General features: G+C 53.2%; 4 protein-coding genes, 2 long non-coding RNA genes, 2 other non-coding genes and 2 pseudogenes across 8 annotated transcripts; 5 read left to right on the forward strand and 5 right to left on the reverse strand.

Annotated features, from left to right (window-relative positions):
• The first annotated feature begins 15180 nt into the window (after window positions 1–15180).
• On the forward strand, window positions 15181–15262 carry TRNAS-GCU (transfer RNA serine (anticodon GCU)). The gene has a single exon. It is a non-coding gene; the product is annotated as a tRNA-Ser (tRNA).
• Window positions 15263–25898: 10636 nt separating this feature from the next.
• On the forward strand, window positions 25899–44927 carry LOC135578182 (olfactory receptor 6B1-like; annotated as a pseudogene).
• A 10198-nt stretch (window positions 44928–55125) lies between these two features.
• Window positions 55126–59623, forward strand: LOC135578180 (maestro heat-like repeat-containing protein family member 2B). The gene is made up of 9 exons (XM_065048538.1): window positions 55126–55511; window positions 56240–56332; window positions 56873–56942; window positions 57052–57156; window positions 57618–57691; window positions 57894–58013; window positions 58803–58910; window positions 59106–59305; window positions 59575–59623. The coding sequence occupies exons 1-9, from the start codon at window positions 55401–55403 to the stop codon at window positions 59621–59623; spliced, it is 930 nt and encodes a 309-aa protein (XP_064904610.1). The 5' UTR covers window positions 55126–55400.
• A 78-nt stretch (window positions 59624–59701) lies between these two features.
• LOC135578176 (uncharacterized) lies at window positions 59702–60784 on the forward strand. Its single transcript, XR_010469513.1, has 3 exons — window positions 59702–59904; window positions 60209–60261; window positions 60469–60784. It is a non-coding gene; the product is annotated as an uncharacterized LOC135578176 (long non-coding RNA).
• Window positions 60785–61041: 257 nt separating this feature from the next.
• On the forward strand, window positions 61042–63698 carry LOC135578175 (maestro heat-like repeat-containing protein family member 2B). Its single transcript, XM_065048534.1, has 5 exons — window positions 61042–61214; window positions 61606–61767; window positions 61994–62116; window positions 62414–62481; window positions 62799–63698. Exons 1-5 carry the CDS (start codon window positions 61107–61109, stop codon window positions 62938–62940), a joined length of 603 nt encoding a protein of 200 aa, XP_064904606.1. The 5' UTR covers window positions 61042–61106; the 3' UTR covers window positions 62941–63698.
• Window positions 63699–85830: 22132 nt separating this feature from the next.
• Window positions 85831–88223, reverse strand: LOC135578184 (maestro heat-like repeat-containing protein family member 2B). The gene is made up of 5 exons (XM_065048540.1): window positions 88116–88223; window positions 87563–87724; window positions 87214–87336; window positions 86849–86916; window positions 85831–86510 (listed from the first exon to the last, which is right to left on the reverse strand). The coding sequence occupies exons 1-5, from the start codon at window positions 88221–88223 to the stop codon at window positions 86369–86371; spliced, it is 603 nt and encodes a 200-aa protein (XP_064904612.1). The 3' UTR covers window positions 85831–86368.
• A 321-nt stretch (window positions 88224–88544) lies between these two features.
• On the reverse strand, window positions 88545–89558 carry LOC135578185 (uncharacterized). Its single transcript, XR_010469515.1, has 3 exons — window positions 89426–89558; window positions 89069–89121; window positions 88545–88861 (listed from the first exon to the last, which is right to left on the reverse strand). It is a non-coding gene; the product is annotated as an uncharacterized LOC135578185 (long non-coding RNA).
• A 4135-nt stretch (window positions 89559–93693) lies between these two features.
• LOC135578181 (maestro heat-like repeat-containing protein family member 2A) lies at window positions 93694–97285 on the reverse strand. Its single transcript, XM_065048539.1, has 5 exons — window positions 96870–97285; window positions 95951–96116; window positions 95455–95553; window positions 94356–94507; window positions 93694–93972 (listed from the first exon to the last, which is right to left on the reverse strand). Exons 1-5 carry the CDS (start codon window positions 97116–97118, stop codon window positions 93694–93696), a joined length of 945 nt encoding a protein of 314 aa, XP_064904611.1. The 5' UTR covers window positions 97119–97285.
• Window positions 97286–120304: 23019 nt separating this feature from the next.
• On the reverse strand, window positions 120305–121410 carry LOC135578172 (olfactory receptor 6B1-like; annotated as a pseudogene).
• A 5364-nt stretch (window positions 121411–126774) lies between these two features.
• TRNAS-GCU (transfer RNA serine (anticodon GCU)) lies at window positions 126775–126856 on the reverse strand. Its single transcript has one exon. It is a non-coding gene; the product is annotated as a tRNA-Ser (tRNA).
• Window positions 126857–139665: the final 12809 nt, after the last annotated feature.

Here is a 139665-nt window from a genome sequence, read left to right on the forward strand (position 1 = left end):
CAAGCAGCTGGAAGAAAGAGCCAGGCAGCCAGCGCGCCTCCGGAGCTCAGGGATTGCTGGCAGCAGGCAGGTGACCAAATGAGTTCCTGCAGCAGCACTGACAGCACACGCGCTTGACAAAGGACTCTGTGGCCATGTGTTGGCTGACAGACTCAGGTCAGCCAGAAGTCTTGGCTCGATGTGTTCAAAAGAACAAATAAAGGAACCATCTTTAGCCTCTTTACCTCTTCTTTGGGACAACGAGCCTCTTGGCTTTGGTATGATGCTCATGTCCTGAGACATGCGGGTTTTAATCCATTGCAGAGAGAAAGAGACCATAACCCCAGAAGCCCCAGGAGAGTCCAGCAGGTCTTCTGGGGTGTTCGTGGTGACACTGATGTGCTGGCCAGGACCTCTGCTCACCACTGCTGTGTGTGTCCGAACCAGAGCTGTCAGCACCTTGATGCTGCGGACTACCTGGGTACAGCCTGCTGGTTTTTCTTCACCCCAGAGGGTGTCTCCAAGTCTTTCTGAGCCCAGGATCCAGTACAGAGGGCCAGACACAAGGGGTGGACATTGCCATGTGCAGAGGGAGGCGGCTGCAGGCTCAGCCCGTGTCCGGAAGGGCCATGTTTGTGGAAGGCCTTTGTTCGGCTGACAGGGACCAGGCTCTAAGTCCCTCGCCTGGCTGTGATGTGACTCGTGCCCGCAGCCGCCTGCCTATTGCGCGGCCCAAGTCCCTGCTGCATTCTCAGCACCACAGTCACAAAGCCCACGCAAGTCAGTAAGAGCACAGGCGTTGCTGGACCCATCTCCATGGAAGGCCCAGTTCTTTCCCCTCAGAAGGCTGCTTCCCCTCCAAAAAGTGAGATGTCGTGGGTCAGTCTCCTCCTCACTCAGACAGAGAAGAAGCAAAGACTAAAATCTGTCTCCTGGTCACGCCCAGGGCAGCCTGGTTCAATGGGCAGACCCGAACTCCCGACTTCTCTGAGTGGCTCAGAATCATAGAGTCATTTTGGTTGGAAGAGACTCTCAAGATCGAGTCCAATAATTAACCCCAAACTGGCACTAAACCATGTCCCTAAGGACATAATCTGCACATCTTTTAAACACCTCAAGAGACTCCACCACTGCCCGGGCGGCCTGTTTCAGTGCCTGACAACCCTTTCTTGGAATACATTTTTCCTGATATCCAATCTGACCCTTTTGACCCTCAATGTCTTTTTCAGTGTGAGGGGCCCAAAACTGACCCAAGGATTCGAGTGCCCAGGTCCCAGCACAGGGACGGTCGCTGCCCTGGGCCTGCTGGCCACACCAGTGCTGGTACCAGCCAGGATCCTGTGGCCTCTTGGCCACCTGGGCACACGCTGGCTCATGTTCAGCCGCTGGCACCAACACCCCAGGTCCTTTTGTGCCGGGCACTTTCCAGCCGCTCTTCTCCCGAGCCTGTAACGTCCATGGGGTTGTTGTGACCCCAGGGCGGGAGCCGGCACTTGATCTTGTTGGATCTCAGACAACTGGCCTCAGCCCATCGATCCAGCCTGCAGAGCCTTCCCACCCTCCAGCAGATCAACACTCCACCCAACTGGGTGTCATCTCTGAACTTACTGAGGGTGCCCTCAACCCCTCATCCACATAATTGATAAAGATGTTAAACAGAACTGGCCCCAATACTGGGCCCTGTGGAACAGCATCATGACCAGCCAACCACTGGATTCAACTCCATTCTGTGAGAAATATGATAATGATTCGTGCCAGGAAGATGGTTAAGTGGAAAATTCTGTTAAGCTGCAGAAACAACCCTTATTGACCAAAAGTCGAGCGTTTAGATTACGGGGTGACAATAAAACATTGGCAAATGTATTGTTAACCTCCCTCTTCCCTCCTCCTTCCCCTTTTGCCCCTCCCTCTCCCCCTTCCCACTCAGCACAGGCGATCGGGAGGGAAAGAAGGACAGAGAGAAGAGAGTTGGAAAACTAAAAATGTTTTACTAAAGCTACTAATAAGAATACAGAAAATAATACAAAATATACAAAACCAATCTTGAAAGTCTCAGCAGCTGCAGAACTGGCACCCAAAGTCCTGGACTGGACTCTGCAGCCAATCGGAGCTGGATTCAGTCTGTCACTAGGCCACAGTCTGCAGGGACGACTCACCAGGTCCTCTCCTAATGTCGGCCATAAGGAAAAGGGATGAGATCCTGGTGATCTCCCACTTTTATATGAAGTATTAATGTGAATGGGATGTTATACTCCGTTGGTCAGTTTCTTGGTCACCTCTTTCTCATTGCCCCTCTCACGAGATGTCCATCCATGCTTATCAATAACCTCGCATTCCATTGCTGTGTTTACCAAAACATGGATCCGGTTCTCCAGGAAAATGCAGATGATATGAAGCAAATTCACTGAAAGAGAAACTTGTTTTTTGACAAAACCAGGACACCAAATAAGGCATGGGACCTGTTTAATTTAGAAAGATTGTTACAGTTGGTCGTTGGGCAAACTGTTGTGAGGGGGGACACTGGGGAAGAAGGAACTCTTCAACCACCAATGAGGAAGAGAGAAGACCCCTGGTGACAACCAGCCATGGGGTCTGAGCGCAAGAAGGACTGGCCGAGGCAATAAATGGGGTTCATCAGAAACCTCAGGTGTGCTTGTTGGCAGAGCGCAGACTCCCCGTGCGCCCAGCACTGTTTTGCTTATGCTTCTGTTAATCCATTGGATATAATAAAAGATTTGTTCACTTAAACCGTGAGTGATTGGAAATATGTAACAAATTGGTGACCCCGATGTGATACTCTTTGGACTTCTTGGGGGTTTCCTTAGTTCAGGGGAGGCGCCCTACTTTTCATAAGTGGTCTCTGGGCTGGATAATACCCGAGTTGCCAAAGAATATGGAGAACTGAAGCATAGGCAAAAGAATAAGAGCTCCCTCAGAATTGATAGAGCAATTTCAAGAGAGCCTAACGCCACCACCCTCTGGACCGGACTCCTGGCAGCTATGAGGGTGAGATTTCCCTACAAGGAAGATTGTATATGCACGTTAGGGAAATGGAACACTATGGAGACAGGTATCCAGTTCCTGAGAGATTTAGCTGTGTGAGAGATCATCTGTTTTGGACCGAACAGCCGAGAGGGGACAGACCCAGGTAGAATCAATTGTACACGACCTCTGTGGTGCAGATGTGTACAAAGTGCAGCACCTCCATATGCGAAGTCATTGGCAGGAATGGTCTGGTCATCTGGAGGTGTACAAAATATTACTGAAGGGACTGAGCAGTTCTGGGACTTTGAGGACAGCCTTGCTGGTTCTCTACGGGCTTGTGTCTCTGCTGTGGAGAAACTGTGTGAAAAATCTGATGACCGGTTTGAAAAGCTGTTGCAAGAAATCCAAGAACTCAAAGACACGTACCATTCATGACCTGTACGAACCCCTGTTTCAGCTGTTAGGAGAAGGCGTTTCCAATCTCCAGAGAGAGGACAGAGGCAGCCCACACAAAGAGGTTCACTGTGGTTCTTCCTGCGTGAGCAGGGAGAAAACATGAACAGGTGGCATGGAAGACTGAGAACTTCAGGAACGAGTACGTGAGATAAAAGGAAAAACTCCTAGGAAGGTGGCTGCTCCAGTTTACAAAAGCAGCAGAAGAGATTCTGATGCTCTTGAAGGAACCTCCAATTCACACCCAGAGACTGTGCAAAACAGAAATTAGAGGTGCCCTGCCCCCAACCAGGTGGAGGAAAGGGATAACAGAGTTTATTGGACTGTACAAATGCGATGGCCTGGTACAACACACCCCCAGGAGTACAAAGCTTTAGTGGACACTGGTGCTCAGTGCACGATAATTCCTTCTAATTATAAAGGAACGCAATCCATCAATATTGTTGGAGTGACTGGGGGATCCCAGGAACTGACTGTTGTAGAGGCTGAAATGAGCCTAACTGGAAAGAACTGGCAAAAGCATCCCATTGTGACTGGTCCAGATGCTCCGTGCATCCTGGGCATAGACTGCCTTAGGAGAGGGTATTTTAAGGACTCAAAAGGGTACAGGTGGGCATTTGGTATAGCAGCTGTGGACACTGAGGACATTGAGCAGCTGTCTGATTTGCCTGGTCTCTCAGATGACCCTTCTGAATGGCTGACCCTGGCTGACGATCAGCAGGTGCCAATTTCTACCACGATGGTGCATCGCCGGCAATATCGCACCAATCGAGACTCTTTGATTCCTATCCAGAAGCTGATCTGTCAATTGGAAAGCCAGGGTGTGATCAGTAAGACTCGCTCACCTTTTAACAGGCCAATTTGACCAGTGCATCATTCTAGTGACAAGTGGAGACTAACTGTGGACTATCGTGGCCTGAATGAAGTTACACCACCACTGAGTGCTGCTGTGCCTGACATGCTAGAACTGCAATTTGAACTGGAGTCAAAGGCAGTGAAGTGTGATGCTACAATTGACATTGCTAATGCATTTTTCTCTATTCCTGTAGCAGCAGAGTGCAGGCCGCAGTTTGCTTTCACCTGGAGAGGCATCCAGTACACGTGGAATCGCTTGCCCCAGGGGTGGAAACACAGTCCTACCATCTGCCATGGACTGATCCAGACCACGCTGGAGCAAGGTAAAGCTCCAGAACACTTGCAATATATTGATGACATCATCGTATGGGGCGACACAGCGAAAGAAGTCTTCGAGAAAGGTGAGAGAATAATTCAGATTCTTTTGGATGCTGGTTTTGCCATAAAACGAAGCAAGGTCAAGGGACCTACACGAGAGATACAGTTTTTAGGAATAAAATGGCAAGATGGCCGTCGTCAGATCCCAATGGATGTGATCAACAAAATTGCTGCAATGTCTCCACCTACTAATAAAAAGGAGACACAGACTTTCTTGGGCATTGTAGGTTTTTGGAGAATGCATATTCCTGACTACAGCCAGATTGTGAGCCCTCTCTATTGAGTGACTCGTAAATAGAGCCAGTCTGAGTGGGGCCCTGAACAGCGACAAGCCTTTGAACAAATTAAGCGTGAGATAACTCATGCGGTGGCCCTTGGACCAGTTCGGACTGGACTAGATGTTAAAAATGTGCTCTACACCGCAGCCGGAGATAATGGACTTACCTGGAGCCTCAGAAAGCACCAGGAGAAACCCGAGGTCGACCGTTAGGTTTTTGGAGTCGAGGATACAAAGGATCTGAGGCCAACTGTACTCCAACTGAAAAAGAGATACTAGCAGCATACGAAGGAGTTCGAGCTGCTTCAGCAGTGATCGGTACTGAAGCACAGCTCCTCCTGGCACCTCGACTGCCGGTGCTGAGCTGGATGTTCAAAGGGACGGTGCCCTCTCCACATCATGCAACCGAAGTTACATGGAGTAAATGGATTGCATTGATCACGCAACGAGCTCGAATTGGAAATCCCAATCGCCCAGGGATCTTAGAAGTGATTACAGACTGGCCAGAAAGCAAAGACTTTGGGATGTCTCCAGATGAGGAGGAGGTAACACGTGCTGAAGAAGCACCACCGTATAATACCCTTTCAGAGACTGATAAGCAGTATGCACTGTTCACAGATGGATCCTGTTGTCTTGTAGGAAAACACTGAAGGTGGAAAGCTGCTGTGTGGAGTCCCACACGACAAGTTTCAGAAGCCACTGAAGGACAAGGTGAATCTAGTCAATTTGCAGAAGTGAAAGCCATCCAGCTGGCTTTGGACATTGCTGAACGAGAGAAGCGGCCAATACTTTATCTCTATACTGACTCATGGATGGTGGCAAATGCCTTGTGGGGGTGGCTATAGCAATGGAAGAAAAGCAACTGGCAGCGCAGAGGTAAACCCATTTGGGCTGCCACACTGTGGCAAGACATTGCTGCTCGGCTAGAGAGCCTGCCTGTGAAAGTTCGGCACGTAGATGCTCATGTGCCTAAAGGTCGAGCCACCGAGGAACATCGAAACAACCAACTAGCAGATCAAGCTGCTAAGATTAAAGTAGCTGAGGTGCACTTGGACTGGCAACATAAAGGTGAACTGTTCCTAGCTCGGTGGGCCCGTGATGCTTCAGGGCATCAAGGTGGAGATGCAACATATAAATGGGCTCGTGATCGAGGGGTGGATTTAACTATGGACACTATTTCACAGGTTATTCATGAATGTGAAACTTGCGCCAAAATCAAACAAGCTAGACGGTTAAAGCCTGTATGGTATGGGGGGCGATGGTTGAAGTATAAGTACGGAGAATCTTGGCAGATTGATTATATTACACTTCCACAAACACGTCAAGGTAAGCGTTATGTACTTACAATGGTGGAAGCAACCACTGGATGGTTGGAAACATATGCCGTACCTCATGCTACAGCCCGAAATACTACCTTGGGCCTTGAAAAGCAAGTCCTTTGGCGACAGGGTATGCCAGAAAGAATTGAATCAGACAATGGTACTCATTTCAAAAACAGTATTATAGACAATTGGGCCAAAGAACACGGTATTGAGTGGGTATATCATATTCCATGTCATGCACCAGCCTCTGGGAAAACTGAGAGGTACAATGGTTTGTTAAATACTACACTAAAGGAACTTTGTGATGGAACCTTTAAACACTGGGATTCACATTTAGCAAAAGCCACTTGGTTGGTCACTTGGGGGATCAACCAGTCGAGCCGGGCCTGCTCAATCGGGAATTCTTCGTACTGTGGAAGGAGATAAAGTCCCTGTAGTACACATGACAAACATGTCAGGAAAGGCAGTCTGGGTTCCTCCTGCCTCAGGCAAAGCAAGCCCATTTCAGGGGATTGGTTTTGCCCAGGGACCTGGCAGCACCTGGTGGGTGATGCTTAAGGATGGAGAAGTTCGGTGTGTGCCTCAAGGGGATTTGATTCTAGGTGAAAATATTCAATACTGAACTGCAGGATGTGAATTGCCGCACTAACAGTGTTTAATAAGTGTCTTTCAGATCAAGACAGTGATGATGAAACCAGCGCTCGCTTCTTCGAGTGGCGCCTGACAGCTCCTTCCAAGTCGATGTCTTTAACCCACAAACAGTGGTCATGAGATGCACTTGTACCATTTTTCCTGCCCTGGGAGAGTGTTGTGACAAAATGAACTTAATGAACTTGTCAAAGGATGATCCACTGATTAAGATGAATTACTCCTGTGTATATATGTACATACGCGTATACATATATATATATAGTAGTAGTGATTAATTAGATTGTATTGATAGATTGCATTGATAAGGTTTAAGTCATATTATAAGGGGTGGAATGTCCTGGTTTTGTTAAAAAACAAGTTTCTCTTTCAGTGAATTTGCCTGTCAGCTAAAGCTTCATATCAGCTGCATTTTCCTGGAGAACCAGATCCATGTTTTGGTCAACACAGCAATGGAATGTGAAGTTATTGATAAGCATGGATGGACATCTCGCGAGAGGGGCAACGAGAAAGAGGTGACCAAGAAACTGACCAACGGAGTATAACATCCCATTCACATGAATACTTCATATAAAAGTGGGAGATCACGAGGATCTTGTCCCTTTCCCTTTTTCATCCCTTTTCCTTTTTCATCCCTTTTCCTTATGGCTGAAATTAGGAGAGGACCTTGCTAGTCGTCCCTGCGAACTGAGGCCAGTGACGGACCGAATCCAGCTCCGGTTGGCTGCAGAGTCCAGTCCAGGACTTTGGGTGCCGGTTCTGCAGCTGCTGGGGTTGGTTTTGTATATTTTGTATTATTTTCTCTATTCTTATTAGCAGCATTAGTAAAACATTGTTAATTTTCCAACTCTCTTCTCTCTGTCCTTCTTTCCCTCCCGATCGCCTGTGCTGAGTGGGAAGGGGGAGAGGGAGGGACAAAAGGGGGAAGTGAGGGAGTAGAGGAGGTTAGCAATACATCTGCCAGGGTTTTATTGTCACCCCGCAATCTAAACTCTCGACACTGCGCCACAAAACCCTGCCCCCCCAGTTCCTAAAGACATGAAACCTGCACCCCCAAAGCCTCACCCTAAAGGCCTGCACCCCCAAATTCTGCCCTACCAAACCCTTCAGCCTTGCACCCCAACATCCTCCTACCCTAAGCCCCCAACACCCTGCACCCATAAATCCTGGAATCCCAGATCCTGCACCCAACACCCTGCACCCCAAAACTCTGCACCTCCAGATCCTGCTGCCCTAAACCCTGCACCCCAGAACCCTGCACCCTCAAACCCATTCACCCCCAAATCCTGAACCCCAACCCCTACCCCCTAAACTTTCCACCCCCAAATCCTGCCCTACCAAGCCCTCCACCTCAAACCCCTGCAGCCCAAGATCCTTCTGCCCTAAACCCTGCACCCCCATATCCTCCTTCCCCAACCCCTGCACCCCAAAACACCACACCCAAAACACTGCACCCCAAATCCTGGCCCCCAAACCCTGCAACCCCAAATCCTGCTCCCAAAGTTCCTACTGCCCTAAACCCTGAACCCCCAAACCCTGAACCCCCAGAACCCGCACCCTAAAACTGTAGCCCCAAACCAGGCCCCCCAAAATCCTGCCCCCCCAGCCTGCACTCCCAAATCACGCACCACCAAATCTTGCACCCCAAAGCCTCCCCCCTCCAAACCCTGCACTTAAAAACCCTGCACCCACAAACCCTGAACCCCCCAATCAGGCACCCCCAGTTCCTGCACTCCACAACCTACACCTTGCTCCCCCAAAACCCCGTTCCCCAAAACTCTACACCTCCAAACCCTGTACCCCCAGATCCTCCCCCCAAACGAATGCACCCCCAAAACCTGCACCCCCAGATCCTGCTGCCCCATACCCAGCACCCCAAACTCTGTACCCAGAAATCCTGCACTCTCCTAACCCTGCACCTCAAATAATTCCCTCAACCCTGCACCCCCAAAACCAGTAACCCCAAATGCTGCATCCCCAGATCCTGTCCCCAAACTCTGCACTTCCAGATGCTGCACCCCTAAACCCTTAAAGCCCAAATATTGCAGCCCCAGATCATTCCTCAACATCCTGCACCCTCAAATTTCCCACCCGAAAACCTGCACCCCCAAATCCTGCAGCCCAAAACCTCTCCACTATCATATCCTGCACCCCAAGTCCTGTCCTCCCACACAATGCACCCTGACTTTCTGCAGCCCCAGCTCCTGAACACCTGATCCCTGTGCCCCCAAATCCTGCACCACCAAGTCCTGTACCCTAAAACCCTACACCCCAAAATCCTGCACCCCAAATCCTGACCACCCCAGATAATGCCCCCAAAAACCTGCATCCCCAATTCTTCCCCCCTAATCTCTGCACCCTGAAACCGTGCTCCCCTAAATTCTGCAGCCCCAAATCCTTCCTCCCAAGCCATGAACCCTGAAAACTTGTAATACCAAATTCTGCAACCCTGATTCCTACACACCCAAATCCTGCACCCCAAACCCTTGCACCCCCAAATCATTTTCCTTCAAATCCCACACCCACAACTCATACACACCAAGACTCTGCACCCCAAAACCCTGCCCCCTAAACTTTGTACCCCCAAATCCTGACCCCCAAACCCTACACCCCCAAACCCTGAACCCCCAAATCCTGCACAGGAGATACACCAGTTTTAACCAACTCAGCAGTCGGACACCTCACCAACTCATCACACCGGAGCAAAGGTGAATTGTACAGAGAAGAGGACCCGGGTTCACGATCACTGTGCAGCTGCAACCAGGAGGACCCGAAGGTGGAGACTCTGGAAAGGGTCTCCTGAACTCATTGTAATAAGAACCGCCTTCTCGGGGACAGGTTATGAATATGTACAGGCGTTCCTAAAACTTTCATGAATATGTAACACTTTACTGTATTTACCCAAGTTCACAGCTACTGTAAAACACACACATCTTGGTTGAATCTATTCCCTGTGTGTCTGAAGTTGTAAATACATACCTTCCTCACAACATCAAGGGTTGTAAGGTCCTTTCCGCGCCTCATTGGGGCCAGTTCTGTTTAACATCCTTATCAATTACCTGGGCGAGGGGTCGAGGGCACCCTCAGTTAGTTCAGAGATGACACCCAGTTGGGTGGAGTGTTGATCTGCTGGAGGGTGGGAAGGCTCTGCAGGCTGGATCGATGGGCTGAGGCCAGTTGTCTGAGATCCAACAAGATCAAGTGCCGGCTCCTGCCCTTGGGTCACAACAACCCCATGGACGTTACAGGCTCGGGAGAAGAGCGGCTGGAAAGTGCCCGGCACAAAAGGACATGGGGTGTTGGTGCCAGCGGCTGAACATGAGCCAGCGTGTGTCCAGGTGGCCAAGAGGCCACAGGATCCTGGCTGGTACCAGCACTGGTGTGGCCAGCAGGCCCAGGGCAGCGACCGTCCCTGTGCTGGGACCTGGGCACTCGAATCCTTGGGTCAGTTTTGGGTACCTCACACTGAAAAAGACATTGAGGGTCAAAAGGGTCAGATTGGATATCAGGAAATATGTATTCCAAGAAAGGGTTGTCAGGCACTGAAACAGGCCGCCCGGGCAGTGGTGGAGTCTCTTGAGGTGTTTAAAAGATGTGCAGATTATGTCCTTAGGGACATGGTTTAGTGCCAGTTTGGGGTTAATTATTGGACTCGATCTTGAGAGTCTCCTCCAACCAAAATGACTCTATGATTCTGAGCCACTCAGAGAAGTCGGGAGTTCGGGCCTGCCCATTGAACCAGGCTGCCCTGGGCGTGACCAGGAGACAGATTTTAGTCTTTGCTTCTTCTCTGTCTGAGTGAGGAGGAGACTGACCCACGACATCTCACTTTTTGGAGGGGAAGCAGCCTTCTGAGGGGAAAGAACTGGGCCTTCCATGGAGATGGGTCCAGCAACGCCTGTGCTCTTACTGACTTGCGTGGGCTTTGTGACTGTGGTGCTGAGAATGCAGCAGGGACTTGGGCCGCGCAAGAGGCAGGCGGCTGCGGGCACGAGTCACATCACAGCCAGGCGAGGGACTTAGAGCCTGGTCCCTGTCAGCCGAACAAAGGCCTTCCACAAACATGGCCCTTCCGGACACAGGCTGAGCCTGCAGCCGCCTCCCTCTGCACATGGCAATGTCCACCCCTTGTGTCTGGCCCTCTGTACTGGATCCTGGGCTCAGAAAGACTTGGAGACACCCACTGGGGTGAAGAAAAACCAGCAGGCTGTACCCAGGTAGTCCGCAGCATCAAGGTGCTGACAGCTCTGGTTCGGACACACACAGCAGTGGTGAGCAGAGGTCCTGGCCAGCACATCAGTGTCACCACGAACACCCCAGAAGACCTGCTGGACTCTCCTGGGGCCTCTGGGGCTATGGTCCCTTTCTCTCTGCAATGGATTAAAACCCGCATGTCTCAGGACATGAGCATCATACCAAAGCCAAGAGGCTCGTTGTCCCAAAGAAGAGGTAAAGAGGCTAAAGATCGTTCCTTTATTTGTTGCTTTGAACACATCGAGCCAAGACTTCTGGCTGACCTGAGTCTGTCAGCCAACACATGGCCACAGAGTCCTTTGTCAAGCGCGTGTGCTGTCAGTGCTGCTGCAGGAACTCATTTGGTCACCTGCCTGCTGCCAGCAATCCCTGAGCTCCGGAGGCGCGCTGGCGGTCAGGGCTGTCTGCAACCTGGTGTTCTCAGGTGTGCAATGGCTTCTCTAAGCTGCCTGGCTCTTTCTTCCAGCTGCTTGCTAATGAGAGCCAGCTTAGCAGCCTTGTGCTTGAGCCGGTCCGCTTCCTCCCGCACTGGAGGACAGCTTGCCTTCCCCAGCAGACAGTTCCCTTGAAGGACACTGCATCGCCGCTCGAGGTCCTTCAGGGCGCTCTGGAGGTGGGCGTTCTGCTCCAGCAGCCTGACGTAAGTGCTCCCAGGCAGCCCGTCCTGCTGCTGCTCTACGGCCGCAACAGCCACCTGTGCCGCCGAGCGCCCGTGGCCGCTCCTTCCTTGCGGCGGGGACTCCAAGCAGCGCAGCGCAGCGCCGAGTCTTGCCCCGCAGTCTCTGGCCAAACCTGCGCGCTGTTCCCTTCCTCCCGCAGACGAGCCTCTGTGAAGGTATTGCCAGTTTTCCGCTGCCCTTCTCCATGGCCGGAGTAAGATGCCATGAGGCTCTCCAAAGAGCAGGGCCCGGTGGCCCCAGTGTGCAGGCGGCGCCAGACCCTGGCCTGAGTGCAGGAAGCGGGCTGCTCGCCCTCGAACCGCTCCGAGATGTACTTCAGGAAGAGTCTCCTCTGCTGCAGCAGTTGGTCTTCCAGGCGGAGGATGCGGGCGGCCTGCTCGCCATGGCTCTCCCAGCGCAGCTTGCTGAGGACGTCCTGCAGCTCAGCGCAGGCCCGGCTGCTGCTCCCGGCTCCTCTCACCAGCTCCTTGGCCAGCTGCCGCTGCAGGTCCCGTGCCTCACGGACGGCGTTGCCGCGCTGCTGCTGCAGTGTCCCCTGCACCTGGCGCAGCTCGGCCTCCTTGGAGCGCAGCAACTGGCGGATCTGCATCGCCCGCTGCCACCGGATGAGCTCCCGCAGCCGCTGCAGCTCCCGCGCCTGCCGCTGCGCCCATGCGGAGTGCAGCCGTGTGGCCAGGAGCCGCCGGTCCCGCTCGGCCGCCTCCTTCAGCTCCCGGGTGTGCAGCGGTGAAGTGGCAGCGCAGCTCTCGGGCGCGGAGTCGCTCGGCCTCCAGCTCAGCCCGCACCCTCTCCAGCTGCCGCTGCCGCTCGTCCTTCAGCATCAGGCCCTGGCGGGGCGAGGGGCGGCTGAGCACCCCGGGCCCCCGGCCCACGCCCTGCTGGCTCCTGGCTGCGGCCATGCCAACCACACGCCGCCACCAACAGCCGCCGAGGCTGCGCGTCGCTCCCTCCCAGCAGCTGCTGCCGCCCTTGACCGCGCAGAGCGGACACAGCGTCTGCAGCCGGCCGGGCTGGGCGAGCGTGGCCTCAGCCCCGGGTCCTGGCCCCGGCACACAAAGCGGGTGGGGCCGCATGGCTTGTGAGGTGTGTCCTGGCCCCGAGCAGGCACCATTGCTCAGCGCTTGGCAACACCGGCTTCCTGCTGGATGGGGCTTCGTTTCCCTCTCAGCCCTCAGTGGTTCTGCACGTGAGGAGCTGCAGGATGTGACTGAAATACATCTTGACTGGAAAACTGGGGTTTGCTGATGGGCCTTCTCACACAGCGCAATTGGCCAAGGAAGCCATCGTGGGGCATCTAATGGCGTCTCCTGGGAACGTGTTGCAGTTCTTTTCAGAGGCCTTTTGAGTCCTTTGGACCAGACTGGCTCTGGACATCACGAGACACTTTGGTTATTTAAACTGAAAACAGAGCTGCCAGTTTTCCTCCCCGCACCTCAAAGTCCCAAGTGCCAAACCCTGGGGCCCCGTCACCTCCTGGGGCTCCCGGCTCAGGAGCGGTGGTGCTGGCCCAGACGCCGGTGCCCGCAGGGGGCTGGTGGCCAGGACATGGTGGCCCTGATGGGCTGATGGGGTCGGCTGGCAGAGAAGGATCTGGGGGTGCTGACTGACAGCTGCTTGAATATGAACCAGTGTGTGCCCAAGTGGCCAAAAAGGCCAACAGCATCCTGGCTTCTATCAGGAATAGTGTGGCCAGCAGGACTAGAGAGGTGATTGTTCCGCTGTATTCGGCACTGGTGAGGTCAAACCTTGAATCTTGTTTCCAGTTTTGGGCCCCTCGTCGTACGAAGGACATTGAAACACCAGAGAGAGCGCAGAGGAGGCGACAAAGCTGGTGAAGGGTCTGGAGCACAAGTGTGACGAGGGGCTGTTGAGGGAACTGGGGCTGTTCAGCCTGGAGAACAGGAGCTGAGGGGAGACCTTATCACTGTCTACAACTGCCTGAAAGGAGGTTGTAACATGGACGGTGTTGGTCTGTTCTCCCAAGTAGCAAGTGATAGGACGAGAGCAAATGACCTCAGTTTGCACCAGGGGAGGTCTAGATTGGATATTAGGAAAAAATTCTTCACAGAAAGGGCTGTCGGGCACTGGAACAGGCTGCCCAGGGCAGTGGTGGAGTCACCATGCCTGGAGGGGTTTAAAAGGCTTTTAGACGAGGCTCTTAGGGACATGCTTTAGTGCGAGAGTTGCGTTAGGTTACGGTTGGACTCGATGAGTCAGGGGGTCTGAAAGGGCCCGACAGCTGATGTCCTCTTCTCCCTCTCACTTTTGCAGGGTTGTCTCCCTCCACAAGACATGTCCTGCTACAGCCCACGCCTGCCAGCTGCCTGTCCTTCTTTCCCTACTTCCTTCCTTCCTTCCTTCCCTCCTCCCTTCCTCCCTTCCTCCCTCCTCCCTTCCCAGTGGGTAATACGTGATTGCCAGAGCCTTGCAGGGGAGCTGGAAAAGCAGCATGCCTGTCAGGGAGGTTTTTCTTCAGATGGCAGCATTTCTCTGAGCTTTCCTCAGCCTCCAAACTGCGTTGCTTAAGCTCTCGTCTTTTCCATTTCCCTTTGTTTTTCTCATTAAAGACAGTTGGCATCAGCTCTGCAGGACACTCCTATTTCATCCTCCCCTCTTCTCCAATGCCAGCCAGATGAGAACCCAAAACAGTTCCTTGGTAAATGACAGGTTTACCCATGGTTCCTGGCCTTGAGAGAGCCTCATCTTTTGCCCCTGACATCTCATAGCGCTGGAGGCAAGGCCAGGTGGAGTGAGAGCTCTTGTGGAAGGAGCCCCATTACTACTTGGCACAGCTCAAAAGCCACAAAACAAAGTATGATGTGAGTCTGAAAACTCACAGAACCTCTCTGAGTGGAAGGGTTCCCTGGAGGATGATCTGTTCCAAGGCTTTGTGGGGAAGGGAGCCTAGATGAGATTATCTAGCGCCTGTCCAATCGCATCTTGAAAAGCCGAAGTCATGGGGACTCTGGCACCTCCCTGGAGAGGCTGTAAATTCCCTTGGAGGCACTGAACCGCCCCAGGGTCACTCTCCTGTGTTCCTTCCTGGGAAGGTGTGTGGGGCTGTGCTGTTCAGTCATTTCCTGATGTGAATGCTGAGACCTGTTTCCCAAAGGTCCTCAGAGCGCAGCCCAGCTACTGTGGGAGTGGGCCAGGCCCCAAAAGGCAAAAGCTGGAGGCTGTTTCCTCCCCTCCCATGTCCAGCAGGATAAGAAGGTGCAGGCATCAGGAGCCGCCACCGCCGGAGCAGCTGGAGCTGCAGCTGGAGCCGGAGCCAGAGCAGCAGGAGCAGGCAGCGCGAGATCAGGAGCAGCGGCAGTGCCAGCAGCCTCAGGAGCAGCAGCAGTGTGCTGGTGAGGTGGCCGAGTGGTGAAGGCGATGGACTGCTAATCCATTGTGCTCTGCACGCGTGGGTTCGAATCCCATCCTCATCGGGCACCTGGCAGTGGTCAGAGTTCCTGAGCGTGAGCAGCCTGATGTGTGCCCCCAGTGAGCCTTTGTTTTAAGACGAGAGTTGCCTGAAAAGACCTTGCAGGTGGCTCAGGACTCACCTCCGCACGAGCAAGAGGAATAGGAATGGAAAAGGAAGATCCAGGGAACTCACAGGACTGTCAGCCTCTCCTCAGCCCCTGGGAAGAGAGACACTGAAACATCCTGCAAGGACTTTCCAAACACAGGCAGCACAGGAAGGTGGCTGGAGTAGTAAAGCATAAAGCTGCAGTCATGCTGAACCGCTGGTAGCCGTCTGCAGTGAGGTGACCGGCGTGGTGGAGCAGAGAAGAGCAGTCAATGCTGTTCACCTCGCCATCAGTGAGGCTCAACCAGCCACGGAAACGAGAAAGAAAATACACGTAAGACACTTTCTGTCACAGAACACATTTCAAATAAGGTTTTTCATTTTTTTTGAATGGGAGGCATTGGTCTTCTCTGTTCTCAGAATCTCAGAATCACTGGGGTTGCAAGGGACCTGCTGACATCCTTTAGTCCAAGCCAACTGCTCCAGCAGGGTCACCTTGAGCCGGTTGTGTAGGACACAGTCTACTTGGGTTTTGAGCATCTCCAAGGCTGGAGATGCACAACCTCTCTGGGCAATCTGCTCCACTGTACGACACCCACATGCCTCCTGGTAAGAAAGTGTTTGCTGCCTTTGAGATGGAATTCCATATGTTTTAATTTGTGCCCACGACGTCCTGCACTGCCAGTCGGCGCTACCGGTGAGAGTCTGGCTGCCTCTTCATTCCCTGCCGTTCGTATGGGGACAATCCCAGCTCCCAGGGCCTCCCCTCACGCTCCAGACACACAAACCCTCTACAGCTGTGTGACAAAGCGGGTTCTGCAGGGCAGACCTGTGTGGAGGCCGAGCAGCCAGAAACGCCCCCTGCCCAAGGGATGTGGGGCCTGGGGGTCAAGGGCAACTGTTGTCTCCAAAACAAGGTTTGCTGCCCAGTTCACAATTTGCCCAATTGTAGCACACAGAGATGAGATGTTATTTGTCACAGAGTCGTGCAGGTCTGGGTCTGGAATAAAGCCAGCACACCAGGAAGAAAAGTAGCAGCCACTATGTACAAAATGTTACCACCCTCAGGGAGTCCTGCAGACCTAATTGGTCACACATTTGCATATTGGTTACATAATCATTTCAGCATTTAGTGACCAACGTTCAGCTAAAGGACACTTCATCCAGCCATCTCAAGATGCGTTTTAAACAAAACTTGTCGGGGATTGGCTCAAGGAGCACAGACATGAGTCTACCAAGCAACTGTACGAGCAGAGCCCATTTTAGTTGACATAAGTAGGCCTTAGTTAGCTTGTCTATTAGGCCGTGGGAAAGGGGGGAACGGAAAAGTACTAACTAAGGCAGGGTTAGGATATTTTTGAAGAGATAAGAGTCAGAAGAATGTGGGATGCGCATAGCTAGCTAAACCCAAGTAGGTGGAGTAAGTAAATGTGCTTAGCCTATTAGATAGAGACAAGTATGCATAATTATGGTATTTGGTATAAATGCACGCTATCTCGGGCAATAAAGTTGAAGTATGCTTTATCACTCATATTGGGTCGGCCGCATTTCTTCCTCCGTCCGCTCGGGTCTGGAACTCTGATGGGACTTTTCTCTGCAATTGGCGCCCGAACCGGCGATCCGAAGCGGCGGATAGAAGCAAAAGGCGCCGGGAAAGCAGCGACCGGCGGGCAAGAGCGACCGAACACTGTGCTGCGGTGTGTCGACTCCGAAGCCTGAACCGACTGAAGTTCGCCAGTGCTGGGCTACAGGAAACAAGGGCTGCAAGAGGTCTCTTAATTTAGCAAGAGGTACCGTACTATAATGATGAATAACGGGGAAATAGATTAAAAATGATGAATAACGAAGAGATAGATAACAGAGAAACGGATTAAAAGTGATAGATAATAGAGAAACGGATTAAAAGTGATAGATAACAGAGAAACGGGTTAAAAGAGATATAGATAACAGAGAAACGGATTAAAAGTGATAAATAACGGAGAAACGGATTAAAAGTGATGAATAACGGAGAAACGGGTTAAAATGATGAATAACAGAGAAATGGATTTAGAAGTAGCCCTAGATTTATTACAAAGCTTTTTAGAAAAGCGAGGGGTTAATCATAGTTGCGTTAAACAGCTAGCTGGTCTAGTAGCAACGGGGAAAACTAAGGGGTGTTTTCAGGATCCTGATTTATTGTTTGATGAAGGAGAGTGGAAGAAATTAGGGGATGTGTTGTGGGATATGGTCATAGACGAGGATAAAACAGCTAAGAAACTGATGAAACCGTGGAGGGAAGTAATTAATAATATTAAGCGTCATAAAGTGAAAAAGAATTTAGCCGCGGTAGCTTCACAGAAACTCGGCAAAATGGAGCCTTCCGCTCCGCCGATGGAAACGGGCATATCTGCGTTATCAGCGAAGAACCTTAAAAGACTATTAACTTGGTGCAGAGGCAATAGGTATCCTGCTGACCTGTCAGGAGTTTTTCAAATAGAGACTTGGAAAAAGATGGGAACTGTGTTGTGGAAGGCAATTAGTCACCGCGAAAGATATATTCTCGGCCTTGTAACCATCTGGAAACTGATAAATACTACAGTGAAGCAATTAAAACCTGAAAAGACTGTTACGAGCATTAGTGACTCAAAACTTGAACTTTGGGACAGTATAGAGCAGAAATTATGGGATAAAGTCAGCAATGGAGATACAGAAGCTAAATCATTAGTAACTACATGGAAGCTTGAACGGTCTGCTGCTGCCGGAATTTTTGCAGCGTTGCAGCCTGATAAGTATCCTGAAAGTTGCGGTGAAATTCACCCGGTTTGTGTCTGCGATACCCTCCCTATGCAATCCCCTGCTGTGCTTTCGGCACCCCCGATGGTTCAGCAGTCTGGGGCGGGGGGAGGAACAATGCCAAACGGTTAGCCTCCTGTACCATCATCTAACCCTGGTGAGAACAGCAAGTCCAGAGGATTGGTGTCAGACAACTTACTCAAAGAACCTGTGAAAGCTGAGAATGCTAAAGTCGTAAACACATGTACTATCAGTTCTTTTACCAATTTTACCAATCTGCTTTTCCTGCATTTTAACCCTCTAACTTCCACGAGAGAACAGAAGAAGTCACTGAAAATAGAACTGGACAACAGAACTGTGTGACAGATTAGATCAGTTAACAGCAAGTGAATCTGACAGTCGACAATGTGGACATGATAATCGTGACGGGAAAGGGGGTGCTTCTGGGGACTCAGGGTATAAAACTTAGAAGTTAAGGAAGCACTGGTTTTGGAATTGGCAGTAGAGAATGCTAAAGTTTGCTATCAACATGTTATTTGTGAGTTTTACAGTGCATATTATGTGCTCCTGTTTATTGCCTCCCTGAAAGTCAAGCAGCTTGTCAGGAATGTGAGTTAATTGTTTTACTGGTTGTTGTTAGAATTGTTTCTTTGTGGTATAAGTGCACCGTAAAACTTTCTCTCCACTTTTCCCACTCACGCTGCAAGCAGCCCTGTGCTTTTCCGTGGGGTCAGAAATTACTGTTTTCAGTCGTGTTCATAAAAAATCGGTATTGGGAGGTGTTTCAAAACATAGGGAAGTACTTGGAAATATGAGGAAAGAAGATCTTGTAAAATATTGTAATTAATGGTGGCTGCTGTATAAGTTAAATGATTGGGAAAAGTGTCCGGGGAATAGAATCTTGAAGTATAACACCTTATTGCAATTAATGTTGTTTTTAGGGTGAGAAGAGTAAGACAAAATAAATCCCTACAAGAGATCATTAAATCATTTCAGACAGCTGAGAGAGAGTTAACTGATAACACGCAGGTCACAGTAAACTTGCCGAAGTCTGCACAATGTTTTCCTTATTAGCCTGTTTTCTTTGTGGGTATCTGTTTAAGCATGTTGCAATTTTGGTAGGTCTTTGTTATATGGTACAGTAAGTTCACAGACTGTTAAATCATGAGAATCAGTTGACTCAAAAGGTGCATTTTGTGATAGTATAAAAGATCATGAGTAATTTAGTTCCTTACTGCATGAACATGATGTTAAGATTTTATGTGTAGTAGCTGTTATATTTTTTTTTTCTAGCGTACTAGCTTTATTCCAATATCCAGACTTGCGCAACTCTGTGACAGGCTGTCTCTCATCTCGGTGCACTAAATTTGGCCTTTTTGTATGCACATCAAGTGAAGAATCATGGTTTTAGAATAACAGTTGTAGCGCACCAGATGAGACACTAATAAAAGGCCTTGCCCAGTCCAGCTTGCTGCGGGGGGGCGGATGCCAAATGGGCCTCCAGCGCGCACTGACCCATTTTGTCAGGGAGACCCAGAGGTATCTCCACCTGGCTGAGCAGTAAGCGGTTCAAGGTGCAATGCAAAAAATTGAGATATTGTCTTAAATTGGTGTAAGTGTGATCCATCTGCTTATTTGAACTTGGTATATGGTTTTCGTATCTGAGCTCAGTATTTTAGTTTGTATATTCATATTTGGTACCAAAAGAATCTTGTTTGGGGAGATAATTACAAAACGGGAACCGGTTCCACTGCTAAAATTCCACCTTGCTCCCCCTTAGGATGCATCCTTACACATTAAAGTAATCGCTTATATTGTTAGAAAAGCATTTAAATTGTTAAAATACTATGATAGATGTGAACTTGGGGTATTGTATGAAGTTATGAAGTTGTATTTAAAGGTTGCTGGAATGTGAACTGATTTGGATCTAGGACAATAGAATAATGGATTTATGTTTATTATACTGGTTTATACTGTTTTTTGACATCTCTAAATTGTAAAAGGTAAATGGAGCTAAGGAATGTGACTATTGCTGAGCTACTTGAAATTGCATATAAAGTGTATTATGGCTGAAATGAAATGGGAAAACAAAAGAGCAAAATATCCCAGGCCTGTGTGCAGCTCATTGTAACTGAGAAGTTTCCCAGAGCCTCCTACTTCGTACCAGCCAGTGTGCCAGCTGCGTGACCCTGGTTATATCTACACTGCACAGAAAGAAAAAACAACTGGAAAAACCTGGCTGCCTGCTTTTAAAGCAGTGAAAGGGGGGGTTCTCTCTCCCCCCACTGCAGCGATGTAATAGAATGGAGCAGTCCGAGGGTGAAGTTTAAAGGCATCCTGAGCAGACCCATAGTTTTAATTAAACTGGACAATTAAACCAAAAATTTGTTGATGGACTTATCCTATGGTAATTAATTGTACGAGACTTCTTAGTAAATTCACCATGCTGGTTTTTGAGGGCATGGGAGACAACGAAAGAAAGGCCGTTTTTTGAGACAAACAGAATGCCAGATTTGGAACAAAGTTTTAATACATGAATTCTTGTATTTGCCTAAAAGTCCTATACCTCTCTTGGGTCAGGATTTGTTAAGTAAATTGTAAGCTCAAATAACGTTTTCTGAGAATTCTGTTTAGTTGCATATCCTACAGGAAGGTGCTTGGATGGTGCAGATCTGCTTGTGCAAGTGAGAAATCTTCAAGGAACTTAGCAGCCAATGTTTTTGATAAAGCAAATACTACACTGAGAAATCTGAAACAGGACTTCAATCCGGTAAGGGAAAACAATATCCAATAAATATGACAGCCAAAATGGAGTTAGAAACTTTGAGGGATGAATTTATGACAACTTTACAGGATGACTGCATTTGATTGGACTTACAGATTTGTCTATGAAACAACCTGTGGCTATTGTGGGACAGTATGATGAGAATGCTAACAGACTAATATACCAATTGTCACTCTGATCAAGAAAATGCAGGGAATGAATTTAAGGCCATGATCCTTTTGTCATATATGTACCATTTGCTAAATTTAAGGAACCTCTGAATTTGATTTGCGATTTTGAGTACGTAGTCAAGATCCAACGCACGTATCTGATTCTGAACCGTGTTTTTGTTTTGTTTTGTTTGTTTTGTTTTGTTTTGTTTTTTAAACAAAAAGGGGAATTGTCAGGGGGGTTGTGTGTGGTGAGTCACTTGTATCTAAGTGGTGCAGCCTGGGTTTGCCCTGTGATGAAACGCTTTGTGACTGTGACCCGGAGCCATGCTGGGTCGGAGGGGGCCTGCATTGGTTGTGGTCGGGTCACTGGTTGGCGTTCAGTGGAGGGGGCCGCACCGGTTGATAACCTGGGGGAGAGGTTGTTCTTGTGTTTTTGCAGATCGGGAGCTGCGGTGGTTGCCGGCGCGAGGCGTGGGACCTGTGTTATCTTCCTGACAATGATTGTTGCAGCTGCTGTGTTTTGGATGCCTGCACAGACAAAGACTAACATGTGGATTACTTTAGCCAACATGACTGACCATCTATATGCCTAACTACGATGTCTCTGGAAAAAACGTTCCACACATGCTTGGTTGGTGTCTTCCTTGATGACTACAGCAGCATCACACGACTGTTTCAAATAGTGGTTGATGCAGAGGCATTGCAACGAACTGTAATAATACTAACACGGCACTTTGGATTAATTGCCACCTGGAAGCAGACATCGAACCACAGGAACTGGAATTGATGGCATCTATGCCCATGGACACTTGTATCCAGCCGGTTTGTGAAAAGTGTCAGAACAGTATACAAGAACATGAATGGACAAAACTACAAAATGTTAATGCTACCCTTGGTGACTACAGAAATGAAACTCGACGGTGTAATGCTTCACAGAAGAATGCAAGGGATGTCATTGACAGCGACCCTAAAACCTCCTGTATGGTGTATTCTTGATCTGTGAAGATAGAGCCTGACCAGGAATTCCTTCTAACGCTGTTGGAGGACTGTGTATTTTGGGACTATTAACTCTCTTAACGTCCAATGTATCTATGATAATAGATCACAAAAGAACAAGACGAGAAAAACACTTTTATGGATTTACAGAATAAGTCGAGATCCATCCACGAGGAGATTAAACAACTTACGGACCATTCACAGAAGATCAGAGAGGATGTGGGCCTCTTTGGCTTAGACGGCCTCATGAACTGGTTTGGACTAGGAGGATGGGTAAAAGGGCTTTTGCAGAGTGCTCTGGCTCTCTTAATCATAGTAGTAGTTGCATTAATATGCTTGAGTTGTGCTATATCATGTATTAAGAAGATTTTAGAGCAGACACTTGGGCAGGCTCTGCTCATTAAAAAAAAGAAAAAGGGGGAGATGTCGGGGAGTGGCTCAAGGAGCACAGACATGAGTCCACCAAGCAACTGTACGAGCAGAGCCCATTTTAGTTGACATAAGTAGGCCTTAGTTAGCTTGTCTATTAGGCCGTGGGAAAGGGGGGAACGGAAAAGTACTAACTAAGGCAGGGTTAGGATATTTTTGAAGAGATAAGAGTCAGAAGAATGTGGGATGCGCATAGCTAGCTAAACCCAAGTAGGTGGAGTAAGTAAATGTGCTTAGCCTATTAGATAGAGACAAGTATGCATAATTATGGTATTTGGTATAAATGCACGCTATCTCGGGCAATAAAGTTGAAGTATGCTTTATCACTCATATTGGGTCGGCCTCATTTCTTCCTCCGTCCGCTCGGGTCTGGAACTCTGATGGGACTTTTCTCTGCAAAAACTCAAGTAATTGTGCAGGCTTCAAACTGTCTTTGTGAGTGCAACAGAATGCCTCACCACACATTGCAGCATAACATACAAATATAACAACTGCTAATACGATCGTTCCAATCCACCTCTTAATCCACGACTGTGAATCAGGAATCCAGGGCTAAAATCCTGTCCAAACCTCTTGAAATCCGTACCAGCTGTTGTCTTTCTGTGCCTCACGCAAGACGGCAACATGTTTCTGATCTCCTCTAACTCAGTCTTGATTCTTCCAGATTGATCAAAATTCAAACACGGTGTTTTCCCAAAAGTGTCCCAAGACATATAAACAGGAAGGGATATTCCTAATACAGGCACCCTTCATTTGAATTTTCAGGACCTGTGTGCATTCCCAGCAGCGGGTCTTGTCACCCGTCTGCATGGTCTGCTGGGTCAGCATGAAATGGACATTTTGGGCCCATGATTCTCCTGATTTAATCATCTGTGAACTCACCATGTAACCCCGTGAACCATCTAACAGGCAATGACCACCTGATTGTAGAAACAGATCTCTACAAAGAAACAGGTTAATGTAAAGTGCAATTAATACTAATAAAAATCCTTGTATGAGGTTCTATTGCAGTCCAAGTGCAGTTCATCACATTTCTGCAGTTTTAGGGATAAAGTAGTGATCTTGTCTATCAGGTACTCCTGGGTAACTCAGACATTCCTGAGTGTCACCAGTAACAGGACTGGGTAGGGAATATCACATTTGTGATGGATCCATTCAGGTGGTCTCTGGGGTGCTGTCACCGTTATTGGCTTTCACGGCTTTTGCCCCAGACATTTCCAAAGCGTTTTGCATTTCCTTGTGGATAACATCTTGTTGGAATAGTTTATGTATTTTCTTGAGCACGCTAAGCCATTTTACCAATTATTTGGTGGATTGCAATCTTTTGCCTAATTCTACTCAGGTAATATCCATTTACACTTCACGTGCCAATGCTGTCAGTTGTGTTAACTAGACCTGACTCATTCCAACAGACAAACTTCCGTAAATCAACTGCTTCACTTCACTGGCGTTGAACTTGGTTCCAAACAGCTTCATGTCATTGACTCTGCTCTCTTTGAAAGGTCACGGGAACGAAGGGAAGGTGCAAACTCTCCAAAATACGGACATTGCACCCACCCTAAAAATGGACGAGGAGGAAAATCTCAGGAACTACAGGCTGGTCGATGAAACTTTACATTTTGAGTTCCTGTTGTTATTGTTTTAATGGAAAACAAAGCTTACAGGAGAGAAAGAATTGCACAAGAGCAACACCTTTGACAGATGCTCACCAGAACTGTTAAACAATGCCATCTCCATTTTCTTTAGGAACCCCCCACCAACTTTATATTAAAAAAATCAGTTGGCAAAAATTTGCAGTTGATCATTTGCTTATTAATTATACTCAAACCTTTGCAATTTAGATTGTTTTGAGTGAAAACTAAAAGCATTGGTGTCAGCTTTCCATCTCCCACTGTCTCTTTGTGTGAGCAGAGTAATTGGTGCAGTGAAGAACGTCTTGGTTTGGTTTTCGTTTGCCTGTTTGTTTCAATGCAATTTCTTGTGGCCGAGTGCTTTGGCTCCTTGTGTTTCTACCTGGGGCTTATCCAGGAGAATCCATCAGAGTGCACCAGCCTCTCCAGAGGGAGAACAAACACGACAAGCAAACTGAGGAAACTAAACGGTGTCGGGTTTGTGGTGACAAATCCAATAGATCTGAGGGTGTCTCAGTTGTGAGTCGTCTTCTCTGGGTGATGCGTCCACACTCTGGTGCTTCAGCTGGTGACAGCGGGAGCTGCATTAGAACACAGAGTTACTGCTCTGCATGTTTTCCTGGTTTTCCTTCCAAAGGAAGCTGTGCTGCACATGGCATTGGTATTTATCCTCACATATGATTGACAGTGTATATATATGTATATGGTATTTCACTATGTCTGGAGGCAATTTTGTGACCAGATAGGTCCAATGACATTGAATATGGCATTGCATGCCTATCTAGAAAATAAAATCTGCATTCTCAGTACGTATGGCAGACACATCTACATAGGTGTCTGTTTCTGGGTTTCTTAAACACGGACCAGTTCTTGCATCTTTACTGTTTAAATGTGGAAACTGAAGAAGACTTTTTAAAAAAGAAAAAAAAAAAAAAAATTCTCCGAATGTCCCTTTTTATTCAAAATAAAACTACAGAATTCCCAAACATTTCAGTAAATACAATTTCTGCTTAGTCTTTTCTTCCTAATGCATTTTAGCAGAAGAACACTCATTCTGTACTAGGCATGACGTGTTTTCTGTCATGGTCTTTATTCCCCAGATCTCATGCCAGACTCTGTTTCTCCTACATGTAATTATACATAGAAATTAGCCTCTGGGGGTAATTATTGGAGATCATTGGAGATAACAACCTTCCTCTTCCCTTTCATTTCTTTGATTGGCAGACGACTTTATCAGCTCAGTGCTTATGGTATAAGGGAAGCTTTCCCAGCAAAGACAGCGAGTCCTTGGAAGGAAAACCTCTCAGGTGGGTCAGAGAAGATCCATCTGATCCACTGCTCGTTCCTGCAGTTTAAAGGCCACACGCACGGCTGGAAATCCTGAACTTGTAAGTCAGTCTTCATGTTTTCTTACAGTAACAGATGAATAGATCAAGAAATCATAGATCAGTTACAGTGTAAATGATTGCGCTGAATCCTTCAACAAGCAATTCTTCTTGATTATCCCATCCAATACATTTTCATCATGTAAACTGCCAGATGTATAGTGAGGGAATACACTTGTAAGTCAAGAATAATGGCAAAACACATCCAGTTTTTCAGTTAAATTCTCTGTCCTGCTCGCCATTTCCTGGATTCTTCTGTTTCATGTTTAGAGACAGAAACTGCCAAAGCTTCGTTCCTGGATTGCAGTCAGATTTGTCACCCCCTCACTAATAAAAAGACCACACATGTTCAGGGGAGGAAAGGAAATAGCTGAAGAGTATATTACTGTTCTGGATAGATTAATGCCTCTTTTGTACAACACGTTTTTCTCTCATGCATACACAAACATGCATATATTAACGAGCTGTAAAATCTAAGAGATTGGAAAGAAGCGTGTTTATGTGTTCATTATTTGCTCTCATTGCCCTTAAAAGCAGGAAGAAGAAACCTCACCTTCTCCGCCTTAAATCATTTATGGTATGGACAACTACTTAAAGGTTAGTAAAGGATCACTAAAATGTCCATGAGGAGAAATTGGCATTTCTAGAGCACAAATAAGAGATGTGTTTTGCAAGGAGATAGATCCATATACAGTATTACAGTCTAGACTACAAATGCTCAGTCGATGTCTCAAGCAGATATCCACTGAGTATAAAAGGAATCTAGAGCAAAACAGTCAATGGGAACATGCAAGGTCTGCTCTAAGTTACTGGCTGGACAGCTGTCTAAATCAGAGCTGAGAGCAAACTGAAACAAGAAAGAACTCTTCTTCTCTGTCCAAGACAGGTGTTTAGTACAAGCCAGAGGAACCACCCACTGCAGGATCTGGTCTTTAGATTCAGTTCAAAGCTCTTGCTTAAACATAAATTCCTAAAATCTGTAACTAAGGGATTTGTAATCTCTGTAGCAGTCTCTCCTATGACCATCACTGCTGCCCCTGGAAACACAAAGGTGGATAATTTCCTATTAGGAAATGAAGAAAGTCTGACATTTTCAAAACTCCGTGTTCCATTAGCATTACACCTGTGTTTTTAGTAATTTTTATCCCTGTACCACCTGAACCTCTGTGGTGCTGCTGTCAGTAGCGGGAATGTCAGCAGCCAGTCTGTGTTCTTCACATTCCATCCTACATGAAAACAGTGTGCGCTACAGAGGGGTTTTGCTACATTTTGGGTTGATTTTCTAGTGTTGCTATTGATAGTACAGTAACAAATCACTGGAATAAAGACATGCGTCCCTCTCACTTTCTTTCCTGTAAGAAATGTTGTTCTACTTTGTAGAAAGTTTCCACAGGAAACAGTTTACTAAATGCCCCAGTTCTTCACATGAACTCGCTGTTGTGGAACTGTTCTGTTTGTTTTTCTCCACTGACACCTGCAGGGATCGCTGTGGGCACCCAGCATGGAATGAAGAACCAAACTGCTGTCAGAGAGTTCATTCTCCTGGGATTTTCCTATGGGCTGCAGGTTCAGACGTCACTTTACCTGATCTTTCTGGCCACCTACATGGTAACAATCACTGAGAATGCCATTATTATCTTTGTGGTGAAAAGGAACCGTCACCTCCAAAGCCCATGTATTATTTCCTGGGGAACTTGTCCTTCCTGCAGATTTGTTATGTCTCAGTAACACTGCCCAGGCTTTTGCTTGGGTTCCGGTCCCAGGGCATGACCATCTCATTCTCCGGCTGCATGACCCAGTTATACTTCTTCATCTCCCTTATGTGCACTGAATGTGTCATCTGTGACCGCTATTTGGCTGTGTGCCATCCCCTGCGCTATCCAGCCATCAGGACGCACAAGTTGTGCCTTCAGCTGTTGATTCTCTCATGGGCAGGAGGCTTTTCCATCTCCTTGGTCAAGGTGTCTTTAGTTTCACAACTCACGTCACGAACCACTTCTTTTGTGACATCTCTCCCGTCCTGAGCCTTTCCTGCACTGACACGTCCCTTGCAGAGACAGTGCACTTTGTGTGAGCCTTGGTGGTCCTGCTGATACCTCTCCTGATCATTGTTTTCTCCTACTGCTGTATCCTGTCAACTATCTTGTGTGTGCTTCAGTGCAGGGAAGGAGAAACGCCCTTTCCACTGGTACCTCCCATTTGGCTGTAGTCATGATCGTTTTCTCGGCCACTCTCTTCATGTACGCCAGGCCCAGGAGGATCCATCCGTCCAAACTCAACAAAACAGTGTCTGTCTTTTGTGCTGTGTTCACTCCAGCACTGAACCCTCTGATCTATTGTCTGAGGAACAAGGAGGTGAAAGAGAGTCTGAGAAAGACCACGGGCACAAGCTGCTTTGCACACCAGTAAGTTCTGAGGATAAGGATTCGGAGGAACATGGAGAGGAGTGACAAGTGTCCTTCTTGAAATGTGGTTGAGTAAACCTCTACAGCTTGTTCATCACTGACTCCGTCATCACTGACTCATTGCACTGAAGCCCGGCAAGGAAGAAATGGTATGTGGAAATGTCTCCTTCCCATTCGTGAGCGCTGTGACGCTGAATATTCTGCTACAGTATCAATAAAATAAGCCATAATAGGACTTTGGCCGATGGATTATTTCCTTTTGAAAATCCTAAACCCTAGATTTATAGTTTTCAAAACCATGTAGGAATATTGGAAATTGAAATAAATAACTTTGGCTTTTTCTATGGATAAACAATGTTTAATCCAATTCCTTAACTGTATTCCTTAAACACGTGTTCATTAGAGCAAAAGCAAAACAGCGCAGGGTGCGCGGGGGATTCGCTCCGCCCAACACGCACACCTTTTAACAACAAGAGCTGTGCTTAAATACAGTGAGGTGTTCCATATTCACAATGACCCCAGGAACGCCTGTACATATTCATAACCTTTCCCGCTTCTCATTACAAGGAGTCTCGGAGAAGCATTTCCAGTCTCCTCTTTGAGCCGCCCTGTTCGCCTGCGCTGTGTCACTTGGTGGTTTTGAGGAGGGTCTTTGGGGTCTTTGGATGAGACTTCATAAACAAGTCTCATAACTTTTTACCTAGAACTTAACCACCTTTCCTTTTTCCAGCTTCAGAGCCCGAGCCTCATTTGGTTACACCTGTAAACACTGAACATCTCAGCACGAATCGCAGCTGCATTTCTCGCACTGTGAAGATATTTGGGTGCTGAACTCCGAGCTCAGCGCTGGCGGGGTGAAGTTCCTCCCTGAGGGGATGAGGGGAGGAGGGGGCGGGGCCAAGGGCCGGCGGCGCGCGGGGCTGAGGCGGCGAGCTGCGATTGGCCGGCCGGGACGCAGCGGCCGTTCCCGCCCGAGCCTTCGGGCGAGAGACAGAGCGGGAGTGCGGGGAGCGGCCGGGACGGGGCCGCCCCACAGAGTGCCCAGAGAGCGGGGTTCTGGGACTCTGCCCCGGGAACGAGCGACAGGAGGAGAGGGAACGGCCCCGATGGTACCAGGTGACGTTCTGACTGGAGACTGGAAAGTGTTCCTCCCAGCAAGGGCGGTCGGGCACTGAACAGGCTGCCCAGGGCAGTGCTGGAGTCGCCATCCCTGGAGGGGTTTCCACATGAGCTCCCGAGGGACATGGGGCAGTGCCGGGGGGGTTATGCTTGGACTCCAGCATCTTCAAGGTGTTTGACAACCAAAAGGGTTCTGTTGCACACTCAATTTTCACACTGTCATAGAGCCCGAAGGTCCCAGCGGGGTTTGGATCAGCGTGTTCTGGAACATTCTCAGTGGGTCAGGTCTGTGTCAAGAGTGTGGTGGAAACGAAAAGAGAGAAGGTGGAGAGAACAGTGGGGAGATGGAGGAGCAAGAGTGAAGGTGAATACCAGAGAGAGCAAGTGTGTGCAGGTCAGCAGTGATCACCCCAACCTGCCCCACAAACACGGCACCCAAAACTCCTGCACCCCAAAATACTCTTCCCAAACCCTGCACGCCCAGCTCCTTCCCCCCAAACCCTGCACCAAAAACCCTGCCCCGCAATCCGCACCCCCAAATCCTCCACCCCCAGATCCTGCCTTCCCAAACCCTGAACCCCGAAACCCTGCACCCCAAACCCTGCATTCCCAAACGCAGCACCCCCAGTTCCTGAACACCCAAACACTGCACCCCCAAATAAGACAGCCCCAAACCCTGCACCCCAAAATCCTCCACTCCCAAAGTCTGCACCCCACAAACCTGGACCCCCACATGTGCATCCCCAAATCATGCCCTCCTGAAACGCTGCACTTCAAACCCTGCACCCCCAAATCCTGCCACAAACACCCTGCCCCCCCAAACCCTACACCCCAAGATCCTTCCCCCACCTCCTGAAACCCCAAACCCTGCACCCCAAAGAATTCACTCCCAAACCTTGCACCTCCAAATCCTCTGCACTGGCAGATCCTGCACCCCTAAACCCTGAAAGCCCAAATATTGCACCCCCAGATCCTTCCTCAACACCCTGCACCCCCAAATTCCCCACCCGAAAACCTGCATCACCAGATCCTGCACCCCCAAATCCTGTACCCTGAAACCCTGTGTCCCCAAATCCTCCACCCCCAAAACCAATGCACCACCAAACCCTGCACCCCAAATCCCTGCAACCCCAAATCCCAACTAACTGTGCCCCCCCAAATCCTCCACTCCAAAACCCTGCACCCCAATGTGCTGAACACCTGAAACCTGCACCTCAAAACCCTGCACCCCTATCCTGACCCCCCAGATAATGCCCCCAAAACTCCTACATCTCCAATTCTTCCCCCTTAAACTCTGCACCCACAAAACAGGCACCCCTAAATTCTGTGCCCCCAAATCCTTCCTCCCAAGCCCTGAACCCCCCCAAACCTGTAATACCAAACTCTGCATCCCTGAATCCTGCACCCCGAAATCCTTCACCCCGAAATCCTTCACCCCAAAACCTGCACCCCCAAATCCTGCCTCATCAAGCCCTGTACCCTAAAGCTCTGCACTCCAAAGGCCTGCACCGTAAATCCTGCACCCCCAAACCCCTGCACAACCAAACCCTTGACCCCCGAATCCTACAATCCTAAACCAGGCACCCCCAAACCCTTCCCCATCAAACCCTGCACCCCCATATCCTGCACCCCAAAACCCAGCGCTCCCAAATCCTTCATCCCCAAGGCCCCCAAGGCCGTCACCCCTCAAACCCTGCACCCCTGAAATCCTGTTCCCTAAGACCCTTCACCCCCAGGTCCTGCAACCCAAACCCCCGCACCCCAAAATACTGCACCCCAAGCCCTGCAGGCCAACCCCGGCACTGCAGAGCCCTTCAACGCAAAATCCTGCACCCCCGGTTCCTGAAAACGCTAAACCTGCCCCCCAAATCCTGCACCTCAAAACCTTGCACCCCCAAATCATTTTCCTTCAAATCCCACACCCAAAGCTCATACACCCCAAGATCTTGCACCCCAAAACCCTGCCCCCTAAACTTTGTACCCCCAAACCCTGCACCCAAAATCCTGCATCCTCAAACCCTGAACTGCTAAATCATGCACCCCCAGATCCTGACCTCCAATCTCTGCACCCACAAACACTGCACTCCCCAACCCTACACCCCCAAACCCTGAACCCCGAAATCCTGCATGCCCAGGTCCTGAACACCTGAACACCCCCAAATCCTTTAACCCCCAAACCCAGCAACCCCAAATCTTGTATGCCCAGATCCTTCTCCAAACACCCTCACCCCAAACCCCTGCACCCCACAGTCTTGCTCCCCCAAATCCTGCAATCCCAAACCCTGCACCCAAAATACTGCCCCCGAAACCCTGATCCCTGAGACACTCCACCTCCAAACCCTGTACCCCTAAATCCTTCCCCAACACCCTGCACCCCCAAACCCTGCACCCCAGAACCCTGTACCCCAAATCCCTCACCCAAAACCACTGCACCCCTCAAACCCTGCACCCCAAGATCCTGCTCCCCTAAATCTTGAACACCCAAACCTTGCACCCTCAAATCCTGCACCCCCAGCTCCTGCACCCCCAAATCCTGAAACCCAAATCCTGCACCCCCAGACCCTGCACCCCAAAACCTTCACCTCCAAATTCTGTCCCCCAAACCCTTCACCCACCAACCCTACACCCCTAAATTCCGCACCCGCAGATCCTGCCCCCCAAAATCCTGCACTCTTAGACCTGACTTCTAAATGCTGCACCCCCAAACTGGTGCACCCCTAAATCCTGAAGCCCCAGATCCTTCCCTCCCATACCCTGCAGCCCCAAATCCTGAACCCCCAAATCCTGCACCTCTAATCCTCCACCCCCTTAACCCTGCACCCCCAAATCATCCAGACGCATGTCCCGAACCCAGCATCCCAACCCTGCCCCCCCAAAACCTACATCCCCAAATCCTGCAACCCCAGGTCCTGAACACCCAAAATCTGCACCCCCAAATCCCTTAACTCCCAAAACGTGCACCCCCAATTCTGCCTCTCCAAGACCTGCACCCCCAAACCCTGCACCACTAAATTCTGCATCCCCAAATCCCTTAACTCTCAAATCCTGCACCCCCAAACCCTGCACCCCCAAGCCCCTGTACCCCAAATCCTGCCCCCCACAAATGGCACCCTAAAAACCTGCACCCCCAAATCCTTTGTTACCCAGCCCTCCACCCCAAACCCCTTCACCCCAAGATCCTGCTGCCCTAAACCCTGCACCCCCAAATCATCCCTCCCAACCCTGCCCCCCAAACCCTGTCCCCCTAAAGCCTGACCCCTATACCCTGCTCCCCAAAACCCTGCTACTCCAAATCTTGTACCCTCCGATCCTTCCCCGAACACCCTGCACCCCCAAACCCTGCATACCCAAATCCTTCCATCCTAAATTCTGCACCGCTAAACCCTGCACCCCAAATCCTCCACCCAAAATTCTGCCCCCCCAACTTGCACTCTACACCCCCAAACCGTGCACTGCCAACCCCTGAACGCCCAAGTCCTCCGCCCCCACGTCCTTAACGCCCAAAATGTGCACCCCAGATCCTCACCACCCAACCCTGCACCCCCTAATCTTCCACCCTCTAATAATGCACCCCTAAACCTCACACCCTGAAACCTGCATCCCCAGGTCCTGAATCCCCAAACCCTGCACCCCCAAATCCTGTGTCTTTAAATCCTGCCCTCCTAAAACCCTGCACCCCCAAATCCTTGCCAACACCCTGCTCCCCCAAACCCTACACCCCAAAGAATTCACTCCCAAACCTTGCACCTCCAAATCCTGCACCTCAAAGGCCTGAAAGCCCAAGCCCTTCGACCCCATCCCTGCACCACCAAATCCTGCACCCCAAAACCCAGCACCCCAGAATCCTGCACCCCAAATCCTGCCCTACCAAAACTTACACTGTAAACCCCTGCACCCCAAGGTTGTGCTACCCTAAACACTGAACCCCCAAATCCTGCACCCCAAAACTCCACACCTCCAAATCCTGAACCCTGAAACCCCGCACCTCCAAATCCTGTGCCCCAGTCCTATACACCCCACACTCTGCAACTTTAAATTTCCCCCCAAACCCCTGCACCCCCAAACCCTGCACTCTTAGACCTGACTTCGAAACCCTGCACCCCCGAACGGTGCACCCCCAGATCCTGAAGCCCCAGATCCTTCCCTCCCATACTCTGCAGCCCCAAATCCTGAACCCCAGATCCTGAACTCCAGGATCTTGCACCCCCAGACCCTGCACCCCCAAATCAGACCCCCCAAAGCCTGCACCCCCAAATCTTTCACCCCCAAAACCTCAACCCAGAACCCTGCACCCCAAAACGCTACACCTCCAAATCCTGAACCCTTAAACCCTGCACCCCCAGATCCTCCCCCCAAATGAATGCACCCCCAAAACCTGCACCCCCAGATCCTGCTGCTCCATACCCAGCACCCCAAACTCTGCACCCAGAAATCCTGCACTCTCCTAACCCTGCACCTCTAATATTTCCCTCAACCCTGCACCCCCAAAACCTGTAACCCCAAACGCTGCCCCCCCAGCTCCTGTCCCCAAACTCTGCACTGGAAGATCCTGCACCCCTAAACCCTGAAAGCCCAAATATTGCACCCCCAGATCCTTCCTCAACACCCTGCACCCCCAAATTCGCCACCCGAAAACCTGCACCACCAGATCCTGCACCCCCATTTCCTGCACCCTGAAACCCTGTGTCCCCAAATCCTCCACCCCCAAAACCAATGCACCACCAAACCCTGCACCCCAAATCCCTGCAACCCCAAATCCCAACTAACTGTGCCCCCCCAAATCCTCCACTCCAAAACCCTGCACCCTGAAACCCTGCACCTCCAGATCCTTCCCTCAAACCCTGCACCCCAATGTGCTGAACACCTGAAACCCGCACCTCAAAACCCTGCACCCCGTATCCTGACCCCCCAGATAATGCCCCCAAAACTCCTACATCTCCAATTCTTCCCCCCTAAACTCTGCACCCACAAAACGGGCACCCCTAAATTGTGCGCCACCAAATCCTTCCTCCCAAGCCATGAACCCCCCCAAACCTGTAATACCAAACTCTGCATCCCTGAATCCTGCACCCCGAAATCCTTCACCCACAAATCCTTCACCCCAAAGTTCTGCACCCCCAAATCCTGCCTCATGAAGCCCTGTACCCTAAAGCTCTGCACTCCAAAGGCCTGCACCGTAGATCCTTCACCCCCAAACCCTGTGTCCCAAATCCTTGTCCCTAAATCCTGCACCCCAAAGGCCTGCACCGTAGATCCTGCACCCCCAAACCCTGTGTCCCAAATCCTTGTCCCTAAATCCTGCACCCCAAAGGCCTGCACCGTAGATCCTGCACCCCCAAACCCTGTGTCCCAAATCCTCGTCCCTAAATCCTGCACGCCCAGTTCTGAGCACAAAAACTTGTACTCCCAAATCCTGCACCCTCAGATCCTCGTCCCCAAAGCCCTGAACCCCAAAACTTAAACACCCCAAAATCCTGCACCCCCATATCATGCCCCATAATGTGCACCCCCAATCCTGCTCCCCCATACCCTGCACCATTAGATCCTGCACCCCAAACTCCTGCATCTCCAAACCTTGAACCCCATAACCATACACTCCAAACCCTTGCACTCTCAAACCCTGAACTCCCAAATCCTGCAGCCTCAGTTCCTAAACACGTGAGTTGTGCACCCCCAAACCCTCACCCCAAAGCCCTGCACCCCAAAATCCTGCCCTCCCAAACCTTGCACTACAAACCCCTACACCCCAAAATCTTGCACGCTTAAACCCTGCCACCCCATATCCCCAACACCCTGCCCCCCCAAATCCTTCCCCCAACCCTGCACCCTGAAACCCTTCAGCCCCAGATCATACACCCCCAAACCCTGCACCCCAAAAGCATTCGCTCCCTAACACTGCACCCCCAAATCTTGCACCCCTTTATTCTGCCCCCCCCAAACCCCTGCACAACCAAACCCTTGACCCCCGAATCCTACAATCCTAAACCAGGCACCCCCAAACCCTTCCCCATCAAACCCTGCACCCCCATATCCTGCACCCCAAGACCCTGCGCTCCCAAATCCTTCATCCCCAAGGCCCCCAAGGCCGTCACCCCTCAAACCCTGCACCCCTGAAATCCTGTTCCCTAAGACCCTTCACGCCCAGGTCCTGCAACCCAAACCCCTGCACCCCAAAATACTGCACCCCAAACCCTGCAGGCCAACCCCGGCACTGCAGAGCCCTTCAACGCAAAATCCTGCACCCCCAGTTCCTGAACACGCAAAACCTGCCCCCCAAACCCTGCACCTTTAATCCTCCACCCCCTTGACACTGCACCCCCAAAACCTGCACCACCAAATCTTGCACCCCCAAAACCTCCCCCCTCCAAACCCTGCACTTCAAAACACTGCACCCGCAAACCCTGAACCCCCAAATCAGGCACCCCCAGTTCCTGCACCCCATACCCTACACCCCAAATCCTACCGGCAAAACTTTGCAATCCTTAGTCCTGCCCCTCACACCTTGCACCCCCAAACTCTGCACCCCAAACCCTGCACCCCAGATCCTGCATCCCCAGATCCTTCCCTCCCAAACTCTGCACCTCCAAAACCTGCACCCCAAGATCCAGATACTGTAAACAGTGAACCCTCAAATCCTGTACCCCAAAGGCAGCCCCCCCAGTCCTGCCTCCCCACACGCCATACTCAAAGCCCTACACTCCAAAACCCTGCACCCCCTAACCCTGAACCCCAAATCCCTCACCCAAAGCCCCTGCACCCCTCAAACCCTGCGCCCCAAAATCCTGCTCCCCTAAATCTTGGACACCCAAACCTTGCACCCTCAATTCTTGCACCCCCAAACCCTGCACCCTGAAAGCATTCAGGCCCAAATCCTGCACCCTAAAATCCTGCACCCCCAAACCCTGAAACCCAAATCTTGCACCTTAGATTCTGCATCCCTATTAACCCTTCACCCCAAAACCCTGCAGCACAATATCCCACAACCCCAATTTCGGCCCTACCAAACTCTGCACCCCTAAACCCTAAAGCCAAAATCTTGGCCCCCCTAATCCTGCCCTCGCAAATCCTGAGCCCTGAAACCCTGCCCCCCCAAACCCTACACCCCAAGATCCTTCCCTCACCTCCTGAAACCCCAAACCCTGCACCCCAAAGAATTCACTCCCAAACCTTGCACCTCCAAATCCTGCACCTCAAAGGCCTGAAAGCCCAAGCCCTTCAACCCCATCCCTGCAACACCAAATCCTGCACCCCAAAACCCAGCACCCCAAAATCCTGCACCCCAAATCCTGCCCTACCAAACCTTTCACTGCAAAGCCCTGCACCCCAAGATTGTGCTACCCTAAACACTGAACCCCCAAATCCTGCACCCCCAGGTCCTTGCCTCCCAAAACTCTGCACCCCCAATCCTGCGCCCCAAATCTCTCACCCCCAAATCCTTCCCCCACCACCCTGCACCCTCAAATCCTTCAACCCCAAGCCCTGCACCCCAAAACTCCTACAGCCCCAAAACTCCACACCTCCAAATCCTGAACCCTGAAACCCTGCACCCCCAAATCCTGTGCCCCAGTCCTATGCACCCCACACTCTGCAACTTTAAATTTCCCCTCAAGCCCGTGCACCCCCAAATCCTGAACTCCCAAACCCTGCACCCCAGAACCCTGCACCCCCAAATTCTTCCCCCAAACCCTGCGCCCTTAATTCCTGCAACCCCAGTTCCTGAATGCATGAAACTTGCACCCCCAAATCCCTGCACCCCAAAACCCTGCTCCCCCAAATCCTGCACTTCTAAACCCTGCACCCCCACATTTTGCCACACCAAACATTGCACCCCCAAACCCTGCACCCCCAAGCTCTGCACTTCAGGTTCTGTACCCGAAAATCCTGCAGCTGCAAAACCTTCATGCCCATACCCTGCATCCCCAAGTTCTGACCCCCCAATATCCTCCACCCCAGAACCCTGCAGCCCCACACCCTGCACCCCCAAATCCTGCACACACCAACCCTGCACCCCAATCCTGAACCCGAGTTCTTAAAAATGTGGAACCTGCACCCCCAAACCCTGCCCTAACAATCCCTGCCCCCCAAGATCCTCCCACTCTAAATGCGTAACACCCTGCAATGATGAATCCTGCACCCCCAAATCCTGATCTCCAAAGCCTGCACCCCCAGAACCTGCAACTTCAAAAGCAGCACCCGCAGATCCTGCCTCCTACAACCCCAAAACGCTGCACCCCCAAATCCTTCCCTGCCAAACAATGCACCCCCAATCCTTGACCCCCCAAATCCTGCATCCCCTGGGCCTGAACACCTGAGCACTGCACCCCCAAACCCTGTACCCTAAACCCTGCACCCCCACAGATCGTGAACATGCGAAACCTGCACCCCAAACCCTTCTCCCCTAACCCCGCACCCCCAAATCCTTCAACCCTACTTCCTGAACCTCCACATCCTGCCCCCCAAAATCCTCCACCCCAGATCCTTCCCCCAAACCTTTTACCCCAAAATTCTGCACCCCAAAACTCAGAACTGCAGAACCCTGCAAACCCAAATCCTGCAAACCCAAATCCTGCACCCCTGAACTCTTCACGCCCCAAATCCCTGCACCCAAAATCTCTCTCCCAAACCTTCACAGCAAACCCCTGCACCCCAAGATCCTGCTGCCCTAAACCCTGAACCCCCAAACCCTGCATCCTCAGATCTTTCAATCCCACACCCTGCACCCCGAAATCCTGCAGCCCCACGTCCTTCAGTCCCAAATCTGGCACTCCCAAATCCTGCACCCCCATAACGCTGCAACCCAAATCTCTGCACCCCCAAATCATTTTCCTTCAAATCCTGCACCCTAAAACTGCATACCCCAACATCTTGCACCCCCAAACCCTGCACCCCGAAATCCTGCACCCAGAAACCCTACACCTCTAAACCCTGCACCCCCAAATGCTGCCACATCAAACAATGCAGCAGCAAACCCTGTGCCCCGAAACCCTGAGCCCCCAAGTCCTTCACCCACAGGTCCTGAACGCATGAAACCTGCACCCCCAAACTCTGCACCCAAACCCCTGCACCCCCAAACCCTGCGTGCCCAAATCCTGCACCCCCAGCTTCTAAACACCCCAATCCTGCAGCCCCAAATTCTGCACCCTCGAATCCTGCACCCCAAATTCTGGCCCCCAGCTCACCCCTCCAAATCCAGCACCCCCAAAGCCTGCACCCCCAAACCCTCACCCCAAATCTTGCACCCCCAAATCCTGCCCTACCAATCCCTTTGCCCCAAGATCCTGCTACCCTAAACCCTGAACCCCCAATTCTGGCACCCAAAATCCTGCAGCCCCAAATCCTGTACCCCCATAACCCTGCGCCCCCCAGTCCTGCCCCCTAAATCCTGCACCTCAAAACTCTGCACCCCCAAACCCTGCAACTTGAAAAGCTGCACCCGCAGATTATGCCTCCTACAACCCCAAATCCTGCACCTCAGAGCGCTGCACCCACAAACCCTACAGCCCCAAACCCTGTCCCCCCTAACCCTGCCCCCCCAAATGCTGCACCTTAAACCCCTGCATGCACGAGCCCTGCACCCCCAAATCTTGTCCCCCCAAACCCTGCAATTCAAAACCGAGCATCCCCCAAACCCTGCACGTTGAAAACCTACAACCCCAAAAGCTGCACCCCAAGATTCTGGCCCCAACCATGCACCCCCAAATCCTGCACCCCAGATCCTGAATCCCAAACCCTTCACCCCCAAATTCTGCTTCCCTAAGTCTTGCACTCCCAGCTTCTGCACCCCCAAAGCCTGCACCCCAAAGCCTGCACCCCAAAGCCTGCCCACTAGGATCGTCATTCCCAACCCCTGGTCCCCCAGTTCCTGAACACACAAACCCCACACCCCAAATCCTGCCCTACCAAACCTTCACCCCAAAACCCTGCACCCCCAAACCCTGCACCCCCAAATCCTGCCACCCCACATCCTTCAGTAGAGAACTCGCACCCCAGAACCCTGCACCACCTGCTCCCCCAAACACTGCACCTCCAAATTCATCCCCTCAACACCCTGCACCCCCAGATCCTGACCCTGAAACCCTGCACCCCAAAACCTGCACCCCCAGGTGGTGCCCTAGCAAACTCTTCTCCCCAAATCCCTGCATCCCAGGATCCTGCTGCCCTGAACCCCCATGTCCTGCACGAGCAAACCCTACACCCCAAGATCCTTCCCTCCCAAACTCTGCATCCCCAGGTCCTGCACCCCCAAATCCTCCAGCCCGGTGTCCCGAACCCTCCAACCCTGCAGAGCCCAAATCCTGCATCACCAAATCCTGCATCCTCAAATCCTGCCATCCCAAACCCTGCACCCCCAGATCCTGCACCCCAAACCCTGCACTCTCAAATCATGCAGCCCCAAAACATGTGCACCCTCAAACTGTGCACCCCCAAACCATTCACCCCCAAACACTGCACCCCCAAATCCTGACTCTCCAGATCCTGCACTTCCAAAACCTGCACCCCAAATCCTGCAATCCTAAACCCTGCACACAGAAACCCTGGACCCCCGAACCTCTGTACCCCATTGCACCTTGCAAACCTGCACCCTCAAATCCTGTCCTACCCAACCCTTCACCCCAAACCCCTTCACCCCAAGATCCTGCTGCCCTAAACCCTGCACCCCCACACCATCCCTCCCAACCCTGCCCCCAAAACCCTGTCCCCCTAAAGCCTGACCCCTAAACCCTGCTCCCCAAAACTCTGCTACCCCAAATCTTGTACCCCCAGATCCTTCCCCCAACACCCTACAGTCCCAAACCCTGCACCCCCAATTCTGGCTCCCCAATCCCTGCACCCCCAAACCCTGCACCACTGAACCTTTCACCCCGAAACCCTGCTTCCCCAATCCTCCACCCCAAAATTCTGCACCTCAAAACCCTATACCCAAAACCCTGCACCCCACAAGTTGCACCCTAAAAACCTGCACCCCCAAAACCTGTACCCCCAGATCCTTCCCCCCCAAAAATTGCACTCTGAAATCCCTCACCCCAAATCCCTGCACCCCTAAATCCTCCAACCCCCACGTCCTGCGCCCTCAGGTCCTAAACACCTGAACCCTGCACCCACAAGCCCTCACCCCAAAGCCCTGCACCCCCAAATCCTGCCTCTAAACCCTGAACAACAAGGTTCTGCACCCCAAACCCTTCTCCCCCATATCCTGCAGCCCAAATCCTGCACCCCAGAACCCTGCACCACCATATTGTGATCCCTACACGCTGCACCCCCAGATCCTTCCCTCCCAAAACCTGTACCCCCATAACCCTGCACCCTTCAACCGTCCACCCCCAACTTCTGCAGCCCCAACTTCTGCAGCCCCGGTTCCTTAACGTGTGAAACCTGCACCCCCAAGTCCTGCACCCCAAAACAGTTCACCCGAAATCCTGCCCCCAGAAACCCTGTACCCCCAAATCCTTCCCCCAACACCCTGCACCCCCAAACCCTGAACCCCCTAACCCTGAACCCAAAACCCCTGTACCCCTCAAACCCTGCACCCCAAGATCCTGCTTCCCTATATCTTTAACACCCAGACCTTGCACCCTCAAATCTTGCACCCCCAAACCCTGCACCCTGAAAGCATTCATGCCCAAATCCTGCACCCTAAAACCCTGAACCTCCAAACCCTGAACCCCAAATCCTTCACCCCCAGACCCTGCACCCCAAAACCTTCACCGCAAACCCTGCACCCCCAGACTCTGTCCCCCAAATCCTTCCCCCAACACCCTGTCCCACCAAAACCTACATCCCCAAATCCTGCACCTCCAGGTCCTGAATACGCAAAATCTGCACCCCCAAATCCTGAACTCCCAAAACCTGCACCCCCAATTCTGCCTCCACAAGACCTGCACCCCCAAACCCTGCTCCACTAAATCCTGCACCCCCAAACCCTCCACCCCCAAGCCCCTGAAGCCCAAATCCTGCCCCCCACAAGTGGCACTCTAAAAACCTGCACCCCAAAATCCTGTCCGACCCAACCCTTCACCCCAGACCCCTTCACCCCAAGATCCTGCTGCCCTAAACCCTGCACCCCCAAATCGTGCCTCCCAACCCTGCTTCCCATACCCTGTCCCCCTAAAGCCTGATCCCTAATCCCTGCTCCCCAAAAAGCTGCTACCCCAAATCTTGTACCCCCAGATCCTTCCCCCAACACCCTGCAATCCCAAACCCTGCACCCCCGAAATGTTCACTCCCTAACACTGCACCCCCAAATCCTGGAACCCCAAACCTTGATTTCCCAAACCCTGCACCCCAAAACCCTGTGCTTCCAAACCCAGCACCCCCAAATCCTTCACCCCCAAACCAACACAACCCACTCTCCGCAACGTTAAATTTCCCCCCAAACCCCTGCACCCCCAAACCCTGATCTCCCAAACTGTGCACCCCAGAACCCTGGTCCCCCAAATTCTGCTAACAAACCCCTGCCCCCCAAGCTCTGCAGCCCTAAATCGTGCACCTCCTCATCCAGCCGCCCAAACAATGCACCCCCAAACCGTCAACCCCCAGATCCTGCACCCCCAGGTCCTGAACATCTGAACCCTGCACCCCAAAACCTGCTCCCCCAAACTCTGCACCCACAAATCCTGCTCTGGAAAAGCCTTCACCTGAAACACTGCACCCCAAAACCGTACACCCCCAAAACTCTGCACCCCCAGCTCCTAAACCTGAACCGTGCACCCCGCTCTCCTGAACCCCAACACCCTGCACCCCCAAATCCTGTGCCCCACAATCCTGACTCCCCACAGCCCATACTCCATGCAGTGCACTCCAAAACCTGCACCCCCAAATCCTTCCCCCAAAGCATTTGCCCCCGAATCTTGTTCGTCCAGACCCACCCCTCAAAACCCTGCACCCCTGAACTCTGCTCCCCCAAACCCCACACTGCAAAACCTTGTCAACCAAATCCATCACCCCCAGATCCTGCTCCCCAAAACCCTGCACCCAAAATCCTGCCTCACAAACCCTGCACCCACAAATTCTGACCCCCAATCAATGCACTTACAAACCCTGCACCCGCAGATCCTTCCCCCCCAAACCTGGCACCCTGAAATCGCTCACCCCAAATCCCTGCACTCTCAAATCTTGCACCCCCACAAAATGTGCACCCCCAAATCCTTCCCCCAAACACCCTGCACCCCTTAATCCTGTACCCGCAAATCCTGCACCCCCAAGTCCTGAAACTTCAAACCCTGCACCCTCAGATCCTTCCTTACCCACCCGTGCACCCCCAAATCCTCCAACCCCCACGTCCTGCACCCCCAAGGCCTGAACACCTGAACCCTGCACCCCCAAGCCCTCACCCCAAAGCCCTGCACCCCCAAATCCTGCCTCTAAACCCTGAACAACAAGGTTCTGCACTCCAAACCCTACTCCCCCATATCCTGCACCCCAGATCCTGCACTCCAGAACCCTGCACCCCCATATTGTGATCCCTACACCTCCAGCCCCACGTCCCGAACTCCCAAACCCTGCACCCCAGAACCCTGCACCCAAAGATCCTACTGCCCTAAACCCGGAACCCCCAAATCCTGATCCCCCTGAACCTGCACCCCCAGACCCTGTAGCCTGAAATCAGGCCCCCAAAACCCTGCCCCCCCAGCCTTGCAGTATGTGCCCCCGTCCTTCATGGGGGACGAGACCCCCAAGAACCACGGTGCCTCACACCAGAGGCACAAAAAGCGCTTGAGCAAATGGCAAGAAAAATGGATAGATCAGAATTGCCGGTTCCTCTTCGTGTCTGTGACACCAATAAGGAGCTGGCAGGACTTTTGGGCCCGTGGAGCACGGAAGAAAAGAATCCCTTGTTAGGATTAGAATGGATACTTCTAACCAATCCAAACCAAACCCATCATTCAGAGGCGGGAAGCCATTGCCAGGTGGCAGTGAAAGGACTGAGCCGATATCTGACCTTGTCTGGGTCGTATGTTGGTGGAATTGTGATCCCCATTTCTCTCCATCTGTTTGAACAGATCCTTCTCAAACACGACGATCTGGCCTCAGCTCTCGCCTGGATTCCGGTGCGGGTGGACAATCCTTATCCACCGCATCCCGTATTTAAACCAACCTCCCCTTGCAGCCCGTGTCAGTTGTCAGTGAGCGTCCCTTAGATGCCACAACCATCGTCACGGGTGCGAGTAGTCGCTCCCGCAAAGGAGGTTTTGTGTGGTTTGAGCAGGGTCAGTGGCATTCACAGGTTGTTGTAGCTGAAGGATCGGTTCAAATTTTAGCGTTACAAAAGTGGCAGAACCGCCCAATTAATCTGGTAGCAGATTCTCTTCATGGTCTGGAGTTGTACGAAGAACACATAGAGCGCTTGTGCAGCGAGTTTCCAACTCCTTGTTGTTTGAGGCATTATTGGATTGGTGGAACGTGTTAGATTATAGGACAGCGCCGGTGTTTGTAATGCATATAAAAAGCCACTCTGACCTACCAGGTGGTCTAGTTGAGGGAAACACCATCACAGACAAACTCGTGGCGGTGACAGATGTGTCTCCTTTTGAACAAGCCAGACAAGCTCACGCGTTCTTCCATCGATCCTCAGCATCGCTCCCAAAACATTTTGCACTTCCCGAGGAACAAGCTGGATCCATTACCGCAGTTGTCCTGCCTGTGCCCGCATAGCGCCTCTGCAACAAAAGGGAGCGAATCCTCGGGGCTCGCAGCCAGGTCAGTCGTGGCAAACTGATGTTACTGAATTTGCAGCGTTTGGCCGACAAGAGTACATTGGTGTGTCCATGGACACCTGTTCAGCACCGTTGTGGCTACAGCTTTGACCTCAGCAAACGCAAAAGCAGGAAGGCGTCCTTGATTACAAGCCTTTGCTGTCATGGGAGTTCCTACCCAGATCAAACAGATAATGGCCCCGCACACCATTCTGACACTCCTGCAACCTTCCTCGTCCAGTGGAAGGTGCAACCCCTGTTCGGAGTCCCTTAGAACTCTACTGGCCAGGCAGTTATGGGGCGTGCACACGCACCTTGAAAAGCCTTTTGCCCGTTCTGAACAAACAAGGGGAATTGGTGTGGGTGCAGAAGAGGTTTTGATGAAGGCATCGTATGTGCTGAACTGGCTTAATCCTAAAAGTGAGACTGAAACGGAACCTGTTGTTATGCACCATATCAACAATGTCAAAGGTCTTTCCGAAGAAGTACCTAAGGTCAGTGTGTTTGATCCGATAACACAGCAATGGGAAGGTCCTGTGTCACTGATCACCTGGGGAAGGGGATGTGCTTGTGTTTCCACAGGTAACCATAACAGCTGGTGGATTCAGCGCAGTGGGTGAGGCCTTGGCCGGCCAGCAAAGAAGAGACCGATTGCAGTGGTGATGACCCTGACCCTCAGACGTGTTGTCGCTTTCAGCAGCGGATGCAGCCGGTGTTGATCTTTGCAGAACAGAGCAGTGATTAGTGGTTTGTTATCGGCCATGGCCACGGTTGTGAAGTTTGATGGGATGTGTTGTTTGAACTTCAAAGACCATTCCGAATCTATACATAAAAAGATAACAGTTTTGGTGACCCAAACTCTCTCCAGTGCACAGGACGGTGATCCTCTGTGCAGCAACAAGGCCTGTTAGCACAGTGCAAGTTGGGCTACGTTAAAGCAGTAGAGCAGCACTGGATAATGGGGGGAGGATCAATAAGTGTGTTAATGACCTGGATCACGGGAGGAACGTGTATTGCAGTCCAAGAGTACGTGGACTTCCTATTTTCTTTCATTCTTTGATGCTGTGTTTTTATAGAAGACCTACATGCTTGTAAATGGGATTTGCTAGATTATAGTAGCACACTGCAGAAATGAGTCATCTCTCTGCAGAATCTTTCTGGGGCTTCTGCCTGTGATCCTCTGAGACAGGCAGTTCTTCCCAAATTATTTACTTCTCCAAAGTATTTAATTTGTAGCCTTATGTTGCAGAACAGGGAAGCTCCATCCGGTGTGTCTGACCTGTGATGCACTGAGCATGCATCGTGCTTAATGCACCAGAAGTTATGTTCTGGATTCATTTTAATGAGAGTAGATGGTTGGATGGGTTCTCATCACACTAAACAAATGCATCTCACAACTTTGGAAACTCTTTTGGAATCTCTTTTGATCAGCCATCTCTATTTGTTAATGCTGAAACAACAGGAACTCTTGTTTAACCTGTTTTCCCACTCTCCATTCTCTAAGCTGAGAGACTGCGCTGAGGCGCTGCTCACAGAGTTGTATTGAAACATCCATAAACACCAGGGAGTTCAGAGCTTCTCAGCTGTGGAACACGGGTGAATTGGGCTTCTACCGTTTGCTTCTTTGCAGAAGAACCCGCAGCACAAGCTGGAACACAAGCACAGTTCACTGCCAGGTCAGCCAAGTTGTTTAATACAGCTCAACCTCGGGAAAAACAAACAAACAAACAAACAACCCCAACCCAGCAATGGGTTAAAGCCAATAATAATAAAGCGCTTTCAGCTCTCGCAGCTGCTGTAAGCGAGGAACAGCGTACGTGCAGCTGGCTGTGTATTACACCGAGCTCTTCGTTTGCGTACACTTGAGGTCTTGCCCGTGTCTGTGATCGTGTTGCTTGGCCACTGCAATCTTGCCCCCACTTTGTCAAACGTTTCTCAGCTGAGGTGAGACAGCGGAAGTGGTTTGTGTGCTCCTGTACCTCACAGACTGACAAAAACGCTGGATGGGAAGTGGATATTTTAATGAGTTCAGTAGGTTTTATTGGGAATTCAGCATGGTCCAGTGTGGTCTTACTGGATCTCCATGTTCTGCTGGCTCCACTCAGAGCTGGAGTATTACAGTGAAAACGGGGAATATATTTAGGTGTCACTGGAGTGTTTCTCAGCATTTCAAATGGCTACTGAAGTACATTATTTCTATAGTTTTTCTTCTATCCCCGTAGGAAAATGTGTGCACAGTAACGTTTTCTGTTTCAGATCTTACAGTTTCATACTGACCATTTATTCTTCTTTTTCTTTTGATCAGAAATCCGCAGGTAGTCAGTTGGAATACTGGGATAATCAAGTCAAATAATCAAGAAAAAGCAGCAAAAAATGCAAAGAATCTCTCTGAATTCTTGAAGAACAGACAAAATCCCCCTCTGGTACATCCGCCTCTCCTTTCAACAAGTCTAGTTACTGGAATATGAAAGATACTGGAATACAACCTCAGAATCAGTTTTAATTCTATTCCCTCCAGCCCTCCAGAGAACACTCATGCAGAAATGTGTTCTCCCAGTAAGAAAATCCAAAGAAAGATCAAAAAAATGATGACAGGCATGCACGCAATGTTCCTTTTAGAGCATGATAGGGTCATTTTGGTTGGAAGAGACCCTCATATCATCAAGTCCAACCGTAAACCCAACACTGTCATTACCCCGTGTCCTGAGAACCTCATGTCCGTCTGTCCAGCCCTCCAGGGATGGTGACTCCAGCACTGCCCTGGGCAGCCTGTTCCAATGCCCCACAGCCCTTTGGGGAAGAAATTGTTCCCCAGATCCAACCTCAACCTCCCCTGGGCAACCTGAGGCCGTTTCCTCTGCTCCTGGCGCTTGTTCCTGGGGAGCAGAGCCCGACCCCCCTGGCTCCAAGCTCCTTTCAGGCAGTTCAGAGATCAGAAGGTCTCCCCTCAGCTCCTGTTCTCCAGCTGAACCCCCCAGGTCCCTCAGCCGCTCCATCACCCTTGTGCTCCAGCCCCTCACCAGCTCCCTTCCCTTCTCTCCACTTGCTCCAGCACCTCAAGGGTTTTCTTGGCGTGAGGGGCCCAGAACTGCCCCAGGATTGGCGGTTTGGCCTCCCCAGGTCCCAGCACAGGGACGGTCACTGCCCTGGGCCTGCTGGCCACACCAGTGCTGGTCCCAGCCAGGATCCTGTGGCCTCTTGGCCACCTGGGCACACGCTGGCTCATGTTCAGCCGCTGGCACCAACACCCCCGGCGCCTTTTCCAGCCGCTGTTCCCCAGCTGCAGCGTCCATGGGGTTGTTGTGACCCACGTGCAGGACCCGGCACTTGCCCTTGGTGACCCTCAGACACCCATCCAGGCCGTGAGCTGCAGCTTCTCCAGGAAAATGCTGGGGATACAGTGTCAAAGGCTTTGCTGAAGTCTAAGTGATTCTTTAATAAAGGTTGTCGAAAAATCCCTTGGAAAGCAAAGTGCAGGAAAGAGGTAAATCTTGAACCTGAACCTTTTCCTCTGTGATTAATGTGATGTAATTTATTTTCCGATAAATTAAGACATGTCAGTAAAACGGGAAAAGACAAAAGGTCTGTTTTGGGACGTCCTGTAGGAACTTTTTCTTCCCTTTGCCCATGCTGAACTGCCCCATCCCAGTTGAAGCACAACTTGCCAATTTTTAACTTTAATTTTCTTGTTAGGTATTTTTGGAGGTAAATTGAGTAATGAAGTATCAGAAATACAGGCCACAAAGATGATTAAGGGCCTGGAACATCTTTCCTATGAAGAGAGGCTGAGGGAGCTGGGACTGTTCAGCCTTGAGAAGAGAAAGCTCGGGGGGATCTTATCAACGTGTGTCAATATCTGATGTGCAGAATGAACAGGAGGGAGCTGGACTCTTGGGGTGCCATGATAGGGCAAGAACCAATGGGCATAAACTTAAAAACAATGCGAACGCAAGAAAAACACTTTTTAAATCTATTTTTTTTAATTGTGTGAGGCTGCTCAAAACCGGAGCAAGTTGCCCAGAGAGGCTGTGGAATCGCTGTCTGTGCAGATGTTGAACCCTGACGCAGCCAGGACGGGCTCTCAGGACAGGACAGGCTCGGCCTGAGCCCGGGCTTGGACCAGCCGAGCTCAGGAGGGTCCCTTCCCGCCGAGCAAGCCTGTGATCCGTGAAATCCTGGAAACCGTTGTCCTTATTTTCCAAACCTGACTTATTTTATGTTGGAATCTTGTGTAATGGATAAAAATTTCCACTTCAACACATTTTGTGAAACTCAAAAAAACCCTCAGCATTACTGGATTTAAAGAAATTGCAAACTAGACGAGAGCAGCCATGTGACCCCTGTTATTTTAACAGCCTCGAGATACTCCAGCTGGGCACCGAGCGCCTCCGTTCTCTCAGTGTAGCAGCCGTATCCACAGCATCAGTACCCACAGCATCAGTACCCACAGCAGCGGTACCCACAGCATCAGTACCCACAGCATCAGTACCCACACAATCAGTGCCCACAGCATCAGTACCCACAGCATCAGTACCCACAGCATTGGTACCCACAGCGTTGGTACCCACAGCGTTGGTACCCACAGCAGTGGTACCCACAGCAGCGGTACCCACACCATAACTACCTGTGGAGGGGTTGCTGTTAGATGGAGATTTGTTATTGAACCAGCCAGGAATTTCAAGGCTGGGAACACAACCTGCCATGGGAGAGAAGCAGCTCCGAAATAACCAGGCCCCAACGTGGTGTAAATCAATGGACCTATCAGCAGTGAGACTTCAGCGCGTGGACAGCTCATGAACATAGATGATATCCAATTAGCGAATGCCTGCTTGGAGTGTGGATGCGTAATCAGAGAATAGTTGCATATATAAGGAGGCTTGTTTCTGTAATAAATGGCTTTGCGTGATTCACATTGAATCGGAATGCTGAGTCCTTTATCGTTCCAACAAGTACCCACAGCATCAGTACCCACAGCATTGGTACCCACAGCATTGGTACCCACAGCATTGGTACCCACACCATCGGTACCCACACCATTGGTACCCACACCATCGGTACCCACAGCATCAGTACCCACACCATCGGTACCCACACCATTGGTACCCACAGCATCGGTACCCACAGCATTGGTACCCACACCATCGGTACCCACAGCATTGGTACCCAGACAGGAGCAGTAACAGCAGCAGCCGCTCCCAGCCAGGATCTCCAGCCTCGTTTCTTACCATCTGGAACAAAGGCAGTGAAGAAAGTCCGTGTTCTACAGATGAACTTCTTGCTGATTCCAGAGATAAAGGTACTGTGTTACTCTAAAAGTTTAAGAGTGCTTTACTTTAACCCGTTGCTACGTGCATGACCATGTAGTAAAAGAGGGACTTTGTTTCCCACATCCATGGAGAAATGGTGCAATGCTTTTTTCTTTGTAAGTGATCTTTTTTTTTCTGGATTGTTCCAAAGACTCCGTGTGCACACATCTGTGGTGCTCTGTAATTGGAGCTGCATAGATATGACTGAGGAATGTGCTTCCCAGACAAGTTTTTGGTTTTAAATAATAGATTCTTCAAGTACCGTGAACAAGTTGAAGAATCGAGAGTGCACAGCGACAGGTGGAACAGCAGAAATAGGCCAGTCCTGTTGCTTGCGTCAGGTATTGTTTTTATTTCAGGCAAAATGGGCAGCTTTCCAGCATTTCATGCATGCACCCATGAAAGTTTAACTGTCTTTTTCAAATCATGCTTTGTCACCAGAAATCTTCTGAGATACACTGGGAGAATTTCATGATTCCACGTAAGCTTTTTCTGTTTTTAAGAATATGATTTCTGTCTGTTTTCCTTGCCCAGGTGGTGATGGCACAGGAGCGCAGATTCAGGTTTGCGGTTACAAACAGGAAGTGGCCAGGAATGGACAGAGATTGCAGAGGAGCCTGGAAAATGCTATGAGGAGAAAAGGAAAGGAGGAAAGGGATTGAGATAAGAAAACCTGTTTGCAAATGAAAACTTCAAGGTGACTGAAAACGTTCCTTAATTTTATAGCATTGGTAATGATGTGGGTTTCAATTTGGGGGACATGTAAAGATAGCTATTGTGTTTTTTAATAGTGTGGCACACTGGAGGAATGAGATGCTCTCTTCCTGCAGAGAATGGGAATAATTCTCCCTTGCCAAAATATGCTGCCTCACCAAAACCCAACAACAGCTACACGTTCAAGCGTGAGCCGCCAGAGGGCTGTGAAAAGGTGAAAGTCTTTGAGGAAAGCTTGTGAGTTGATCTTTTCTACAGAATAAATAACATTCAGAGTTACTCATTGGTTTATTGATTTTTGTCTCGCATCAGAATTATTAGTCCAGTTGCTAAAATCATGCTGACACCCTGATCCCTGTCTTGTGTGCCTGTGTGCTGGTAGATGCTTTAGGCATCTGAGATGCAGGGCAGCAGCCTCAGACTCCTCCAAGGAAGCTGCCTGGGATGGTTTTTGTTATTTGTAGGAATCTCTCTCCTGCAGGATCCACCCAAGTCTCCACCCAGGCATCTCCTGGATTCTCAAGAGCTCCTCTGACAGTGCCCCAAGATCCTGGTACCAGCCCCAGACTCTTCCACAGAAGCTACCGGAGAAGACTTTTTTCTTCTGCAGGAAGCTTTGACCTCTGGAACGCACCGAGACTCTTCCCAGACTCTGCTGCAGCTGTTTGAGCTCTGCTTTCACTGTCTGAGATCCCAGCTGGCTGCCCCAGACTCCTCCAAGGCAGCTACCCAAGATGACTTTTCTCATGCTAGAAGCTCGCTTCTCTGGGAAGAACCCAAACCTCCTCCCAGGAACCTCCTGGAGTATTTTGACCTCTGCTTTAGGGACAGAAGATGCTGGGTGGCAGCCTCAGACTCTTCCAATGAATCTCCCCGAGGTGATTTTTCTTTCTGAGTGGAAACTCTGTCCTGCAGGATCCACCCAAGACTCCTCCCAGGTACTCGCACAGTCACCTCACTTCCTATAGGAAGCTGAGGCCCCAGGTGGAAGCCCCAGACTCCTCCAGTGAAGCCACCTGACATGATTTTTCCCTTTTGGAGAAATCTGCTGCACCTGGGATCTACCAGAGACTCCTCCTGCTCTGGTCCTGTCTGGTCCCTGCCCCACAGTGTGTCCCCAGCACATGTCCCTGTGCCACCGCAGCCCTGGGCCAGGCACCGTGCCCTGCGGTGAGGTCACAACGTCTGGGTTCTATCTCCTCCTCCTGGGGCTGGTGTTGCCTTGGTTTCTTGTGGAGTTTGAGGGAGGAGAACCTGTTAAGAGGAGAGCGTTGATCTGCAGATCTGCAGCCACGAGGAGGATGAGGGCGCTCCGAGGTGAGGGGCTGGCGGGAGGCCGAGGCAGCGTCTGTCCCTCCAGGTGCTGGGGGCCGTGTCCCCGTCACCTCCCCTCCCGTCCTGCTGCCAGGCACCTCCCTGAGGGCTCCGTGCTGTCTCTGCCCTCCATCGAGCAGCCTGGGATGGCTCCGAGACAGCCTGGCCCAGCAGCTCTTGTGGTGCTGCGCAGCCCCAGCCCTCCCGGCCCCCTGGCAGAGCCCCGTGTCCATCCCTGCCCAGCTCAGCCCCACGCTGGGCTCCCTCCAGCATGTCGCTGCTGTCCTGGCACTGGGGACCCCCGACTGGGCCCAGTCCCCAGGGGGTCTGCCCAGTGCTGCAGCGAGGGGCACACTCCCTCCTCTCATCCCACCGACTGCTCCTGCCAGCCCAGCCCAGCACAGGCTGGTGGTGCTGGGGAGGCTGAGAGACCTTCACCCCCCTGCTGGAAGCTCTGCGGCCAGCAATACCAGTTCCTTCTTTCCTTCCAGCTCTCTGTCCATGTGTGTGTCCCCCGTCCAGAGCCTCCAGTCCTGAGGACAGAGACAGGGTGACGGGGACTGTCCCTGAGGCTGTCGACACCTTTGTGGCCATTGGGACATCTGGGCTGAAACAGCTGCAAGACCATGAGGTGAGGCGGGGGGTGAGGGCTCCCCTCCGTGCCCCGGGCTTCCCCGGGGCCATGGCAGAGAGGGATCTTGTCTGATGGCATCTCTGGCCTGCAAGCTGTGTCCCCAAGCACTGATCCTGCTGCTCAGATGGGACTAATGTCTCTGCTGCCTCCCTCCTGTTCCCAGCAGCTCTCGGCTTTCTCCTGGGCAGGGCATGGCCTCTGCCATCAGCCCCAGCTTCTCCCCAGTGCCTTTCCCCAGGTACCCAAGGCCCCTCCTGAGCTTTGGTTTGGAGCTGTCCCAGCAGCCCGGGGCTCCTGCCTGTGCGAGGAGCGACACCGGGTGCAGGGTGCTCATGGCTTCTCCCCCTCAGTGCAGGGACTGGTCCCCACGCCTTCGCCTTGCCCACCTGGCACCTTCCCTCTGACTGCCAACTTCCCCGTCCTCAGGAGTGACCCCCACGGCCTCTTCCCCTGGTGGGGTCCGTGTCCCCCTCTGGCTTGTCTGCTTGTCTCAGAGCTGCCGCGGAAGATCTTGCCGTTGCCCGTGGCTCTCCTGACGCGATGCCTGCAGCTTGTACCTCATGCCCGTGTCCCACAGATGGTTTGGAGGACAGTGGGTCTCTCTGGTGGCTCTCTGGGAACAAGGGTAAAGCGAGTCCCATCACCGCCCTTTGTGGTTTGTCCCCAGGGCAACCGGGTGGACACATACCGGGAGCTGGAGCACGCCTTGCAGGGAGAGGATGGCTGCTTGCCCGGTGGTGTTGTGAACCGCCTCATAGCAGAGGCCTCGGGTGACCTGCGAGCAGCCCAGGTGAGCTTGTTCTCCGACAGGGCCAGCAAAGCAGCGTGCCGCCATCCCTGGGTTCTGGGGAGATACAGAGATGTTCCTCAGTTATTCAGACCCAAGAAGGTCCTCAGAGAGAAGCTCTGGGGACTCTTCATGACAGAATTTGAAGAGGGGACACAGAGCTGTGCAGAGAAGTGGACTTGGGCTTGTTTCTAACTGAGCAAGAGCTGGCGTCAGGCTCAACGTTACTTCTTGAATACTGTGTTATACCTCGAATCCTGGGATCAGTTTTGGGCCCATCGCTACAGGACATCCCTTGAGGTGCTGGAGCGAGTGGAGAGAAGGGAAGGGAGCTGGTGAGGGGCTGGAGCACAAGGGTGATGGGAGCGGCTGAGGGACCTGGGAGGTTCAGCTGGAGAACAGGAGCTGAGGGGAAACCTTCTGATCTCTGAACTGCCTGAGAGGAGCTTGGAGCCAGGGGGGTCGGGCTCTGCTCCCCAGGAACAAGCGCCAGGAGAGAGGAAACGGCCTCAGGTTGCCCAGGGGAGGTTGAGGTTGGATCTGGGGAACAATTTCTTCCCCAAAGGGCTGTGGGGCATTGGAACAAGCTGCCCAGGGCAGTGCTGGAGTCACCATCCCTGGAGGGCTGGACAGACGGACATGAGGTTCTCAGGACATGGGTTAGTGCCACGGTCGGGTTAACAGTTGGACTACGATGATCTTGAGGGGCTTTTCCAACCAAAATGATTCTGTAATTCCATGTGGCGCTTTTTCAGGGTGTGATGGATGATGTGAAGATGGCCGCCAGTGACTTCTTGGTGGCTCTGGCCCGCACCCACTTTTACTTCGTCATGGCTGAGCTGCAGAGCCACCTGAAGGTGGTGGGGAAGGTCCCTGATGAGGCTGTGCTCGTCACCTTGGGCAAGATGGCTGGCAGCTATGGTACGGCACATGCAGCCTCCTGGTTTTGGCAGGGGTCTGTGATAACAGGTGGAAGGGATCCCCCCTCCCTAAATGCCCTGTCTTGAACTGGGGGGGACTCTGGAGTTTCCGCGCCTCCTCGCTTGGTGCCAGGACCGGCCAGCAGCTCTGCCTCACCAGCCCAGTCCTGGTGCTCGGACAGTAGGAACCCACTGGAGACAAACCCGCAGGGTCTCTGTCCCCCACTGTCCCCCCTATTGCCCCACAGGGCTTCCCCGTGTGCCCCTCGGGAAGGCCACCCTCCCCACGCCCTCTGGTGTGTCCTACACGGCCCAGCAGCTCCAGCCTTGCGAGAGATGGACCCTGGTGTCCCCTGTGTGTCTCTGACCCTCTGGGTCCCTCTGTCCCTCCTCTGCAGCCCTGCGCTGTGTCCCCTTCGCGGGAGCGACGCTGCTGGCCCTGCGCAGGACGCTGAGCCGGGCAGGGAGCGGCCGGACCCTGCGCATCATCTGCGGGGGTGAGTGTCATCTCGGCCAGGGCCCGCGCAGGGGCTGGGGTGGCCTTTGGTGGCTCCATGTGATCCTAGAGGAGAGGTGGTGGGTGTCAGCCCGCCCCAGGACCCCGAACTGCTGAGTGTGCGGGGGAGCGGGGGAAGCCTGGGAGTTTTCTGGGGCAGGACACGTCAGGAACTCCCGGGTCCCTTCCCATGGCTTCTGTTCCTTACAAAGAGGAGCTACGAAGATGCTGAGGGGTCTGGAGCATCTTTCTTCTGAGGAAAGGCTGAGAGAGCTGGGGCTATTCAGCCTGCAGGAGGCTGAGAGGGGACCTTATTTATTCTGGTAAATATCTGAAGGGTGGGTGTCAGAGGATGGACCAGACTCTGTTCAGTGGTGCCCAACGCCAGGGTGAGGGGCAACGGGCACAGACTGAAACACAGGAGGGTCCATCTGAATGTGAGGAGAAACTTGTCTGCTGGGAGGTGCCAGAGCCTGGCCCAGGCTGCCCAGAGCGGGTGTGGAGTCTCCTGCTCTGAGACATTCAAACCTGCCTGGACCCACCTGTGTGATCTGCTCCGTGACCCTGCATGAGCAGGTGGGACTGGGGATCTACAGAGGTCCTGAAACCCAGCCAGTCTGTGGTTTTGTGATTCCCCTTCTCTCCCCTGAGGTTTGAAGTCCCTGCACTGAAAGCGGAGTATGCGAGAAGGGAAGGGGCTGTGGTGGCAAATGCTGGAGGCAAAGGGACCACTGAGGAGGAAGAGGTGCAGTGGGGAGGAGAGAATCAGTGGGGTCTTAGAATCCAGACATCTCCAGAGCACAGCTTGTCCTCGTATCCAGATCTGGTCCTGGACTGGGCCCTGCTGAGCCTGGGGCTGTATGTAAAGCAGGCTTGGGCGAGGGTACAAGGACCTTTCCCTGCTGCAGACTCCCATGTGCTCCCTTGTCCTTTCTCTTTCCTGGTGCAGTTCTGGAGCGATGGTCCAAGGGCATCACCACGTACTTGTGCAGCCAGAAACGACACCCCTTTCCTCAGAGCAGGGCAGCACAGCTCTGTGGAGACCTTTACCCGCTCTTCCATCACGCAGTGGTAAATTGGCTGGGCTGCAAGGAGGAACAGGTGAGAAGTGCTGCTTGCCACAGCTGGGGCCACAGCGGGGGTGTCCATGTCAGTGGGTCCGTCTGTGCCCCTTGGGGTCAAGCAGAGGGAAGCGGGGAAGGGAAGGGGTCTGGGAGGAAAGCCCCTGAGCGGGGAGCCTGCTGGCACTGTGCCTGGGGCTGGGGCCTCCCTGGAGAGAAGCAGCCGAGTCCTGTGGCCTTTCTGCAGGAGGGGCTGGGCTACCAGCCTGGGGAAACGCTGGCTCTGCTCTGGAGTCCCTCTCCCATGGGGCAGAAGGGAAAGGGAACCCCTCCCAGTGGGAAGGGCAGACTGGTGTCCAGGGCGTGCTGAGCACCAGGCAGAGCTTCAGCCGCCCAAGCGGAGCCTCTCCCTTCCCTCCCCAGGATAATCGGGCTGTCCTGGGTGCGGTGGCTGCCATGGTTGGTGTCCTTGTGTGTGAGGAGCGGCACTGCCAGCGTGCCCGGGAGCAGCTCCTCCGGCTCCTGCGCCAGCACCAGCGGCTCCAGGACACCTCCCGGGTCACCGAGGTGAGGACTCGCGCAGGGCCCGGCGTGGCTGATCAGCGAGTCTGTGACGGTGCCACACGGTGCTGGGGAGCTGTGGGGTGCCAGGGGAACTGGGAAGCTCTTAGAGAAGGAGCAGGGAGAGCAGAGGAGGCCTGAGGCTTCCTGGGCTCTTTGGGCAAGAAAAGAGCAATGGGGGGAACCAAGAGTCCCTGGCGTTCATCTTCTTGGGAAGGAGGGCACTGGCACCTCCCTGAGGCCCTGTGCATGGGCAGAGCTTTGCCGTAACGTCCAGTGCCATCCAGTGAGGGACAAGGTCCAAGTGGGAAGTGCCAGGAGGAGACATTTCTTCCTGGAAAGGGCTGTGGGGCATTGGAACAGGCTTCCCAGGGCAGTGGTGGAGTCACCATCCCTGGAGGGGTTGAACAGATGGAGATGAGGTTCTCAGGGACATGGGGTAGTGCCAGGGATGGGGTAACATTGGACTCAGTGATCCTGAGGGTCTTTTCCAACCAAAATGATTCTATGATTCTACAAATTGGAGTTGTCAGCAGTGTCCCTGTGCAGAGGGCAGAGACCCTCTGGTGCTGCTCTGAGGGGGCAAACAAGGACCCCGGGTGGGAGGGTTTGGGGATGTCCCTGGGAGCTGACATCAGGGGCTCCCCTCATCCCAGCCCTGCTAGGCTTCTCCTTTCCCCAGGGCATTGCGGTGGCTTTAACCTCCTCTTCCTCCCCTCCCCGTTCTCTTGTAGAACCTCGGCCACGTACTGCAGATGCTGGGGGGAGGTCAGACCCCAACCCCACGGGGCTCAGCTCTCGCCCCCCACACCGCTGGGCACCACCAGGTAAGGGGAGCCTGCGGGGCAGGGCAGGGTGTCCCTCCGCCAGGACCACCTGCAGACCAGCACGCCAGGGTGTGAGCCAGGTGCCACGGAGGTGCCTTAAGGCTGCAGGAAGAGCAATGCTGGGATCCCAGGGAATGGCAGAAGATGTGCTGGGGAGGGTCAGTTGGACATGAGGAAAAGGTTCTTGACCCAGAGGTGCTGGACACTGGAAGAGGCTCCCCAAGGAGGTGTCACGGCCCCAACCTGACAGTGTTCAAGAAGAGACTGGACAACGTCCTCAGACCCACGGTGTGAACTGTGGGGTGTCCTGTGCAGGGACAGGAATTGGACTCAAGATCCTTGTGGGTTCCTTCCAGCTCGGGACATTCTGTAGTTCTGTGCTTGGAAGGGGCTGGGGGGCAGCCTGGTTCCCACAGCGATTTCCCTCTCGGCCAAGCTGCAGGAAGAGCAAGGGAGGGGAGGAAGGCAGAGAGCACCAAATCTTTTCAGTCCCTCTCAAGGCTGATGCACATTTCTCTCAAACGACCCTTGTTCCCACAGGTCCCTGATGTGACTGAGGAGCCTGGGCCAGCCCATAAGGCGAAGCCATCCCGCCCCATGACGCTGCAGGGTAAGGAGAGGGGACGGGGCGATGTCACTGTGCCGTGGCAGCTCTGTGCCTGTCCTCGGCAGCCAGGGGCAGCCGCCTGCTAATGCAGAATGCGATTTCTTCCCTGCAGCCCGAACCTGCCCCGCAGCTGTTCTGCGGTCCCAGCTGAGGCACGGGAGCGAGGCCCAGCGTGTGGCAACCCTGAGCCTGCTGGGAGAGCTGGCCCGCTCTGACGGTCAGTGCCAGGGCTGGGGACACACGGCAGGGGCTGGAGCTGCTGGGCTGAATGCTGGAATGGGCTGGAAGTGGTGCAGCTGCACCCGAGAGGAGCTGCAAAGAGCGGGTCCCCCAGCCGAGCTGACACCCTGTGATGATGCTCAAGCTGTCCCCAGCAGTTAGAAATGGGGGCACAGCAGGGACGATGCTCCAGGCTCAGTGACACGAGTGGATGGTTTGCAGAGGAGATGCTCCTACCAGTGCCATTTCTCTCATTCTCTGCGTTACCAGAGCTTTCGGTGCCTATAAAACAGCCATGCCTCTAGAAACAGAGTCACTCTGTGCACACCCCTGCCTGCTGTGAATTCAGAGTCAGGCCCTGCTTCTCTGTCCCACCAGTGTATGTGAAGCTTGGAAGCTTCAAGGGATCCTTCTGCCATCAGGGCTCTGCCTCAGCACACCTCTCTGTGTCTCTTCCAGCTCCTGTAGCAAGGAAGAAGCTGCCCCAGGTGGTGGCAGCTGTGCAGCTGGTGTGCAACGACCCCAGCGCCCAGGTGAGCTGGTTTGGGAAGAGACAGTGCTGCCAGGGAGGGCAGAGAAACCCTTTCCCTCAGGACAGCCTGACCAGGCCATGGCAGCAGCAGAAGCTTCTGCCGTGCCCTCGTCACCTCCCCGTGAGCCACAAAGGCTTCCCCAAGCGCAGGCAGCTTCCCTGTGGTTTGGAACAGGGGTTGGTAACCACGCTCTCCCCGGCAGGTGCGGAGGGCAGTTCTGGAGTTCATCTGGGAATTGCTCAGCTCCGGCTCCCAGAGCTGCTGGCCACGGGATGTGGTGGGGCACATCTTCAGCGAGTACAGCCGGAGCTCGGGCAGACTGGTAAGGACAGGGCAGGACACCAGGGCTTCGGCTGGTGCCGGGGCCGTGCTGAGAGCTCCTGCAGGCGCCCTTGCCCATGGAGAGCTCCACGCGGCAGGGCCATTGGCGCCAGCTCGGCCATCGCAGCGGCCTCCACAGGGCTGTGCCATGGTGGTGGAGATGTCGGGGTGACGTGGGTTCGCACCTGGACACGCCACCCAGGGCTGCCTGCACGCCCCTCGCGCTGAGCTGTGCCCACACACACCTCCAGCAAAGCTGCCTTGTGAAGGGAGGGACAGACTTGTGGGGACACGACACCATCCGTCCCGAAATGCTGATGGGCCATCAGCCCAGCTCAGCCCGTGCACACAGGTGGGCCTGGCTAGAGGAGCTTTCTGTGGTGTTTTCGTGCCCTGGCTCTCCAAAGCATGCCCTGCCCATCCCATAGCAGCCTGGGGCCCACATCCCTTCTGGCAAGGGGACAGGCTGTGTGGCAGCCCCTTGGGTGAGTGTTTCCAGCCGGGCACCCAGGAGATGAAGGCCAGGGATGGCCCAGCCTCCTGCTGGCTTGCCAAGGATCTTCCCTCTCTGGCTGGAGCATCTGGCTGGCTGGGAGATGTGTGCGTGCCACTCTCCTCCAGGGCTCCAGGAGGCTGTTTTGGGAGCAGGGCAAAGGAAAGGGCTTCTGGATTCTCCTTCGGGAGGTGGCTGCTCCCGGGATGCTGGCACAGCAGCGGTGGTGGGGCCGTGCCTGAGCCTGGTTGGTCGGGAGCTGAGAGGAACCGGGGTTTTGCCAACTCTGTCTTACAGGCGGCAGGAGGCCTTTTTGCCTGGGAGCCCCAGGAGGACAGAGCTCTTCAGTCCCTGTGCGTGGACATCCTGGGCTCGCTGGATGTCACTCGGAGAGGGATGTCCCAAGTAAGTTGCCCTCTGTCCTGCTGCTGTGGCCACTTCTTGCCTTCAGAGTGTTTTTAATTGCTCTTCCTCATGGCCTGAACCTCTCCCCTCACGTGTGCTGAAGCACACGAGGCTCAGGGAAATGCAGACCATCCTTTACATCTTGGAACTGAGTGGAAATGCTGATGTGCTGAATTGCCCGGTTCTTCTCTGCAGCTCCTGTGGCCCAGGCTGCTGCAGTACGTGGTGCCAGCCCAGTACAGCGGCGTGCTGATCCCGCTGTCCCGCGGCCTGCGAGCCCTGCTGGAGAGACGGGAGAGAGCGGCATGTGAGGAAGAGGAGGAGCCCGATGTTGTGGACTCGCCGGAGCAAGGCAGGAGCCCCAGGGAGTGCTGCTGGGTTTGGAAGGGGCTCAGGCCAGTCTGTGTCTCCCTGTGCCCCACGAACCCTGAGCAGGAGTCCAGGAAAAGCAAAGGGCAGAGTCAGGCTCTGGCTCCTGGGGAGCCGGGGGCTCCTTCCTGGCCGTGCTGGATCTGCCTTCACCCCATGCGGGGCAGCCTGGGGAGCCCCCGGGCCAGCACAGTGGCCGTGCAGCTGCTCTCAGCCCTGTGTGGGCCACAGGAGGTACGAGGGTCAGGCCACGGCGGGGCCTCTTCATCTCACCAGCCTTTCCCCCTCCCCGCAGCCCGGCTGCCGGCTCCCCAGGCGCTGCTGGCTCGAACGCTGGTGAGTAGCGGGGCCCTGGGGAAAGAAAGAGTTTTCTGGCAGCACTCCCGAGCCTGCCCGAGCCCCGCGGGGATCCCAGTCCTGTCTCGGGGCTGGCGGGGGTGGCTCTGGTGGCAGGGGTGACCCGTCTCTGCTGCCCTCGCCCAGGTGCTGGCGGCGGCTCCTCACACCAGCAGCGGCCGCGCAGTCGCTGCCTTGCAGCTGCTGCAGGCCCTGCAGGGCTGGATCTGCGGGGCCTTGGGGACAGCGTGGGCCACCGAGATCCCCCTCCTGCTGCAGCACCTGGCAGGTAAAGTGTGGGTGGGAGGAGAGGCTGGAGAGGAGGGAGGGGCAGCTTCCCAGCAGTCACACAGTGGGGATCAGCCACGGTCAGTGCGACCTTCCCCATCATGAATGCAGTGGCTCTGACAAACACCCCTGGGCTCCCTCCTGTGTCTGTGGCCTTGCAAGGGCTTTGGCACAGGCGCTTGTGGGCCCTTTCCAGCCTGATGGCCTGGGATTTCTGGGAGGTCTGACCGCAGAGGAGACCACCGGGCTCTTCTTTGGTGTGAGCTTGAGCAGCAGCAGAGCTTTTGCTTCCTCTTGCTTTCTAGGAAGAGCCGAGAGCTCCCTGGACTCTGCAGAGTGGGAGCAGCATGTGCTTAAGGTACAGCATCCTCGGGGTGTCACAAACGGACGGGGAGAAGAGGGAGCAGACAGAGTTGTGGAGAGCTGGTGAAAAGAGGGCTGGGCTTGGCAGGGGAGACACTGCCATTCCAGCAGCTCTCCCCAGCAGCATCCCAGGACACAGGGGTGTGGGAAGGGCCCTGGCCAAGGGCAGGGGGACACCCGCTTCCTCTCCTCTTCCCCCCAGTTCTTGCGAGCATCCCTGAAGCTCATTGAGGATGAGACCTGGAGCGTGGGCCTGAGCCAGCAGCTGAGCCGGCAGCTGGGCAGCTCTGCCCCCGGCTCCTGGCAGAAGGTTTGTCTCCTGCCCCACACCGGGACTCTGCCCACGCAGGCAGTTTTCACTGCTTCACCCCCAAACGGCGCTTCCCCCCGTGCTGCCCCGGCCTGGCACTGCGGGCAGTCCCGCCTGCTCCTGGGGGAGTCGGGTCAGTCTGGGGCCAGCCCTCTCCTGACAGGTCGGGCTGTGACCGCATCTCGGGCTCAGCCTCTTCTCGTTCAGCTTTTCCTCCACAAGGCTCTCGGGACAGCGCTGGCAGGTTGTCGGGACCTCAGCCACGTCCAAGGGCAGGTGCTGAGGTTCCTCCAGGACACAGACTCTGCAGAGCTCTCTGAGACCCAGGTGAGGTGATGCTCATGTCCTGAGCATCCTCTGCCTGTTGCTGGGGCAGAGAGAGAGCTGCTCCTGGCCCTGCTCCAGACCTCCCTGATGTGCCCATCGCTGCTGTTTCCCCCTTATTGCAACGTCCTGCCTGGCCGTTGTCACTGGCCGTGGCTGAGTGCTCGGGCTGGAGCCCACTCCCCATTTCCCTGTGGTTGCAGGGGATGATTTCTGTGGTGTCCCATGCTGCTGAGACCCACTTCAACCTGGTCTTGGACACAGTGACCGCTTTTACCAGAGACAGGTTTTATGAGACTTCCACGGGCTGGAAGGTAAAGGATCCAGGGTTTCACTCTTTGGCTTTCCTTTTTTTGACCTTGTTTCCACTTCTACACCTTCTGCAGCCAAACTGTGGCAGCTGTGTTTATATCAGCCCTCTTGTAAGAGCTGCCCAAGACCTGTGTTTCAGAGGGGATGTCCCGGCATTGGGGCCCCTGAGCTGTGTTGGGAAGGACAGCGGTAAATCCGCCAGCAGTGTGTGCGATGCTGGCTGCTCCCTGCTCCCCATCCCGTGCCAGAGCCCCGGCTGCAGGACGGGAAGAGCTCCCGGCCCCGGAGCTCGCAGCTCGAGGAGCTGCCGGGAGGTGCCCAGGGAAGGAAGGAGCTGGTGAGGGTGCGGGGCAGGACCGGGGCTGACGTCTGGGGGCATCTCTGTTGTCACAGGCACAGCTGCCGCAGGGCACAGAGAGACCTCAGGCCACTCGTGCTGCTCTGATGTGCGTGTACAGCGGCATCGCTCTGCGTGCCCCCAGGGAGCAGCTGCTCGCCCGTGTGGATAGGGAGATCATGGGCACCATCCTGCAGCTCTCCAGAGTCACACAGAGGGTAGGAGCACGAGCCGTGCAGGGACAGGGACACCTGGGTGCCCTCATTCCAGCCCCTTGGGGCCGGGGTGTACCAAGATGGACAAACTCTTTCTAAAGATCCCTCAAGGAAGGGTTTGTCCTCAACATCCAGATGCAAACCCCTGTGTGTCCCCCTGCTGATACTCTTCTTCCACCTCTCAGCCCTGCAGAGAGTTCAAGGGGTGCTTTGCTCTCTTTGCCCTCAGGAGATGCAGCTCAAGCTCGCCCTGGTGCAGAGTGTCACTGAGGTCAGCTCTGCCATCCAGACTGTGGGTGATGCTGGCAGCTTTGAGCTGTCCTCGAAGCAGGAGGTGACACAGACCCTGCTGGTGAGTGCCTGCAGCAGGGACAGTCACACGGGGGAGCTTTGGGCTGCACTTTCCCCAGATGGGCGATGGTCTCTGGGCTTCACGCGAGCTCCTGGAGCTGTGTCCTGAGCTGGGGGGCCCTGGGGTGCAGGGTGGCTGTGGAGCAAGGTCCCTCCCTCAGTGCCTTTGGGGACCCGTGGGGTGACGGGGCAGTGTCTGCCCAGGCCTGGCAGCAGAGCCGGTCCCGGGGGAGGCAGGAGGGCCGTCCCGTGTCCATGTCTACTGACAGCTCTGCGCCTGTGTCTCTGTGACTTGCAGGACTGGATCAAGGAGGAGCCTGCGGACTCCCTGGTGTACGGAGTGTTTCAGGCCCTGGAGGAGTTGAGGTGAGGGCTGATCCCGACTCTGGGGACTCCCCGTGTGCCCCATCCCAGCTGGCCAGGGCAGCCCCAGTGGTGTTGAGCTGCTGGGGCTGTGGAGTGGGAGGCTGCTCCCCACTTTGGGTGTCTCCTGAGCCCCAGGGGTTCCTTACCCTGGGCTGGGGGTTTGCTGCTGCCGGGGGGGAGGCAGGAGCTTGCTGGCAGGGGCTGGGGCTGGTGGGTTTGGGGCCCTCGATTAGGAGGAACCCAGGCATGGTTTGAGCCACTCTGGAGAGGGCTGGTAAATCCCCTTTCTCTTTTCTCTTCCTTTTTCCCCTGGCCAGCAAGCTGAGGCCAGCGCTGAGCAGGGAGGAGAACCGCAGCCTGCTGGCAGTGTGCTGCCAGGCTGTCCTGTCCTCTCCTTCCTTCCTCTTAAATGGGGAAAACGTCTGTGAAGCTCCTGCTAGAACAGCTGCAGAGTGGTGAAGAATGAATGTGGGACAAATCACGTTTGGATGCTTCACTCCTGTCACTTTCAGTCACTAAAGGAGCCAAATAACATGCTTGTGATTTATAAACATTATTTTAATGTTCATGGCTTTTACATGTTACACATCCCAGGGTCTCAACTGCTGCAGTTCATATAACGTACGGTGAACAGGGAGGCGCTGAGTGTCCCAAAGCACGCCTCAAATCTGTAGGATACTCTTACCTGGAAACCTCATTGGACATTTACTCTTTGGTTTCTGAGTGTGTTCAACTAGGTAGTAGTTTATTTTTAATGCATCGTATTAAATTTATTTTAAACCACTTTTTTCTAATCTGTAAAATATGCAATGTGACTCAATATGTTTGAATTGAAATGATTTGTCAGGTGACACGTAGTGGAAATAATCTTTATTATGACAGTGATGTTTTTCTCAAGTAGTTTGCCAAGAAAAGTGAATTTCTCAGATTAAATGGGTAGAAGTCAGCCAATACCTTTTTCAAAGAATGTGAGTTTGTCTCCACCTCTGTGACTAGTTGGAAGTATTTGAGTATACATAATGTATACATTAAAAACAATTAAAGGCATCGCTGATGTTATACTTGTTGTGTGTGGATATTTTTTCCTGTTGCTTCATAGTGGTCCAGGCAAACTCAACAAAACACACCAGCAGAGTGTGAGTCAGTGCACCTGAAGCTGGATCATGTAGCCTTGATCTTTATCACAAGAGACGTGTGATTCAATCAAACTCAACGAATATTGCTGAACTGATATATGTCCACCTGTAAAATAATCACTGCATGCTCAGGTTCAGTCTGTATAGTTATGACAACACCGTTTAGATAGCAGCAACTTTTAACCTGTTTTTTTCCCTGCTAAATAATTTGTGAAGATAGAATGAAAGGAAAAGATGAGCATATTCCATTCAAAAGAAAGAAGTCTTTGAACACTCTGAGTTTACAGTTCTGTTCCGAAAGGGCACAAGTTAATACAGGTGGATCAACATTATGTAAATGCCATAGAACAAAATGTGGCTACTGTTGTTTATCTGCTACGATTTCTGTAGCATTTTTAGACAATTTCAGAAGCAGACTCTTCTAAGGAATCCAGGATCTTGTGCTTCCCTGCATGTTGCTGATTCTGCACATTGTCTTCGATTAATGCTGACCTGGGGGATTTATCTGCAGTAAACACGGTGTAGATACTAAATCGGGTCTGGAAGCCATCTCAGGAGATGGATTAGCTCATCATTACATCAAAAACAGAAGGAATGCTACTTCCTTGTTTCCTGTGCTTGTGTAATAAGGCACATATGTGTAGTAACAGAGTTCGTGCCCCCCGTACTTCATGTGCTTCTAGCAGTGTAAAAATAAGTTATTAAAATTAAACTGCCTTTCAGGTTTCCTGTTTTAATCACTTTCCCAGTTCCACTCTTTGTGTTTTTCTTTATCACTGGAGCCCAACCCCGCTCACTGTCCCGTGACTGGGGACTCCGGACAAGGGGACACAGACGCGGGGGCGGCTGCACAGTGGAGCTCAGCGGACTTGAGAACCGCTCAGCTGGGTGAGGATCAGACACGTATAGAGCAACTTTGCTTTTTAAATGGTGAGGGTTATGTGCTTTGGTTTGGAAGACGTCAGATTTGGAACGTTAAGGAAGCTGTAACTCCCTTGGTGTTTCCTTCTCCCCGCAGTCGCATTTCTGGTTCTGTCTGTCGAGTTGTGCTCCTCTCCCGCACCAGGTGCTGATCGTGGGGCTCAGGGTGGGGGGGGCAGGGAGGGCGGGGGGTCCGTGGGCTTCAATAAGTTTTGTTTGGGGTTTTTCAATCGCCTCTGTTGAGACATTGTATAAAAACTGATTGCTGCAGTGCTAATGAATGAACAGGAGGATGAGCAACAGACTGCAGAAACTGATTGGGCTTTGGTTTATTGAAAAATTGTTATTTAACTCAACAAGCAATAAGATCTTGCAGTGGTCTTCTAATACCTAGTGACAGCTTTTTAATGTACTGGTTTGGAACTTCGAGATGATTTTTGATATGAAGCGGCTGTTCCATTGTGGAATAGTGCAGGAGTAAACTCTTGCATTTCAGCATTCCTGGCAGATCTGCAGCTTGATAAAGACCTCAGGCTGTTTGGTTTAATCAGACTTTTGTAGATCCCACCTTCACTGCTCAAAGCACCGGCTGCCAATGTGTTTTCTGGTGTTGTCACTGCTTTCTGAGCAAAGACGGCAGAGGCAGCAGCTCTGCTGGTGGTGTCTGTTTGATTGAAACATGGGTATCTACAGGAACTTTAACCTGAAAGCTCAGAAAGCTGTGGTCGGTGGTATATCTGTGTAATGTTTGTAGATTCTTCTGCAGTTATTCTTATGCCAACGAGCACGGAACGTTTGTGAGTGTGACCTGCTGTGCGGTTCGAAGGAAGAAAGATGTGTGAGCTGCAGCAGCAGGAAGGCTGCAGCCGTGTAAGCCGGAGTGCAAACGGCACGAAACGGGCTGCAGCGGCGGAGCCCTCGGTCCCGGGCCGTCCCGGGCGGGCGCAGCCCGAGCGCTCCCGGCCCCGCTGCCGCTGACCCGCCGGGGCCGGGGCCGCGCTGCGGGCGGACAGCGCCGCTCTGCGGCCGCCGGCGGCTCCGGGCCGGGAGGGGGGGCGGGGCCCGGTGGCGGGCGCGGACGGGATTGGCTCCTGCGCGGGATGGGCGGGGCCACGCTGCAGAAGCGCGCGGGCCGAGGAGCTTGCCTGAAAAAGACTGTGGCGACTGGAACAGAGACCTTACCCTGAACCGTGGCTGTTCAGGTCACCGGCTGTGGGGAGTGCCAGAGCCTGCTGCTGTGGGGGAGGGAGGCCAGAATTTGGCCTGTGTGGGGTGTGAGCAGGTGCAAGATCTGCTCAGCAAGGTTGCAAAACTCAAGGAGGAGGTCGAGACACTAAGGACCATCAGGGAGTGTGAAAGGAGATAAACTGGTGGAGTAACTCCCTGGTGTGCCACTCAGAAAGGCCTCAGGGGGATACCCCCCAAAAGGTGATGGACCCCCTATCTGTCGGGCAGAGGCGGAAGACCCAAGACAGCCCCTGCCCTGTCGCTGTCGCGCAGAGGTAAGTGACCCAAAAGATGAGGAGGATTGGAAGCGAGTTCCCGTTGGGTGTCACGGGAAATCCCCCCTCCCTACCTGCTTTACGTCCCCAGGTGCTCCTCTGTAACAAGTTTGAATCCCTGGAGCTTGAAGAGCAGGTGGGTGAGGACACGGTGCAAGATCCGCCTACAGGGACACGTAGGAAGAGGCAGTTAACTCCACACCTCAAGACTGCCTCTGACAAGAAAGAAAGAAGGGTGACTGTAATAGGCGATTCCTTCAGAGAGGGACGGAGGGCCCAATATGCAGAGTTGGCCCTCGTCATAGGGAAGTTTGTAGCCTACCCGGGGCCCGGGTCAGGGATATCACCAGGGCACTCCCTGACTTGGTGCACCCGACAGACTACTACCCACTGCTGATCTTCCAGACAGGTGGGGAGGAGGCTGCACCCCACAGTATGAGGGGAATAAAGAAAGACTTCAAGGCTCTGGGATGGATGGTGAAAGAGTCTGGAGCTCAACTGATTTTCTCGTCACTCCTTCCATTTTTGGGTGACAACGTGGGATGGAATAGAAGAATTCAATCCGTAAACGATTGGCTTTGAGACTGGTGCTACAGGCAGGGCTTCGGATTCTTCGATAATGGCTGGATTTGTAGGACACCAGTCCACACAGTGATGCGTGGGAATTGTTTATCCTGCAGGGGCAAAAGGATGCTGGGTCAGGAATTAGCAGGGCTCATTTGGAGAGCTTTAAACTAGACTTGAAGGGGGATGGGGTTGCATCAGTGGGGCAGCATTCTAGAATTGATGGGGACTGGGAGGCCTCCCATCCCCCTAGGGTGGAATCAGAATGCTCAGCTTGCTCCCTGAAATGCTGATGAGGCCTCTACAGGCAGCTGAGAGCAGCCTCACAGTCACAGGCCCTGGTTGTCATGGGGGATTTGAACTTCCCTGATGTCTGCTGGAAGGACCATTCAGCCAGCCGGGCGCAGTCCAGGAGGTTCCTCCAGTGCATTGAAGATAACTTTCCGATGCAAATAGTGGAGGAGCCGACCAGGAGAGGTGCACTGCTGGACCTCATCCTCACTAACAAGGAGGGTCTGGTCGAGCAGTAAAGGTTGAGGGCTGCCTGGGCTGCAGTGACCACGACAAGGTGGAGTTCAGCATCTTGTGCGGCAGGAACAGAGCAGCAAGCAGAATTGCAACCCTGGACTTCAGCAGGGCAATCTTTGGCCTTTTCAAGCAATTGCTAGAGAAAATCCCATGGGCAAGGCTGTTTGAAGGTAAAGGGGCCCGAGACAGTTGGTTAATATTCAGGGATTTCTTCTACCAGGCACAAGATCAGAGCATCCCAACACGCAGGAAGTCAAGGAAGGGAGCCAGGAGGCCTGTGTGGCTGAACAGGGAACTGCTGGGTTAGCTCAGGTGGAAGAGGAGAGTTTACAGATCATGGAAGGAGGGGCTGGGCACTTGGGGAGAATATCAGGCTGTTGTCAGGGGATGTAGGGAGACAACTAGGAAAGCTAAGGCCTCGTTAGAATTAAAACTGGCACGAGGGGTCAAGGACAACAGAAAGAGCTTTTCCAAATACGTGGCAGATAAAACTAACAGCAGAGGCAATGTAGGCCCACTGATGAATGAGGTGGGTGGCCTAGTGACAGAAGATACAGAGGAGGCAGAGTTACTGACTGCCTTTTCTGTTTCTGTCTACTCTGCCGGAGGCTGTCCTGAGGAGCCCCGTACCCCCGAGGCCCCGGAGGAAGTCAGGACGGTGCAAGAATTTGCCTTGGTTGATGAGGACTGGGTTAAGGAACAATTAGGCAATCTGGACATCCACAAATCCATGGGTCCAGATGGGATGCACCCACGGGTGCTGAGGGAGCTGGCTGAGGTCACTGTTGGACGGCTCTCCATCATCTTTGCCAAGTCCTGTGAGATGGGAGAGGTGCCTGAGGACTGGAGGAGAGCAAATGTCACTTCAGTCTTCAAAGAGGGCAAGAAGGAAGGCCCGGGTAATTATAGACCGGTCAGCCTCACCTCCATCCCTGGGAAAGTGATGGACCGGCTTATGCCTTGAGATTGCACCAAGGATATCAATGAGAATAGGGTCATTAGGGGCAGTCAACACGGCTTCACCAAGGGGAAGTTGTGCTTGACCAACCTCGTAGCCTTTTATAAAGATATAACGAGGCGGATAGATGATGGCAGGGCGGTGGACGTGGTCTACCTTGACTTGAGTAAAGCATTTGACACAGTCTCCCACAGCATTCTCATAGCTAAAGTGAGGGAGTGTGGTCTGGACGACCAGGTAGTGAGGTGACTGCAAATTGGCTGAAGGAAAGAAGCCACAGAGTCCTGGTCAATGGAGCAGAGTCCAGTTGAGGCCTGGATCTAGTGCAGTGCCTCAAGGGTCAGTGCTGGGCCCTGTACTGTTCAATGTATTCATCAATGACTTGGATGAGGGACTAGAGTGACTATCAGCAAGTTTGCTGGTGACACCAAGCTGGGAGGAGTGGCTGACACTGGAAGCTGTGCTGCCATCAGAGACCTGGACAGGCTGGAGAGCTGGGTGGGGAAAAATGTAATGAAATATAACAAGGACAAGTGTAGAGTCTTGAATCTGGGCAGGAACAACCCCAGGTTCAAGTATAGGTTGAGGAATGATCCATTAGAGAGCAGTGTAGGGGAGAGGGACCTGGGAATCCTGGTGGACAGCAGGGTGACCATGAGCCAGCACTGTGTCCTTGTGGCCAAGAGGGCCAATGGCATCCTGGGGTGGGTTACAAGCGGGGTGGTTAGTGGGTCGAGAGAGGTTCTCCTTCCTCTCTACTCTGCCCTGGTGAGACCCCACCTGGAACATTGTGTCCAGTTGTGGCCCCTCAGTTCCAGCAGGACAGGGAACTGCTGCAGAGAGTCCAGCGTAGGGCAACCAAGATGCTGAAGGGAGTGGAGCATCTCCCGTGTGAGGAAAGGCTGAGGGAGCTGGGGCTCTTTAGTTTGGAGAAGAGGAGACTGAGGGGTGACCTTATTAATGTTTACAAATATACAGAGGGTGAGTGTCACGAGGATGGAGCCAGGCTCTTCTCAGTGACAACCAGTGATAGGACAAGGGGTAATGGGTTAAAGCTGGAACATAAGAGGTTCCACTTAAACTTGAGAAGAAACTTCTTCTCAGTGAGGGTAACAGAGCACTGGAACAGGCTGCCCAGGGAGGTTGTGGAGTCTCCTACTCTGGAGACATTCAAAACTCGCCTGGACACGTTCCTGTGTAGCCTCATCTAGATGTTCCTGCTCCAGCAGGGGGATTGGACTAGGTGATGTTTCGAGGTCCCTTCCAATCCCTAGCATTCGATGATTCTATGAAGTTCCTGCGCCACGACACAGATCACATTTATTACTCTTGGCTTTAGAGACCTGGAGAACCAAACCCAAACCGTTCCCATCGTGCCTTGAAGCAGCCTCTGCTCATGCGCAGTAGAGCAGATAAGTAGATAAATATTTGCAAGCAGCTTTATCTCCAGTCGCTGCCTGTTCATATAATTCTCATTCAACATTGCGCCATGCCTCCAACTGAAATGTACCAGCTGTAGGAAAGTCTAGCACATGATTAGCAATCCATTCTGAAAAAATTAACGAGTCAGACCCCGATACATCCTGAATTTGCATTTGTAGCAAATGTTGAAGGACATCCAGGGTTTGTCTTTGTTCAAGGGATAACTTCCCTCCCATGTTCCCAGTCGCTCACCTTTCCTTGGTGGTGGGTGCGCCCTGTCCTGGTTCCCGGTCCTTTTTCCTGGTTCGATTGGGCTTCGCTGCCAGAACGGCTGCTGCCTTTGCAGCCGCACTGGAAGTCCCTGTTCCAGGGCGCCATTTGTAGCGAATGAGGTACAGACTCTTTTAAGGTGCAATGAGAGACGTTTATTACAAATTCAGGCTTGCGTTTATACTCGCTATGATGCTTGCTCAAGCATTTGTTGATTAGCTAAGTTAGTCATTACATAAGTGATGTATTTTGTGTTCCCACCAAAGTTACTGCCATAAATGCCTTTTTTGTCTATCACAAGCTGTCCCTCTGTCCTTGATGCATCAATCCTGCATCAATCCCTCTGTCCTTGATGTATCACATAGCACACAGTCTTGTATTTTTCCACTAACGCTTGTTCTCATGCTGTTGGCTCTTGCAGTTTCTCACGTGCCCAGTCTTCGCGTACTGACACAGAAGAGGGATCACGAAAGAGGATTGGAGCGCACCTGTGAGTCAAGAGGGGACAAGGAGGAAGATGACAGTGGTGGACCTGCGAGTGAGGAGGGGACAAAAGAGGAGGAAGGTGATGGAGCTACGAGTCAAGAGTGAGGAGGAAGATGAGCAGCCTGAGCCAGCGAGGAGGAGAATGTCTCCTTAAGCACAGGGATCAACCTGTGATGAGTGCTGCCCCCTCCCACCCCTAGAAACCGTGCTCAGGGGCCCGGGTCTCCCTGTCCAAGGTGGTGTCCAACAGCCTGGGCCAAGTCTTCAGCGCTGACTGCTGGTAAAGTGGGAGCAGGGGCTGTTGGCTGGGTTTTGGGAGGTGGGGGTGGTGAGCAGGGGCCGGGCTCTTGGACTCGGGAGCGGTAAAGGGAGCAGGGTGGTCATCTCTTGAGAGGTGTCTGCTTGTCTGCCAGCAGGTAAAGGTAGGGGAAGAGGATCTCACCTGGGCAAGGGCCTGGCCAGCTCTCCACTCACAGTTGTCTGGATGCTGTTGTGTGCTGCTGTAAATGCCAGACGTGTAGGGCAGAGGGTGAAGCTGACTTTGCCTGGGCGGCACAACTGGCTGGGTGTGCAGAGCTGAGGAGAGCGGGCTGCTGCGGGTGACCCTAAAGCTGGAGAACCGGCCGGCAGCTCCAGACGCTCCTGCTGCCGGGCAGGGCCGTGCAGGCCAGTGATGGATAAAGATGATTGGAGTGCACCCACCAGTCAAGAGGGATCAAGAACGAAGACGCTGGTGGTGGAACCGCAGGTCAGGAGAGCTCAAGGAAGGAGAAAGGTGATTGTGGCAGTATGGGTTTTTCTAGCTCACACGCCAATGAAAACAGTTTGGATAATAAAAGAAATGTATGCCAAACCAGTAATTAAAGGCAGAGAAGGTTTATATGGTATGTTTGCGGTAGACCTGAAGGTATATTTATTCCTACAACAAAGGAGAATTCACAATGGTAATTAGCTGAGGATGTGAAGTTCCAGATTGCATTGGCAACATACGCAGGGAACATATCAGTTTATTACCCTCAACATAAACTGTGGGCTGAAATTGGTGATTTACTGTTGTACGGCAGATGCTGCTGTCAGCAACGACCAGTAAGGGACAAGACTGTATTTACTGATGCCTCTGGTCGCTCACGTAAAGTTGTAATGACGTGGCTAAACTCAGATACCCAGTGCTGCAAACACAAGGTAGAAAAAGAGAGCAAGGGTCAAACAAGTTCTTGAGATGACAGATGTTAGGATCGCTTTGAGGTGTTCTGTGACAAACCTTTGAATGTTGGAACTGACTCACATTATACAGCTGTCATACTTACCCTGCACCTGCAAACCCTGCACCCCCAAGCCCCTGTACCCCAAATTCTGCCCCCCACAAGTTTCACCCTAAACACCTGCACCCCAAAATCCTGTCCTACCCAACCCTTCACCTCAAACCCCTTCACCCCAAGATCCTGCTGCCCTAAACCCTGCACCCCCACATCATCCCTCCAAACCCTGTCTTCCCCAAAACCTGGCACCCCCAAACCCTGCACCCCAAATTCCTGCACCCAAAGATCCTACTGCCCTAAACCCCCAAATCCTGAATCCCTGGAACCTGCACCCCGAGACCCTGTAGCCCCAAAACCCTGCCCCCAGAACCTTGAATCCCCAAATCTTGAACAACCTAATCCTCTGCCCCCGTAACACTGCAGCCCCAAAACCTGCACCGCCAAGTCTTGCACCCCCCAAAACATCCCCCCTCCAAACCCTGCACTTCAAAACACTGCACCCCAAACCCTGAACGCCCAAATCAAGCACCCCCAGTTCCTGCACCTCATACCCTACACCCCAAATCCTACCACCAAAACCTTGCAATCCTTAGTCCTGCCCCCCACACCCTGCACCCCCACACCGTGCACCCCAAAAACCTGAACCCTACAACCCTGTACCCAGAAACTCTACACCTCCAAATCCTGAACCCTTAAACCCTGCACCTCCAGATCCCTCCCTCAAATCCTGCACCCCAGTGTCCTGAACACCTGAAACCTGCACCTCAAAGCCCTGCACCCCATATGCTGACCCCCAGATGCAGTGGCAGAGCCCCCCGGGGGATGGGGTCGTCGCCAGCCCGGCCAGGAGGTGAAGCCAGAGACCAAAGAGACAAAAGGAATCCTGTGAGAAGGTACCAGCCAATGAGCAATCGCCGACACGCACGTGCAGAGCGCGTGGACAGTGCGTGCAGCCAATCACGGTACTGGATAGCGCGTGCTGTAACCAATCACGTTGTTGCACGGCGTGTGGACAGGGCAGCTTTTGGCCCAAAGCCAGCGTGGTGGGGCGGTCAAGGTGAACTCTGTGAACATCACTTGGTGTGTCCGGTTCCGTCTCTCGCATGGCAGCGACATTGAACGGCCGCAGTTTCCTGTGTTTTGGTGACCCAAACTCTCTCCAGTGCACAGGACGGTGATCCTCTGTGCAGCAACAAGGCCTGTTAGCACAGTGCAAGTTGGGCTACGTTAAAGCAGTAGAGCAGCACTGGTGATCCTCTGTGCAGCACGTCAAGATCCAGTCAAATAGGTGTCTGGAGGTAACTGGCATCATCTGGAAGAAATCCCGTTTCTGCCTCCGGAGCAGGAGGGGAAGCAGGTAGTGAACTCAGGGCAGGTGTTTGCATGGCTCCTGTCTACATCAGCCCTCAGATCACCTGTCTGGGGTAAGTGCTTTTCCAAGGAAAAACAATCAGCTGCTCAGAGCAAACGAGCACTTCAGCAACAGAGCAGCCTCAGCTGGGCTGGCTCTCGCTGTCCCCCTGGGGAGGATGTTCCTCCCCATCCCCCACGCTCCTCCCGTGGGGCCCTGACCCATTTCTCATGGCTGCCAGTGTCCAGCCCGGCCATGGCAGGGGCGGTGTGCCCAGGGAGGGTCCAGGCCGGCGGCTGAACCCACAGCCCCTGGGTCCCTCAGCTCGGCTGGCCAGGGATCCTCTCGCCCGGGCCCCCGCTGTCCCCATCAGCCCCAGCTCCCCCCTTGCACCTGCTGCCTCTGCCCCCATCACCCTGTGCTCTCCTCAGCTCCTCCCAGGTCCCTGGTGGGTGCAGGGGGTCCTGCCGTGGTGGTGACAGGGGGGAAAGCCCAGAGGGGTGGCAGGGCTGGAGCTGCCCCGGGCTGTCCCCTATGCCTGCCCTGGCTGGGACTCCCGAGGGGCCGTGCCATGGTGGGACGGGGTGGTGAGGACCCTGTGGGTGGTGAGAAGTGGGGCAAGGTCCCAGGGCCTGTGGGGAGACCCCCCCACTGCCATCCACACACAAAGACCCTGACCTGGGGCCCCTGGGCCTAAACAACGGGCTTGGGCTCAGCTGGGCCTGGGGCTAAAGTTGACCCCATCAGCCCATCAGGGCCACCATGTCCTGGCCACCAGCCCCCTGCGGGCACCGGCGTCTGGGCCAGCACCACCACTCCTGAGCCGGGAGCCCCAGGAGGTGACGGGGCCCCAGGGTTTGGCACTTGGGACTTTGAGGTGCGGGGAGGAAAACTGGCAGCTCTGTTTTCAGTTTAAATAACCAAAGTGTCTCGTGATGTCCAGAGCCAGTCTGGTCCAAAGGACACAAAAAGCCTCTGAAAAGAACTGCAGCACGTTCCCAGGAGACGCCATTAGATGCCCCACGATGGCTTCCTTGGCCAATTGCGCTGTGTGAGAAGGCCCATCAGCAAACCCCCAGTTTTCCAGTCAAGATGTATTTCAGTCACATCCTGCAGCTCCTCACGTGCAGAACCATTGAGGGCTGAGAGGGAAACGAAGCCCCATCCAGCAGGAAGCCGGTGTTGCCAAGCGCTGAGCAATGGTGCCTGCTCGGGGCCAGGACACACCTCACAAGCCATGCGGCCCCACCCGCTTTGTGTGCCGGGGCCAGGACCCGGGGCTGAGGCCACGCTCGCCCAGCCCGGCCGGCTGCAGACGCTGTGTCCGCTCTGCGCGGTCAAGGGCGGCAGCAGCTGCTGGGAGGGAGCGACGCGCAGCCTCGGCGGCTGTTGGTGGCGGCGTGTGGTTGGCATGGCCGCAGCCAGGAGCCAGCAGGGCGTGGGCCGGGGGCCCGGGGTGCTCAGCCGCCCCTCGCCCCGCCGGGGCCTGATGCTGAAGGACGAGCGGCAGCGGCAGCTGGAGAGGGTGCGGGCTGAGCTGGAGTCCGAGCGACTCCGCGCCCGAGAGCTGCGCTGCCACTTCACCGCTGCACACCCGGGAGCTGAAGGAGGCGGCCGAGCGGGACCGGCGGCTCCTGGCCACACGGCTGCACTCCGCATGGGCGCAGCGGCAGGCGCGGGAGCTGCAGCGGCTGCGGGAGCTCATCCGGTGGCAGCGGGCGATGCAGATCCGCCAGCTGCTGCGCTCCAAGGAGGCCGAGCTGCGCCAGGTGCAGGGGGACGCTGCAGCAGCAGCGCGGCAACGCCGTCCGTGAGGCACGGGACCTGCAGCGGCAGCTGGCCAAGGAGCTGGTGAGAGGAGCCGGGAGCAGCAGCCGGGCCCGCGCTGAGCTGCAGGACGTCCTCAGCAAGCTGCGCTGGGAGAGCCATGGCGAGCAGGCCGCCCGCATCCTCCGCCTGGAAGACCAACTGCTGCAGCAGAGGAGACTCTTCCTGAAGTACATCTCGGAGCGGTTCGAGGGCGAGCAGCCCGCTTCCTGCACCCAGGCCAGGGCCTGGCGCCGCCTGCACACCGGGGCCACCGGGCCCTGCTCTTTGGAGAGCCTCATGGCATCTTACTCCGGCCATGGAGAAGGGCAGCGGAAAACTGGCAAGACCTTCACAGAGGCTCGTCTGCGGGAGGAAGGGAACAGCGCGCAGGTTTGGCCACAGACTGCGGGGCAAGACTCGGCGCTGCGCTGCTTGGAGTCCCCGCCGCAAGGAAGGAGCGGCCGCGGGCGCTCGGCAGCACAGGTGGCTGCTGCGGCCGTAGAGCAGCAGCAGGACGGGCTGCCTGGGAGCACTTACGTCAGGCTGCTGGAGCAGAACGCCCACCTCCAGAGCGCCCTGAAGGACCTCGAGCGGCGATGCAGTGTCCTTCAAGGGAACTGTCTGCTGGGGAAGGCAAGCTGTCCTCCAGTGCGGGAGGGTGCAGGTTCTGGGGGTTCAGGATTTGGTGGTTCAGGGTTTAGGGCAGTAGGATCTTTGGGTGCAGGATTTGGGGTTGCATGGTTTGGGGGCCAGGATTTGGGGTGCAGTGTTTTGTGGTGCAGGGTTTTGTGGTGCAGGGTTTGGGGTGCAGGGTTTGGGGAAGGAGGATATGGGGGTGCAGGGTTTAGGATAGAATGATCTTGGGCTGCAGGGGTTTGGGGTGGAGGGCTTGGTAGGGCAGGATTTGGGGGTGGAAAGTTCAGGCGGTAGGGGTTGGGGTTCAGGATTAGGGGGTGCAGGGCTCTGGGGTGCAGGGTTTGGGGCAGCAGGATCTGGAGGTGCAGAGTTTTGGGTGCAGGGTGTTGGGTGCAGGATCTGGGATTCCAGGATTTATGGGTGCAGGGTGTTGGGGGTTTAGGGTGGGAGGATGTTGGGGTGCAAGGCTGAAGGGTTTGGTAGGGCAGGATTTGGGGGTGCAGGGCTTTAGGGTGAGGCTTTGGGGGTGCAGGTTTCATGTCTTTAGGAACTGGGGGGCAGGGTTTTGTGGCGCAGTGTCGAGAGTTTAGATTGCGGGGTGACAATAAAACCCTGGCAGATGTATTGCTAACCTCCTCTACTCCCTCACTTCCCCCTTTTGTCCCTCCCTCTCCCCCTTCCCACTCAGCACAGGCGATCGGGAGGGAAAGAAGGACAGAGAGAAGAGAGTTGGAAAATTAACAATGTTTTACTAATGCTGCTAATAAGAATAGAGAAAATAATACAAAATATACAAAACCAATCTTGAAAATCCCAGCAGCTGCAGCACTGGCCCCCAAAGTCCTGGACTGGACTCTGCAGCCAACCGGAGCTGGATTCAGTCCGTCACTGGCCTCAGTTCGCAGGGACGACTAGCAAGGTCCTCTCCTAATTTCAGCCATAAGGAAAAGGGATGAAAAAGGGAAAGGGACAAGATCCTCGTGATCTCCCACTTTTAGATGAAGTATTCATGTGAATGGGATGTTACACTCCGTTGGTCAGTTTCTTGGTCACCTCTTTCTCGTTGCCCCTCTCGCGAGATGTCCATCCGTGCTTATCAATAACTTCACATTCCATTGCTGTGTTTACCAAAACATGGATCTGGTTCTCCAGGAAAATGCAGCTGATATGAAGCTTTAGCTGACAGGCAAATTCACTGAAAGAGAAACTTGTTTTTTAACAAAACCAGGACATTCCACCCCTTATAATATGACTTAAACCTTATCTATGCAATCTATCAATACAATCTAATTAATCACTACTACTATATATATATACGTATGTACATATATACACAGGAGTAATTCATCTTAATCAGTGGACCATCCTTTGACAAGTTCATTAAGTTCATTTTGTCACAACACTCTCCCAGGGCAGGAAAAATGGTACAAGTGCATCTCATGACCACTGTTTGTGGGTTAAAGACATCGACTTGGAAGGAGCTGTCAGGTGCCACTCGAAGAAGCGAGCGCTGGTTTCATCATCACTGTCTTGATCTGAAAGACACTTATTAAACACTGTTAGTGCGGCAATTCACATCCTGCAGTTCAGTATTGAATATTTTCACCTAGAATCAAATCCCCTTGAGGCACACACCGAACTTCTCCATCCTTAAGCATCACCCACCAGGTGCTGCCAGGTCCCTGGGCAAAACCAATCCCCTGAAATGGGCTTGCTTTGCCTGAGGCAGGAGGAACCCAGACTGCCTTTCCTGACATGTTTGTCATGTGTACTACAGGGACTTTATCTCCTTCCACAGTACGAAGAATTCCCGATTGAGCAGGCCCGGCTCGACTGGTTGATCCCCCAGTGTTCAACCAAGTGGCTTTTGCTAAATGTGAATCCCAGTGTTTAAAGGTTCCATCACCAAGTTTCTTTAGTGTAGTATTTAACAAACATTGTACCTTTCAGTTTTCCCAGAGGCTGGTGCATGACATGGAATATGATATACCCACTCAATATCGTGTTCTTTGCCCCAATTGTCTATAATACTGTTTTTGAAATGAGTACCATTGTCTGATTCAATTCTTTCTGGCATACCGTGTTGGCAAAGGACTTGCTTTTCAAGGCCCAAGGTGGTATTTCGGGCTGCAGCATGAGGTATGGCATATGTTTCCAACCATCCAGTGGTTGCTTCCACCATTGTAAGAACATAACGCTTACCTTGACGTGTTTGTGGAAGTGTAATATAATCAATCTGCCAAGATTCTCCGTACTTATACTTCAACCATCGCCCCCCATACCATACAGGCTTTAACCATCTAGATTGTTTGATTTTGGTGCAAGTTTCACATTCATGAATAACCTGTGAAATAGTGTCCATAGTTAAATCCACCCCTCGATCACGAGCCCATTTATATGTTGCATCTCTACCTTGATGCCCTGAAGCATCATGGGCCCACCGAGCTAGGAACAGTTCACCTTTATGTTGCCAGTCCAAGTGCACCTCAGCTACTTTAATCTTAGCAGCTTGATCTGCTAGTTGGTTGTTTCGATGTTCCTCGGTGGCTCGACCTTTAGGCACATGAGCATCTACGTGCCGAACTTTCACAGGCAGGCTCTCTAGCCGAGCAGCAATGTCTTGCCACAGTGTGGCAGCCCAAATGGGTTTACCTCTGCGCTGCCAGTTGCTTTTCTTCCATTGCTGTAGCCACCCCCACAAGGCATTTGCTACCATCCATGAGTCAGTTTAGAGATAAATTATTGGCTACTTCTCTCGTTCAGCAATGTCCAAAGCCAGCTGGATGGCTTTCACTTCTGCAAATTGACTAGATTCACCTTGTCCTTCAGTGGCTTCTGAAACTTGTCGTGTGGGACTCCACACAGCAGCTTTCCACCTTCAGTGTTTTCCTACAAGACAACAGGATCCATCTGTGAACAGTGCATACTGCTTATCAGTCTCTGAAAGGGTATTATACGGTGGTGCTTCTTCAGCACGTGTTACCTCCTCCTCATCTGGAGACATCCCAAAGTCTTTGCTTTCTGGCCAGTCTGTAATCACTTCTAAGATCCCTGGGCGATTGGGATTTCCAGTTCGAGCTCGTTGTGTGATCAGTGCAATCCATTTACTCCACGTAACTTCAGTTGCATGATGTGGAGAGGGCACCGTCCCTTTGAACATGCAGCTCAGCACCGGCAGTCGAGGTGCCAGGAGGAGCTGTGCTTCAGTACCGATCACTGCTGAAGCAGCTCGAACTCCTTCGTATGCTGCTAGTATCTCTTTTTCAATTGGAGTACAGTTGGCCTCAGATCCTTTGTATCCTCAACTCCAAAAACCTAACGGTCGACCTCGGGTTTCTCCTGGTGCTTTCTGAGGCTCCAGGTAAGTCCATTATCTCCGGCTGCGGTGTAGAGCACATTTTTAACATCTAGTCCAGTCCGAACTGGTCCAAGGGCCACCGCATGAGTTACCTCACGTTTCCTTTGTTCAAAGGCTTGTCGTTGTTCAGGGCCCCACTCAGACTGGCTCTATTTACGAGTCACTCAATAGAGAGGGCTCACATTGTGGCTGTAGTCAGGAATATGCATTCTCCAAAAACCTACAATGCCCAAGAAAGTCTGTGTCTCCTTTTTATTAGTAGGTGGAGACACTGCTGCAGTTTTGTTGATCACATCCATTGGGATCTGACAACGGCCATCTTGCCATTTTATTCCTAAAACTGGATCTCTCATGCAGGTTCCTTAACCTTGCTTCGTTTTATGGCAAAACCAGCACCCAAAAGAATCTGAATTATTCTCTCACCTTTCTCGAAGATTCTTTCGCTGTGTCGCCCCATACGATGATGTCATCAATATACTGCAAGTGTTCTGGAGCTTTACCTTGCTCCAGCGTGGTCTGGATCAGTCCATGGCAGATGGTAGGACTGTGTTTCCACCCCTGGGGCAAGCGATTCCACGTGTACTGGATGCCTCTCCAGGTGAAAGCAAACTGCGGCCTGCACTCTGCTGCTACAGGAATAGAGAAAAGTGCTAGCAAGCATCATAGCGAGTATAAATGCAAGCCTGAATTTGTAATAAACGTCTCTCATTGCACCTTAAAAGAGTCTGTACCTCATTCGCTACAAATGGCGCCCTGGAACAGGGACTTCCAGTGCGGCTGCAAAGGCAGCAGCCGTTCTGGCAGCGAAGCCCAATCGAACCAGGAAAAAGGACCGAGAACCAGGACAGGGCGCACCCACCACCAAGGAAAGGTGAGCGACTGGGAACGTGGGAGGGAAGTTATCCCTTGAACAGAGACAAACCCTGGATGTCCTTCAACATTTGCTACAAATGCAAATTCAGGATGTATCGGGGTCTGACTCGTTAATTTTTTCAGAATGGATTGCTAATCATGTGCTAGACTTTCCTACAGCTGGTACATTTCAGTTGGAGGCATGGCGCAATGTTGAATGAGAATTATATGAACAGGCAGCGACTGGAGATAAAGCTGCTTGCAAATATTTATCTACTTATCTGCTCTACTGCGCATGAGCAGAGGCTGCTTCAAGGCACGATGGGAACGGTTTGGGTTTGGTTCTCCAGGTCTCTAAAGCCAAGAGTAATAAATGTGATCTGTGTCGTGGCGCAGGAACTTCATAGAACCATCGAATGCTAGGGATTGGAAGGGACCTCGAAACATCATATAGTCCAATCCCCCTGCTGGAGCAGGAACATCTAGATGAGGCTACACAGGAACGTGTCCAGGCGAGTTTTGAATGTCTCCAGAGTAGGAGACTCCACAACCTCCCTGGGCAGCCTGTTCCAGTGCTCTGTTACCCTCACTGAGAAGAAGTTTCTTCTCAAGTTTAAGTGGAACCTCTTATGTTCCAGCTTAAACCCATTACCCCTTGTCCTATCACTGGTTGTCACTGAGAAGAGCCTGGCTCCATCCTCGTGACACTCACCCTCTGTATATTTGTAAACATTAATAAGGTCACCCCTCAGTCGCCTCTTCTCCAAACTAAAGAGCCCCAGCTCCCTCAGCCTTTCCTCACACGGGAGATGCTCCACTCCCTTCAGCATCTTGGTTGCCCTACGCTGGACTCTCTCCAGCAGTTCCCTGTCCTTCTGGAACTGAGGGGCCACAACTGGACACAATGTTCCAGGTGGGGTCTCACCAGGGCAGAGTAGAGAGGAAGGAGAACCTCTCTCGACCCACTAACCACCCCGCTTGTAACCCACCCCAGGATGCCATTGGCCCTCTTGGCCACAAGGACACAGTGCTGGCTCATGGTCACCCTGCTGTCCACCAGGATTCCCAGGTCCCTCTCCCCTACGCTAATGGATCATTCCTCAACTTATACTGGAACCTGGGGTTGTTCCTGCCCAGATTCAAGACTCTACACTTGTCCTTGTTATATTTCATTACATTTTTCCCCACCCAGCTCTCCAGCCTGTCCAGGTCTCTGATGGCAGCACAGGTTCCAGTGTCAGCCACTCCTCCCAGCTTGGTGTCACCAGCAAACTTGCTGATAGTCACTCTAGTCCCTCATCCAAGTCATTGATGAATATACTGAACAGTACAGGGCCCAGCACTGACCCTTGAGGCACTGCACTAGATCCAGGCCTCAACTGGACTCTGCTCCATTGACCAGGACTCTGTGGCTTCTTTCCTTCAGCCAGTTTGCAGTCACCTCACTACCTGGTCATCCAGACCACAATCCCTCACTTTAGCTATGAGAATGCTGTGGGAGACTGTGTCAAATGCTTTACTCAAGTCAAGGTAGATCACGTCCACCGCCCTGCCATCATCTATCCGCCTCGTTATATCTTTATAAAAGGCTATGAGGTTGGTCAAGCACAACTTCCCCTTGGTGAAGCCATGCTGACTGCCCCTAATGACCCTCTTCTCATTAATATCCTTGGTGCCATCTCAAGGCATAAGCCGTTCCATCACTTTCCCAGGGATGGAGGTGAGGCTGACCGGTCTATAATTACCCGGGCCTTCCTTCTTGCCCTCTTTGAAGACTGGAGTGACATTTGCTCTCCTCCAGTGCTCAGGCACCTCTCCCGTCTCACAAGACTTGGCAAAGATGATGGAGAGCCGTCCAACAATGACCTCAGCCAGCTCCCTCAGCACCCGTGGGTGCATCCCATCTGGACCCACGGATTTGTGGATGTCCAGATTGCCTAATTGTTCCTTAACCCAGTCCTCATCAACCAAGGCAAATTCTTGCACCGTCCTGACTTCCTCTGGGGCCTCGGGGGTACGGGGCTCCTCAGGACAGCCTCCGGCAGAGTAGACAGAAACAGAAAAGGCAGTCAGTAACTCTGCCTCCTCTGTATCTTCTGTCACCAGGCCACCCACCTCAATCATCAGTGGGCCTACATTGCCTCTGCTGTTAGTTTTATCTGCCATGTATTTGGAAAAGCTCTTTCTGTTGTCCTTGACCCCTCGTGCCAGTTTTAATTCTAACGAGGCCTTAGCTTTCCTAGTTGCCTCCCTACATCCCCTGACAACAGCCTGATATTCTCCCCAAGTGCCCAGCCCCTCCTTCCATGATCTGTAAACTCTCCTCTTCCACCTGAGCTAACCCAGCAGTTCCCTGTTCAGCCACACAGGCCTCCTGGCTCCCTTCCTTGACTTCCTGCGTGTTGGGATGCTCTGATCTTGTGCCTGGTAGAAGAAACCCCTGAATATTAACCAACTGTCTCGGGCCCCTTTACCTTCAAACAGCCTTGTCCATGGGATTTTCTCTAGCAATTGCTTGAAAAGGCCAAAGATTGCCCTGCTGAAGTCCAGGGTTGCAATTCTGCTTGCTGCTCTGTTCCTGCTGCACAAGATGCTGAACTCCACCATTTCATGGTCGCTGCAGCCCAGGCAGCCCTCAACCTTTACTGCTCGACCAGACCCTCCTTGTTAGTGAGGATGAGGTCCAGCAGTGCACCTCTCCTGGTCGGCTCCTCCACTATTTGCATCGGAAAGTTATCTTCAATGCACTGGAGGAACCTCCTGGACTGCGCCCGGCTGGCTGAATGGTCCTTCCAGCAGACATCAGGGAAGTTCAAATCCCCCATGACAACCAGGGCCTGTGACTGTGAGGCTGCTCTCAGCTGCCTGTAGAGGCCTCATCAGCATTTCAGGGAGCAAGCTGAGCATTCTGATTCCACCCTAGGGGGATGGGAGGCCTCCCAGTCCCCATCAATTCTAGAATGCTGCCCCACTGATGCAACCCCATCCCCCTTCAAGCCTAGTTTAAAGCTCTCCAAATGAGCCCTGCTAATTCCTGACCCAGCATCCTTTTGCCCCTGCAGGATAAACAATTCCCACGCATCACTGTGTGGACTGGTGTCCTACAAATCCAGCCATTATCGAAGAATCCGAAGCCCTGCCTGTAGCACCAGTCTCAAAGCCAATCGTTTACGGATTGAATTCTTCTATTCCATCCCACGTTGTCACCCAAAAATGGAAGGAGTGACGAGAAAATCACTTGAGCTCCAGACTCTTTCACCATCCATCCCAGAGCCTTGAAGTCTTTCTTTATTCCCCTCATACTGTGGGGTGCAGCCTCCTCCCCACCTGTCTGGAAGATCAGCAGTGGGTAGTAGTCTGTCGGGTGCACCAAGTCAGGGAGTGCCCTGGTGATATCCCTGACCCGGGCCCCGGGTAGGCTACAAACTTCCCTATGACGAGGGCCAGCTCTGCATATTGGGCCCTCCGTCCCTCTCTGAAGGAATCGCCTATTACAGTCACCCTTCTTTCTTTCTTGTCAGAGGCAGTCTTGAGGTGTGGAGTTAACTGCCTCTTCCTACGTGTCCCTGTAGGCGGATCTTGCACCGTGTCCTCACCCACCTGCTCTTCAAGCTCCAGGGATTCAAACTTGTTACAGAGGAGCACCTGGGGACGTAAAGCAGGTAGGGAGGGGGGGTTTCCCGTGACACCCAACGGGAACTCGCTTCCAATCCTCCTCATCTTTTAGGGCACTTACCTCTGCGCGACAGCGACAGGGCAGGGGCTGTCTTGGGTCTTCCGCCTCTGCCCGACAGATAGGGGGTCCGTCACCTTTTGGGGGGTATCCCCCTGGGGCCTTTCTGAGTGGCACACCAGGGAGTTACTCCACCAGTTTATCTCCTTTCACACTCCCTGATGGTCCTTAGTGTCTCGACCTCCTCCTTGAGTTTTGCATCCTTGCTGAGCAGATCTTGCACCTGCTCACACCCCACACAGGTCAAATTCTGGCCTCCCTCCCCCACAGCAGCAGGCTCTGGCACTCCCCACAGCCGGTGACCTGAACAGCCACGGTTCAGGGTAAGGTCTCTGTTCCAGTCGCCACAGTCTTTTTCAGGCAAGCTCCTCGGCCCGCGCGCTTCTGCAGCGTGGCCCCGCCCATCCCGCGCAGGAGCCAATCCCGTCCGCGCCCGCCACCGGGCCCCGCCCCCCCTCCCGGCCCGGAGCCGCCGGCGGCCGCAGAGCGGCGCTGTCCGCCCGCAGCGCGGCCCCGGCCCCGGCGGGTCAGCGGCAGCGGGGCCGGGAGCGCTCGGGCTGCGCCCGCCCGGGACGGCCCGGGACCGAGGGCTCCGCCGCTGCAGCCCGTTTCGTGCCGTTTGCACCCCGGCTTACACGGCTGCAGCCTTCCTGCTGCTGCAGCTCACACAGCTTTCTTCCTTCGAACCGCACAGCAGGTCACACTCACAAACGTTCCGTGCTCGTTGCCATAAGAATAACTGCAGAAGAATCTACAAACATTACACAGATATACCACCGACCACAGCTTTCTGAGCTTTCAGGTTAGAGTTCCTGTAGATACCCATGTTTCAATCAAACAGACACCACCAGCAGAGCTGCTGCCTCTGCCGTCTTTGCTCAGAAAGCAGTAACAACACCAGAAAACACATTGGCAGCCGGTGCTTTGAGCAGTGAAGGTGGGATCTACAAAAGTCTGATTAAACCAAGCAGCCTGAGGTCTTTATCAAGCTGCAGATGTGCCAGGAATGCTGAAATGCAAGAGTTTACTCCTGCACTATTCCACAATGGAACAGCCGCTTCATATCAAAAATCATCTCGAAGTTCCAAACCAGTACATTAAAAAGCTGTCACTAGGTATTAGAAGACCACTGCAAGATCTTATTGCTTTTGAGTTAAATAACAATTTTTCAATAAACCAAAACCCAATCAGTTTCTGCAGTCTGTTGCTCATCCTCCTGTTCATTCATTAGCACTGCAGCAATCAGTTTTTATACAATGTCTCAACAGAGGCGATTGAAAAACCCCAAACAAAACTTATTGAAGCCCACGGACCCCCCGCCCTCCCTGCCCCCCTCACCCTGAGCCCCACGATCAGCACCTGGTGCGGGAGAGGAGCACAACTGGACAGACAGAACCAGAAATGCGACTGCGGGGAGAAGGAAACACCAAGGGAGTTACAGCTTCCTTAACGTTCCAAATCCGACGTCTTCCAAACCAAAGCACATAACCCTCATCATTTAAAAAGCAAAGTTGCTCTATACGTGTCTGATCCTCACCCAGCTGAGCGGTTCTCAAGTCCGCTGAGCTCCACTGTGCAGCCGCCCCCGCGTCTGTGTCCCCTTGTCCGGAGTCCCCAGTCGCGGGACAGTGAGCGGGGTTGGGCTCCAGTGACAAAGAAAAACACAAAGAGTGGAACTGGGAAAGTGATTAAAACAGGAAACCTGAAAGGCAGTTTAATTTTAATAACTTATTTTTACACTGCTAGAAGCACATGAAGTACGGGGGGCACGAACTCTGTTACTACACATATGTGCCTTATTACATAAGCACAGGAAACAAGGAAGTAGCATTCCTTCTGTTTTTGATGTAATGATGAGCTAATCCATCTCCTGAGATGGCTTCCAGACCCGATTTAGTATCTACACCGTGTTTACTGCAGATAAATCCCCCAGGTCAGCATTAATCGAAGACAATGTGCAGAATCAGCAACATGCAGGGAAGCACAAGATCCTGGATTCCTTAGAAGAGTCTGCTTCTAAAATTGTCTAAAAACGCTACAGAAATCGTAGCAGATAAACAACAGTAGCCACATTTTGTTCTATGGCATTTACATAATGTTGATCCACCTGTATTAACTTGTGCCCTTTCGGAACAGAACTGTAAACTCAGAGTGTTCAAAGACTTCTTTCTTTTGAATGGAATATGCTCATCTTTTCCTTTCATTCTATCTTCACAAAGTATTTAGCAGGGAAAAAAACAGGTTAAAAGTTGCTGCTATCTAAACGATGTTGTCATAACTATACAGACTGAACCTGAGCATGCAGTGATTATTTTACAGGTGGACATATATCAGTTCAGCAATATTCGTTGAGTTTGATTGAATCACACGTCTCTTGTGATAAAGATCAAGGCTACATGATCCAGCTTCAGGTGCACTGACTCACACTCTGCTGGTGTGTTTTGTTGAGTTTGCCTGGACCACTATGAAGCAACAGGAAAAAATATCCACACACAACAAGTATAACATCAGCGATGCCTTTAATTGTTTTTAATGTATACATTATGTACACTCAAATACTTCCAACTAGTCACAGAGGTGGAGACAAACTCACATTCTTTGAAAAAGGTATTGGCTGACTTCTACCCATTTAATCTGAGAAATTCACTTTTCTTGGCAAAATACTTGAGAAAAACATCACTGTCATAATAAAGATTATTTCCACTACGTGTCACCTGACAAATCATTTCAGTTCAAACATATTGAGTCACATTGCATATTTTACAGATTAGAAAAAAGCGGTTTAAAATAAATTTAAGACGATGCATTAAAAATAAACTACTACCTAGTTGAACACACTCAGAAACCAAAGAGTAAATGTCCAATGAGGTTTCCAGGTAAGAGTATCCTACAGATTTGAGGCGTGCTTTGGGACACTCAGCGCCTCCCTGTTCACCGTACGTTATATGAACTGCAGCAGTTGAGACCCTGGGATGTGTAACATGTAAAAGCCATGAACATTAAAATAATGTTTATAAATCACAAGCATGTTATTTGGCTCCTTTAGTGACTGAAAGTGACAGGAGTGAAGCATCCAAACGTGATTTGTCCCACATTCATTCTTCACCACTCTGCAGCTGTTCTAGCAGGAGCTTCACAGATGTTTTCCCCATTTAAGAGGAAGGAAGGAGAGGACAGGACAGCCTGGCAGCACACTGCCAGCAGGCTGCGGTTCTCCTCCCTGCTCAGCGCTGGCCTCAGCTTGCTGGCCAGGGGAAAAAGGAAGAGAAAAGAGAAAGGGGATTTACCAGCCCTCTCCAGAGTGGCTCAAACCATGCCTGGGTTCCTCCTAATCGAGGGCCCCAAACCCACCAGCCCCAGCCCCTGCCAGCAAGCGCTGCCCTCAGCTCCAGCAGCTCCTGCCTCCCCCCGGGCAGCAGCAAACCCCCACCCCAGGGTAAGGAACCCCTGGGGCTCAGGAGACACCCAAAGTGGGGAGCAGCCTCCCACTCCACAGCCCCAGCAGCTCAACACCACTGGGGCTGCCCTGGCCAGCTGGGATGGGGCACACGGGGAGTCCCCAGAGTCGGGAACAGCCCTCACCTCAACTCCTCCAGGGCCTGAAACACTCCGTACACCAGGGAGTCCGCAGGCTCCTCCTTGATCCAGTCCTGCAAGTCACAGAGACACAGGCGCAGAGTTGTCAGTAGACATGGACACGGGACGGCCCTCCTGCCTCCCCCGGGACCGGCTCTGCTGCCAGGCCTGGGCAGACACTGCCCCGTCACCCCACGGGTCCCCAAAGGCACCGAGGGAGGGACCTTGCTCCACAGCCACCCTGCACCCCAGGGCCCCCCAGCTCAGGACACAGCTCCAGGAGCTCGCGTGAAGCCCAGAGACCATCGCCCATCTGGGGAAAGTGCAGCCCAAAGCTCCCCCGTGTGACTGTCCCTGCTGCAGGCACTCACCAGCAGGGTCTGTGTCACCTCCTGCTTCGAGGACAGCTCAAAGCTGCCAGCATCACCCACAGTCTGGATGGCAGAGCTGACCTCAGTGACACTCTGCACCAGGGCGAGCTTGAGCTGCATCTCCTGAGGGCAAAGAGAGCAAAGCACCCCTTGAACTCTCTGCAGGGCTGAGAGGTGGAAGAAGAGTATCAGCAGGGGGACACACAGGGGTTTGCATCTGGATGTTGAGGACAAACCCTTCCTTGAGGGATCTTTAGAAAGAGTTTGTCCATCTTGGTACACCCCGGCCCCAAGGGGCTGGAATGAGGGCACCCAGGTGTCCCTGTCCCTGCACGGCTCGTGCTCCTACCCTCTGTGTGACTCTGGAGAGCTGCAGGATGGTGCCCATGATCTCCCTATCCACACGGGCGAGCAGCTGCTCCCTGGGGGCACGCAGAGCGATGCCGCTGTACACGCACATCAGAGCAGCACGAGTGGCCTGAGGTCTCTCTGTGCCCTGCGGCAGCTGTGCCTGTGACAACAGACATGCCCCCAGACGTCAGCCCCGGTCCTGCCCCGCACCCTCACCAGCTCCTTCCTTCCCTGGGCACCTCCCGGCAGCTCCTCGAGCTGCGAGCTCCGGGGCCGGGAGCTCTTCCCGTCCTGCAGCCGGGGCTCTGGCACGGGATGGGGAGCAGGGAGCAGCCAGCATCGCACACACTGCTGGCGGATTTACCGCTGTCCTTCCCAACACAGCTCAGGGGCCCCAATGCCGGGACATCCCCTCTGAAACACAGGTCTTGGGCAGCTCTTACAAGAGGGCTGATATAAACACAGCTGCCACAGTTTGGCTACAGAAGGTGTAGAAGTGGAAATAAGGTCAAAAAAAGGAAAGCCAAAGAGTGAAACCCTGGATCCTTTACCTTCCAGCCCGTGGAAGTCTCATAAAACCTGTCTCTGGTAAAAGCAGTCACTGTGTCCAAGACCAGGTTGAAGTGGGTCTCAGCAGCATGGGACACCACAGAAATCATCCCCTGAAACCACAGGGAAATGGGGAGTGGGCTCCAGCCCGAGCACTCAGCCACGGCCAGTGACAACGGCCAGGCAGGACGTTGCAATAAGGGGGAAACAGCAGCGATGGGCACATCAGGGAGGTCTGGAGCAGGGCCAGGAGCAGCTCTCCCTCTGCCCCAGCAACAGGCAGAGGATGCTCAGGACATGAGCATCACCTCACCTGGGTCTCAGAGAGCTCCGCAGAGTCTGTGTCCTGGAGGAACCTCAGCACCTGCCCTTGGACGTGGCTGAGGTCCCGACAACCTGCCAGCGCTGTCCCGAGAGCCTTGTAGAGGAAAAGCTGAACGAGAACAGGCTGAGCCCGAGATGCGGTCACAGCCCGACCTGTCAGGAGAGGGCTGGCCCCAGACTGACCCGACTCCCCCAGGAGCAGGCGGGACTGCCCGCAGTGCCAGGCCGGGGCAGCACGGGGGGAAGCGCAGTTTGGGGGTGAAGCAGTGAAAACTGCCTGCGTGGGCAGAGTCCCGGTGTGGGGCAGGAGACAAACCTTCTGCCAGGAGCCGGGGGCAGAGCTGCCCAGCTGCCGGCTCAGCTGCTGGCTCAGGCCCACGCTCCAGGTCTCATCCTCAATGAGCTTCAGGGATGCTCGCAAGAACTGGGGGGAAGAGGAGAGGAAGCGGGTGTCCCCCTGCCCTTGGCCAGGGCCCTTCCCACACCCCTGTGTCCTGGGATGCTGCTGGGGAGAGCTGCTGGAATGGCAGTGTCTCCCCTGCCAAGCCCAGCCCTCTTTTCACCAGCTCTCCACAACTCTGTCTGCTCCCTCTTCTCCCCGTCCGTTTGTGACACCCCGAGGATGCTGTACCTTAAGCACATGCTGCTCCCACTCTGCAGAGTCCAGGGAGCTCTCGGCTCTTCCTAGAAAGCAAGAGGAAGCAAAAGCTCTGCTGCTGCTCAAGCTCACACCAAAGAAGAGCCCGGTGGTCTCCTCTGCGGTCAGACCTCCCAGAAATCCCAGGCCATCAGGCTGGAAAGGGCCCACAAGCGCCTGTGCCAAAGCCCTTGCAAGGCCACAGACACAGGAGGGAGCCCAGGGGTGTTTGTCAGAGCCACTGCATTCATGATGGGGAAGGTCGCACTGACCGTGGCTGATCCCCACTGTGTGACTGCTGGGAAGCTGCCCCTCCCTCCTCTCCAGCCTCTCCTCCCACCCACACTTTACCTGCCAGGTGCTGCAGCAGGAGGGGGATCTCGGTGGCCCACGCTGTCCCCAAGGCCCCGCAGATCCAGCCCTGCAGGGCCTGCAGCAGCTGCAAGGCAGCGACTGCGCGGCCGCTGCTGGTGTGAGGAGCCGCCGCCAGCACCTGGGTGAGGGCAGCAGAGACGGGTCACCCCTGCCACCAGAGCCACCCCCGCCAGCCCCGAGACAGGACTGGGATCCCCGCGGGGCTCGGGCAGGCTCGGGAGTGCTGCCAGAAAAGCTCTTTCTTTCCCCGGGGCCCCGCTACTCACCAGCGTTCGAGCCAGCAGCGCCTGGGGAGCCGGCAGCCGGGCTGCGGGGAGGGGGAAAGGCTGGTGAGATGAAGAGGCCCCGCCATGGCCTGACCCTCGTACCTCCTGTGGCCCACACAGGGCTGAGAGCAGCTGCACGGCCACAGTGCTGGCCCGGGGGCTCCCCAGGCTGCCCCGCATGGGGTGAAAGCAGATCCAGCACGGCCAGGAAGGAGCCCCCGGCTCCCCAGGAGCCAGAGCCTGACTCTGCCCTTTGCTTTTCCTGGGCTCCTGCTCAGGGTTCATGGGGCACAGGGAGACACAGACTGGCCTGAGCCCCTTCCAAACCCAGCAGCACTCCCTGGGGCTCCTACCTTGCTCCAGCGAGACCACAGCATCGGGCTCCTCCTCTTCCTCACATCCCGCTCTCTCCCGTTTCTCCAGCAGGGCTCGCAGGCCGCGGGACAGCGGGATCAGCACGCCGCTGTACTGGGCTGGCACCACGTACTGCAGCAGCCTGGGCCACAGGAGCTGCAGAGAAGAACCGGGCAATTCAGCACATCAGCATTTCCACTCAGTTCCAAGATGTAAAGGATGGTTTGCATTTCCCTGAGCCTCGTGTGCTTCAGCACACGTGAGGGGAGAGGTTCAGGCCATGAGGAAGAGCAATTAAAAACACTCTGAAGGCAAGAAGTGGCCACAGCAGCAGGACAGATGGCAACTTACCTGGGACATCCCTCTCTGAGTGACATCCAGCGAGCCCAGGATGTCCACGCACAGGGACTGAAGAGCTCTGTCCTCCTGGGGCTCCCAGGCAAAAAGGCCTCCTGCCGCCTGTAAGACAGAGTTGGCAAAACCCCGGTTCCTCTCAGCTCCCGACCGACCAGGCTCAGGCACGGCCCCACCACCGCTGCTGTGCCAGCATCCCGGGAGCAGCCACCTCCCGAAGGAGAATCCAGAAGCCCTTTCCTTTGCCCTGCTCCCAAAACAGCCTCCTGGAGCCCTGGAGGAGAGTGGCACACACACATCTCCCAGCCAGCCAGATGCTCCAGCCAGAGAGGGAAGATCCTTGGCAAGCCAGCAGGAGGCTGGGCCATCCCTGGCCTTCATCTCCTGGGTGCCCGGCTGGAAACACTCACCCAAGGGGCTGCCACACAGCCTGTCCCCTTGCCAGAAGGGATGTGGGCCCCAGGCTGCTATGGGATGGGCAGGGCATGCTTTGGAGAGCCAGGGCACGAAAACACCACAGAAAGCTCCTCTAGCCAGGCCCACCTGTGTGCACGGGCTGAGCTGGGCTGATGGCCCATCAGCATTTCGGGACGGATGGTGTCGTGTCCCCACAAGTCTGTCCCTCCCTTCACAAGGCAGCTTTGCTGGAGGTGTGTGTGGGCACAGCTCAGCGCGAGGGGCGTGCAGGCAGCCCTGGGTGGCGTGTCCAGGTGCAAACCCACGTCACCCCGACATCTCCACCACCATGGCACAGCCCTGTGGAGGCCGCTGCGATGGCCGAGCTGGCGCCAACGGCCCTGCCGCGTGGAGCTCTCCATGGGCAAGGGCGCCTGCAGGAGCTCTCAGCACGGCCCCGGCACCAGCCGAAGCCCCGGTGTCCTGCCCTGTCCTTACCAGTCTGCCCGAGCTCCGGCTGTACTCGCTGAAGATGTGCCCCACCACATCCCATGGCCAGCAGCTCTGGGAGCCGGAGCTGAGCAATTCCCAGATGAACTCCAGAACTGCCCTCCGCACCTGCCGGGGAGAGCGTGGTTATCAACCCCTGTTCCAAACCACAGGGAAGCTGCCTGCGCTTGGGGAAGCCTTTGTGGCTCATGGGGAGATGACGAGGGCACGGCAGAAGCTTCTGCTGCTGCCATGGCCTGGTCAGGCTGTCCTGAGGGAAAGGGATTCTCTGCCCTCCCTGGCAGCACTGTCTCTTCCCAAACCAGCTCACCTGGGCGCTGGGGTCGTTGCACACCAGCTGCACAGCTGCCACCACCTGGGGCAGCTTCTTCCTTGCTACAGGAGCTGGAAGAGACACAGAGAGGTGTGCTGAAGCAGAGCCCTGATGGCAGAAGGATCCCTTGAAGCTTCCAAGCTTCACATACACTGGTGGGACAGAGAAGCAGGGCCTGACTCTGAATTCACAGCAGGCAGGGGTGTGCACAGAGTGACTCTGTTTCTAGAGGCATGGCTGTTTTATAGGCACCGAAAGCCCTGGTACTGCAGAGAATGAGATAAATGGCACTGGTAGGAGCATCTCCTCTGCAAACCATCCACTCGTGTCACTGAGCCTGGAGCATCGTCCCTGCTGTGCCCCCATTTCTAACTGCTGGGGACAGCTTGAGCATCATCACAGGGTGTCAGCTCGGCTGGGGGACCCGCTCTTTGCAGCTCCTCTCGGGTGCAGCTGCACCACTTCCAGCCCATTCCAGCATTCAGCCCAGCAGCTCCAGCCCCTGCCGTGTGTCCCCAGCCCTGGCACTGACCGTCAGAGCGGGCCAGCTCTCCCAGCAGGCTCAGGGTTGCCACACGCTGGGCCTCGCTCCCGTGCCTCAGCTGGGACCGCAGAACAGCTGCGGGGCAGGTTCGGGCTGCAGGGAAGAAATCGCATTCTGCATTAGCAGGCGGCTGCCCCTGGCTGCCGAGGACAGGCACAGAGCTGCCACGGCACAGTGACATCGCCCCGTCCCCTCTCCTTACCCTGCAGCGTCATGGGGCGGGATGGCTTCGCCTTATGGGCTGGCCCAGGCTCCTCAGTCACATCAGGGACCTGTGGGAACAAGGGTCGTTTGAGAGAAATGTGCATCGGCCTTGAGAGGGACTGAAAAGATTTGGTGCTCTCTGCCTTCCTCCCCTCCCTTGCTCTTCCTGCAGCTTGGCCGAGAGGGAAATCGCTGTGGGAACCAGGCTGCCCCCCAGCCCCTTCCAAGCACAGAACTACAGAATGTCCCGAGCTGGAAGGAACCCACAAGGATCTTGAGTCCAATTCCTGTCCCTGCACAGGACACCCCACAGTTCACACCGTGGGTCTGAGGACGTTGTCCAGTCTCTTCTTGAACACTGTCAGGTTGGGGCCATGACACCTCCTTGGGGAGCCTCTTCCAGTGTCCAGCACCTCTGGGTCAAGAACCTTTTCCTCATGTCCAACTGACCCTCCCCAGCACATCTTCTGCCATTCCCTGGGATCCCAGCATTGCTCTTCCTGCAGCCTTAAGGCACCTCCGTGGCACCTGGCTCACACCCTGGCGTGCTGGTCTGCAGGTGGTCCTGGCGGAGGGACACCCTGCCCTGCCCCGCAGGCTCCCCTTACCTGGTGGTGCCCAGCGGTGTGGGGGGCGAGAGCTGAGCCCCGTGGGGTTGGGGTCTGACCTCCCCCCAGCATCTGCAGTACGTGGCCGAGGTTCTACAAGAGAACGGGGAGGGGAGGAAGAGGAGGTTAAAGCCACCGCAATGCCCTGGGGAAAGGAGAAGCCTAGCAGGGCTGGGATGAGGGGAGCCCCTGATGTCAGCTCCCAGGGACATCCCCAAACCCTCCCACCCGGGGTCCTTGTTTGCCCCCTCAGAGCAGCACCAGAGGGTCTCTGCCCTCTGCACAGGGACACTGCTGACAACTCCAATTTGTAGAATCATAGAATCATTTTGGTTGGAAAAGACCCTCAAGATCATTGAGTCCAATGTTACCCCAGCCCTGGCACTACCCCATGTCCCTGAGAACCTCATCTCCATCTGTTCAACCCCTCCAGGGATGGTGACTCCACCACTGCCCTGGGAAGCCTGTTCCAATGCCCCACAGCCCTTTCCAGGAAGAAATGTCTCCTCCTGGCACTTCCCACTTGGACCTTGTCCCTCGCTGGATGGCACTGGACGTTACGGCAAAGCTCTGCCCATGCACAGGGCCTCAGGGAGGTGCCAGTGCCCTCCTTCCCAAGAAGATGAACGCCAGGGACTCTTGGTTCCCCCCATGTCCCCCATTGCTCTTTTCTTGCCCAAAGAGCCCAGGAAGCCTCAGGCCTCCTCTGCTCTCCCTGCTCCTTCTCTAAGAGCTTCCCAGTTCCCCTGGCACCCCACAGCTCCCCAGCACCGTGTGGCACCGGCACAGACTCGCCGATCAGCCACGCCGGGCCCTGCACGAGTCCTCACCTCGGTGACCCGGGAGGTGTCCTGGACCCGCTGGTGCTGGCGCAGGAGCTGGAGGAGCTGCTCCCGGGCACACTGGCAGTGCCGCTCCTCACACACAAGGACACCAACCATGGCAGCCACCGCACCCAGGACAGCCCGATTATCCTGGGGAGGGAAGGGAGAGGCTCCGCTTGGGCGGCTGAAGCTCTGCCTGGTGCTCAGCACGCCCTGGACACCAGTCTGCCCTTCCCACTGGGAGGGGTTCCCTTTCCCTTCTGCCCCATGGGAGAGGGACTCCAGAGCAGAGCCAGCGTTTCCCCAGGCTGGTAGCCCAGCCCCTCCTGCAGAAAGGCCACAGGACTCGGCTGCTTCTCTCCAGGGAGGCCCCAGCCCCAGGCACAGTGCCAGCAGGCTCCCCGCTCAGGGGCTTTCCCCCCAGACCCCTTCTCTTCCCCGCTTCCCTCTGCTTGACCCCAAGGGGCACAGACGGACCCACTGACATGGACACCCCCGCTGTGGCCCCAGCTGTGGCAAGCAGCACTTCTCACCTGTTCCTCCTTGCAGCCCAGCCAATTTACCACTGCGTGATGGAAGAGCGGGTAAAGGTCTCCACAGAGCTGTGCTGCCCTGCTCTGAGGAAAGGGGTGTCGTTTCTGGCTGCACAAGTACATGGTGATGCCCTTGGACCATCGCTCCAGAACTGCACCAGGAAAGAGAAAGGACAAGGGAGCACATGGGAGTCTGCAGCAGGGAAAGGTCCTTGTACCCTCGCCCAAGCCTGCTTTACATACAGCCCCAGGCTCAGCAGGGCCCAGTCCGGGACCAGATCTGGATACGAGGACAAGCTGTGCTCTGGAGATGTCTGGATTCTAAGACCCCACTGATTCTCTCCTCCCCACTGCACCTCTTCCTCCTCAGTGGTCCCTTTGCCTCCAGCATTTGCCACCACAGCCCCTTCCCTTCTTGCATACTGCGCTTTCAGTGCAGGGACTTCAAACCTCAGGGGAGAGAAGGGGAATCACAAAACCACAGACTGGCTGGGTTTCAGGACCTCTGTAGATCCCCAGCCCCACCTGCTCATGCAGGGTCATGGAGCAGATCACACAGGTGGGTCCAGGCAGGTTTGAATGTCTCAGAGCAGGAGACTCCACACCCGCTCTGGGCAGCCTGGGCCAGGCTCTGGCACCTCCCAGCAGACAAGTTTCTCCTCACATTCAGATGGACCCTCCTGTGTTTCAGTCTGTGCCCGTTGCCCCTCACCCTGGCGTTGGGCACCACTGAACAGAGTCTGGTCCATCCTCTGACACCCACCCTTCAGATATTTACCAGAATAAATAAGGTCCCTCTCAGCCTCCTCCAGGCTGAATAGCCCCAGCTCTCTCAGCCTTTCCTCAGAAGAAAGATGCTCCAGACCCCTCAGCATCTTCGTAGCTCCTCTTTGTAAGGAACAGAAGCCATGGGAAGGGACCCTGGAGTTCCTGATGTGCCCTGCCCCAGAAAACTCTCAGGCTTCCCCCGCTCCTCCGCACACTCAGCAGTTCGGGGTCCCGGGGCGGGCTGACACCCACCACCTCTCCTCTAGGATCACATGGAGCCACCAAAGGCCACCCCAGCCCCTGCGCGGGCCCTGGCCGAGCTGACACTCACCCCCGCAGATGATGCGCAGGGTCCGGCCGCTCCCTGCCCGGCTCAGCGTCCTGCGCAGGGCCAGCAGCGTCGCTCCCGCGAAGGGGACACAGCGCAGGGCTGCAGAGGAGGGACAGAGGGACCCAGAGGGTCAGAGACACACAGGGGACACCAGGGTCCATCTCTCGCAAGGCTGCAGCTGCTGGGCCGTGTAGGACACACCAGAGGGCGTGGGGAGGGTGGCCTTCCCGAGGGGCACACGGGGAAGCCCTGTGGGGCAATAGGGGGGACAGTGGGGGACAGAGACCCTGCGGGTTTGTCTCCAGTGGGTTCCTACTGTCCGAGCACCAGGACTGGGCTGGTGAGGCAGAGCTGCTGGCCGGTCCTGGCACCAAGCGAGGAGGCGCGGAAACTCCAGAGTCCCCCCCAGTTCAAGACAGGGCATTTAGGGAGGGGGGATCCCTTCCACCTGTTATCACAGACCCCTGCCAAAACCAGGAGGCTGCATGTGCCGTACCATAGCTGCCAGCCATCTTGCCCAAGGTGACGAGCACAGCCTCATCAGGGACCTTCCCCACCACCTTCAGGTGGCTCTGCAGCTCAGCCATGACGAAGTAAAAGTGGGTGCGGGCCAGAGCCACCAAGAAGTCACTGGCGGCCATCTTCACATCATCCATCACACCCTGAAAAAGCGCCACATGGAATTACAGAATCATTTTGGTTGGAAAAGCCCCTCAAGATCATCGTAGTCCAACTGTTAACCCGACCGTGGCACTAACCCATGTCCTGAGAACCTCATGTCCGTCTGTCCAGCCCTCCAGGGATGGTGACTCCAGCACTGCCCTGGGCAGCCTGTTCCAATGCCCCACAGCCCTTTGGGGAAGAAATTGTTCCCCAGATCCAACCTCAACCTCCCCTGGGCAACCTGAGGCCGTTTCCTCTGCTCCTGGCGCTTGTTCCTGGGGAGCAGAGCCCGACCCCCCTGGCTCCAAGCTCCTTTCAGGCAGTTCAGAGATCAGAAGGTCTCCCCTCAGCTCCTGTTCTCCAGCTGAACCTCCCAGGTCCCTCAGCTGCTCCCATCACCCTTGTGCTCCAGCCCCTCACCAGCTCCCTTCCCTTCTCTCCACTCGCTCCAGCACCTCAAGGGATGTCCTGTAGCGATGGGCCCAAAACTGATCCCAGGATTCGAGGTATAACACAGTATTCAAGAAGTAACGTTGAGCCTGACGCCAGCTCTTGCTCAGTTAGAAACAAGCCCAAGTCCACCTCTCTGCACAGCTCTGTGTCCCCTCTTCAAATTCTGTCATGAAGAGTCCCCAGAGCTTCTCTCTGAGGACCTTCTTGGGTCTGAACAACCGAGGAACATCTCTGTATCTCCCCAGAACCCAGGGATGGAGGCACGCTGCTTTGCTGGCCCTGTCAGAGAACAAGCTCACCTGGGCTGCTCGCAGGTCACCCGAGGCCTCTGCTATGAGGCGGTTCACAACACCACCGGGCAAGCAGCCATCCTCTCCCTGCAAGGCATGCTCCAGCTCCCGGTATGTGTCCACCCGGTCACCCTGGGGACAGACCACAAAGGGCAGTGATGGGACTTGTTTACCCTTGTTCCCAGAGAGCCACCAGAGAGACCCACTGTCCTCCAAACCATCTGTGGGACACGGGCATGAGGTACAAGCTGCAGGCATCGCGTCAGGAGAGCCACGGGCAACGGCAAGATCTTCCGCGGCAGCTCTGAGACAAGCAGACAAGCCAGAGGGGGACACGGACCCCACCAGGGGAAGAGGCCGTGGGGGTCACTCCTGAGGACGGGGAAGGTGGCAGTCAGAGGGAAGGTGCCAGGTGGGCAAGGCGAAGGCGTGGGGACCAGTCCCTGCACTGAGGGGGAGAAGCCATGAGCACCCTGCACCCGGTGTCGCTCCTCGCACAGGCAGGAGCCCCGGGCTGCTGGGACAGCTCCAAACCAAAGCTCAGGAGGGGCCTTGGGTACCTGGGGAAAGGCACTGGGGAGAAGCTGGGGCTGATGGCAGAGGCCATGCCCTGCCCAGGAGAAAGCCGAGAGCTCCTGGGGACAGGAGGGAGGCAGCAGCGACATTAGTCCCATCTGAGCAGCAGGATCAGTGCTTGGGGACACAGCTTGCAGGGCAGAGATGCCATCAGACAAGATCCCTCTCTGCCATGGCCCCGGGGAAGCCTGGGGCATGGAGGGGAGCCCTCACCCCCCGCCTCACCTCATGGTCTTGCAGCTGTTTCAGCCCAGATGTCCCAATGGCCACAAAGGTGTCGACAGCCTCAGGGACAATCCCCGTCACCCCGTCTCTGTCCTCAGGACTGGAGGCTCTGGACGGGGGACACACACATGGACAGAGAGCTGGAAGGAAAGAAGGAACTGGTATTGCTGGCTGCAGAGCTTCCAGCAGGGGGGTGAAGGTCTCTCAGCCTCCCCAGCACCACCAGCCTGTGCTGGGCTGGGCTGGCAGGAGCAGTCGGTGGGATGAGAGGAGGGAGTGTGCCCCTCGCTGCAGCACTGGGCAGACCCCCTGGGGACTGGGCCCAGTCGGGGGTCCCCAGTGCCAGGACAGCAGCGACATGCTGGAGGGAGCCCAGCGTGGGGCTGAGCTGGGCAGGGATGGACACGGGGCTCTGCCAGGGGGCCGGGAGGTCTGCGGCTGCACAGCACCACAAGAGCTGCTGGGCCAGGCTGTCTCAGAGCCATCCCAGGCTGCTCGATGGAGGGCAGGGACAGGACGGAGCCCTCAGGGAGGTGCCTGGCAGCAGGACGGGAGGGGAGGTGACGGGGACACGGCCCCCAGCACCTGGAGGGACAGACGCTGCCTCGGCCTCCCGCCAGCCCCTCACCTCGGAGCGCCCTCATCCTCCTCGTGGCTGCAGATCTCCCAGATCAACGCTCTCCTCTTAACAGGTTCTCCTCCCTCAAACTCCACAAGAAACCAAGGCAACACCAGCCCCAGGAGGAGGAGATAGAACCCAGACGTTGTGACCTCACCGCAGGGCACGGTGCCTGGCCCAGGGCTGCGGTGGCACAGGGACATGTGCTGGGGACACACTGTGGGGCAGGGACCAGACAGGACCAGAGCAGGAGGAGTCTCTGGTAGATCCCAGGTGCAGCAGTTTTCTCCAAAAGGGAAAAATCATGTCAGGTGGCTTCACTGGAGGAGTCTGGGGCTTCCACCTGGGGCCTCAGCTTCCTATAGGAAGTGAGGTGACTGTGCGAGTACCTGGGAGGAGTCTTGGGTGGATCCTGCAGGACAGTTTCCACTCAGAAAGAAAAATCACCTCGGGGAGATTCATTGGAAGAGTCTGAGGCTGCCACCCAGCATCTTCTGTCCCTAAAGCAGAGGTCAAAATACTCCAGCAGGTTCCTGGGAGGAGGTTTGGGTTCTTCCCAGAGAAGCGAGCTTCTAGCATGAGAAAAGTCATCTTGGGTAGCTGCCTTGGAGGAGTCTGGGGCAGCCAGCTGGGATCTCAGACAGTGAAAGCAGAGCTCAAACAGCTGCAGCAGAGTCTGGGAAGAGTCTCGGTGCGTTCCAGAGGTCAAAGCTTCCTGCAGAAGAAAAAAGTCTTCTCCGGTAGCTTCTGTGGAAGAGTCTGGGGCTGGTACCAGGATCTTGGGGCACTGTCAGAGGAGCTCTTGAGAATCCAGGAGATGCCTGGGTGGAGACTTGGGTGGATCCTGCAGGAGAGAGATTCCTACAAATAACAAAAACCATCCCAGGCAGCTTCCTTGGAGGAGTCTGAGGCTGCTGCCCTGCATCTCAGATGCCTAAAGCATCTACCAGCCCACAGGCACACAAGACAGGGATCAGGGTGTCAGCATGATTTTAGCAACTGGACTAATAATTCTGATCCGAGACAAAAATCAATAAACCAATGAGTAACTCTGAATGTTATTTATTCTATAGAAAAGATCAACTCACAAGCTTTCCTCAAAGACTTTCACCTTTTCACAGCCCTCTGGCGGCTCACGCTTGAACGTGTAGCTGTTGTTGGGTTTTGGTGAGGCAGCATATTTTGGCAAGGGAGAATTATTCCCATTCTCTGCAGGAAGAGAGCATCTCATTCCTCCAGTGTGCCACACTATTAAAAAACACAATAGCTATCTTTACATGTCCCCCAAATTGAAACCCACGTCATTACCAATGCTATAAAATTAAGGAACGTTTTCAGTCACCTTGAAGTTTCATTTGCAAACAGGTTTTCTTATCTCAATCCCTTTCCTCCTTTCCTTTTCTCCTCATAGCATTTTCCAGGCTCCTCTGCAATCTCTGCCCATTCCTGGCCACTTCCTGTTTGTAACCGCAAACCTGAATCTGCGCTCCTGTGCCATCACCACCTGGGCAAGGAAAACAGACAGAAATCATATTCTTAAAAACAGAAAAAGCTTACGTGGAATCATGAAATTCTCCCAGTGTATCTCAGAAGATTTCTGGTGACAAAGCGTGATTTGAAAAAGACAGTTAAACTTTCATGGGTGCATGCATGAAATGCTGGAAAGCTGCCCATTTTGCCTGAAATAAAAACAATACCTGACGCAAGCAACAGGACTGACCTATTTCTGCTGTTCCGCCTGTCGCTGTGCACTCTCGATTCTTCAACTTGTTCACGGTACTTGAAGAATCTATTATTTAAAACCAAAAACTTGTCTGGGAAGCACATTCCTCAGTCATATCTATGCAGCTCCAATTACAGAGCACCACAGATGTGTGCACACGGAGTCTTTGGAACAATCCAGAAAAAAAAAGATCACTTACAAAGAAAAAAGCATTGCACCATTTCTCCATGGATGTGGGAAACAAAGTCCCTCTTTTACTACATGGTCATGCACGTAGCAACGGGTTAAAGTAAAGCACTCTTAAACTTTTAGAGTTACACAGTACCTTTATCTCTGGAACCAACAAGAAGATCATCTGTAGAACACGGACTTTCTTCACTGCCTTTGTTCCAGATGGTAAGAAACGAGGCTGGAGATCCTGGCTGGGAGCGGCTGCTGCTGTTACTGCTCCTGTCTGCTCTGCCGGGCGTTCGGGTACCAATGCTGTGGGTACCAATGCTGTGGGTACCAATGCTGTGGGTACCGCTGCTGTGGGTACAGACGCTGCGGAACCGCTGCTGTGGGTACCGTTGCTGTGGGTACTGATTGTGTGGGTACTGATGCTGTAGGTACCGCTGCTGTGGGTACCAATGCTGTGGGTACTGATGCTGTGGGTACCGCTGCTGTGGGTACCGCTGCTGTGGGTACTGATGCTGTGGATACGGCTGCTACACTGAGAGAACGGAGGCGCTCGGTGCCCAGCTGGAGTATCTCGAGGCTGTTAAAATAACAGGGGTCACATGGCTGCTCTCGTCTAGTTTGCAATTTCTTTAAATCCAGTAATGCTGAGGGTTTTTTTGAGTTTCACAAAATGTGTTGAAGTGGAAATTTTTATCCATTACACAAGATTCCAACATAAAATAAGTCAGGTTTGGAAAATAAGGACAACGGTTTCCAGGATTTCACGGATCACAGGCTTGCTCGGCGGGAAGGGCCCCTCCTGAGCTCGGCTGGTCCAAGCCCGGGCTCAGGCCGAGCCTGTCCTGTCCTGAGAGCCCGTCCTGGCTGCGTCAGGGTTCAACATCTGCACAGACAGCGATTCCACAGCCTCTCTGGGCAACTTGCTCCGGTTTTGAGCAGCCTCACACAATTAAAAAAAATAGATTTAAAAGGTGTTTTTCTTGCGTTCGCATTGTTTTTAAGTTTATGCCCATTGGTTCTTGCCCTATCATGGCACCCCAAGAGTCCAGCTCCCTCCTGTTCATTCTGCACATCAGATATTGACACATGTTGATAAGATCCCCCTGAGCTTTCTCTTCTCAAGGCTGAACAGTCCCAGCTCCCTCAGCCTCTCTTCATAGGAAAGATGTTCCAGGCCCTTAATCATCTTTGTGGCCTGTATTTCTGATACTTCATTACTCAATTTACCTCCAAAAATACCTAACAAGAAAATTAAAGTTAAAAATTGGCAAGTTGTGCTTCAACTGGGATGGGGCAGTTCAGCATGGGCAAAGGGAAGAAAAAGTTCCTACAGGACGTCCCAAAACAGACCTTTTGTCTTTTCCCGTTTTACTGACATGTCTTAATTTATCGGAAAATAAATTACATCACATTAATCACAGAGGAAAAGGTTCAGGTTCAAGATTTACCTCTTTCCTGCATTTTGCTTTCCAAGGGATTTTTCGACAACCTTTATTAAAGAATCACTTAGACTTCAGCAAAGCCTTTGACACTGTATCCCCAGCATTTTCCTGGAGAAGCTGCAGCTCACGGCCTGGATGGGTGTCTGAGGGTCACCAAGGGCAAGTGCCGGGTCCTGCACGTGGGTCACAACAACCCCATGGACGCTGCAGCTGGGGAGGAGCGGCTGGAAAAGGCGCCAGGGGTGTTGGTGCCAGCGGCTGAACATGAGCCAGCGTGTGCCCAGGTGGCCAAGAGGCCACAGGATCCTGGCTGGGACCAGCACTGGTGTGGCCAGCAGGCCCAGGGCAGCGACCGTCCCTGTGCTGGGACCTGGGGAGGCCAAACCGCCAATCCTGGGGCAGTTCTGGGCCCCTCACGCCAAGAAAACCCTTGAGGTGCTGGAGCGAGTGGAGAGAAGGGAAGGGAGCTGGTGAGGGGCTGGAGCACAAGGGTGATGGAGCGGCTGAGGGACCTGGGGGGTTCAGCTGGAGAACAGGAGCTGAGGGGAGACCTTCTGATCTCTGAACTGCCTGAAAGGAGCTTGGAGCCAGGGGGGTCGGGCTCTGCTCCCCAGGAACAAGCGCCAGGAGCAGAGGAAACAGCCTCAGGTTGCCCAGGGGAGGTTGAGGTTGGATCTGGGAACAATTTCTTCCCCAAAGGGCTGTGGGGCATTGGAACAGGCTGCCCAGGGCAGTGCTGGAGTCGCCATCCCTGGAGGGCTGGACAGACGGACATGAGGTTCTCAGGACACGGGGTAATGACAGTGTTGGGTTTACGGTTGGACTTGATGATACGAGGGTCTCTTCCAACCAAAATGACCCTATCATGCTCTAAAAGGAACATTGCGTGCATGCCTGTCATCATTTTTTTGATCTTTCTTTGGATTTTCTTACTGGGAGAACACATTTCTGCATGAGTGTTCTCTGGAGGGCTGGAGGGAATAGAATTAAAACTGATTCTGAGGTTGTATTCCAGTATCTTTCATATTCCAGTAAGTAGACTTGTTGAAAGGAGAGGCGGATGTACCAGAGGGGGATTTTGTCTGTTCTTCAAGAATTCAGAGAGATTCTTTGCAATTTTTGCTGCTTTTTCTTGATTATTTGACTTGATTATCCCAGTATTCCAACTGACTACCTGCGGATTTCTGATCAAAAGAAAAAGAAGAATAAATGGTCAGTATGAAATTGTAAGATCTGAAACAGAAAACGTTACTGTGCACACATTTTCCTATGGGGATAGAAGAAAAACTATAGAAATAATGTACTTCAGTAGCCATTTGAAATGCTGAGAAACACTCCAGTGACACCTAAATATATTCCCCGTTTTCACTGTAATACTCCAGCTCTGAGTGGAGCCAGCAGAACATGGAGATCCAGTAAGACCACACTAGACCATGCTGAATTCCCAACAAAACCTACTGAACTCATTAAAATATCCACTTCCCATCCAGCGTTTTTGTCAGTCTGTGAGGTACAGGAGCACACAAACCACTTCCGCTGTCTCACCTCAGCTGAGAAACGTTTGACAAAGTGGGGGCAAGATTGCAGTGGCCAAGCAACACGATCACAGACACGGGCAAGACCTCAAGTGTACGCAAACGAAGAGCTCAGTGTAATACACAGCCCGCTGCACGTACGCTGTTCCTCGCTTACAGCAGCTGCGAGAGCTGAAAGCGCTTTATTATTATTGGGTTTAACCCATTGCTGGGTTGGGGTTGTATGTTTGTTTGTTTGTTTTTCCCGAGGTTGAGCTGTATTAAACAACTTGGCTGACCTGGCAGTGAACTGTGCTTGTGTTCCAGCTTGTGCTGCGGGTTCTTCTGCAAAGAAGCAAACGGTAGAAGCCCAATTCACCCGTGTTCCACAGCTGAGAAGCTCTGAACTCCCTGGTGTTTATGGATGTTTCAATACAACTCTGTGAGCAGCGCCTCAGCGCAGTCTCTCAGCTTAGAGAATGGAGAGTGGGAAAACAGGTTAAACAAGAGTTCCTGTTGTTTCAGCATTAACAAATAGAGATGGCTGATCAAAAGAGATGAGAGAGTTTCCAAAGTTGTGAGATGCATTTGTTCAGTGTGATGAGAACCCATCCAACCATCTACTCTCATTAAAATGAATCCAGAACATAACTTCTGGCGCATTAAGCACGATGCATGCTCAGTGCATCACAGGTCAGACACACCGGATGGAGCTTCCCTGTTCTGCAACATAAGGCTACGAATTAAATACTTTGGAGAAGTAAATAATTTGGGAAGAACTGCCTGTCTCAGAGGATCACAGGCAGAAGCCCCAGAAAGATTCTGCAGAGAGATGACTCATTTCTGCAGTGTGCTACTATAATCTAGCAAATCCCATTTACAAGCATGTAGGTCTTCTATAAAAACACAGCATCAAAGCAATGAAAGAAAATAGGAAGTCCACGTACTCTTGGACTGCAATACACGTTCCTCCCGTGATCCAGGTCATTAACACACTTATTGATCCTCCCCCCATTATCCAGTGCTGCTCTACTGCTTTAACGTAGCCCAACTTGCACTGTGCTAACAGGCCTTGTTGCTGCACAGAGGATCACCGTCCTGTGCACTGGAGAGAGTTTGGGTCACCAAAACTGTTATCTTTTTATGTATAGATTCTGAATGGTCTTTGAAGTTCAAACAACACATCCCATCAAACTTCACAACCGTGGCCATGGCCGATAACAAACCACTAATCGCTGCTCTGTTTTGCAAAGATCAACACCGGCTGCATCCGCTGCTGAAAGCGACAACACGTCTGAGGGTCAGGGTCATCACCACTGCAATCGGTCTCTTCTTTGCTGGCCGGCCAAGGCCTCACCCACTGCGCTGAATCCACCAGCTGTTATGGTTACCTGTGGAAACACAAGCACATCCCCTTCCCCAGGTGATCAGTGACACAGGACCTTCCCATTGCTGTGTTATCGGATCAAACACACTGACCTTAGGTACTTCTTCGGAAAGACCTTTGACATTGTTGATATGGTGCATAACAACAGGTTCCGTTTCAGTCTCACTTTTAGGATTAAGCCAGTTCAGCACATACGATGCCTTCATCAAAACCTCTTCTGCACCCACACCAATTCCCCTTGTTTGTTCAGAACGGGCAAAAGGCTTTTCAAGGTGCGTGTGCACGCCCCATAACTGCCTGGCCAGTAGAGTTCTAAGGGACTCCGAACAGGGGTTGCACCTTCCACTGGACGAGGAAGGTTGCAGGAGTGTCAGAATGGTGTGCGGGGCCATTATCTGTTTGATCTGGGTAGGAACTCCCATGACAGCAAAGGCTTGTAATCAAGGACGCCTTCCTGCTTTTGCGTTTGCTGAGGTCAAAGCTGTAGCCACAACGGTCCTGAACAGGTGTCCATGGACACACCAATGTACTCTTGTCGGCCAAACGCTGCAAATTCAGTAACATCAGTTTGCCACGACTGACCTGGCTGCGACCCCGAGGATTCGCTCCCTTTTGTTGCAGAGGCGCTATGCGGGCACAGGCAGGACAACTGCGGTAATGGATCCAGCTTGTTCCTCGGGAAGTGCAAAATGTTTTGGGAGCGATGCTGAGGATCGATGGAAGAACTCGTGAGCTTGTCTGGCTTGTTCAAAAGGAGACACATCTGTCACCGCCACGAGTTTGTCTGTGATGGTGTTTCCCTCAACTAGACCACCTGGTAGGTCAGAGTGGCTTTTTATATGCATTACAAACACCGCCGCTGTCCTATAATCTAACACGTTCCACCAATCCAATAATGCCTCAAACAACAAGGAGTTGGAAACTCGCTGCACAAGCGCTCTATGTGTTCTTCGTACAACTCCAGACCATGAAGAGAATCTTCTACCAGATTAATTGGGCGGTTCTGCCACTTTTGTAACGCTAAAATTTGATCTGATTCTTCAGCTACAACAACCTGTGAATGCCACTGACCCTGCTCAAACCACACAAAACCTCCTTTGCGGGAGCGACTACTCGCACCCGTGACGATGGTTGTGGCATCTAAGGGACGCTCACTGACAACTGACACGGGCTGCAAGGGGAGGTTGGTTTAAATACGGGATGCGGTGGATAAGGATTGTCCACCCGCACCGGAACCCAGGCGAGAGCTGAGGCCAGATCGTCGTGTTTGAGAAGGATCTGTTCAAACAGATGGAGAGAAATGGGGATCACAATTCCACCAACATACGACCCAGACAAGGTCAGATATCGGCTCAGTCCTTTCACTGCCACCTGGCAATGGCTTCCCGCCTCTGAATGATGGGTTTGGTTTGGATTGGTTAGAAGTATCCATTCTAATCCTAACAAGGGATTCTTTTCTTCCGTGCTCCACGGGCCCAAAAGTCCTGCCAGCTCCTTATTGGTGTCACAGACACGAAGAGGAACCGGCAATTCTGATCTATCCATTTTTCTTGCCATTTGCTCAAGCGCTTTTTGTGCCTCTGGTGTGAGGCACCGTGGTTCTTGGGGGTCTCGTCCCCCATGAAGGATGGGGGTGCAAGGCTGGGGGGGCAGGGTTTTGGGGGCCTGATTTCAGGCTACAGAGTCTGGGGGTGCAGGTTCTGGGCGATCAGGATTTGGGGGTTCCGGGTTTAGGGCAGTAGGATCTTTGGGTGCAGGAGTTTGGGGTGCAGGGTTTGGGGGCCAGAAATTTGGGGGCACAGGATTTGGGGTTGCAGGGTTCTGGGGTGCCAGGTTTTGGGGTGCAGGGTTTGGGGAAGGAGGATATGGGGGTGCAGGGTTTAGGGCAGAAGGATCTTGGGCTGCAGGGCTTTGGGGTGGAAGGCCTGGTAGGGCAGGATTTGGGGGTAGAACGTTTACGCGGTAGGGTTTGGGGTGCAGGATTTGGGGGTGAATGGGTTTGGGGGTGCAGGGTTCTGGGGTGCAGGGTTTGGGAGTTCAGGACGTGGGGCTGGAGGATTTGGGAGTGCAGAGTTGGGGGTGCAGGTTTCACATGTTAAGGAACTGGGGCTGCAGAATTTGGGGGTGCAGGGTTTGGGGTGCAGGGTTTGAAGGGTGCAGGATGTGGGGGTACGCGTTTTGGGAGGGAAAGATCTGGGGGTGCAGGGTGTAGGGATCACAATATGGGGGTGCAGGGTTCTGGGGTGCAGGATCTGGGGTGCAGGATATGGGGGAGTAGGGTTTGGAGTGCAGAACCTTGTTGTTCAGGGTTTAGAGGCAGGATTTGGGGGTGCAGGGCTTTGGGGTGAGGGCTTGGGGGTGCAGGGTTCAGGTGTTCAGGCCTTGGGGGTGCAGGATGTGGGGGTTGGAGGATTTGGGGGTGCACGGTTGGGTAAGGAAGAATCTGAGGGTGCAGGGTTTGAAGTTTCAGGACTTGGGGGTGCAGGATTTGCGGGTACAGGATTAAGGGGTGCAGGTGTTTGGGGGAAGGATTTGGGGGTGCACATTTTGTGGGGGTGCAAGATTTGAGAGTGCAGGGATTTGGGGTGAGCGATTTCAGGGTGCCAGGTTTGGGGGGGAAGGATCTGCGGGTGCAGGGTTTGTAAGTGCATTGATTGGGGGTCAGAATTTGTGGGTGCAGGGTTTGTGGGGCAGGATTTTGGGTGCAGGGTTTTGGGGAGCAGGATCTGGGGGTGATGGATTTGGTTGACAAGGTTTTGCAGTGCGGGGTTTGGGGGAGCAGAGTTCAGGGGTGCAGGGTTTTGGGAGGTGGGTCTGGACGAACAAGATTCGGGGGCAAATGCTTTGGGGGAAGGATTTGGGGGTGCAGGTTTTGGAGTGCACTGCATGGAGTATGGGCTGTGGGGAGTCAGGATTGTGTGGCACAGGATTTGGGGGTGCAGGGTGTTGGGGTTCAGGAGAGCGGGGTGCACGGTTCAGGTTTAGGAGCTGGGGGTGCAGAGTTTTGGGGGTGTACGGTTTTGGGGTGCAGTGTTTCAGGTGAAGGCTTTTCCAGAGCAGGATTTGTGGGTGCAGAGTTTGGGGGAGCAGGTTTTGGGGTGCAGGGTTCAGATGTTCAGGACCTGGGGGTGCAGGATCTGGGGGTTGACGGTTTGGGGGTGCATTGTTTGGGCGGCTGGATGAGGAGGTGCACGATTTAGGGCTGCAGAGCTTGGGGGGCAGGGGTTTGTTGGCAGAATTTGGGGGACCAGGGTTCTGGGGTGCAGAGTTTGGGAGATCAGGGTTTGGGGGTGCAGGGGTTTGGGGGGAAATTTAACATTGCGGAAAGTGGGTTGTGTTGGTTTGGGGGTGAAGGATTTGGGGGTGTGGGGTTTGGAAGCACAGGGTTTTGGGGTGCAGGGTTTGGGAAATCAAGGTTTGGGGTTCCAGGATTTGGGGGTGCAGTGTTAGGGGGTGAATGTTTCGGGGGTGCAGGGTTTGGGATTGCAGGGTGTTGGGGGAAGGATCTGGGGGTACAAGATTTGGGGTAGCAGCGTTTTGGGGGCAGGGATTAGTGGTCAGGCTTTAGGGGGACAGGGTTTGGGGGGCAGGGTTGGGAGGCACGATTTGGGGGTGCAGGGTTTAGGCAGCAGGATCTTGGGGTGAAGGGGTCTGGGGTGAAGGGTTGGGTAGGACAGGATTTTGGGGTGCAGGTTTTTAGGGTGCCACTTGTGGGGGGCAGGATTTGGGCTACAGGGGCTTGGGGGTGCAGGATTTAGTGGAGCAGGGTTTAGGGGTGCAGGTCTTGTGGAGGCAGAATTGGGGGTGCAGGTTTTGGGAGTTCAGGATTTGGGGGTGCAGATTTTGGGTATTCAGGACCTGGAGGTGCAGGATTTGGGAATGTAGGTTTTGGTGGGACAGGGTGTTGGTGGAAGGATTTGGGGGACAGAGTCTGGGGGTGCAGGGTTTGCGGTGAAGGTTTTGGGGTGCAGGGTCTGGGGGTGAAGGATTTGGGGTTCAGGGTTTGGAGGTTCAGGGTTTTAGGGTGCAGGATTTGGGCATGAATGCTTTTGGGGTGCAGGGTTTGGGGGTGCAAGATTTGAGGGTGCAAGGTCTGGGTGTTCAAGATTTAGGGAAGCAGGATCTTGGGGTGCAGGGTTTGAGGGGTGCAGGGGTTTTGGGTTCAGGGTTAGGGGGTTCAGGGTTTGGGGGTGCAGGGTGCTGGGGGAAGGATTTGGGGGTACAGGGTTTCTGGGGGCAGGATTTCGGGTGAACTGTTTTGGGGTGCAGGACTTGGGGGTGCAGGTTTCACACGTTAAGGAACCGGGGCTGCAGAAGTTGGGGCTGCAGAAGTTGGGGGTGGACGGTTGAAGGGTGCAGGGTTATGGGGGTACAGGTTTTGGGAGGGAAGGATCTGGGGGTGCAGCGTGTAGGGATCACAATATGGTGGTGCAGGGTTCTGGGTGCAGGATTTGGGGTGTAGGATATGGGGGAGAAGGGTTTGGGGTGCAGAACCTTGTTGTTCAGGGTTTAGAGGCAGGATTTGGGGGTGCAGGGCTTTGGGGTGAGGGCTTGGGGCTACAGGGTTCAGGTGTTTAGGACCTGAGGGTGCAGGACGTGGGGGCTGGAGGATTTAGGGGTGCAGGGATTTGGGGTGAGGGATTTCAGAGTGTAATTTTTGGGGGGGAAGGATCTGGGGGTACAGGTTTGGGGGGGGCAGGTTTTTAGGGTGCAACTTGTGGGGTGCACGGTTTTGGGTATAGGGTTTTGGGGTGCAGAATTTTGGGGGGGAGGACTGGGGAAGCAGGGTTTCGGGGTGAAAGCTTCAGTGGTACAGGGTTTGGGGGTGCAGGGATTGGGGAGCCAGAATTGGGGGTGCCGGGTTTGGGACTGTAGGGTGTTGGGGGAAGGATCTGGGGGTACAAGATTTGGGGTAGCAGCGTTTTGGGGAGCAGGGTTTAGGGGTCAGGCTTTAGGGGGACAGGGTTTGGGGGGCAGGGTTGGGAGGGATGATGTGGGGGTGCAGGGTTTAGGGCAGAAGGATCTTGGGGTGAAGGGGTTTGGGGTGAAGGGTTGGGTAGGACAGGATTTGAGGGTGCAGGTTTGCAAGGTGCAATGGGGTACAGAGGTTCGGGGGTCCAGGGTTTCTGTGTGCAGGGTTTGGGATTGCAGGATTTGGGGTGCAGGTTTTGGAAGTGCAGGATCTGGAGAGTCAGGATTTGGGGGTGCAGTGTTTGGGGGTGAATGGTTTGGGGGTGCACAGTTTGAGGGTGCACATGTTTTGGGGCTGCATGATTTGAGAGTGCAGGGTTTGGGGTGCAGGATCTGGGGGTGCAGGGTTTGGGATGGCAGGATTTGGTGATGCAGGATTTGGGCTCTGCAGGGTTGGAGGGTTCGGGACACCGGGCTGGAGGATTTGGGGGTGCAGGACCTGGGGATGCAGAGTTTGGGAGGGAAGGATCTTGGGGTGTAGGGTTTGGTCGTGCAGGACATGGGGGTTCAGGGTTCAGGGCAGCAGGATCCTGGGATGCAGGGATTTGGGGAGAAGAGTTTGCTAGGGCACCACCTGGGGGTGCAGGTTTTGGGGTGCAGGGTTTCAGGGTCAGGATCTGGGGGTGCAGGGTGTTGAGGGGAAGAATTTGGAGGTGCAGTGTTTGGGGGGGCAGGTGGTGCAGGGTTCTGGGGTGCGAGTTTTCTACTGAAGGATGTGGGGTGGCAGGATTTGGGGGTGCAGGGTTTGGGGGTGCAGGGTTTTGGGGTGAATGTTTGGTAGGGCAGGATTTGGGGTGTGGGGTTTGCGTGTTCAGGAACTGGGGGACCAGGGGTTGGGAATGACGATCCTAGTGTGCAGGCTCTGGGGTGCAGGCTTTGGGGTGCAGGCTTTGGGGGTGCAGAAGCTGGGAGTGCAAGACTTAGGGAAGCAGAATTTGGGGGTGAAGGGTTTGGGATTCAGGATCTGGGGTGCAGGATTTGGGGGTGCAGGGTTGGGGCCAGAATCTTGGGGTGCAGCTTTTGGGGTTGTAGGTTTTCAATGTGCAGGGTTTGGGGGATGCTCGGCTTTGAATTGCAGGGTTTGGGGGGACAAGATTTGGGGGTGCAAGGCTTGTGCATGCAGGGGTTTAAGGTGCAGGATTTGGGGGGGCAGGGTTAGGGGGGACAGGGTTTGGGGCTGTAGGGTTTGTGGGTGCAGCGCTCTGAGGTGCAGGATTTGGGGTTGTAGGAGGCATAATCTGTGGGTGCAGCTTTTCAAGTTGCAGGGTTTGGGGGTGCAGAGTTTTGAGGTGCAGGATTTAGGGGGCAGGACTGGGGGGGCGCAGGGTTATGGGGGTACAGAATTTGGGGCTGCAGGATTTTGGGTGCCAGAATTGGGGGTTCAGGGTTTAGGGTAGCAGGATCTTGGGGCGAAGGGATTGGTAGGGCAGGATTTGGGGGTGCAAGATTTGGGGTGAGGGTTTGGGGGTGCAGGCTTTGGGGGTGCTAGGTTTGGAGGGGTGGGCTGGGGGGCAGAATTTGGGGTGCAGGATTCGAGGGTGCATGCTTTTGGGGTGCAAGTTTTGGGGCTGCAGGATTTGGGTGTTTAGAAGCTGGGGGTGCAGGATTTGGGCACGCAGGGTTTGGGGGTGCAGGGCTTTGGGTGCAGAGTTTGGGGGTGCAGGTTTCATGCGCTCAGGACCTGTGGGTGAAGGACTTGGGGGCTCAGGGTTTCGGGGCACAGGGTTTGCTGCTGCATTGTTTGATGTGGCAGCATTTGGGGGTGCAGGGTTTAGAGGTGTAGGGTTTCTGGGTGCAGGATTTCGGGTGCAGGGTTTGGGGGTGCAAGATGTTGGGGTCTGCAGTTTTAGGGTGCAGGATTTGAAGGAAAATGATTGGGGGGTGCAGAGATTTGGGTTGCAGCGTTATGGGGGTGCAGGATTTGGGAGTGCCAGATTTGGGACTGAAGGACGTGGGGCTGCAGGATTTCGGGGTGCAGGGTGTGGGATTGAAAGATCTGAGGATGCAGGGTTTGGGGGTTCAGGGTTTAGGGCAGCAGGATCTTGGGGTGCAGGGGTTTGCTGTGAAGGTTTGGGAGACAGACTTTTGGGTGCAGGGATTTGGGGCGTGAAGAGTTCAGGGGTGCAGGATTTGGGTTTGCAGGATTTGGGTTTGCAGGGTTCTGCAGTTCTGAGTTTTGGGGTGCAGAATTTTGGGGTAAAAGGTTTGGGGGAAGGATCTGGGGTGGAGGATTTTGGGGGGCAGGATGTGGAGGTTCAGGAAGTCGGGTTGAAAGATTTGGGGGTGCGGGGTTAGGGGAGAAGGGTTTGGGGTGCAGGTTTCGCATGTTCACGATCTGTGGGGGTGCAGGGTTTAGGGTACAGGGTTTGGGGGTGCAGTGCTCAGGTGTTCAGGCCCAGGGGATGCAGGATTTGGGGGGTCAAGGATTGGGGGTGCATTGTTTGGCAGGGAAGGATTTGGGGGTGCAGCATTTTGGGGTTGTAGGAGGCAGGATCTGCGGGTGCTGCTTTTGAAGTTGCAGGTTCTGGGGGTGCAGGCTTTGGAGATCAGGATTTGGGGGTGCAGGATTCATCATTGCAGGGTGTTACGCATTTAGAGTGGGAGGATCTTGGGGGGCAGGGATTGTTAGGGCAGGGTTTGGGGGTGCAGGTTCCACAGTTTTAACAACTCGGGTTCAGGATTGGGGTGCAGGGTTGGTGTGTGCAGGATTTGGGGGTGCAGGGTGTGGGGCTGCAGGGTTCTGGGGTGGAGGATTTTGGGGGGTCAGAACTTGGGGATGCAGGGTATGGGCATGAAGGTTTTGCAGCTGCAGGATTTTCGGGTACAGAACCTGAAGTGCAGAGCTTGGGGGTGCAGGGTTTGGGGGTGCAATGTTTGGTGTGGCAAAATGTGGGGTGCAGGGTTTAGAGGTGCAGGATTTGGGGGAGCAGGGTTTTGGGGTGCAGGGATTTGGGGGTGCAAGTTTCATGCATTCAGGAACTGGGGTTGCAGGAATTAAGGGCGCAGGGTTTGGGGGAAGAATTTGGGGGTGCAGGGTTCTAGGGTGCAGGGTTTGGGAGTTCAGGATTTGGGGGTGCACGGGCTTGGGGGGAAATTTAAAGTTGCAGAGTGTGGGGGGCATAGGACTGGGGCACAGGATTTGGGGGTGCAGGGTTTCAGGGTTCAGGATTTGGAGGTGTGGAGTTTTGGGGCTGTAGGAGTTTTGGGGTGCAGGGTTTGGGGTTGAAGGATTTGAGGGTGCAGGGTGGTGGGGGAAGGATTTGGGGGTGAGAGATTTGGGGCGCAGGATTTGGGGATGCAGAGTTTTGGGAGGCAAGGACCTGGGGGTGCAGGATTTGGGGGTTCAGTTTTTAGGGTAGCACAATCTTGGGGTGCAGGGCTTTGCAGTGAAAGGTTTGGTAGGGCAGGATTTGGGGTGCAGGATTTTGGGGTGCTGGGTTTTGGGGTGCAGGATTTGGTGTTGCAGGGATGGGGTTGAAGGGCTTGGGCTTTCAGGCCTTTGAGGTGCAGGATTTGGAGGTGCAAGGTTTGGGAGTGAATTCTTTGGGGTGCAGGGTTTGGGGTTTCAGGAGGTGGGGGAAGGATCTTGGGGTGTAGGGTTTGGGGGGGCAGGGTTTCAGGGCTCAGGATTTGCGAGGGCAGGATTAGGGGCGCCAAGATTTTGGCTTTAGGGTTTAGGGGTGCAGAGTTTGGTAGGGCCGAAATTGGGGTTGTGGGATATTGTGCTGCAGGGTTTTGGGGTGAAGGGTTAATAGGGATGCAGAATCTAGGGTGCAAGATTTGGGTTTCAGGTTTGGGGGTGCAGGATTTTAGGGTGCAGGATTTGGGCCTGAATGCTTTCAGGGTGCAGGGTTTGGGGGTGCAAGAATCGAGGGTGCAAGGTTTGGGTGTCCAAGATTTAGGGGAGCAGGATTTTGGGGAGCAGGGTTTGAGGGGTGCAGGGGCTTTGGGTGAGGGATTTGGGGTTCAGGGTTAGGGGGTGCAGGGTTTTGGAGTGTAGGGCTTTGAGTATGGCGTGTGGGGAGGCAGGACTGGGGGGGCTGCCTTTGGGGTACAGGATTTGAGGGTTCACTGTTTACAGTATCTGGATCTTGGGGTGCAGGTTTTGGAGGTGCAGAGTTTGGGAGGGAAGGATCTGGGGATGCAGGATCTGGGGTGCAGGGTTTGGGGTGCAGAGTTTGGGGGTGCAAGGTGTGAGGGGCAGGACTAAGGATTGCAAAGTTTTGGCGGTAGGATTTGGGGTGTAGGGTATGGGGTGCAGGAACTGGGGGTGCCTGATTTGGGGGTTCAGGGTTTGCGGGTGCAGTGTTTTGAAGTGCAGGGTTTGGAGGGGGGAGGTTTTGGGGGTGCAAGATTTGGTGGTGCAGGTTTTGGGGGTGCAGTGTCAAGGGGGTGGAGGAACTGGGGGTGCAGGATTTTGCGTTGAAGGGCTCTGCAGTGCCGGGGTTGGCCTGCAGGGTTTGGGGTGCAGTATTTTGGGGTGCAGGGGTTTGGGTTTCAGGACCTGGGGGTGAAGGGTCTTAGGGAACAGGATTTCAGGGGTGCAGGGTTTGGTGGGGAAGGGTTTGGGGGTGCCTGGTTTAGGGTTGCAGGATTCGGGGATCAAGGGTTTGGTTGTGCAGGGGTTTGGTTGTGCAGGATTTACAGTGCAGGCCTTTGGGGTGCAGGATTTAGGAGCCAGGATTTGGGATGCAGGGTTTGGGGGTGCAGGATTTACGGTGCAGGCCTTTGGAGTGCAGAGCTTTAGGGTACAGGGCTTGATGAGGCAGGATTTGGGGGTGCAGAATTTTGCGGTGAAGGATTTGTGGGTGAAGGATTTTGGGGTGCAAGATTCAGGGATGCAGTTTGGTATTACAGGTTTGTGGGGGTTCATGGCTTGGGAGGAAGGATTTAGGGGCGCACAATTTAGGGGTGCACGTTTTGTGGGTGCAGAGTTTAGAGGGGAAGAATTGGAGATGTAGGAGTTTTGGGGGCATTATCTGGGGGGTCAGGATATGGGGTGCAGGGTTTTGAGGTGGGGGACAGGGTTTGGGGGCAGGGTTGGGAGGGATTGGCCTGCAGGGTTTGGGGTGCAGTATTTTGGGGTGCGGGGGTTTGGGTTTCAGGACCTGGGGGTGAAGGGTCTTAGGGAACAGGATTTCAGGGGTGCAGGGTTTGAGGGGTGACGGCCTTGGGGGCCTTGGGGATGAAGGATTTGGGAGCGCAGGGTCTTGGGGTGCAGGATATGGGGGTGCAGGGTTTGGTGGGGAAGGGTTTGGGGGTGCCTGGTTTAGGGTTGCAGGATTTGGGGTCAAGGGTTTGGTTGTGCAGGGGTTTGGGGGTGCAGGATTTACGGTGCAGGCCTTTGGGGTGCAGAGCTTTAGGGTACAGGGCTTGATGAGGCAGGATTTGGGGGTGCAGAATTTTGGGGTGAAGGATTTGTGGGTGAAGGATTTCGGGATGCAGGATTCAGGGATGCAGAGTTTGGTATTACAGGTTTGGGGGGGTTCATGGCTTGGGAGGAAAGATTTGGGGGCGCACAATTTAGGGGTGCATGTTTTGTGGGTGCAGAGTTTAGGGGGGCAGAATTGGAGATGTAGGAGTTTTGGGGGCATTATCTGGGGGGTCAGGATACGGGGTGCAGGGTTTTGAGGTGCAGGTTTCAGGTGTTCAGCACATTGGGGTGCAGGGTTTGAGGGAAGGATCTGGAGGTGCAGGGTTTCAGGGTGCAGGGTTTTGGAGTGGAGGATTTGGGGGGGCAGGGTTAGTTGGGATTTGGGGTTACAGGTTTTGGGGGTGCAGGGTTGAGGGAAATATTTGAGGTGCAGGGTTAGGAGAGTGCAGGATTTCTGGGTGCAGAGTTTGGGGTGCTGGGTATGGAGCAGCAGGATCTGGGGGTGCAGGTTTTGGGGGTGCATTCATTTGGGGGGAGGATCTGGGGGTGCAGGGTTTAAGGGTTCAGGATTTGGAGGTGTAGCGTTTTGGGGTGCAGGGTTCTGTGTTGAGGTTTTGGGGGTGAAAGATTTGGGGGTGCAGGCTTTGGGGGGTCTGATTTGGGGGTGCAGGGTCTGGGGGTGCAAGATCCTGGAGTTCAGGATCTGGGGTTCAGGATTTGGGGCTGCAGAGTATGGGAGGGAAGGATCTGGGGCTTCAGGATCTGGGGGTGCACCGTTCGGGGGTGCAGGGTTTCGAAGTCAGGTCTAAGAGTGCAGGGTTTGGGGGTGCAGGGGTTTGGGGAGAAATTTAAGGTTGCAGAGTGTGGGGTGTATAGGACTGGGGCACAGGATTTGGGGGTGTGGGGTTTCAGGGTTCAGGATTTGGAGGTGTGGAGTTTTGGGGTGCAGGATTTGGGGGTTCAGTGTTTAGGGTTCACAACCTTGGGGTGCAGGGGTTTAGAGTGAAAGGTTTGGTAGGGCAGAATTTGGGGTGCAGGATTCTGGGGTGCAGGCTTTTGGGGTGCAGGATTTGGTGGTTGCAGGGATGGGGTCGAAGGGCTTGGGCTTTCAGGCCTTTGAGGTGCAGGATTTGGAGGTGCAAGGTTTGGGAGTGAATTCTTTGGGGTGTAGGGTTTGGGGGAGCAGGGTGTTGGGCAAGGATTTGGGGGTGCAGGGTTTTAGGAGGGCAGGATTTAAAGACACAGGATTTGGGGGTGCAGGGTTTGGGGATTCAGGACCTGGGGGTGCAGGTTTCAGGGTGTGAGGTTTAGGGGTGCATTATTAGAGGGTGGAACATTAAGGGGTGCAGGGTTGGGTGGTGAGGATCTGGGGTGCACATTTTGGGCGTTAAGGACGTGGGGGCGGAGGACTTGGGCGTTCAGGGGTTGGCAGTGCACGGTTTGGGGGTGTAGAGTGCAAGTTGGGGGGGCAGAATTTTGGGTGGAGGATTTGGGGTGCAGGGTTTAGCGGTGCAGAATTTAGGATGGAAGGATTTGGGTATGCAGGGTTTGGGGGTGCAGGGTGTTCGGGGAAGGATCGGAGGGTACAAGATTTGGAGTAGCAGGGTTTTGGGGAGCAGGGTATAGGGGTCAGGCTTTAGGGGGACAGGGTTTGGGGGGCAGGGTTGGGAGGGATGATTTGGGGGTGCAGGGTTTAGGGCAGCAGGATCTTGGGGTGAAGGGCTGGGTAACAAAGGATTTGGGGGTGCAGGTTTTTAGGGTGCCATTTGTGGGGGGCAGGATTTGGGGTACAGGGGCTTGGGGGTGCAGGGTTTGGGGGTGCAGGATTTGGGAGTTAAGGGATTTGGGGATGCAGAATTTAGTGGTGCAGGGTTTGGGGGTGCAGGTCTTGGAGAGGCAGAATTGGGGGTGCACGTTTTGGGAGTTAAGGGATTTGGGGGTGCAGATTTTGGGTGTCCAGGACCTGGGGTTGCAGGATTTGGGGATGTAGGTTTTGGGGGGGCAGGGTTGGGATGCTGGGTTCGGGACATGCGTCTGGATGATTTGGGGGTGCAGGGTTAAGGGGGTGGAGGATTAGAGGTGCAGGATTTGGGGGTTCAGGATTTGGGGCTGCATGGTATGGGAGGGAAGGATCTGGGGCTTCAGGATTTAGGGGTGCACCAGTTTGGGGGTGCAGCATTTAGAAGTCAGGTCTAAGAGTGCAGGATTTTGGGGGGCAGGATCTGCGGGTGCGGAATTTAGGGGTGTAGGGTTGGTGGGTGAAGGGTTTGGGGGACAGAATTTGGAGGTGAAGGTTTTGGGGTGCAGGGTCTGGGGGTGCAGGATTTGGGTTTCAGGATTTGGGGATGCAGGAGCTGGGGGTGCAAGATTTGAGGGTGCAAGGTTTGGGTGTTCAAGATTTAGGGGAGCAGGATCTTGGGGTGCAGGGTTTGAGGGGTGCAGGGCTTTGGGGTGAGGGATTTGGGGTACAGGGTTCTGGGGTGCAGGGTTTGGGGGTGCAGGGTGTTGGGGAAGGATTTAGGGGTACAGGGTTTGGAGGTGGAGTGTTTCAGGGATCAGGGTTTTGGGGGCAGTATTTTGGGTGCAGGGTTTGGGATTGCAGGATTTGGGGGAGCAAGACTGTGGGGTGCAGGGGTTTGGGGTGCAGGGTGTTTGAAGAAGGATCTGGGCATACAAGATTTGGGGTTGCTGGGATTGGGGGTTAAAGGCTTTGGGGGTGTTCAGGTGTTCAGGACCTGGGCGTGCAGGATTTGGGGATTCAGGGTTTGGGGGTGTAGGGTTGGGGAGTGCAATGTTTGTGGGTGCAGAGATTGGGGGTCAGGATCTGGGGGTGCATGATTTAGCAGTTCAGGGTTTGAGGATGCAGGATTTTGAGGTGCAGGGGTTGGGGGTACAAAGTTTAGGGGGCAGGGTTTTGGGGTGCAAGATCTTGGGGTGTATGAGGTTTGGGTGTGGGATTTGAAGGAAAATGATTTGGGGGTGCAAGGTTTTGAGGTGCAGGATTTGGGGGGCAGGTTTAGCGTGTTCAGGAACCAGGGGTGCAGGATTTTGCGTTGAAGGGCTCTGCAGTGCCGGGGTTGGCCTGCAGGGTTTGGGGTGCAGTATTTTGGGGTGCAGGGGTTTGGGTTTCAGGACCTGGGGGTGAAGGGTCTTAGGGAACAGGATTTCAGGGGTGCAGGGTTTGAGGGGTGACGGCCTTGGGGGCCTTGGGGATGAAGGATTTGGGAGCGCAGGGTCTTGGGGTGCAGGATATGGGGGTGCAGGGTTTGGTGGGGAAGGGTTTGGGGGTGCCTGGTTTAGGGTTGCAGGATTTGGGGGTCAAGGGTTTGGTTGTGCAGGGGTTTGGGGGTGCAGGATTTACGGTGCAGGCCTTTGGAGTGCAGAGCTTTAGGGTACAGGGCTTGATGAGGCAGGATTTGGGGGTGCAGAATTTTGGGGTGAAGGATTTGTGGGTGAAGGATTTTGGGGTGCAGGATTCAGGGATGCAGAGTTTGGTATTACAGGTTTGGGGGGTTTCAGGGCTTGGGAGGAAGGATTTGGGGGCACACAATTTAGGGGTGCCTGTTTTGTGGGTGCAGAGTTTAGGGGGGCAGAATTGGAGATGTAGGAGTTTTGGGGGCATTATCTGGGGCATCAGGATACGGGGTGCAGGGTTTTGAGGTGCAGGTTTCAGGTGTTCAGCACATTGGGGTGCAGGGTTTGAGGGAAGGATCTGGAGGTGCAGGGTTTCAGGGTGCAGGGTTTTGGAGTGGAGGATTTGGGGGGGCAGGGTTAGTTGGGATTTGGGGTTGCAGGGATTTGGGGTGCAGGGTTTCGGGGTTCAGGATTTGGGAGGGCAGGATTAGGGGGTTCAAGGTTTCAATTGTAGGCTTTAGGGGTGCAGAGTTTGGTAGGGCTGAATTTAGGGGTACAGGATTTGGGGTGCAGGGTTTGGGAAGTCAGGATCTGGGGGTGGAGGATTTGGGGGTGCGGATTGCGGGGCAGGGTTTTTGGTGCAGGGTTTGGGGGGAAGGAGCTGGGCGTGCAGGGTTTGGGAAGAGTATTTTGGGGTGCAGGAGTTTTGGGTGCCGTGTTTGTGGGGCAGGTTGGGGTGATCACTGCTGACCTGCACACACTTGCTCTCTCTGGTATTCACCTTCACTCTTGCTCCTCCATCTCCCCACTGTTCTCTCCACCTTCTCTCTTTTCGTTTCCACCACACTCTTGACACAGACCTGACCCACTGAGAATGTTCCAGAACACGCTGATCCAAACCCCGCTGGGACCTTCGGGCTCTATGACAGTGTGAAAATTGAGTGTGCAACAGAACCCTTTTGGTTGTCAAACACCTTGAAGATGCTGGAGTCCAAGCATAACCCCCCCGGCACTGCCCCATGTCCCTCGGGAGCTCATGTGGAAACCCCTCCAGGGATGGCGACTCCAGCACTGCCCTGGGCAGCCTGTTCAGTGCCCGACAGCCCTTGCTGGGAGGAACACTTTCCAGTCTCCAGTCAGAACGTCACCTGGTACCATCGGGGCCGTTCCCTCTCCTCCTGTCGCTCGTTCCCGGGGCAGAGTCCCAGAACCCCGCTCTCGGGGCACTCTGTGGGGCGGCCCCGTCCCGGCCGCTCCCCGCACTCCCGCTCTGTCTCTCGCCCGAAGGCTCGGGCGGGAACGGCCGCTGCGTCCCGGCCGGCCAATCGCAGCTCGCCGCCTCAGCCCCGCGCGCCGCCGGCCCTTGGCCCCGCCCCCTCCTCCCCTCATCCCCTCAGGGAGGAACTTCACCCCGCCAGCGCTGAGCTCGGAGTTCAGCACCCAAATATCTTCACAGTGCGAGAAATGCAGCTGCGATTCGTGCTGAGATGTTCAGTGTTTACAGGTGTAACCAAATGAGGCTCGGGCTCTGAAGCTGGAAAAAGGAAAGGTGGTTAAGTTCTAGGTAAAAAGTTATGAGACTTGTTTATGAAGTCTCATCCAAAGACCCCAAAGACCCTCCTCAAAACCACCAAGTGACACAGCGCAGGCGAACAGGGCGGCTCAAAGAGGAGACTGGAAATGCTTCTCCGAGACTCCTTGTAATGAGAAGCGGGAAAGGTTATGAATATGTACAGGCGTTCCTGGGGTCATTGTGAATATGGAACACCTCACTGTATTTAAGCACAGCTCTTGTTGTTAAAAGGTGTGCGTGTTGGGCGGAGCGAATCCCCCGCGCACCCTGCGCTGTTTTGCTTTTGCTCTAATGAACACGTGTTTAAGGAATACAGTTAAGGAATTGGATTAAACATTGTTTATCCATAGAAAAAGCCAAAGTTATTTATTTCAATTTCCAATATTCCTACATGGTTTTGAAAACTATAAATCTAGGGTTTAGGATTTTCAAAAGCCTGATTTCCATCAGCCAAAGTCCTATTATGGCTTATTTTATTGATACTGTAGCAGAATATTCAGCGTCACAGCGCTCACGAATGGGAAGGAGACATTTCCACATACCATTTCTTCCTTGCCGGGCTTCAGTGCAATGAGTCAGTGATGACGGAGTCAGTGATGAACAAGCTGTAGAGGTTTACTCAACCACATTTCAAGAAGGACACTTGTCACTCCTCTCATGTTCCTCCGTATCCTTATCCTCAGAACTTACTGGTGTGCAAAGCAGCTTGTGCCCGTGGTCTTTCTCAGACTCTCTTTCACCTCCTTGTTCCTCAGACAATAGATCAGAGGGTTCAGTGCTGGAGTGAACACAGCACAAAAGACAGACACTGTTTTGTTGAGTTTGGACGGATGGATCCTCCTGGGCCTGGCGTACATGAAGAGAGTGGCCGAGAAAACGATCATGACTACAGCCAAATGGGAGGTACCAGTGGAAAGGGCGTTTCTCCTTCCCTGCACTGAAGCACACACAAGATAGTTGACAGGATACAGCAGTAGGAGAAAACAATGATCAGGAGAGGTATCAGCAGGACCACCAAGGCTCACACAAAGTGCACTGTCTCTGCAAGGGACGTGTCAGTGCAGGAAAGGCTCAGGACGGGAGAGATGTCACAAAAGAAGTGGTTCGTGACGTGAGTTGTGAAACTAAAGACACCTTGACCAAGGAGATGGAAAAGCCTCCTGCCCATGGGAGAATCAACAGCTGAAGGCACAACTTGTGCGTCCTGATGGCTGGATAGCGCAGGGAATGGCACACAGCCAAATAGCGGTCACAGATGACACATTCAGTGCACATAAGGGAGATGAAGAAGTATAACTGGGTCATGCAGCCGGAGAATGAGATGGTCATGCTCTGGGACCGGAACCCAAGCAAAAGCCTGGGCAGTGTTACTGAGACATAACAAATCTGCAGGAAGGACAAGTTCCCCAGGAAATAATACATGGGCTTTTGGAGGTGACGGTTCCTTTTCACCACAAAGATAATAATGGCATTCTCAGTGATTGTTACCGTGTAGGTGGCCAGAAAGATCAGGTAAAGTGACGTCTGAACCTGCAGCCCGTAGGAAAATCCCAGGAGAATGAACTCTCTGACAGCAGTTTGGTTCTTCATTCCATGCCGGGTGCCCACAGCGATCCCTGCAGGTGTCAGTGGAGAAAAACAAACAGAACAGTTCCACAACAGCGAGTTCATGTGAAGAACTGGGGCATTTAGTAAACTGTTTCCTGTGGAAACTTTCTACAAAGTTGAACAACATTTCTTACAGGAAAGAAAGTGAGAGGGACGCATGTCTTTATTCCAGTGATTTGTTACTGTACTATCAATAGCAACACTAGAAAATCAACCCAAAATGTAGCAAAACCCCTCTGTAGCGCACACTGTTTTCATGTAGGATGGAATGTGAAGAACACAGACTGGCTGCTGACATTCCCGCTACTGAGAGCAGCACCACAGAGGTTCAGGTGGTACAGGGATAAAAATTACTAAAAACACAGGTGTAATGCTAATGGAACACGGAGTTTTGAAAATGTCAGACTTTCTTCATTTCCTAACAGGAAATTATCCACCTTTGTGTTTCCAGGGGCAGCAGTGATGGTCATAGGAGAGACTGCTACAGAGATTACAAATCCCTTAGTTACAGATTTTAGGAATTTATGTTTAAGCAAGAGCTTTGAACTGAATCTAAAGACCAGATCCTGCAGTGGGTGGCTCCTCTGGCTTGTACTAAACACCTGTCTTTGACAGAGAAGAAGAGTTCTTTCTTGTTTCAGTTTGCTCTCAGCTCTGATTTAGACAGCTGTCCAGCCAGTAACTTAGAGCAGACCTTGCATGTTCCCATTGACTGTTTCGCTCTAGATTCCTTTTATACTCAGTGGATATCTGCTTGAGACGTCGACTGAGCATTTGTAGTCTAGACTGTAATACTGTATATGGATCTATCTCCTTGCTAAACACATCTCTTATTTGTGCTCTAGAAATGCCAATTTCTCCTCATGGACATTTTAGTGATCCTTTACTAACCTTTAAGTAGTTGTCCATACCATAAATGATTTAAGGTGGAGAAGGTGAGGTTTCTTCTTCCTGCTTTTAAGGGCAATGAGAGCAAATAATGAACACATAAACACGCTTCTTTCCAATCTCTTAGATTTTACAGCTCGTTAATATATGCATGTTTGTGTATGCATGAGAGAAAAACATGTTGTACAGAAGATGCATTAATCTATCCAGAACAGTAATATACTCTTCAGCTATTTCCTTTCCTCCCCTGAACATGTGTGGTCTTTTTATTAGCGAGGGGCTGACAAATCTGACTGGAATCCAGGAACGAAGCTTTGGCAGTTTCTGTCTCTAAACATGAAACAGAAGAATCCAGAAATGGCGAGCAGGACAGAGAATTTAACTGAAAAACTGGATGTGTTTTGCCATTATTCTTGACTTACAAGTGTATTCCCTCACTATACATCTGGCAGTTTACATGATGAACATATATTGGATGGGATAATCAAGAAGAATTGCTTGTTGAAGGATTCAGCGCAATCATTTACACTGTAACTGATCTATGATTTCTTGATCTATTCATCTGTTACTGTAAGAAAACATAAAGACTGACTTACCAGTTCAGGATTTCCAGCCGTGCGTGTGGCCTTTAAACTGCAGGAACGAGCAGTGGATCAGATGGATCTTCTCTGACCCACCTGAGAGGTTTTCCTTCCAAGGACTCGCTGTCTTTGCTGGGAAAGCTTCCCTTATACCATAAGCACTGAGCTGATAAAGTCGTCTGCCAATCAAAGAAATGAAAGGGAAGAGGAAGGTTGTTATCTCCAATGATCTCCAATAATTACCCCCAGAGGCTAATTTCTATGTATAATTACATGTAGGAGAAACAGGGTCTGGCATGAGATCTGGGGAATAAAGACCATGACAGAAAACACGTCATGCCTAGTACAGAATGAGTGTTCTTCTGCTAAAATGCATTAGGAAGAAAAGACTAAGCAGAAATTGTATTTACTGAAATGTTTGGGAATTCTGTAGTTTTATTTTGAATAAAAAGGGACATTCGGAGAATGTTTTTTTTTCTTTTTTAAAAAGTCTCCTTCAGTTTCCACATTTAAACAGTAAAGATGCAAGAACTGGTCCGTGTTTAAGAAACCCAGAAACAGACACCTATGTAGATGTGTCTGCCATACGTACTGAGAATGCAGATTTTATTTTCTAGATAGGCATGCAATGCCATATTCAATGTCGTTGGACCTATCTGGTCACAAAATTGCCTCCAGACATAGTGAAATACCATATACATATATATACACTGTCAATCATATGTGAGGATAAATACCAATGCCATGTGCAGCACAGCTTCCTTTGGAAGGAAAACCAGGAAAACATGCAGAGCAGTAACTCTGTGTTCTAATGCAGCTCCCGCTGTCACCAGCTGAAGCACCAGAGTGTGGACGCATCACCCAGAGAAGACGACTCACAACTGAGACACCCTCAGATCTATTGGATTTGTCACTACAAACCCGACACCGTTTAGTTTCCTCAGTTTGCTTGTCGTGTTTGTTCTCCCTCTGGAGAGGCTGGTGCACTCTGATGGATTCTCCTGGATAAGCCCCAGGTAGAAACACAAGGAGCCAAAGCACTCGGCCACAAGAAATTGCATTGAAACAAACAGGCAAACGAAAACCAAACCAAGACGTTCTTCACTGCACCAATTACTCTGCTCACACAAAGAGACAGTGGGAGATGGAAAGCTGACACCAATGCTTTTAGTTTTCACTCGAAACGATCTAAATTGCAAAGGTTTGAGTATAATTACTAAGTAAATGATCAACTGCAAATTTTTGCCAACTGATTTTTTTAATATAAAGTTGGTGGGGGGTTCCTAAAGAAAATGGAGATGGCATTGTTTAACAGTTCTGGTGAGCATCTGTCAAAGGTGTTGCTCTTGTGCAATTCTTTCTCTCCTGTAAGCTTTGTTTTCCATTAAAACAATAACAACAGGAACTCAAAATGTAAAGTTTCATCGACCAGCCTGTAGTTCCAGAGATTTTCCTCCTCGTCCATTTTTAGGGTGGGTGCAATGTCCGTATTTTGGAGAGTTTGCACCTTCCCTTCGTTCCCGTGACCTTTCAAAGAGAGCAGAGTCAATGACATGAAGCTGTTTGGAACCAAGTTCAACGCCAGTGAAGTGAAGCAGTTGATTTACGGAAGTTTGTCTGTTGGAATGAGTCAGGTCTAGTTAACACAACTGACAGCATTGGCACGTGAAGTGTAAATGGATATTACCTGAGTAGAATTAGGCAAAAGATGGTTATCCACCAAATAAATGGTAAAATGGCTTAGCGTGCTCAAGAAAATGCATAAACTATTCAAACAAGATGTTATCCACAAGGAAATGCAAAACGCTTGGGAAATGTCTGGGACAAAAGCCGTGAAAGCCAATAACGGTGACAGCACCCCAGAGACCACCTGAATGTATCCATCACAAATGTGATATTCCCTACCCAGTCCTGTTACTGGTGACACTCAGGAACGTCTGAGTTACCCAGGAGTACCTGATAGACAAGATCACTACTTTATCCCTAAAACTGCAGAAATGTGATGAACTGCACTTGGACTGCAATAGAACCTCATACAAGGATTTTTATTAGTATTAATTGCACTTTACATTAACCTGTTTCTTTGTAGAGATCTGTTTCTACAATCAGGTGGTCATTGCCTGTTAGATGGTTCACGGGGTTACATGGTGAGTTCACAGATGATTAAATCAGGAGAATCATGGGCCCAAAATGTCCATTTCATGCTGACCCAGCAGACCATGCAGACGGGTGACAAGACCCGCTGCTGGGAATGCACACAGGTCCTGAAAATTCAAATGAAGGGTGCCTGTATTAGGAATATCCCTTCCTGTTTATATGTCTTGGGACACTTTTGGGAAAACACCGTGTTTGAATTTTGATCAATCTGGAAGAATCAAGACTGAGTTAGAGGAGATCAGAAACATGTTGCCGTCTTGCGTGAGGCACAGAAAGACAACAGCTCGTACGGATTTCAAGAGGTTTGGACAGGATTTTTGCCCTGGATTCCTGATTCACAGTCGTGGATTAAGAGGTGGATTGGAATGATCGTATTAGCAGTTGTTATATTTGTATGTTATGCTGCAATGTGTGGTGAAGCGTTCTGTTGCACTCACAAAGACAGTTTGAAGCCTGCACAATTACTTGAGTTTTGTTTAAAACGCATCTTGAGATGGCTGGATGAAGTGTCCTTTAGCTGAACGTTGGTCACTAAATGCTGAAATGATTATGTAACCAATATGCAAATGTGTGACCAATTAGGTCTGCAGGACTCCCTGAGGATGGTAACATTTTGTACATAGTGGCTGCTACTTTTCTTCCTGGTGTGCTGGCTTTATTCCAGCACCCAGACCTGCACAACTCTGTAACAAATAACATCTCATCTCTGTGTGCTACAATTGGGCAAATTGTGAACTGGGCAGCAAACCTTGTTTTGGAGACAACAGTTGCCCTTGACCCCCAGGCCCCACATCCCTTGGGCAGGGGGCGTTTCTGGCTGCTCGGCCTCCACACAGGTCTGCCCTGCAGAACCCGCTTTGTCACACAGCTGTAGAGGGTTTGTGTGTCTGGAGCGTGAGGGGAGGCCGTGGGAGCCGGGATTGTCCCCATACGAACGGCAGGGAATGAAGAGGCAGCCAGACTCTCACCGGTAGCGCCGACTGGCAGTGCAGGATGTCGTGGGCACAAATTAAAACATATGGAATTCCATCTCAAAGGCAGCAAACACTTTCTTACCGGGAGGCATGTGGGTGTCGTACAGTGGAGCAGATTGCCCAGAGAGGTTGTGCATCTCCAGCCTTGGAGATGCTCAAAACCCAAGTAGACTGTGTCCTACACAACCGGCTCAAGGTGACCCTGCTGGAGCAGTTGGCTTGGACTAAAGGATGTCAGCAGGTCCCTTGCAACCCCAGTGATTCTGAGATTCTGAGAACAGAGAAGACCAATGCCTCCCATTCAAAAAAAATAAAAAACCTTATTTGAAATGTGTTCTGTGACAGAAAGTGTCTTACGTGTATTTTCTTTCTCGTTTCCGTGGCTGGTTGAGCCTCACTGATGGCGAGGTGAACAGCATTGCCTGCTCTTCTCTGCTCCACCACGCCGGTCACCTCACTGCAGACGGCTACCAGCGGTTCAGCATGACTGCAGCTTTATGCTTTACTACTCCAACCACCTTCCTGTGCTGCCTGTGTTTGGAAAGTCCTTGCAGGATGTTTCAGTGTCTCTCTTCCCAGGGGCTGAGGAGAGGCTGACAGTCCTGTGAGTTCCCTGGATCTTCCTTTTCCATTCCTGTTCCTCGTGCGGAGGTGAGTCCTGAGCCACCTGCAAGGTATTTTCTGGCAACTCTTGTCTTAAAACAAAGGCTCACTGGGGGCACACATCAGGCTGCTCACACCCAGGAACTCTGACCACTGCCAAGTGCCCGATGAGGATGGGATTCGAACCCACGCGTGCAGAGCACAATGGATTAGCAGTCCATCGCCTTCACCACTCGGCCACCTCACCAGCACACTGCTGCTGCTCCTGAGGCTGCTGGCACTGCCGCTGCTCCTGATCTCGCGCTGCCTGCTCCTGCTGCTCTGGCTCCGGCTCCAGCTGCAGCTCCAGCTGCTCCGGCGGTGGCGGCTCCTGATGCCTGCACCTTCTTATCCTGCTGGACATGGGAGGGGAGGAAACAGCCTCCAGCTTTTGCCTTTTGGGGACTGGCCCACTCCCACAGTAGCTGGGCTGCGCTCTGAGGACCTTTGGGAGACAGGTCTCAGCATTCACATCAGGAAATGACTGAACAGCACAGCCCCACACACCTTCCCAGGAAGGAACACGGGAGAGTGACCCTGGGGCGGTTCAGTGCCTCCAAGGGAATTTACAGCCTCTCCAGGGAGGTGCCAGAGTCCCCATGACTTCGGCTTTTCAAGATGCGATTGGACAGGCGCTAGATAATCTCATCTAGGCTCCCTTCCCCACAACGCCTTGGAACAGATCATCCTCCAGGGAACCCTTCCACTCAGGGAGGTTCTGTGAGTTTTCAGACTCACATCATACTTTGTTTTGTGGCTTTTGAGCTGTGCCAGGTAGTAATGGGGCTCCTTCCACAAGAGCTCTCACTCCACCTGGCCTTGCCTCCAGCGCTATGAGATGTCAGGGGCAAAAGATGAGGCTCTCTCAAGGCCAGGAACCATGGGTAAACCTGTCATTTACCAAGGAACTGTTTTGGGTTCTCAGCTGGCTGGCATTGGAGAAGAGGGGAGGATGAAATAGGAGTGTCCTGCAGAGCTGATGCCAACTGTCTTTAATGAGAAAAACTGCTTAAGCAACGCAGTTTGGAGGCTGAGGAAAGCTCAGAGAAATGCTGCCGTCTGAAGGAAAACCTCCCTGACAGGCATGCTGCTTTTCCAGCTCCCCTGCAAGGCTCTGGCAATCACGTATTACCCACTGGGAAGGGCGGAGGGAGGGAGGAGAGAAGGGAGGAGGGAAGGGAGGAGGGAAGGGAGGGAGGGAGGAAGGAAGGAATGAAGGAAGGAAGGAAGGGAGGAAGGGAGGATTTCATGGGAAGCATAAAGTCAAGCAGAGCAAGACGGGGAAAGAGAGAGGCTTCCTTGGGAAGAGGCAGAAGGCCCGTGCAGGCCCCTTCCTGCAGGGGGAGCGGTGGGAGCCCAACTCCTCTGCAGACCATGGCCGTGCTCTCAGGGCTGGCTGCAGGGTTTGTTCCGGGCTCCCAGTGCTTGACCGTGGGCAGGCAATCCACTGGCTTCAGCGTCCCAGAGGCCCGCAGAGCCCATGGCCCAGACCACCCAAACACCCATCCCCAGGTAGCCCCCAGAAGCAACATGCACAATGGCAATGCTGAGGGAGCTCCCCACAGCAGCCGATGTGGTGGATCCCACAGTTGTGCCCTGAGGGAAGGAGCTGAGGATTGGGCCTGGCAACATCACCAGGACCAGCGGGGGCTGGATGGCAGCGATGGAGTCGGCGCACTGGATGTCGCACAGCTCGTTGCAGCTGTTGGCAAGCGGGACTGGGCCGCAGGCAGCTGGCAGGCGTGGGCTGTAGCAGGACATGTCTTGTGAAGGGAGACAACCCTGCAAAAGTGGGAGGGAGAAGAGGACATCAGCTGTCGGGCCCTTTCAGACCCCCTGACTCATCGAGTCCAACCGTAACCTAACGCAACTCTCGCACTAAAGCATGTCCCTAAGAGCCTCGTCTAAACGCCTTTTAAACCCCTCCAGGGATGGTGACTCCACCACTGCCCTGGGCAGCCTGTTCCAGTGCCCGACAGCCCTTTCTGTGAAGAATTTTTTCCTAATATCCAATCTAGACCTCCCCTGGTGCAAACTGAGGTCATTTCCTCTCGTCCTATCACTTGCTACTTGGGAGAACAGACCAACACCGTCCATGTTACAACCTCCTTTCAGGCAGTTGTAGACAGTGATAAGGTCTCCCCTCAGCTCCTGTTCTCCAGGCCGAACAGCCCCAGTTCCCTCAACAGCCCCTCGTCACACTTGTGCTCCAGACCCTTCACCAGCTTTGTCGCCTCCTCTGCGCTCTCTCTGGTGTTTCAATGTCCTTCGTACGACGAGGGGCCCAAAACTGGAAACAAGATTCAAGGTTTGACCTCACCAGTGCCGAGTACAGCGGAACAATCACCTCTCTAGTCCTGCTGGCCACACTATTCCTGATAGAAGCCAGGATGCTGTTGGCCTTTTTGGCCACTTGGGCACACACTGGTTCATATTCAAGCAGCTGTCAGTCAGCACCCTCAGATCCTTCTCTGCCAGCCGACCCCATCAGCCCATCAGGGCCACCATGTCCTGGCCGCCAGCCCCCTGCGGGCACCGGCGTCTGGGCCAGCACCACCGCTCCTGAGCCGGGAGCCCCAGGAGGTGACGGGGCCCCAGGGTTTGGCACTTGGGACTTTGAGGTGCGGGGAGGAAAACTGGCAGCTCTGTTTTCAGTTTAAATAACCAAAGTGTCTCATGATGTCCAGAGCCGGTCTGGTCCAAAGGACTGAAAAAGCCTCTGAAAAGAACTGCAGCACGTTCCCAGGAGACGCCATTAGATGCCCCACGATGGCTTCCTTGGCCAATTGCGCTGTGTGAGAAGGCCCATCAGCAAACCCCAGTTTTCCAGTCAAGATGTATTTCAGTCACATCCTGCAGCTCCTCACGTGCAGAACCATTGAGGGCTGAGAGGGAAACGAAGCCCCATCCAGCAGGAAGCCGGTGTTGCCAAGCGCTGAGCAATGGTGCCTGCTCGGGGCCAGGACACACCTCACAAGCCATGCGGCCCCACCCGCTTTGTGTGCCGGGGCCAGGACCCGGGGCTGAGGCCACGCTCGCCCAGCCCGGCCGGCTGCAGACGCTGTGTCCGCTCTGCGCGGTCAAGGGCGGCAGCAGCTGCTGGGAGGGAGCGACGCGCAGCCTCGGCGGCTGTTGGTGGCGGCGTGTGGTTGGCATGGCCGCAGCCGGGAGCCAGCAGGGCGTGGGCCGGGGGCCCGGGGTGCTCAGCCGCCCCTCGCCCCGCCGGGGCCTGATGCTGAAGGACGAGCGGCAGCGGCAGCTGGAGAGGGTGCGGGCTGAGCTGGAGGCCGAGCGACTCCGCGCCCGAGAGCCGCGCTGCCACTTCACCGCTGCACACCCGGGAGCTGAAGGAGGCGGCCGAGCGGGACCGGCGGCTCCTGGCCACACGGCTGCACTCCGCATGGGCGCAGCGGCAGGCGCGGGAGCTGCAGCGGCTGCAGGAGCTCATCCGGTGGCAGCGGGCGATGCAGATCCGCCAGCTGCTGCGCTCCAAGGAGGCCGAGCTGCGCCAGGTGCAGGGGACGCTGCAGCATCAGCGCGGCAACGCCGTCCGTGAGGCACGGGACCTGCAGCGGCAGCTGGCCAAGGAGCTGGTGAGAGGAGCTGGGAGCAGCAGCCGGGCCTGCGCTGAGCTGCAGGACGTCCTCAGCAAGCTGCGCTGGGAGAGCCATGGCGAGCAGGCCGCCCGCATCCTCCGCCTGGAAGACCAACTGCTGCAGCAGAGGAGACTCTTCCTGAAGTACATCTCGGAGCGGTTCGAGGGCGAGCAGCCCGCTTCCTGCACCCAGGCCAGGGCCTGGCGCCGCCTGCACACCGGGGCCACCGGGCCCTGCTCTTTGGAGAGCCTCATGGCATCTTACTCCGGCCATGGAGAAGGGCAGCGGAAAACTGGCAAGACCTTCACAGAGGCTCGTCTGCGGGAGGAAGGGAACAGCGCGCAGGTTTGGCCAGAGACTGCGGGGCAAGACTCGGTGCTGCGCTGCGCTGCTTGGAGTCCCCGCCGCAAGGAAGGAGCGGCCGCGGGCGCTCGGCAGCACAGGTGGCTGTTGCGGCCGTAGAGCAGCAGCAGGACGGGCTGCCTGGGAGCACTTACGTCAGGCTGCTGGAGCAGAACGCCCACCTCCAGAGCGCCCTGAAGGACCTCGAGCGGTGATGCAGTGTCCTTCAAGGGAACTGTCTGCTGGGGAAGGCAAGCTGTCCTCCAGTGCGGGAGGAAGCGGACCGGCTCAAGCACAAGGCTGCTAAGCTGGCTCTCATTAGCAAGCAGCTGGAAGAAAGAGCCAGGCAGCTTAGAGGAGCCATTGCACACCTGAGAACACCAGGTTGCAGACAGCCCTGACCGCCAGCGCGCCTCCGGAGCTCAGGGATTGCTGGCAGCAGGCAGGTGACCAAATGAGTTCCTGCAGCAGCACTGACAGCACACGCGCTTGACAAAGGACTCTGTGGCCGTGTGTTGGCTGACAGACTCAGGTCAGCCAGAAGTCTTGGCTTGATGTGTTCAAAGCAACAAATAAAGGCACAATCTTTAGCCTCTTTACCTCTTCTTTGGGACAACGAGCCTCTTGGCTTTGGTATGATGCTCATGTCCTGAGACATGCAGGTTTTAATCCATTGCAGAGAGAAAGGGACCATAGCCCCAGAGGCCCCAGGAGAGTCCAGCAGGTCTTCTGGGGCCTTTGTGGTGACACTGATGTGCTGGCCAGGACCTCTGCTCACCACTGCTGTGTGTGTCCGAACCAGAGCTGTCAGCACCTTGATGCTGCGGACTACCTGGGTACAGCCTGCTGGTTTTTCTTCACCCCAGTGGGTGTCTCCAAGTCTTTCTGAGCCCGGGATCCAGTACAGAGGGCCAGACACAAGGGGTGGACATTGCCATGTGCAGAGGGAGGCGGCTGCAGGCTCAGCCCGTGTCCGGAAGGGCCATGTTTGTGGAAGGCCTTTGTTCGGCTGACAGGGACCAGGCTCTAAGTCCCTCGCCTGGCTGTGATGTGACTCGTGCCTGCAGCCGCCTGCCTCTTGCGCGGCCCAAGTCCCTGCTGCATTCTCAGCACCACAGTCACAAAGCCCACGCAAGTCAGTAAGAGCACAGGCGTTGCTGGACCCATCTCCATGGAAGGCCCAGTTCTTTCCCCTCAGAAGGCTGCTTCCCCTCCAAAAAGTGAGATGTCGTGGGTCAGTCTCCTCCTCACTCAGACAGAGAGGAAGCAAAGACTAAAATCTGTCCAGGCCCAAGAAGTGCATGCCTGGAGATCCTGCCCTGCCCATAGGAGTGCACAGGTCTGCTTTCCCTTCTGAGTGAAGAAGTTGCCTACGGCAAGTTGGGCTCTGCCGTGGGGAGCTGCAGTGAGGACACGGCAGCCACAGCAACTCAGAGGTGACATCGCAGAAGTGCCCTGTGCTGCACAGAGAGCATCCCAACCACAGGACCCGTGTTCTCTTCATAGTGGACATCCTGCCAGGCTTGAACCTCTTTGGCCATGGCCTTCCTGGGTCTTCCTGCTTTCCTGGAACTCAGCAGAGCTCCTGGTCACGCCCAGGGCAGCCTGGTTCAATGGGCAGACCCGAACTCCTGACTTCTCTGAGTGGCTCAGAATCATAGAGTCATTTTGATTGGAAGAGACTCTCAAGATCGAGTCCAATAATTAACCCCAAACTGGCACTAAACCATGTCCCTAAGGACATAATCTGCACATCTTTTAAACACCTCAAGAGACTCCACCACTGCCCGGGCGGCCTGTTTCAGTGCCTGACAACCCTTTCTGGGAATACATTTTTCCTGATATCCAATCTGACCCTTTTGACCCTCAATGTCTTTTTCAGCGTGAGGTACCCAAAACTGACCCAAGGTTTCGAGTGCCCAGGTCCCAGCACAGGGACGGTCGCTGCCCTGGGCCTGCTGGCCACACCAGTGCTGGTACCAGCCAGGATCCTGTGGCCTCTTGGCCACCTGGGCACACGCTGGCTCATGTTCAGCCGCTGGCACCAACACCCCAGGTCCTTTTGTGCCGGGCACTTTCCAGCCGCTCTTCTCCCCAGCCTGTAACGTCCATGGGGTTGTTGTGACCCAAGGGCAGGAGCCGGCACTTGATCTTGTTGGATCTCAGACAACTGGCCTCAGCCCATCGATCCAGCCTGCAGAGCCTTCCCACCCTCCAGCAGATCAACACTCCACCCAACTGGGTGCCATCTCTAAACTTATTGAGGGTGCCCTCAACCCCTCATCCACATAATTGATAAAGATGTTAAACAGAACTGGCCCCAATACTGGGCCCTGTGGAACAGCATCATGACCAGCCAACCACTGGATTCAACTCCATTCTGTGAGAAATATGATAATGATTAGTGCCAGGAAGATGGTTAAGTGGAAAATTCTGTTAAGCTGCAGAAACAACCCTTATTGACCAAAAGTCGAGCGTTTAGATTACGGGGTGACAATAAAACATTGGCAAATGTATTGTTAACCTCCCTCTTCCCTCCTCCTTCCCCTTTTGCCCCTCCCTCTCCCCCTTCCCACTCAGCACAGGCGATCGGGAGGGAAAGAAGGACAGAGAGAAGAGAGTTGGAAAACTAAAAATGTTTTACTAAAGCTACTAATAAGAATAGAGAAAATAATACAAAATATACAAAACCAATCTTGAAAGTCTCAGCAGCTGCAGAACTGGCACCCAAAGTCCTGGACTGGACTCTGCAGCCAATCGGAGCTGGATTCAGTCTGTCACTAGGCCACAGTCTGCAGGGACGACTCACCAGGTCCTCTCCTAATGTCGGCCATAAGGAAAAGGGATGAGATCCTGGTGATCTCCCACTTTTATATGAAGTATTAATGTGAATGGGATGTTATACTCCGTTGGTCAGTTTCTTGGTCACCTCTTTCTCATTGCCCCTCTCACGAGATGTCCATCCGTGTTTATCAATAACCTCGCATTCCATTGCTGTGTTTACCAAAACATGGATCTGGTTCTCCAGGAAAATGCAGATGATATGAAGCAAATTCACTGAAAGAGAAACTTGTTTTTTGACAAAACCAGGACACCAAATAAGGCATGGGACCTGTTTAATTTAGAAAGATTGTTACAGTTGGTCGTTGGGCAAACTGTTGTGAGGGGGGACACTGGGGAAGAAGGAACTCTTCAACCACCAATGAGGAAGAGAGAAGACCCCTGGTGACAACCAGCCATGGGGTCTGAGCTCAAGAAGGACTGGCCGAGGCAATAAATGGGGTTCATCAGAAACCTCAGGTGTGCTTGTTGGCAGAGCGCAGACTCCCCGTGCGCCCAGCACTGTTTTGCTTATGCTTCTGTTAATCCATTGGATATAATAAAAGATTTGTTCACTTAAACCGTGAGTGATTGGAAATATGTAACAAATTGGTGACCCCGATGTGATACTCTTTGGACTTCTTGGGGGTTTCCTTAGTTCAGGGGAGGCGCCCTACTTTTCATAAGTGGTCTCTGGGCTGGATAATACCCGAGTTGCCAAAGAATATGGAGAACTGAAGCATAGGCAAAAGAATAAGAGCTCCCTCAGAATTGATAGAGCAATTTCAAGAGAGCCTAACGCCACCACCCTCTGGACCGGACTCCTGGCAGCTATGAGGGTGAGATTTCCCTACAAGGAAGATTGTATATGCACGTTAGGGAAATGGAACACTATGGAGACAGGTATCCAGTTCCTGAGAGATTTAGCTGTGTGGGAGATCATCTGTTTTGGACCGAACAGCCGAGAGGGGACAGACCCAGGTAGAATCAATTGTACACGACCTCTGTGGTGCAGATGTGTACAAAGTGCAGCACCTCCATATGCGAAGTCATTGGCAGGAATGGTCTGGTCATCTGGAGGTGTACAAAATATTACTGAAGGGACTGAGCAGTTCTGGGACTTTGAGGACAGCCTTGCTGGTTCTCTACGGGCTTGTGTCTCTGCTGTGGAGAAACTGTGTGAAAAATCTGATGACCGGTTTGAAAAGCTGTTGCAAGAAATCCAAGAACTCAAAGACACGTACCATTCATGACCTGTACGAACCCCTGTTTCAGCTGTTAGGAGAAGGCGTTTCCAATCTCCAGAGAGAGGACAGAGGCAGCCCACACAAAGAGGTTCACTGTGGTTCTTCCTGCGTGAGCAGGGAGAAAACATGAACAGGTGGCATGGAAGACTGAGAACTTCAGGAACGAGTACGTGAGATAAAAGGAAAAACTCCTAGGAAGGTGGCTGCTCCAGTTTACAAAAGCAGCAGAAGAGATTCTGATGCTCTTGAAGGAACCTCCAATTCACACCCAGAGACTGTGCAAAACAGAAATTAGAGGTGCCCTGCCCCCAACCAGGTGGAGGAAAGGGATAACAGAGTTTATTGGACTGTACAAATGCGATGGCCTGGTACAACACACCCCCAGGAGTACAAAGCTTTAGTGGACACTGGTGCTCAGTGCACGATAATTCCTTCTAATTATAAAGGAACGCAATCCATCAATATTGTTGGAGTGACTGGGGGATCCCAGGAACTGACTGTTGTAGAGGCTGAAATGAGCCTAACTGGAAAGAACTGGCAAAAGCATCCCATTGTGACTGGTCCAGATGCTCCGTGCATCCTGGGCATAGACTGCCTTAGGAGAGGGTATTTTAAGGACTCAAAAGGGTACAGGTGGGCGTTTGGTATAGCAGCTGTGGACACTGAGGACATTGAGCAGCTGTCTGATTTGCCTGGTCTCTCAGATGACCCTTCTGAATGGCTGACCCTGGCTGACGATCAGCAGGTGCCAATTTCTACCACGAGGGTGCATCGCCGGCAATATCGCACCAATCGAGACTCTTTGATTCCTATCCAGAAGCTGATCTGTCAATTGGAAAGCCAGGGTGTGATCAGTAAGACTCGCTCACCTTTTAACAGGCCAATTTGACCAGTGCATCATTCTAGTGACAAGTGGAGACTAACTGTGGACTATCGTGGCCTGAATGAAGTTACACCACCACTGAGTGCTGCTGTGCCTGACATGCTAGAACTGCAATTTGAACTGGAGTCAAAGGCAGTGAAGTGTGATGCTACAATTGACATTGCTAATGCATTTTTCTCTATTCCTGTAGCAGCAGAGTGCAGGCCGCAGTTTGCTTTCACCTGGAGAGGCATCCAGTACACGTGGAATCGCTTGCCCCAGGGGTGGAAACACAGTCCTACCATCTGCCATGGACTGATCCAGACCACGCTGGAGCAAGGTAAAGCTCCAGAACACTTGCAGTATATTGATGACATCATCATATGGGGCAAAACAGCCAAAGAAGTCTTTGAGAAAGGTGAGAGAATAATTCAGATTCTTTTGGGTGCTGGTTTTGCCATAAAACGAAGCAAGGTCAAGGGACCTGCATGAGAGATCCAGTTTTAGGAATAAAATGGCAAGATGGCCGTTGTCAGATCCCAATGGATGTGATCAACAAAACTGCAGCAGTGTCTCCACCTACTAATAAAAAGGAGACACAGACTTTCTTGGGCATTGTAGGTTTTTGGAGAATGCATATTCCTGACTACAGCCACAATGTGAGCCCTCTCTATTGAGTGACTCGTAAATAGAGCCAGTCTGAGTGGGGCCCTGAACAACGACAAGCCTTTGAACAAATGAAGTGTGAGGTAACTCATGCGGTGGCCCTTGGACCAGTTCGGACTGGACTAGGTGTTAAAAATGTGCTCTACACTGCAGCCGGAGATAATGGACTTACCTGGAGCCTCAGAAAGCACCAGGAGAAACCCGAGGTCGACCATTAGGTTTTTGGAGTCGAGGATACAAAGGATCTGAGGCCAACTGTACTCCAACTGAAAAAGAGATACTAGCAGCATACGAAGGAGTTCGAGCTGCTTCAGCAGTGATCGGTACTGAAGCACAGCTCCTCCTGGCACCTCGACTGCCGGTGCTGAGCTGGATGTTCAAAGGGACGGTTCCCTCTCCACATCATGCAACCGAAGTTACGTGGAGTAAATGGATTGCACTGATCACACAACGAGCTCGAACTGGAAATTCCAATCGCCCAGGGATCTTAGAAGTGATTACAGACTGGCCAGAAAGCAAAGACTTTGGGATGTCTCCAGATGAGGAGGAGGTAACACGTGCTGAAGAAGCACCACCGTATAATACCCTTTCAGAGACTGATAAGCAGTATGCACTGTTCACAGATGGATCCTGTCGTCTTGTAGGAAAACACTGAAGGTGGAAAGCTGCTGTGTGGAGTCCCACACAACAAGTTTCAGAAGCCACTGAAGGACAAGGTGAATCTAGTCAATTTGCAGAAGTGAAAGCCATCCAGCTGGCTTTGGACATTGCTGAACGAGAGAAGCGGCCAATACTTTATCTCTATTCTGACTCATGGATGGTAGCAAATGCCTTGTGGGGGTGGCTACAGCAATGGAAGAAAAGCAACTGGCAGCGCAGAGGTAAACCCATTTGGGCTGCCACACTGTGGCAAGACATTGCTGCTCGGCTAGAGAGCCTGCCTGTGAAAGTTCGGCACGTAGATGCTCATGTGCCTAAAGGTCGAGCCACCGAGGAACATCTAAACAACCAACTAGCAGATCAAGCTGCTAAGATTAAAGTAGCTGAGGTGCACTTGGACTGGCAACATAAAGGTGAACTGTTCCTAGCTCGGTGGGCCCGTGATGCTTCAGGGCATCAAGGTGGAGATGCAACATATAAATGGGCTCGCGATCGAGGGGTGGATTTAACTATGGACACTATTTCACAGGTTATTCATGAATGTGAAACTTGCGCCAAAATCAAACAATCTAGACGGTTAAAGCCTGTATGGTATGGGGGGCGATGGTTGAAGTATAAGTATGGAGAATCTTGGCAGATTGATTATATTACACTTCCACAAACACGTCAAGGTAAGCGTTATGTACTTACAATGGTGGAAGCAACCACTGGATGGTTGGAAACATATGCCGTACCTCATGCTACAGCCCGAAATACCACCTTGGGCCTTGAAAAGCAAGTCCTTTGGTGACAGGGTACGGCAGAAAGAATTGAATCAGACAATGGTACTCATTTCAAAAACAGTATTATAGACAATTGGGGCAAAGAACATGGTATTGAGTGGGTATATCATATTCCATGTCATGCACCAGCCTCTGGGAAAACTGAAAGGTACAATGGTTTGTTAAATACTACACTAAAGAAACTTGGTGATGGAACCTTTAAACACTGGGATTCACATTTAGCAAAAGCCACTTGGTTGGTCACTTGGGGGATCAACCAGTCGAGCCGGGCCTGCTCAATCGGGAATTCTTCGTACTGTGGAAGGAGATAAAGTCCCTGTAGTACACATGACAAACATGTCAGGAAAGGCAGTCTGGGTTCCTCCTGCCTCAGGCAAAGCAAGCCCATTTCAGGGGATTGGTTTTGCCCAGGGACCTGGCAGCACCTGGTGGGTGATGCTTAAGGATGGAGAAGTTCGGTGTGTGCCTCAAGGGGATTTGATTCTAGGTGAAAATATTCAATACTGAACTGCAGGATGTGAATTGCCGCACTAACAGTGTTTAATAAGTGTCTTTCAGATCAAGACAGTGATGATGAAACCAGCGCTCGCTTCTTCGAGTGGCGCCTGACAGCTCCTTCCAAGTCGATGTCTTTAACCCACAAACAGTGGTCATGAGATGCACTTGTACCATTTTTCCTGCCCTGGGAGAGTGTTGTGACAAAATGAACTTAATGAACTTTGTCAAAGGATGATCCACTGATTAAGATGAATTACTCCTGTGTAAATATGTACATATGTATATATATATATATATATAGTAGTAGTGATTAATTAGATTGTATTGATAGATTGCATAGATAAGGTTTAAGTCATATTATAAGGGGTGGAATGTCCTGGTTTTGTTAAAAAACAAGTTTCTCTTTCAGTGAATTTGCCTGTCAGCTAAAGCTTCATATCAGCTGCATTTTCCTGGAGAACCAGATCCATGTTTTGGTAAACACAGCAATGGAATGTGAAGTTATTGATAAGCACGGATGGACATCTCGTGAGAGGGGCAACGAGAAAGAGGTGACCAAGAAACTGACCAACGGAGTGTAACATCCCATTCACATGAATACTTCATCTAAAAGTGGGAGATCACGAGGATCTTGTCCCTTTCCCTTTTTCATCCCTTTTCCTTTTTCATCCCTTTTCCTTATGGCTGAAATTAGGAGAGGACCTTGCTAGTCGTCCCTGCGAACTGAGGCCAGTGACGGACTGAATCCAGCTCCGGTTGGCTGCAGAGTCCAGTCCAGGACTTTGGGTGCCAGTTCTGCAGCTGCTGGGGTTGGTTTTGTATATTTTGTATTATTTTCTCTATTCTTATTAGCAGCATTAGTAAAACATTGTTAATTTTCCAACTCTCTTCTCTCTGTCCTTCTTTCCCTCCCGATCACCTGTGCTGAGTGGGAAGGGGGAGAGGGAGGCACAAAAGGGGGAAGTGAGGGAGTAGAGGAGGTTAGCAATACATCTGCCAGGGTTTTATTGTCACCCCGCAATCTAAACTCTCGACACTGCGCCACAAAACCCTGCCCCCCCAGTTCCTAAAGACATGAAACCTGCACCCCCAAAGCCTCATCTAAAGGCCTGCACCCCCAAATTCTGCCCTACCAAACCCTTCAGCCTTGCACCCCAACATCCTCCTACCCTAAACCCCCAACACCCTGCACCCATAAATCCTGGAATCCCAGATCCTGCACCCAACACCCTGCACCCCAAAACTCTGCACCTCCAGATCCTGCTGCCCTAAACCCTGCACCCCAGAACCCTGCACCCTCAAACCCATTCACCCCCAAATCCTGAACCCCAACCCCTACCCCCTAAACTTTCCACCCCCAAATCCTGCCCTACCAAGCCCTCCACCTCAAACCCCTGCAGCCCAAGATCCTTCTGCCCTAAACCCTGCACCCCCATATCCTCCTTCCCCATCCCCTGCACCCCAAAACACTGCACCACAAAACACTGCACCCCAAATCCTGGCCCCCAAACCCTGCAACCCCAAATCCTGCTCCCAAAGATCCT

This window comes from Columba livia, unplaced genomic scaffold (genome assembly GCF_036013475.1).
Source record: "Columba livia isolate bColLiv1 breed racing homer unplaced genomic scaffold, bColLiv1.pat.W.v2 Scaffold_95, whole genome shotgun sequence".
In the NCBI taxonomy this organism is placed as follows: Eukaryota; Metazoa; Chordata; class Aves; order Columbiformes; family Columbidae; genus Columba; species Columba livia.

Excerpts from the sequence above, each read along its gene's own strand:
- LOC135578180 (XM_065048538.1), top strand. The coding sequence starts at position 55,401 with ATGGTTGGTGTCCTTGTGTGTGAGGAGCGGCACTGCCAGCGTGCCCGG. Across the intron at positions 57,157-57,617 it reads AGAGCTGGCCCGCTCTGACG|CTCCTGTAGCAAGGAAGAAG; the intron begins GTCAGTGCCAGG and ends TGTCTCTTCCAG. Across the intron at positions 57,692-57,893 it reads GCAACGACCCCAGCGCCCAG|GTGCGGAGGGCAGTTCTGGA; the intron begins GTGAGCTGGTTT and ends TCTCCCCGGCAG.
- LOC135578184 (XM_065048540.1), bottom strand. The coding sequence starts at position 88,223 with ATGATTTCTGTGGTGTCCCATGCTGCTGAGACCCACTTCAACCTGGTC. Across the intron at positions 87,337-87,562 it reads TCTCCAGAGTCACACAGAGG|GAGATGCAGCTCAAGCTCGC; the intron begins GTAGGAGCACGA and ends CTTTGCCCTCAG. Across the intron at positions 86,917-87,213 it reads AGGTGACACAGACCCTGCTG|GACTGGATCAAGGAGGAGCC; the intron begins GTGAGTGCCTGC and ends TGTGACTTGCAG.
- LOC135578181 (XM_065048539.1), bottom strand. The coding sequence starts at position 97,118 with ATGCCTGCAGCTTGTACCTCATGCCCGTGTCCCACAGATGGTTTGGAG. Across the intron at positions 95,554-95,950 it reads CAAGATGGCTGGCAGCTATG|CCCTGCGCTGTGTCCCCTTC; the intron begins GTACGGCACATG and ends CCTCCTCTGCAG. Across the intron at positions 93,973-94,355 it reads TGGGCTGCAAGGAGGAACAG|GATAATCGGGCTGTCCTGGG; the intron begins GTGAGAAGTGCT and ends TTCCCTCCCCAG.
- LOC135578175 (XM_065048534.1), top strand. The coding sequence starts at position 61,107 with ATGATTTCTGTGGTGTCCCATGCTGCTGAGACCCACTTCAACCTGGTC. Across the intron at positions 61,215-61,605 it reads AGACTTCCACGGGCTGGAAG|GCACAGCTGCCGCAGGGCAC; the intron begins GTAAAGGATCCA and ends CTGTTGTCACAG. Across the intron at positions 62,482-62,798 it reads CAGGCCCTGGAGGAGTTGAG|CAAGCTGAGGCCAGCGCTGA; the intron begins GTGAGGGCTGAT and ends TCCCCTGGCCAG.